Source organism: Dryas octopetala, chromosome 8, assembly GCF_963921425.1.
Source record: "Dryas octopetala chromosome 8, drDryOcto1.1, whole genome shotgun sequence".
NCBI classification, from domain to species: domain Eukaryota; kingdom Viridiplantae; phylum Streptophyta; class Magnoliopsida; order Rosales; family Rosaceae; genus Dryas; species Dryas octopetala.
The window spans coordinates 13,737,053-13,856,850 of record NC_141373.1 but is presented as its reverse complement, the minus strand read 5'-3'; the positions used below and the strand labels follow the sequence as shown (position 1 = coordinate 13,856,850).

Sequence of the window (119,798 nt, the reverse complement as noted above, 5' to 3'; positions counted from 1 at the left end):
ACCAACCAAAAGCAACACACAAAAACACAAAGAATGACCCCCAAAATTCACAATTGAACTCAAAGAACAAAGCAATGCCTATCAATCACCATGAATCTCATCACACAAGTCAAACAACCACCAAAACGCACAAACCCGATGAACAAAACACCAAACACCAACCCCAAATACTATTGACCTCTTAAATGAATGCAAAACTAAGGGATTGATCTATGATATGTTGTTCATCTGTGGTTCAATTTTTGGGTGTATTGAGTTGGTATTTAATTTTTGGATATTCTTAGAAGACCAACGTTAAATAAAGTTTTGTGCTGATACAAACACCTAATGTTTTTAGTATTCAAATCCTAAGGTCTCTCTGTTATCTCTGGCAATTTCTAGGTCATTTAGATTTATGAACTATTTATAATAAATCTTTAAGTGAGTGAACCTCTATGTTGGAAGTCTGAGAAGCAGTTTTTTATTTATGTTTGGATTCTGGTTTTAGGACTGTTTTTCAGGGATTCTGGGTATATAGAGTAAATTGAGTTTTTTTTTTCATTAAATATAATTTGTCATTAATGGTCATTTCGCATGGGATATAATGGTCTATTCATGGTAAAAAATTATGTTGGATAAGAAAAAAAGATTGTTAGGTACGAATATAATTTCCCTTATATATACATGTTATATCCATGTCAGGCATAGAAATGAAGAAAATATGATCTTTGCATTTTCTTTGTTGTTTTTCTTTCCTCATGTGTATTTTGCATTTAGCATATTTGGAATAACCTTTATTCCACATGCTGGCAATTATCTTTTTAATATTCTTTTAAAAATTAGTTTATATTTTTTCACTCATGTATAAATACCAATTAGTCTGTGATGTACCAATTAGTCTTGACTCTTGAGACAGCACAAAAAGTCTAATATCCTATGTTGTTCAAACAGCACTTTACAGCACCAAAAAAAAAAAAGGATGAGAAACATTAAAATGAATATGTTGGCCATGACTAACTAAGCTCAGCTCAACAAACTTAACCCTACACTACTTGGGCAAGAATTTAATTTCACCTAGACATTCACACAAACATTCTGTTGACACCAGAAGAAACAAATATAAACAAATAAATAAGTGATCATCAATCAAAATTCATCTGACCAAGACAGTGGCATTGTCTCAATCAGTATGTTAGATGGCAAAGAATGCTGGCTCCTTTTTTTTTATCAGAATCTGACCCATGAAAATGTAAAGCCAATCGTTGCAGGTGAGTGAACCAACTACTTCCACATATAGTCACTTCTATTATGGAACTGTAGCCCACAGTCCACAGACAACTGTTTTTTCTTCTCCTTCTTCACACTAATCTCATGTCATAAAGCATTAAAATGACTCAATTAATTAAAACAATATACTAATAAAGGAAGTCAGATGGGTTTTTCTTTCATTGTATTGAGCAATCTTTTTTTGGTGAATGTTGTATTGAACAATCTTAAGAACTACATAAGATGCTTACACATGACTAAGAAAGAGAAAGTCAAGCTAAGTATAATATAAATATAACAATATCAAAGAAGAGTATTAAAAGAAATAACATACACAGAATCAGAGGAACACAATAAAATGGATTTGATTTACTAATGTCAACAAAATTTACTACAGGGAAACAGTGCGTCTGTAAAGTACTTCATCATCGCTCTCATCTTCCTCATCTGACACCATCTCATTCCCAGGTAGCTCTAACTTCCCACCCATACAAAATGATGGACCTGAAGTCTCTGTTTCAATATACTCTCCTTGCAACCTCTCCTCAAATCTCTGGTCACTACAGTTGAGGAACCATTTCAAAGAACACCTGATCCCCTTGCTTCTTAACCTCTGGTACCTAGGTTTAATCCTGGATTCCAAGCTGTAAGTAAAGTATTCCGGAAATTCTATAAGCTCTTTCAACGGTCTCCCCATTTCACTCTTAAAGAAGTAATAACTGTTCTTCATGAGCTCAACACGCAATGCAAGTAACTGGGGACATTTTACAACCATCTTTGCTACATCCTCGGAAGGTATTCCCCGTCCAACAAGAAACTCAACTGGCTTCATTATCACATGTTGATGAAGGCTGAGTATCTGCGGCATCTTCTCTATCACTCGTGCAAATCCTTCAGGATCAATCTTAAGCTTCAAACTAAAGAAATACTGCTGTGAAGACATTTTAGCTTTCAGAGGCAGCCCAAGAATTTGGGGGTATTGAGCAACAACCGAAGCAAGTGCTTCCCTCCTGATCCCAAAACTAATCAAACAATCCACATTCGGTTTAACAGTCTCCTCAAAATCATAACCAAGTAAATACGCCCGCTTCTCCAACATCCTAGCCAAAATCTTTTTTGGCAATCCTAAGGAAACCAAATAATCAACAAAGGGCTTAATAACAGTCCCAACTCTCATGCCCAAAAGGTAAGGATACTGGGTAACCATCGGACCTATATCCCTAGGAGTAACACCAATACTAACAAGATACGCGACCGAAGTACTCATTGTCCCCTCAAGCTTATACCCAAGAAGCTCGGGATACTTCTGCAACACATAACCAATATCCTGCTTCTCCACATCAAGCCCACGAAGGAACTTAATAACCGGCACAAGCTCAACAACCACACTAGCATGCAATACTTGTGGGTAATTCTTAACAAATTCACCTAGTCTCGGCCTTGGAATCCCAATTTTCTCCAAGTAAGCCAACACAGGTATCATGTTTTTTCTCACACTACATCCCAGCTTTAATGGGTACTCGTTAATGTCGTCGATAGACAATCCTAGCTTCTGAAGGAACTCAACTCTCTCCCTCATGACGTCAACAGTAGAGGGTAGCTCCAAGTTTTCTAATTCATCAGGAACTATGCCTAAGCTCTTTAAATAGTCACATAGTATGACCCTAGAGACAAGCTTCTCTTTGCGGCCTTGGACCACACCCCAAGTGACTGAGGGCATCTCATACTCAGGAAACTTGGAGGGCTGCGTTGAAAACGAAAAATTCTGTAAAACCCTTGAAGGGTTTTGGGTATGGGGCAGTTGGGCACATGGGTTTTGGTGGGATTCAATTATTGGTGAGATAGAAGTGAGTTTCTGCCAAACTTTTGGGTTTTGGGGGAAGATTTTGGTGATGGGTTTTCTTCCTCGAAGCAGTGAGCTAAGCATTTCAAGGAAAGCAATAAGAAAAATTATACGGAACCAGAAATTGAATCAAGAAAATGGTTATTCTTTCTTTTTCCTTTTCTTAGTTGTTCTTATTCTTCGGTGGAATCAGAGGGAGAGAAAGGGGCTTACATGATACAGCTCTCAATCTTCAATCTGATGAGGCATGGTTTCAGCCATATGGGTATCTCACTGAAGCTTGCAGAGCTCTTGTTCGTAGGTTTCACATTCACAGGGTATTTTAATAGGCATCTGTATACGGCACACCTCGTAAGGCTCTCAATTGGGCCTTCATATTTATTTGTAAGCACAGACTTCTAAATCAAAGCCAGACATATTAAGCCCATCTAGGTGAGTCCATATCATCCTAGATAAAACCTTAAAGCCAGACAAGCCCAGGAAAGTTCGGTCTTTTGCTTTGGTTAATTCTCTATGCCCAATAGGGATATCGATCTGCATATTTCCATGGCTTTGGGTCATCTGCCCATGGGCTGGCCACCTTCAACGTGTAGGCATGTCTTGTTCAATGCATTATGGGCCTTTCTTTTTGAGCCCAACCAAGTCACATGGCCTTCTGGTACATTTTTGGTTCAGACATAGTTTCTTCCCTTTGCCCAAAATTCCATTTCAATAAACTTTCTCCCCCACCACCTATTCGACTGTTTGTCCAACCAAAGTCAAATTAAAGTGTAGGAGAAGACATTAGAGACCAACCGAAGAACTCTGTACTTGTTTTGAAGAAATGGGGTTGTAGTAATACTGACATGGTCACATATCATTATATCAAATATGCACATGCACTGATGCACATGCACTCTATATAAATCTCATTACAATTTTGCTGCCTACATAAACAACACTAATTATTGACCAATTTGAGCATACATTTGTGTCTTCATTTTCCTATTAAATAGCCACTAGAGCTCAAAAATTTATATCAAATTAACACTATCCTGACTTCTTGAGAACGTGCAGCTCCATAAAAGACAATATATTTAGACAATATAGATGCAACCCTACTCTGCAATAAATAATTTTTAAAAATAAGTGAGAGATGAGGGTTGGAGGTTTGGAACCCAAAAACTATATATTGAAAATTGAAACTAGAGCTCTAAAAGAGTAAATATCAGACAACTACTTTCGCTCAAAAACAAAAAAAACAATCACTACACCCAAAAATTTGAGATGGAGTTTTTCTAAAAACTATTTTTTGTTTCCATCTATCATATTTATAAAGGAATTAAGAAAGAAAGAAATTTTTTGAATATAATTCCAAATGCTCCATAAGCTATTAAGGAACGAGTCGAAAATGTATATCAAGCTTATATCCTTTGTGAGCACATTGGAAATTAAACATGGTGGGAACATGAAATTGATGAGATGAAATCTCCATTCATAAAGGCATGGAAGAATTAAGGAGGAAGTTAAGTTCATTAAAGTCATGTCTGGCCTTCACGTTTATGGCAGAGGCCTTCTTCAATTACTCTTCAACAGAGATCATATTCAAGAGTGTGTCTGCAGGCACGTGAACTCATTCCCTTCCACACAGATCATGTCTAGGGATGGCAAAAATCCCCGCGGGGGCAAATCCCCGCGGGGACCCGATCCGATTAAAACCCTAATGGGGGAGATAAATGGGGCCGGGTTCGGATTCGGGGATTTATGCGGGGACCCGAGTCTGGGGCGGGGCGGGTATGGTTTTGGCTTCCCCGACCCCGAACCCGCCCCGTTTACACCAAATATATATTATTAAAATTTTAGTGTTAAAAGTGTCATATAGGGGGATCGAACTTGGCACCTCAAGTTTTCTCCCACAGCTCCTTACCATCAGACCAACAAGTTCTTATGATTTTACTCTTCCAATTTATATATTTATACACAATTTAGATAATAAAACCCTAAACCCTAAACCCTAAACCCTATACCCTATACCCTATACCCTACCATATACCATATACCCTAAAACCTATACTCTATACCCTAAACCCTATACCTTATACCCTATACCCTATATCCTAAAGCCTACACCCTAAAAGCCTAAACTCCATAAAGCCTAAAACCTAAACTTATTATTCCAATCTAGATAATAAAACCCTAAACCCAAAACCCTATACCCTATACCCTAAACCTATACCCTATACCATATATTCTAAACCCTATACCCTAAAAGCCTAAACCCCATACAGCCTAAACCCTAAACTTATTATTCCAATCTAGATAATAAAACTCTAAACCCTATACCCTAAAAGCCTAAACCCCATACAGCCTAAACCCTAAACTTATTATTCCAATCTAGATAATAAAACTCTAAACCCTATACCTTATACCCTATACCCTATACCCTAAAAACCTAAACCCCATAAACCCTAAACCCTAAACTTATTAATCCTAAACCCTATATTTATACACAATTTAGATAATAAAATTAATAACCTAAACCCTAAACCCTAACCTTATTCTTCCTATTTATATATTTATACATAATTTAGATCATAAAATTAATAACCTAAACCCTAAGCTTTATATAAATGAAAAAACATATATTTGTTAAATTATTTTTTAAGTAAATTAACAAATATATATGTTTAAGGTATTAATATGTATTTTTGTTAAATGTATTAACATATATAAATGTATGTTTGTTAAATTATATATTTATATATATGTTTTAAAACCCCAATTCCCAAACTTCCAAACCCCAATACACCAAACCCTAAACAAACAAAAAAAAAAAAAAAAAACACTGTGATCTAAATATCTAATCTCTCCTCTCATTCTCAGTCTCTAACTCTCTATCTCTCTCAGTCACTGCGTCTCTCTCGCAGTCGCGCCGCCCTCTCGCCAAGTCGCCAGTCGCCAGCATCTCGCCAGTCTCCACCATCGAGCCGCTCGTCTCGCACTCTCGCCAGTCGTCCCTCTGTCTCGCACTCTCTGTCTCGCCCTCTCGCCACCATCTCTGTCTCGCCGCTCTCTCGCCACCATCTCTGTCTCGCCGCTCTCTCGCCACCATCTCGCCCCTCTGTCTCGCAACCCCGAGTCTCGCCAGTCGCCTCTCTCTCGCCCTTTCGCCGTTGCCGTTTGCCGTCCTCTCTCTGCGATCTCCTTCTCTGGTCGCCGTCGCCGTTTGCCACTCGCCATCCTCTCTCTGCGATCTCTCTTTACATAGGTGGGGGATTCGGGGCGGGTTCGGGGAAGCCACTCCCCGGCGGGGTCGGGGACGGGGAATCCCCGTTTACGTAGTCGGGGATTTGGGGCGGATTCGGGGATTCAAAAAATTTCGGGGGCGGGGGATGGGGGTGGCACCCCCGGCCCCGCCCCGCCCCGTTGCCATCCCTAATCATGTCAAATCTTAGAGTTTATTAAAACTCAAAGCCTCTGCATTATTCAGCAATTTCTCATGTCTATGAAACACATGACTATATCATAAGAATTGTTCATACGCCTTTATTTGCAAGTGTACAACAACATGATGTTCCTACATTTGGAACTGGGAGATTTTAACCCCTTACTTATCCTTACAAATAGTATAGTCCACCAGTAAGCTATGCTTGGTTTTCTAAACATTAGTCAACCACATATATAACTCTTAAAAAAAAAAAAAAAAAAAAAAAAACCGTCAACTACATTTCTAGGCAACCATACATAGAGGAAATTACAAATTTGGTCTATTTATTTTATACCTAGTTTAATTTTGGTCCAAAATCTTTGTAAAGTTCAATTTTGGTCCACTTATTTTATACTTAGTTCAATTTTGGTCCATGATCCTTTTTAAATTATGATTTTAAATCATTTTGGTTGTGTTTTCTTCAATTATAATTAAATTAAGTATAAGTTATATTTTATCATTTCTTAATCATAGGAACCAATTTGGAGTATTAGAATTAAAGATAATTGAAGTTTGGTGAAGTTTGAAAATTATGAAAATTTTCCACGAAAAATTGGTAGTTTCGGGTACCCTACTTTGGAGACAATTATCTTGAGTTTTAGAACTTCGATTTGAATGATCTTTATATGGTTGTAAAAAGGAGATGCATAGCTTTAAAACAAGTATATGTTTGTTAAATTTGACTGAGATTTGATAGGGTAAAAGGCGGGACAAATTTGAGAAAATAAATCTGGACTTTTATTGAACAAGTGAAACAATTAGTAGACCAAAACAGAACTTAAAAAAGATCGTTGACCAAAATTGAACTATGTATAAAATAAGTGGACCAAATCTGTACTTTCCTCTCATACATATAAGCTTTCTAACAACAATACTACTAGATATACTATTTTAACTTTTTATTTGCACCTTTTTTTTTATCAAATAATATTAAATAGGAAATGAAGGATTCAAAGTGTAACTTTCTATGTTAGATGTTCTTAATTACTATAGCCACAAGTCTCCACTACTTTTTGCGTTTAGAAAAAAAAAATATATATATATATATACAGACTCCTTCTATTGAGGTATACCTCAACTTATTTATGTTGAGGTATACCTTATTAGGGCCCACACGAGTCGTTTTGTGTTGATCCAAACCGTTCAATTTTTCCATTAATAGATCATGCTTGCAAAAAATTAGCCAAATCGGAAATCATTTGTCTATCTAATCTTGATCAAATAAATGGATGAACCAAATATTTTTTATGAAACCGTCCATTTGTTTAATCAAAATTAGATAGGCAAATGATTTTCGATTTGGCTAATTTTTTGCAAAGATGATCTATCAATGAAGATGTAAAAAATGAACGGTTCGGATCGACACAAAACGATTCGTGTGGGCCCCAACAAGGTCATACCTCAACATAAATAAGTTAAGGTATACCTCAATAGAAGGAGCATGTATATATATATTCACTCCAACTGTTTTGTTAAGAAAAATAACGAAGTGTTTTTTTTTTTCAAGAATTTTTTTCTTTAGAAAAGCCAAAAATATGTTTATATAGTTAACACTATAAAATAGGTTTGCACTTGCACGCTAGCAAAATAGAAAAATGTAAGAACAATATGCAGTTACTTTTATATAGTTTTCCCAAACATCAAGTGTTGCTTTTGGCTGTTGAAGTATTTAAAATTTGATCCAATCCAAAAACATTAAAAAAAAAAAAAAAAAAGAGGATCCTACCCAACTTTTACTTAGATTAAGCCCCATAACTACTAAGCCATCTACTATTAAATCAATCAACATTTCTAGTGAAAGGTTATTGTTAAAACTTAAAACTATTGAAGTTAGAGGATTCATCCCAAAATTAATTTGACAATAAGTGGAGAGACCAATAAAATTATATATTGTAATGCAAGACTTTACATCCTGATGTATGATCAAGATATACTCTTAACATGCCCTCTCACATATGGAATGACTTAAGCTAAACACGTGGACAATTTATATTTGGAAATTTGGGGGTACATGTGACTATTAGGCTTGACATGTGGATTGCCTATCATGCATGTGAAAGTTAGTGCATCCAATCCAAATCAATAGGCAAAATGGAGAGACAATATTATAATTTTCAAGAACTATCTTATAATCATGACCATTTAAATGAATAGAAATTTATTGGAAACCCTTCGTGTGAGAGTTAAACTCTTTCATATATAGCCCTAACTTCTTTTTCATTTATTTTCCACTCCCTATAGGCGTGCAGTTACAATTTTATTTTTATTTTTAAAAATTTTAGGCAGTTTAGGGCTTAGAATTTAGGGTTAATTACTTTAGAGAGTAAAATCATTGTTTTAGAGCATATGGTTTAGGCTGCTATACCTTAAACTATAAACAACAAATAAAGATTAAAAACAAATACAACCCTAGACGTGTAACAGTGTCACAATTTAATACGTAAATGTGAATGAACTATCTAATCATCATATATGGCGCCCGAAAAAGACAGAAAAAAGCGGGAGTGGGAAAAAAAAATTAAAAAAAAATAATAAAGGCCTGGAGGTTAAAAAAAAAAAATTGAAAAGAAGTTGGGGTGAAGAGTCCTCATAAGGAAATATTGAGACAAAGGGTCAAATCAAAGGTTACAAGATGTAATCAAATCAGATTCCAGATGTATTGGGCCAAAACATTATAGCATTGCATATATATTCGATTGATGGTCCAATGTTGGAAATGTCCCTTGGCCAGGAAACGAAATTCATGATCCTAATCAGCAATCTTCTATATTTGCCATTTGAGGCAACAGGACAAGTTTTAATTAAAGTTGTGTACTTCTTAAAATATTACCACTTTGTTCATTAGAAATTAAAAGTTTGAGACTTTATGTTTAGATTGATCGACTTGCCAAAACATGTGATGCACTTTGAAAAGGTGGCCGTGGATCATGTGAAGTGCAACAGGTGTACCTTCTCCTACATTTAATTAAACCCTTACCCTCCTACTTTTCATTTCCCAATATATTATTCACCCCCATATATATCGACTCTTCACCAAACCCCTCCTCAAACACAACACATCCCTTTTCACAGCTTTTCTTTTCCTTCCATTCTAATGAAATCTTTCTTCATCAAATTTGAGTAGTCACTACAAGATCATATATAGAACACACATACACAACCAAAGTATGAAGAGCTTCTCTCTTAGAGCCCACACAAGTTTCCTACTTGTCATCTTCTTCATGCTAGTTATGATAGGCAGAAGCCTACGTGTGAGGCCTCATCATCCTTGTATGTCCATCATTTCATCATTAATTAGTAAATTAGTGTTCTTAGTTGATTTAATTCCCCCCCCCCCCCCCCCCCCAAATATATATATATATATACATCTGATATGTCAATATCTTTTGTCCTCATTATTATGTTAACTATAATACTGCTTTTTTCTTTGAGTAATGCTAAAAACCCTAAAATAAGTTGAGTAATATTTAGGCCTTAAAAATCTCATTTATTTTGAAAGTTTCATGCATTTGTCAGTTGTCACATTATTTGGTGACCCTAGTATTTTCCTTTTGGATTTAGTTTTCTTTCTTCTTCTTTATTTATTAACCTTAATGTATTGCTTAATATTTCAGTAAGCCTCCAAAGAGAAGTTGCCACCGATCACAGAGATAATGTTCGAATGTACCTTGAGGTTTGTTTCCCACAATTATTTCAGTATTCACACATAAAAAGTCAAATTACCTTATGTATGTTTTGAACCATATATTTATTGATTCACTTTTATATTTCGACAATATAAGTATTTCTGTTATCAGATTGTCAGGCAAGATAATATTTATAATTTTTCTCATGTATTATTGAGATGTTGTGAAATAAACTGTGACCAAAATAATGAAATAATTAAGACCATTTTTGGTTATTGTAATTAATTGAATTTAGGAAGGAGCAAATGAAGAAGAGAGGATGGAACTATACCCAACTGGGTCGAGCTTGCCGGACTGCTCTCATGCCTGTGGACCATGTTTTCCATGCAAAACAGCAAAAGGGTGATGGTGAGCTTCAAGTGCTCCACTTCAGAGTCATGCCCAATGGTCTACAGGTGCATGTGTAGAGGAAAATACTACCATGTGCCCTCCAATTAATTCATTCACCACATTCACCACATTCACTGCTCTTCATGTCCAGTACTTATGGACTTATAAGCAAGGACTTATATTGTGGATGTTAATTTCTGGGGGTGACTTTTCTTAGTTATTACTTTTTTGTAGGCTTTGTAGTTTGAAAAAAAAAAAAAAAAAAAGTTAAGGGAGAGTTTGTATATGGCAGAATGAGTTTCTTGTTTTGTTCTTTTGTTCTTTTTTTTTTTTTTATAGCTAATTAGTACATTTGAGTTGTTTATTGTTCAATTTAATTGAGCAAACATTGTTTAGCCACTGGGCACTCTCTCTCGATCTGATCTCTCTCTCACTACATAATTTATAATTATATCAATCAATAAATGTTCCGACAAGGATGCCATTGATTTTAAGGCATGCTGGCAGTAGCATTGAAGTGGATAAGGGACATGGAAATTGGCCTTTAATGCATGAATCAAATTTTCCTGCAAGTTTCCATATAGACAGGAGGAGTCAGGACTCAGGAGAACAAACGATCACGAGTTTTGCAATTACCTAATTAATATCTGAAGAAATAATAAACCAAAATTCCTTTCCAACACAAAAAAAACCATGAGTCCAAATAATTAACATGTAAAGTTGGGTGTGTTTTTTTTTTTTTTTTTCCCAATAAAAGAGCGGGTGTGTTTTACTTCATTTGTTGTTTGGTCAGAGTGTTTTACTTCATTTAAGAAAAAGAAATGTGTTCATATGTTTGCATTTACATGTGAAATTATTTAAATTCTAAACACTTATAATATCCAAGTATAATGCTTGATGGGAATCTATTGGACACTTAAAAGTGAACCAAGTTTTTTTAGCTATTTGGTCTCTTTTGTGTATGATCCCTCTCATTTGAAAACAAACCTGACATCTTCCATAAAAATTTTGCTTTCATCACCATATTACAAAATTTATATATGCCTAAAAATATAAATACAGTATTACTTAAATAAATATAATTAGCAATGGAAGAAAAACAAACTAGAAAAGTTAAAAATAATAATAATAACAAAAAAAAATTGGGTAAATTACCAAATTGTCATTACTAAGAGGTAGTAGAACGGGTTTTGTCGATGTACACCACATGACCCGTTAACTTAACGGGTCACTTATTCTCATATTTGTTAAAGTTGCTCAACCCAAAACTTGAACTGCTTTACTGATGCCAGTATCCTCTTAATTTGATTTGAAGGAGGAATATAAGACCTGAAACAGAAAATTAAGCACAGAAGTTGAGTTAATTAACAAGTTTTATTTTTCAAAAAATGAAGCTTCACTACATTAATGCCTGAGAAATTAAACTTGAGTTAAACTGGTATTCTTGTTTCTAATGTTTGACTTGCTCAACTTGATAAGGATTCTAAATTACTTGAATAATTGGCATTTGTAGATACTTTACATGATTATTGATTTGAGTTCCCTTATGTAGCTAAAAGAGTGAGACCTACACTGCTAATCATGAAAATCCAGAGTCTTTTGGTACATATTGGAAACCTTGATTTTCATTCATCCAAACTAATGAAGAATATCTCCAAGTGCCACAACATTTTAAATTACTTGAAGGGTGTCAATTACAGACAAGAAATGGGCTTCATATCTCAACCAACAAAAGTAACCAAATCAAACTTAAAGGGTGTCACTTACATGCCGCAGATTCGACTTCAAGTTTGAGTAACCGATTAACAAATTAAAAATGAGTGAAAAGAGAACAATCTAGTGAGAAGAGAGAGCAGAGATCGAAAAAATTTGTGTTGCTTATTGATTCATATGATTGGAAAAGGTACTGAACCTGATGCTTATGATGTAAACATATGTAGCAGTTGGTTATCATGTGATTTAAATGATATAAACCCCAAATAACAAACATTACAATGCACAACATATCAAAAAGTACAATTTTGTATGGGAATGAGATTTACTATTATGAAATTCGCATTGCTTGGAAACCGATGATTGCAGAGATTAATTAGCAATGCAGAAAATGACTGAAACTGGTGAGTGGGTTCTATATAGAAAGAGATATGTGAAACACTTAACTACTGATAAAGAAGAAAATTAAGAAAAAATTTCAGCAAAAGATGTGAAAACTATAATTGCTTTTCAAATTAATTGAATTAGCTAGCAGTACATAAGCAATCACCTATCGCAGTAGATTGATTAAACAAAAAAAGAAAAGAAAAAGAGATGTTAAGTTAAACTTGAGTTGATTAACAAGTTTTAGTTTTCAAAACATGCTTCCAAAACAAAATTGAAGCTTCAGAGCAAATGAGCAATGCCGGAGAATGCCAAATTAATAATAAATGCCAAATTGAAAACAACAAACATGGCCAGTATATTGGATACCAAAAAACAATGTTAGATAGATAGTAGAGAGGAGCACAATGTACCCAAAAAACTGGAAAAACAATGTAATCAAAGAGGGCTTTCATAAGAGAAGTGGAGGTGGTAGTTATTTCAAAATACGAAACATGTTAAACTTGAGTCAGGGGGTTTTTTTTTCTCAGAAAACTCTTCAAAATAGTGGCTGTTTTATAAGGCCCAGCAACTTTCAGATTAACTTTAATAATACAACTAACCAAATGAGGCCCGTAAAGGAGTAGAGACAAATTTGGGCCAACAACCATCTCTATCTAAAGCTCTAAACCCTAAACCCTTTATATTAGGCTCCTTCTATTGAGGTATACTTCAACTTATTTATGTTGAGGTATGACTTTATTAGGGCTCATATGAGTCGTTTTATGTCGATTTGAACCGTTCTTTTTTTAAATCTCTATTAATAGATCATCCTTACAAAAAATTAGTCAAATCGAAAATCATTTGTCTATCTAACTTTGATAAAATAAATGGACGGTTTCATCGAAAATATTTAGTTCGTCCATTTATTTAATCAAAGTTAGATAGGCAAATGATTTCCGATTTGGCTAAGTTTTTGCAAGGATGATCTATCAATGAAGATGTAAAAAATAAATTGTTCGGATCAACACAAAACAACTCGTGTGGGCCCCAACAGGGCATACCTCAACATAAATAAGTTGAGGTATATCTCAATAGAAGCTACCTTTATATATATATATATATATATTTATTTATTATAAGGTCATAAAAGGAATTTGGTTTTTCAAGCTTCACCAAAAATTAGAATGTCTAAAATACATTTTATTCAATAAAACAGTTACATAAAAACAATATAATAAATGAGAGTATAGCTGTAAAATACAATTATTAAAATATATATATTTTTTAGATAAACTATTAAAATAAATTTAAAAGGGTATCAGTTGATGCAGTTTATAGCATGCTAACAATATTATCCATAAGCTCGCTAAAACCCATCAAATAGTGGCTTTCCTTCTCTCCCTCTCACTGTCGAAAAATTATAGAGTATAACTGATATACCGCTACGTGGTATAACCAATCCAACGTGTAAGGGTATTATTGGACGATGTGTTTATATTAGTAGGGTATAGTATTGATAACATCCACTCATATTATAACACATAAATTGATTATACTATGTGTCAGTATATCGGTTATACAAAATAATTTCTCCTCACGGTCTCACCCTTCTCACCTCTCACTTTTCTAGTTTTCACAATCTCATGAAGGCAAAGAGAAGACGGTTAAGAAACAAACGTAGGAAAGTGGAAGTAAAAGGCAATTGTCAAAGCCAAATTCAATTGTCCCCGTGGTAACTTCTTCACAGAGAAATTTGAGTTCCCCACTTTTATTATAAGAGTGATACTATTGCCACCTCTATTCCTATTTTTCCACTGACTTTATTTTCGCTTGCACCTCTACAAACAAGTATTGCCCAATTTTTTAGTTGATATCCTGAATCGTCTCTTAAACCAATGAAAAGCAATTGAACTGAAAATTTCTATGAATCTTAGATTACTTTTGGGGTGTTTTGTTAATTTATTGCGTTTCACAACTACACTATTTGTATCGATATATGTACTTATAAATGGTTATCTTTTTCAATATAGAGTTAAATATAAAAATAATTCATAAATTTTATATTGATTCTTAATTTGATTCATTAACTATAAAAATTATCTATTTGGTCCACGAACTTTTCAAGTTGTACCAAAGCAGTACAAATATTAACTTCCATCGGAAAATTTAACGGAAACTGGTCATGTGCACAACAAGTGACCACATTTTCAAGGGGATTTCAATTGTTCATTACATTTTTATGTGACCAATTTCGTTAATTTTCAGATGAAAATTAACGATTTGTATTGCTTTGGTACAAATTGAAAAATTCATAGACCAAATTCACACTTTTTATAATTAATGAACCAAATTGAAAATCAGTGTAAAGTACGTTATCTGAAAATTAACGATTTGTACTGCTTTGGTACAAATTGAAAAATTCGTGGACCAAATTTACACTTTTTATAGTTAATGAACCAAATTGAAAATCAGTGTAAAGTACGTAAACCATTTTTGCATTTAACCCTTCTATATATTACTACTGTACAAAAAGTTGATCCATACTAACTTATAATACTCACATATTTTCTTGCTGAAAGATGGTTGCGAGTCGTTGTAGTGGTGAGAAGTTCATCCATGGCTCAATGATTCTTACACTCTTGTAAGAGAAAATGTATAGAGGCTGGATCCATGTTTCAATGCTCTTTAGTACTTGTGTTCCCAATTGGTGAGATGTGGAGCACCCCACTTTGCTATTGAAGGTGGGCAGCTAGCCAAGGCAATTTCTATACTCTTTCTTCTCTATTTTTTTTTTTTAATAAGCCCTTTTTGGTAACTTTCTAAACAGGAAATTATAATTAATTTTGTTGTTTGAAGAAGGGTGGAGAAATAAGATTAGTGTGTGTGAATAACACCACTCTTTGGAAAAAATATTGTGTACTACTGTAAAACCACATGACATGTTAATTTGGTATTATTAATCCATTCAAATTATAACACATGTACAAGTTTTAAAGGTATTGTTTAGGGTTAAGGTTTTAGATATTAGGATTTAGGGTTTAGATAAAATATTTATTTCATATCAAGGATTTTCCAAAAATTAAATACAAATATATTCTATTTCAAAGTTATTCATTATTAATTTTTATTTTTTAAAAAAATATTTCATCTTCAATTTTTTTTTATTTATAAAATTTTGTTTTTATGCGAGAATATTCCAATTGTATAACTAATCCTTAAATGTGAAATATTAATTTCTCTCTAACATTATTGAGATGATGTTGAACAACTTAAAAACATTTGTTAATAATTTTTATTAAATAATTAGTAAAACTTAAAAATTTTAAAATAAATAATCGGACCCGCTTGGCCTCGCGTGAGCCTAACACAACTTGTTTATGAAAATTAATAACGTTATAAACTGAGTTGGGCTTAAGATTTAAGATAATTGGGTCAGCCCGACCCGAACACAACACGAAGCATGAATGGACCAATTTTAAATGGTCGGGCCGACCCGTTGTACACCTCTAATTGACGTCAATAATTCCGAATATAGTCATCACTTCTATCTTGTCCTTTATTATTTTCCCCCCTCTTTCTTTTCTTCGGACCTTAATTTTGCACAAATATAAATTTGTTATTGGTCTAGGGGAGAGTTAGTCATCATATGACCAAAATTACAAAAGTGAACCCAAGCATTTGATAACTTATGCATCAAAAATGAAAAAAAACTTGTTTCACCAAAAAAATATGAAAAAACCAGACCTTGACTACTTATTACAAATTTGAAAAACCAAATATCCTGACACCCCGAGGTATAAAACTAGAATTCAAGTTCTTGTCCCTTTCAATAATGAAGGGGTATACAACTCGAGTTGGAAACACAGTAAACAATTTCAAACTCTTCAAATTGAATGCATGAGAGTTGAGACATTAACTTCATTTGAAAATTGAGTGACACTTTTTATTTTAATATTTTACGTTGTAGATTTGCATTTTCCATCTTCATGTCTGGATCTTGAATTAAAAAGTAGAACCAAACAAACATCACTTGCCCCACTACAGAGAATTTATTTCCTCAATAGTTAATTTATAGAAATACTTTAACTTATAAACTCTTTACTATGGCTGAGTTGGGGTTTCTTGATTTGAAGAGCTGGGTTTGTTGAACTAAATACTTGGGATTTTAGTCTTGGTGAGGGGGGATAGGGTAAATTGTTAGTGTTAGGATATGTTCGATTCGGTTCCTTCAATATAACCAAGGTTTTATTTTTTATTTTTAGTGTGCAAATCCAAAATGGGAGAAGAAAGGCCATATAGGGAAAAAAAAAAATATAAAACTAAGATAAAATGTTAAGGAAAATAACCTTTAATTTTAAAACTAATGAATATATAAACATATCCAATGGCAACATCAATTGAGGTGACACATACATATCAGCTGCATGCCATCCTTCAGAAAATCAAATATGTCATTGTTCCAACAATTTAATCATAAAAACAGGAAAATTATATAAAATAAAAAAATCATTGGGCCTCTCCCTGTTCCCTAATCACTAATGTCAATATGCAGAAAAGCAAAACGTTTTAGTTTGGAAAAATTGAAAAAGAAAAGGTGAAAACAAAATAAATGTGTCACTTTACCAAGGAAAAAAAATAAACTGTCACCGAAAAGTAAAATAAAAGAAATTAAAGAGTGAGATTGACTGCAGCATGATGGGTATTGCATGATGACTGAGTACAATACCCATCATGCTTTTGAATGCTAAAAATTATTTTTTTTATATATTTTGTTTTACTTTTTTAGTCTGTAATACATTAATTAGTCTATTAATATTTCACAAGTTATATAACAGAAAAATATTGACGTAAAAGAAAAAAAAAAGATTATCCTTGTTTTATGCTACAAATTTTATTTAATAGGTCTGTTTTATAATCATTTTTCATTAATTTTGTACTGAAAAATTAGTTTACAAATTATTTCTTCAATTTGGGATATGCAATAACAATTGGAAAGCGAAAAGTTTTATTTATTGAGAATGAAAAGTGACAAGTTTCATTAAAAAAGAAAAATAGTAAGCACTATGAGGTAAAATTCCCCTCTACGGATGTAAGTGCACAATAAATCATATATATTTTAGTACATATCAATTGTTTTAAAAGTTCGTTAATTTTAAGTACCAAATTTCAATGTTTTTCATTTTAACTATCAAAATATTTATGTCATTTTACTTTAAATATTAAATTTCAATTTAGGTATCAATTTTTAAAAATATAGTTCTACGGTTCTACCGAACACTCAGTATTGTTCACCGAGCGCTCAGGAGAAATTTTTTTTATAAAAACTCAACTATGATTGTTCAATAGTCACAACTTTTTTATTTATTTATTGTTTTTTTTCAGTGTTTGCAAGAATTAAACTTTAATGTTTAGTCTCTAGACTGTAGGACTTCATCCCCCAAGCCTAAATCAAAAGTATTAAACCCTTATAAATATTGAATTTTTATGAATTTCATAAAGTCACAACTGTATAGCAAATTGAAGAAAAGAAAAAAAAAAAACTAACAGAAAACCACAAAGCGATCGGCACTTTGGTACAAATTTGTGTCGAAAAATTCACGTTTCGTATAAATTTGTGACCTAATCTAAAAAGTCTTTCTCTAACTTAGTACTTAAATTAAAAAAAAAAACAAATAGTTTCTTACTGGTTTGCTAAAAAAATATTAATATTTAGCATTTAATCCTAATTTTAGTAATTGATAAAAAATGGTCCACTTTGAATGTCCCATGATAAAATTACCTAACTAAAAGTATTAAATGTTAAAAATTCCACTTAAGTTGTTAAAAATATTTTTTTAAAAAAGCACGATATAAACGTAAGAGCTGAACACTCCACATTCCGCTTCGTGTTTTTGTAGGGCCGAACGCTCATCTCCCTTGGAAGAGTGTTCGGCGGTTCCCATTTTTTTTACTAGAAACCAATTCAGCCCACGAAACTATTCAATAATAACAGATAAAACCGATATATTTCATAATGTGATTCCAAATAATTTTAATTTTGTGTTTTGTATTATTTTATTAATTTTCATATGTTTTTGTTCAAATATATTTTTTCACATGTTTATGTAACTAAAAATATAAATGTATAGAAAGCATTATAATATGATTTTTGTATGGAAATTGTTTAACAATTTCATCGTAAAAAAAAAAATTAGGATTAATTACCAAATATCAATAGTTTTTCAACAAAGCAGCAAGACACTAAGTTTTTTTAGTTTAGGTACTAACCTAAAGTAAGACATTTTGGATTATGTCACAAATTAGTTTGCTATACAGTTGTGACTGTTTCAAATTCATAAAAATTTAAACTTTATAAGGGTTTAATGCTTTTAATTTAGGCTTGGGGGATGAAATCCTATAACCCATAGACTAAATATTAAAGTTTAAGCCTTGCAAATATTGAAAAAATAATAAATCAATAAAAAAGTTATGACTGTTAGACAGTAACAGCTCAAAATAACCATATTTTTTAAAATTAGTACCTAAACAAAAATTTAGTATCTAAAATGAAATGACATAAACGTTTTGGTAATTAAAATAAAAAAATATTACAATTTAGTACCTAAAATCAAAGACCTAACAAAAAATACAGAGTGCTAAGCACTCCTCTTATTAAAATGTGGCTTGAATGCTTGATATAAGTTTCTATACGTGGACTGTTGTGTCTTTGGGAGTTATGTTTTGGGCTGAAAAGAAAAAGCCTTGTTTTTTTTTCCTCAATACATAATAATTAAAATATTGATTTTAATTGTAGTTATATTAAACCGATATTTGTTATTTAAAGGAAAGAAAAATAAAAGTCTTTGTAAGGTAAGTATTTTACCATCAGCATTCAGCAATATAAATGCTCAAGGGCTCAATTGTTCTTAGAAAGAAAATAAAATGAAGGCGTCAATAATTGATTTGCTGACCTTGTCACATATAAGTTCACAACTATATGCCACGTCATGTTGTTACAAGTTCCATTTGTCACGGAAATGAGCAGTCTAGTAATTGCACTGTAGCTAAAATGACAGAAAACACCACTCTCTACCACCACGTGGCCAACTACCACGACATCTGTCTACCCCATTGAGTGTAAGAAGAAGGCAGCTCCTCCAAGAGGGCAGATCTTCAGCCAATCAAATTATGCCACTTGGACATGTGGGGCTTCTACTACAATGGTCGGCTGTAGTTGAACTTAACACTCAAAGATGGTGGGACCCTGGGGGTGCTCGCCTACTCGTATTGAAATTTGAAGGTGCCAAATGGAGTCAAAAGGGATTTTCTTTGTTTTTCCAATTTTTTTTTTCACTAGAGTCCAAAAAAATTTTAAAAAAGTTTTGTTTTTGGGCAAAGGAATTTCAAACATTTGAAACCTAAAAGCCGTCGAAGAAAAAGAGTATCTGCATCGTAAATATAAAATACTGTAATGTGGGGTGGTGATTTTGATAGGATATGAATACACAAATCCAACAAATCCAACTTGACATAAAATTAGCATGTTTGAGTTACTCATCGGACATGACCCCATATGACATATGTGACACAACGCACACTAATAAGAATAGCAAACAAGTTTGGCTAGTGTAATTTCTAAACAATAAACATATGTAACTAGCATTGTAAGAAGAATATGATTAATTTATTTTTTTTCATTTTCTAATATGTATTATATGTATTCTTATAATAATTATACAAGAAAATAAGGGCATTTTATCTTGAGCCAACAATTTAATGATTGTAATAGTCTATATTTTAAAACATTATTCAAAGATCAATCTTCAGCCAAATCAAAAATTGTTTAACCAATTTATGATCGTCAACATCATTTCAATTTTATATAACTGATTGTGTTTGTATTCATAATTTAAATAACTAAACAATTATTGATTTGCCTAATTTTTTACAGAAACAACTCTTGAGAAAAGATCAAAAAAATGAACAATTACTATCATTAAATTGCATGTTGTGTAGTGCCCAGAGATGATGGTCTTACTTTTTTTAAAGTTAGGACATCTTTACTAGAAGCTCCCTACTTTTAACACGATTAATTAAACAGGATGTGTTGAAGTTGATTGATATTCGACAATATCAACGCAATCCATTAGCACAAATTGTCATCCTATATTCCTATATGTCATCCTATATTCTTATATATCTTTCGGAATAAAAAAAAAATGTTGATATGTTTGTTCAATTTAAGACAATGCCGTCTTTTGAAGCAACCCAAAAAAGAAAGGAAAAAAGAAAACAGAGCCGGGTCGAAGGACATTGGACAAAGTCATGCTTTTGAATCAACTTTTGGATTACAAATTTACAACCCTTGTATTCTGCCATATTTCATATTTGTACTTTTTGCGCACTTTTCAATATTTTATATAAGTAATTAAGTATACATTTTGTAGTTTTGTAATGTGGTCATTAACTTTGAATTTAAGTAGGGTCGTAGTCTAGAGTGTAGGGATCAACTTAATTTGATTTTGATAATGCAAATTCTTAGTGTCTTTAGGGCGATCAACTTTGGTATTAAGACAAGCTAAAGATAAAAGATCACCATGAAATAATTTCTCGGGCTAAAGACAAAAGAGGAAGGGTTTAATTTCCAAAAGTTCCCTCAATGTCTTTTTGACATTCCACTTCCTAGGACTCTTTTTTGGCTAAATTACACTTACAGTCCATGTAGTTTTCGTCATTTACCATTTTAGTTCTTGTAGTTTAAATTTTGGCAATAAGAGTTTTATAGTTTACTTTAGCTTGCAGTTAACTATAATTCATAAATTTTATCAACTAATCAAACGAAAACATGACGAGGCTTGAATATGATAATCACGTGTAGAGGTAAATTGACATTTCAAGATTATTTCATGCAAGTCACTACATCTTTCTGTTTAATTATTTGATAAAATTGATGAAATGTGGTTGATTGCAAGTTATAATAAGGGAAAATTTTCTAAATAGGACACATACTCACCGGCGCTGCCCCATTTCGTCCGTCTCTCTCTCTCTCTCTCTCTCTCTCTCTCTCTCTTTATCTTTCTCTTTTCACATCTCTGTCCACCTCCTTGTCATGCGCCACTAGCTGCGTGTCCACGGCCTCCCTCTCAATGTCCCAAATTGTGCACGTGGTGTCCACGCTCGACATCACCATTCTCCGCGCGTCACACGCCTCTCAGCCCAATCGAAGGAGGTCATGGCCGAGTTGAACTCGATGCTCATGTTGTCGTTGAGCAACGACTTAAGCTCGATCGGGTCCTCGTGGATCTCCTACAAACTCAGGTAGTCCCCCGAGGTGGCGATGAGGTCGGGGTTTGCTGAGTCCTTGGCGGAGGGGAAGAACATCAGGTTGGTGGGCGCGTAGGGGTAGTCGAAGATGAGGCGGCTATACGTGGCGAAGTCGGCAATGTCACGGTTGAATTGGACTAGCTCCACTTTGTTGATGAAGTCTTCGATGAAGCTCCCGATGGCAAGGCTATGAGGCTTGTCGTAGTGAGGTGGGGAAGGGGGTGCGATGTGATCTGCACCTCCCTCGTCTTTTGTTTTTTTTTCATTTTTTCATTTTTTCAGTTTTTAATCTTTTTCAATTTTAATTTTTTATAGTTTTAATCTTTTTAATTATAATCTTTTTTAGTTTTAGTTTTAGTAATTTTAATTTTAATGTTTCTTAGTTTTAATTTTTTTAAGTATTAATCTTTTTAGTTTTAATATATTTTGAGTTAGAAATAGAATTAAAATTTTATTTTATATGAAAGACCAGTTTGTCCCTCATTTGGATAGAGTTTGTAACAAAAGTGACAAAATGTCTCACATTAATTGATACAAATCATTAATTAGTGTCTTTCATCAATACAACTCTAAATATGTGTCTTGAAATAAGATTGACTTCAAAGTGTGTGTCATATTTAGAAAATTTTCTCTTATAATAAACTACAAATATTTTATTGTCAAAATTAAAACTACAGAGACAAAAGTGGAAAATCGCGAAAACTACAAGAACTGTAGGTGTAATTTGGCCCTTTATTTTTTTTTTTTCCACTTAAAAGTTACTAGCGATCGCACTTAACCAGCGGAAACACAAATTGTAAGCTTAGAGTCACATTCACCCTAAATTCGTTAGTAAGAATGCTTGTTAATATTTGTTATTGTCAAAAAGTAACCACTACAAGGACAACGACTCCAAGTGACAAAAAAAAAAAATGCATACCCAGCGCTCGGCGTGCGCTATAGCTTTAGCGCCTCCACATTTATAACATAGACTTCTTTATAATTTCTAAAAATAGAGGTAAATCTTTTTGACATAATAACAATACAAACATTAGGTGAGTTAATATTATAATGAAGAATAAACTTATGGATCATTTACTGTCCATTTTTCTAAAAATTGATTTAGTAAATAAAATGATACTTCAGCTTTAATATCCCTATAAACAAAGGTGATACTTTTTTATCTGCAACAATATTAGGTAGTCTTTTATATGAATGTGACATGATTAGAAAAGTGCACAATTAATTACTTTAATTGGGTATGAATAGCCTTGAAACCAATCGGGAAACACTATTTTATTTGGTTCCAATATGGAAACTATATTGACATTTGAACTGCCACGCTTCATTGCACAAACATATTATTAGTCGAAGGAAAAAGAAAGAAAGTTATTAGTTTATACATTTTGTCATAGTGGGGCTATTTAAACTTAAATATTTTCTCTCTATGCCCACCTCCATTTTTGTAACTTACAATGGTCAATCCAAATATATTATTTAGAAAAAAAAAAAATTGAAAAAAGATCAAAATGGTGAGAAAATTTCTTCTTTGTCCCTCTCCTCTCTCTCCATTTTCTCTTAGCAAACAACTACCTAGCCGACTGCCAACAACTTTTTACCAGCAGTTCCACACCGATAATAGACTACGTCTTTGTTGACAAAAAATATCTAGGTGGGTGTAGAGAGGAAATAATTGGGTTGAAATAGCAGTAGAGGTGGCTTTTTTATTTTTCTTCTTTCAAGAAATCTTTTTATGTCTTTAATTATTTGATCTATTTCTTTCTATTTTGATAAGAAATGGTTAAGATTAAAATTAGAGTTGGAAAAAAAGAGGATAAATAAAAGGACAGCGTCCCGGTATAAAGGGTGATAATTCAAAGTTTAATAGTTGTGCTACGTACTAGAGATTATCTTGGATTAAAAGTTTGAAACCCTCATTCATTTTTTAAGTGGGGGTGAGGAAGGCACGTACCTCATGTTGAAAAAGAAGAAATATTACATTATTATTACTGCACATTAATTGTAGATTTCTTAAAACAAGGGGAAATTGAAAAAAAAAAAATCTTCAGTCATACCATAACTTTCACTCTAATCACGCACACATAAATATTTTTGTATTTGGACAAGAATCGAGTTCAACATATAATAATAAGCAAAGCATGCATGGCATGAATCCAAATTTATGGAACTTGAATTTGAATTTGAATATTGATTTCCATGCATGAATCTTACAAATATGCGTGGCCTAGTGTGATGCTGTTGCTCTATCCACGTGGAAGATTATTAATTATCATATTAATTGTGTTAGTGTGGAATCTCTTTTTTTTGTTTGGTTAATTAATTTGATTGAAATGGTAATTAATTAAGATGATAGCGTATGATTTCATGCTTGTTAGCGCAGAGTAAAACTTGGGATAGCGTTTGATTTCACACCTAAGCAAGATCATAATTTGTGTGCAAACTTATTAAATGGTGAGTGGCGACTGGGCATTCCACTAATCAAGCTTATTAGAAGCAAACTCAGCCTTGACTTTTCACATTTAATGTTTTGATTTATATAATTTTCTTCGTAATTTTATGAATTTGATCTCCCTTCAGTCAAGCACTCAAGCGTCGAGATTATTCGGCATGACATAGTTTGACCATGACTTGTGAAGTTGTGCCCAAATTTGGGCCATTTTTCTATTTGCAAATAAATTAGTGCATTCTACAAAAAAATAAATAAACTAGTGTCTTTGATATCATTTTTTTTTTCCTTCTTTTAATTTGGACAACAAGATAAACTTTCATGCAACACTTTCTTATCAAGTATAAAGTCTAGCTTAGGATAAATTTTAGGGTTTTTTTTCAAATTTGATATTTCAAATTTGGGTTGTGTTCTAATTTGATACCTGAACTTTAATTTGGCCAAATTACATACTCAATTTTTTATTTTGTATCTAATAAGTATCAAATCCTAATTCTGTTAGTCAAAATCATAATTCTGTTAGTCAACTTAACAGAGATGATGATATTTAAGTCTTTTTACAAGTTTTAGAAAAAAAAAACAATAAAAATTAGAGAAATGAATAAAAAAAAAAAGAATAACACAATAAAAGAAGAAGAGCAGGAGGTGGGTACGGGCTGGGTGTAGGGGATCTGCAGTAGTTCTCTTGTGTGTTTTTTTTTTTAAATTTTATTTTAAAGATTTGAAACATTAAGAAGAAGAAGAAGATGGTGGGTGTGTTGTGGAAAGATATGCAGTGGGTTTAGAAGGAGAAGAATAATAAAAAGAAGAGGGTGGGTGTGTTGTGGAGAGATCTGCAGTAGCTTTATAAGAAGAAGAAGAAGGAGGCGGGTAAGAGACTGTGGGGTGGTGAGTGTGGGGATCTGCAAAATGTTTTTTCTCCTTTTGTTTTTTAATGTTAGGGATCCAAAAAAGTAACAGAAGAAGAGGAAGGAGGATGAGGAGGAAAAGTGGCGTGGGCGGGGGCAGAGAGAAGAAGATGATGATGAAAAGACAAAATTACCCACGAGAATATTCATTTGGGTAAACAACTCAACTGCATTTACTGAAATACCCTGGGCTTGACAACTTATGTTATTAATTTAGACGGATGTACCACTTAGATGCAAAATAAAAGATTATGTATGCAATTAGGACAAATTAGAGTTTAGGTACCAAATTCGGACACAGCCCAAAGTTTAGATACTAAATTTAAAAAAAATCCTAAATTTTAAATACATGCATTATTTATGCTTGTGATGTTTTATATTTTAAATGCCTGGATTTATAGCTAGGAGGATATTCAAATTTTACCGTTGGATAACCTGTATGAATTGCGTTAATAAATTTTTTGGCTGGCTAAGTCTACTAACAACAAAATACATGTTTTTTTTTCCATTTATTTAGGCTTTAGGAACTTGAGATGTGAACTTAAAAGTTAAAACCTATTGGACTTAAAATTAGGATTTAAATTTAATCCAAAATTTGAATGTTAAAAGTTTTTTTTTTTTCAGAGAAAGTTAAAAGTTAAACCCCAAAATTTAAGCTCCATTTTATAATAAAATTTGACACGATTCCAACACGCTGCTCTTAGGAAGCAGTGCTAGAGCATCTCGGTTTGAGTCCGAGTGAATTCATCGGTTTAGTTAGTATGATACTAGATTAGTAAGGGATAATAAATTTGGAAGGGAGATCAAGTAAACTATTGACGTGATCGTAATTACCGACATAAATTGATGAAAATTGCACGATACCGTATTAAATCACTATTAATAATAATTATTTAATAGTATGATTATAAAATTATTTTTACTAGGCAATTTAATTCATCTGTTTAGTTTGTATAATACTAAAATAATAAGGGATAGTAACTTTGGAAGGGAGATGAAATAAACTATTGACATGATATGTACTTATTGCCATAAATTGATGAAAGTTGCAAGATTTACCGTATTAAATCACTGTTAATAATAATTATTTAACATTATGATTATAATTACATTTCATTAATTCATACCAATAAATACATATTACAACTTCTTGTTATCCCTTTTCTAATAAAGGAATGGATGTACACACGAATAAATGCAGAATTCTCAAAAAAATGAAGATGCAAATTGAAAGACTGCAAGGATCCCTTATAAAAAAGAACAAAAAGAACAATACTGCAACTAACAGGGGTATAACTGCAAACAATCTTCAAAAATAGATACTAGGAATCAAATAAATATTTTTACAGCTAGTATCAGCAAGTACTATTAAGTGGGCCCCACATTTTGGGAAAAGCTTTCGTGTAAATTCTTCCTCCTCTTTCATTCTTTTTCTTTTGACATCTTTTTTCCCTCTCCAAATCTTACGCTTCTTGTCTCTCTGAGACTCTGTGTGGACTCTCTCACACACACCAATACCAACACCAACACCAACACCAACAGCTTTCACTCACTCGTATAATTCCTTGCTTTCCAAAACACTTCCCAAATTTTCATTTTTCAAATACACGCCAAATCACAAATATATCTTTTTTTATTTTCCGGGATGCTTGGGATTGATTTGGAGGTCGCAGACAGCCATCTTTGTTCCTTTGGATTGCTTTGACAGTAAGTAATCAATCCATTTCTTTCCATTTGTTTTTCTCTTTCTTTCTTGTGTCTTGCTTGGAGCTGCTGAAAATGGTAGTTTTTTTTTCTTTTCTTTCTTTCTTTAATTTTTTTTCTTGTGCAATCTTGGTTCATAATGGAAAATATTCTCAAGATTTGTTTTGGGAATTGGGATTTCGATTTTGATTTCCTCCGATTTGGTGGATCACTTTCACACTTTAAATGCTTTGTGGGGTTGTGCGGTTTTTCTCATATGGATGTGTTGAGTTTTGCATCGAGTTCTCTGAATCATTTCTTCTATGATTTTTATCGAGGTTTTAGAGGCTGGAGCTCAAGAATTGGTATTTATCTTCACTTGTTATTGCTTGTTCTTTTATTTATGAATTTTAGAGAACAAACCCACTTTTCAAGTTTGATTCAAGGTAAACATATTTATGAAAAATTTTACATTTTTTTGCTTTGGATATATTTTCTAGGATTCATTTATTACTTTTTGCATTGAATATTTTTTCTTAAACTTATTTTTTTAGGTAGCATGCAATTATTTTGATAATCAAGTTTTGATCTTGATTTTACCGCATGCAAATTTGTTTGGGATATGGTGTCCTGTACTAGTTGTTGTCTGTGTGTGCTGGACTTGGGTACTTGCTATTGAACATTTTACGGTCATTTGGCTGTGTTATTATAGAAACCGTGGACTTTTTTATTACTTGGACAAATTGTTTGGTCGTATTTTTCTTCTCCTCTTGGTTCACTATGTATGTCCTCTACAATGTTTTGTTGTTTTGGGATCTGACTATCAATCGAGTCTTGTAAGTCCCTTATATGTGAATATGTGATTCATTGTGAGTGAGTTTTATTTGGTTATTATAGAAAGGTGGTTGATGACAACTGCATCTATTACTCCTTTTAATAAATATTAGATAATCAGAAAGGCACCCCGCTTTCTTAATTTTTTAATGTTCAATAATGTAAAAATAAATTTCAAGGAAGAGGGTTAGTTTTCCTTTTTTGCTTTGTAAATTGATTTTTTTTTTTTTTTAATTTTGTGTGAACCAAATAGGTGGCTAAATTACAAGTCTACTGGTGGTTTTTTCTTTTGGGATTGGATGTGCAGTATGTGTGACTGCTCTGGTGCAGAATTGAAACAATCTAAGGACAAAAAAAAGCAGGATTATTTGAAATCATTACAATTAGATACAGGAGACCCCATTTGTTCTTGCAAATTTTGTGCAGAGAAACAGGTGCGAGAATCTATCAAGCAGGGTAGTGTAAGTTCGTATAAAATGCCAATGATCAGTCCAACTACTTCCTTGTCAAGCAGTGATAGTTCTGTCTCTAGCTGCAGTAAGTGTCCATCTTCTTGTCTTTATATGATACACTTTGGCCAACTTGAATCAACAACAATTTAGTCTATGCTGATGTTTCAAATTGTTTCTTTTTATCTTCTGCTCTTTTAGGCGAGTTTTCTGTTGATGTGAACTCATATGATCGGTATGTACCTCCACTTTTAAAAATTTGTTTCTGATATCTTTTGGATGATTTGTTCAATTTCCCTTTAATTTTTTAGGGGTAATCAAGAAGTAAATACAATAAGAATTTCTGAAGAGAATCCCAGTAATCGGTCTAATGGGCTATTGCAGAACTTAAGCTTGGAATACCGAGTAAATGGACATGATAGATTAAAAAAACAGATGGAAAGCAACTTGAAGGAAATTAATAGTGGCAGTGATAGGTATACAGTAAGAGATGTTGAGATTATACAGACAAGTAATGACCAAGAAATTAAAGATGATGCTGCTGCAAATGCTAGTGGTTCCTTTTGTGATGGAGCTGAGAATTCAAATTCTCTTGAAGATGAAATGGATGCCCAGATATGGGAACCCCCTGAACCTGATGATCCAGAGGAGGACATGGAGGGTAGTGTGGCTTTTAATGACGACGATGATGATGAGTGTAGTGATGGCATGAAATGGGGCAAACCAAGTTCTTTGAGTCATTCTAAAGATGAAGGAAGTGGAAGCTATAGGTTTAAAGGGGAAAAGCAAAGAGCAATGGAAGCAGTGATTAATGGAAGGTTTAAGGCCCTTGTCTGTCAACTTCTTAAATCTGTCGGTGTTGCATCTTATAGTGAGGATGGTGAAAGTTGGGTGGATATTGTTTCTTCTTTGTCCTGGGAAGCTGCTTCATTTTTGAAACCTGATGCTGTTGTTGGTAAACCAATGAATCCAGATGGCTATGTAAAAGTAAAATGCATTGCAACTGGTGTTCGCAGCCAAAGGTGATAACATGAAGCCACTGATTTTCTTTCTTGTTTTTTTCTTTTGTCTGTTTGTTACTAAATTTAATCAACATTAAATTTTGGTGCCTGATGATTAAAAAAAAAAAAAATAGTCTAACATACCTTTCCTGATATCTTAATTATTTTAAAAGCATGCTGGCTGCATGTTTTCGGGGTTGTTTCTTCAGAGTAGCTGTTGCAAATTTTGTTAATGCAACGAAAGCTTTTTTCCTTGAAGTTGTATGAGGATGAAGTTTCAGCTATTTTGCTTGTCATTGATTACTTGTAATCTTTTAAAAGGAACTTGTTTCCCCCTCCCCATTATAGATATTTTTCCTCAGAAGGTAATTTATATTTTTGTCTTCTTAACTCATTAGATGGTTTTTTTAATGAAGGATTGTTGGTCTGGTCACAAACACTATAATAAAAGTTATATCTTTTGTTACATGGATTTATAGACTTATCAAAATGAAAGTCAGCAGTTATTTATCACCTCAATTATAATTCTAGTTAAGATTGTTGACTTTTCTCATCTTAGAAGTTGAAAACCTGAATCAATGTATGCCATTGCAGTCAAGTAGTAAAAGGCTTGGTCTTCAAAAAGCGTGCTGCACACAAGCACATGCCGACCAAGTACAAGAATCCAAGGTTGTTGCTAATTCGGGGAGCGCTTGGTCAATCTTCAAGTGGATTGTCATCATTTGATTCAATGGAACAGGTAATATGATTATATTGTCTGTACTTATATCAGGGAATTCAAACTACATGTTCTCACCATTTGCCTGCAAACAGGAAAAAAATTATCAGAAATTTGTCATCGAAATGTTAGAATCGTGCAATCCAAATGTGGTTTTAGTAGAAAAAACTGTTTCTCGTGATATCCAAGAGTCTATACTTGCAAAAGGAATGACACTGGTCTTTGACATGAAGCTCCATCGCCTAGAGAGAGTTGCTCGTTGTACTGGGTCACCAATTCTTTCATCGGATACATTGACTAGTCAAAAGCTAAAACAGTGCGATTCTTTTCACATTGAAAAATTTATAGAGGAACATGCTGGTTTTGGTGAAGGAGGAAAGATGCCGAGTAAATCATTGTTGTTTGTTGAGGGCTGTCCTACACGCCTGGGTTGTACGGTTAGTCAATTACTCCCCATCTTTTTTTTTTATTTACAATTTTGAATCAGCTTTATATATGTATTTATGAGGGGGATTCTTTTGTCGGTCTGCTTCATAGTATCTTCAGTTCTTTTTTGTTGGTTATTTTTTTTTTTTGGGGGGGGGGGCGGGAAGCACTTACAATTTTCCAATTATAGATCTGGGATTTTATGCAGTTTTCCTGGATTTTAAGCTTAAACGTAATGGAGACCTGCTATTGTTTTAATAAAATATTGATGTCCTCTCATGTTCTGTTTGCATACAGTAGTTGTGCCTTCACTTAATCTACATTTTTCAGAGGCTATTTACATATTTTATTACAGTGGTTCTTTTGCAATCAATTTAGTTGAGTCAGAACTTTGAATTCCAGCTACCTATCTTGAACTACCCTTATCTTTTTTTTTTTTTCTTTTAATCTAGATTTCTAAGATTTGCTTTTATGATCTGACACTACAGATGGTGTGTGTGTGTGTTTCTCTAATTTGGTAAATGCTTCAATTTTATTTTGATAAGTATTTGGTAAATGCTTGAATAAAATGAATATTTTTATTTGTTGTTTATATCTCATGTGAAACTAATTCATTTTTGCATGACCTGACAAAACAGATTTTGCTAAAAGGAGCGCAGAGTGATGAATTGAAGAAGATCAAGTGTGTAGTGCAGTGCGCAGTTATCATGGCATATCATTTAATTCTTGAGACTTCTTTCCTTGTTGATCAGAGAGCAATGTTCTCTACACTTCCGGTTGCTGCTGTTGCAAATGTCTTGTCCACTGAAAAAAAATCCCTTAATTTAGGATCTGATAAATCATCTAGTCCTCATATTAAGGAGTCTAATTCTGAAACTGGGTCAGATGCAGTTGATGTTCTCATGTCCAATGGATTCCATGAAAGAGGTTCCCACAATTCGAACTTGGAATTACAAGGCAATTCCACAATGGAACCATACAATCCTGCCATATTTTCTGGCTTCTCGTCCCTTTCGGAATCACTAAAGAAAGTCATTGGGGAAAGTTTCCCTCTAGCATCTTCTTCTTATCAGTCCCTCTCTTCATACTTTGGATTCAATGGAGAACTGAATGGTCGGTTCACAAAATCTGTTTCTGTCTCAACATGTCAAGAGGAAATTGATCATTGTGATGTTGAAGATATAGGTAGTTCTGATGAAGAAAGGTCACTTAATGGTGGACAAACCCAGTCTTCATTTACTTGCACAAAAGCTTCTCTGGAGATGAAAATAGATGGTGGCAGTAGTGAAGACCAAGTGCAAAGTAAGAATGACATAAGCACAGTGTTGGATTCTCAGAGTATTTTGGTTTTGATGTCCAGCCGGAATGCTTTGAGAGGGACTATTTGTGAGCAAAGCCGTTTTTCTCATATCATGTTCTACAAGAATTTCGATGTTCCCATTGGAAAGTTCCTACAGGATAATTTGCTCAATCAGGTTTCTCATAACTCTATTTAATAGGACATTTCATTGTTATGTTTCTGTTTCTTAGTATGTATGTGCTATTAAATGGGTCAGGTTCAACCTAGTGAATGTTTCACTGTGCAGCCTAGTGAAGGTTGTTATTTTTTGATTTTGTAAAAATACTCCACTTATTATTTTTTTTCAGTCAATTGACTCCTGATTTTCAGTTCTGCAACATGGAAGGATGTGGGTTGTTATTTTTTGATTTTGTGAAATACTCCACTTATTATTTTTTTTCAGTCAATTGACTCCTGATTTTCAGTTCTGCAACATGGAAGGATGTGATTTTTTTCCTAACTACTTTTATTAAAAAGTTACATTTTCTGGAAGATGGAATTGAACTAAACTTTTGTACTGCAGCGAAGCCAGTGCAAAGCATGTGGTGAACTCCCAGAAGCTCACTTTTACTATTATGCACATCATAACAAGCAGCTTACTGTACAAGTTAGACGGCTTCCTGGAGAAAAGCTTTTGCCAGGTGGAGCAGAAGGAAAACTTTGGATGTGGAGTCGATGTGGCAAATGTAAATCTAGGAATGGAATTTCAAAATGTACAAAAAGAGTGCTGATTTCCACTGCTGCACGTGGTCTATCATTTGGAAATTTTCTGGAGCTCAATTTCTCAAACCACTCTTTGTCTAATATGTTTTCCATCTGTGGCCATTCTTTGCACAAGGACTTCCTCTACTTCTTTGGGTATAAATCATTTATCAGCTCTCATTTACTGGTACATTTGGCATATGTCAGGGTTTCTTTAGTCAAGGAGTGCATTTTCAAACCTTCTAGTCCATCAAAGGATTTCCCTTGCAACTAAAAGTGGGGCATTCTTGTTAGGATTGTATGCATATGAGAAAGTGGGCTTTGCAGCTGAGCTAGGGCATGGGGAGACATTCCAAGATTTTTCACCATCTTGATGTTGAACTAGAATGGTCAATTTTTGTTTTCTTATTTTTGTAAAATAATTCTCATAGGAAAGAATTGCACAATAATGTTTATTGACTCTGCAAACAAGCACCTTTATATATAAATTTTCGTGTCCTTACTATGTTATTTTTGACGCTCTGCAGATTAGGCCCCATGGTTGCCATGTTCAAATGTTATCCAGTCACGACTTATACTGTGTCTATGCCTCCTCTGAAGCTTCCGTTCCGCACTTCAATACGACAAGAGTGGCTTGTAAAAGAAACTAAGAATGTAAGTTTCTTTTCTGATTGTGCTTGCCCCTTTGATTTGTGATGTACTTTGATAGTTCTTTGGTCTGTTTTAGAAGATGCATTAGCCTTCCTTGCCTTTTCCTTTGCACTTGATGTGACTTTTTTTTTTATCCTTCAAGGTGTACATAAAAGGGGTGCTATTGTTCACAGAGGTTGCCAACTGTTTAAAGAAGATTAGACCTCAATTTGATGGTTTGACTTTGGAACTTCAGGGCTCATTCAAAGAATTCTCTGATATCGAAGAGATGTTAGATCAAGAAAGATCTGAGTTTGAGGTCACTTTTCTCTTTATACATATTTTGGGCATATTACATGTGAGGCATATATTGCCAAAATGATTGATTGATAGTCTTCATTTTAATGTGGATGCTACAATAAATTTCCGTTACTTGCCTAACCTTTTTGTAATACAATGCTTGCCATATAGAACTAACCACAATGCTTTTTCATCTGAGAAAAGATTTTATCGCTTGTGGGTTGTATCATTATTCATAGTAATTTGGTTGAGCACTATTCCGTTTAAATTTCTTCTGTTTGAGGACTATTTTTCCTTGTAGTTGTAATGTTTATTTTATTGTAGTTTTACATTCTTGTTGTAAATTTTTGTTTTGCTTTCCATATCTTTTTACTTTCGGATGCATCAATTTCATTCTTTCATTTGTTCTCATCGTTTTAAACTCTTATCTTAGAACTTTCTTTTTTTCTTTTTTTAAACATTCAAGAATGTTGTTAGTAAGTGTTGGATCTCAGATGAGGCTGTTTGCAAATGCTTAGTTCATAAACTTTCTTTTCAAATGATCTCTAGTTTTACAATCTTGTCCAAGATTTTTATTTTCCTTTCAATGTCCTACCCATTACATTGTTTCTTTTGGTACTATGGAGACCGAAGCCAATGTCCGATTACATTTCAGATGCATGAATTTTGTTTCATTCATTGTATTAAACTCAATTTTATGAAATTTAACTCTATCCTATTCAATTGAATCATAATTTTTAAAATAGGTAAACATTCAGAACTCTGTTGTCAAGAATGGGAACTCAGACCAGGCTGTTTACAAACTTCTTAGCTTGAACCGAATACTTTGGGAACTTCTCCTTGAATCATGCATTTGGGATCGACGCCTGCAGTCATTACTCTCACCAGATCCTTTGATGATCCATTCTAGTGCATCTGACAAGGTAGTGCAACAAAAAGTACATTCAGATACTCGTGGCATTGCTGCTAGTGGAGGAAATGTGGGGGCAGAAAGAATTATGAGAAAAGGTGAAAAATGCATAGATGGTGGTGCCAATTTCGAAGTTGAGTTAGCTGCACCTGTAGAAGCAGATGATTTTCCTATCAAAGAAATTCCAATTGAAGGTCCTGTTCAGGAATCTAAAGGAGCTGATCCATTTAATGTGTATACTGTGGCTGAGGGTTTTGGGACACTGAATGTGGATAGTTTCAGCCCAAAAAGATTGGCTAGCCAGGAGTCCACTCTGAGGCCCAATGGCTCCATCAATGGTCATTCGGACAATGATCAGGCTGGGAATTTTACTTTGCCTGGTCAGCAAGAAGTGGATAGATCTATCCCAATTTCCAACAATGGGGATTGTGGTTCTACTGCTGATTCAAATCCATCAATTAAGGGCACACACTGCCGTTCATTGTCATCGAACTTGGAAAATTCAAATAGATGGTTCTGGGCACCATTCTCTGAAATCCGAAATATAGGTATGAAAGAAATACATAGAGTTTACTTGCCAAAATTCAAATCAATCTGCAGACATACTCCAGAATACTTTCCCACAGCATATCAGCTGATCACAGAGGAGGGGCAAATGCTGTACATTCCTCTAGGAACTGATTATTTTGTGTCAGACTATGACGGTGAATTGTCAAGCGTAATTGCTTGTGCACTGGCCTTGTTGAAAGATCTACATCTTCAATCAGAGGATTTCGATGACAATGGCAGCAGAGAGAGTGGAACTGCTTCTAGAACATTTGAGAGTTTACACAGTCTGACTCGAATTCCTACAATTACTTCCCCACACTGGTCAAGTGGCTCATCAGATTCTGATTCAGTCCATTCTATGGGAAGCATTTCTTTAGAAGAGTCACGCTTCTCAAGTTTTGATGGGTTGAATTTATTGGATTCTCTGGTTCCTCCAGGAACTGTCAACCCAGTAGTCCCTCTAAGAGTGTCAAAATCACTTGGCAAGGAAAAATATACTGTTATATGTCCATATGCCAATCAGTTTCGTGATCTTCGTAATCGATGCTGCCAATCCGAGCTGGATTATATTGCTTCCCTTAGCCGTTGTAGAAACTGGGATGCTAAAGGTGGAAAAAGCAAATCTTTTTTTGCTAAAACACTTGATGACAGGTTGATCATAAAAGAAATCAAGAAGACAGAATTTGAATCATTTATAAAGTTTGCTGATGCTTATTTCAAGCACATGAAGCAGTCATTTGAAAATGGAAATCAAACTTGCCTCACAAAAGTTCTTGGGATTTATCAGGTTGGTAGGATTTGAATTTCCTTCCATCAGTAAACTTGTATCTTTGTACTTAGAACTTTATCTTTGCAGGTGGTTGTGAGACAGACAAAAAGTGCGAAAGAGACGAGGCATGATCTGATGGTCATGGAGAATCTAACCTTTGGTCGGAACATCACTCGGCAATATGATCTTAAGGGTGCTCTACATGCTCGATTCAATTCGGCTACTGATGGTTCGGATGATGTTCTTTTGGATCAGAACTTTGTCAATGACATGAATTCATCTCCATTGTATATTAGCAACAGAGCAAAGCGTATGTTGGAACGGGCTGTGTGGAATGACACAGCTTTCCTCAATGTGAGTTCACTAGTAATTTGTGATGAAACAGGGAGTTAATATATTCTTTTGGCTGCAGTTATATTCCGATTGCCATAAAAATTTATAAGATGACACGTTTTTGTTCTTATATATGCAGTCAATCAATGTTATGGATTATTCATTGCTTGTGGGAGTGGACACTCAACGGCGGGAGCTTGTATGTGGTATCATTGATTATCTTAGGCAGTATACATGGGACAAGCAACTAGAGACATGGGTGAAGTCTTCACTTGTGCCAAAGAATGTCTTGCCAACTGTCATCTCTCCAATAGAGTACAAGGGGAGATTCAGAAGGTTCATGTCTAAGTATTTCTTGAGTGTCCCAGATGATTGGTGCTCACCAGAATCCTCTGACCCTAATGGTGATTCTTCTCAAACAAAATCCCATCGGAAAGATGGGTTCAACAGTTCTTTGGCCTAAGTCTTTTTTTATCCGGTATCATCATTTTCCCTTTTACAAATAGCAGTAAGGCTGCTTTTAACAGCTGCTTTAAATACTGTAAATAGCACATGGTCCCAGTTCTGCCCTGTTATTCTGCAATTTTTAGCAAATTTCTGGGGGATAGTTTCAGTCCTATAGGTCACATTGTGCAGCTTGGAATAAGTATAATTTTTTTGTAAAGCCAATTGAGTGGAAGTATAGAGTTGGTTGGTCGAAAACCTGTGATTACTTTGGAATCAATGAAAAGTTTCCTCGATTGTTGATGACATTCTTTCTTGTACATGCAAAGTTACCAGTAATACACATCTGTTACATGCTCTCGGAATCTTACGAGCCCTTCCCCCTTCGCATCTTGACATCTGTTACATTGCTGAGCATTTGACTTTGAAATGCTGTTGATGAATCACTGGTCCTATTCCATTGCATAATGGAAGAAAATTAATTGGAGCTACACATTTTGTGAGTTGAATGTTTGCCTCAGGCTCTCAGTTTTAACTACGTATTTGTAACTGGTGCAATTTTTTTGTGTGCATAAATTCTTTGGCCTTGCTCTTATCATTCTTTTTCACCCTATTACTATATGCTCTCCTCCCCCCCCCCCCCCTCCTTTTTCTTTTGTCCTTGTTGTGTACTTGAAGCTAATTTCGTAAACCCAGCAATGGTCTGATACAAGTGGGTTTCTGTTGCTCTTTACAAACTGCTAATTTTAAAAGCTGCCTACTATTTCACTAATGAAAATGCAGAATGTCACGGTGAAGGAAACCTTCCCACATAGAATTATGGGTGAATTTATAATTTCAATTCATTTGAGTCATTTTTCTTTTTGGTTTTTATAATTTCAATTTTTGCAATCAAATCTCTATATCTGACTAACGTTAGTGGAAAATATGACAATTTGGTCCCCTGTTCATTACACCAAAAATCATAATTCTCTAATGTAATGGTGGGAAGGACTGTTATATAGAGCTCTAAACACACAAAATTATCATTACAACCACGGAGGCCATCATCAAATACTGATCCGGCAGATTCGTCAATGTAATTGATGAAAAATCTGATTTGTTCTTAATGGCTAAAGTTATTACTATAGAGATATAATTGTAAAAAGTGAAATTGTAAGGATCAAAGTGAAAAACAAAACAACGATAGAGGCCAAAATTATAGAGTATGACAAAAAGGTAAACAGCTGAGGGAAGAGAATTACTTGACACCCTCACTTCAACAAAGAATCCTTCCTCCCTCTTTTCCCTTCTTATAAACGATTTTCCTCTTCCAACCGTGACTCAGAAATTTGCCCAACTTAAGAAATGGACAACTCCATTTGCCAAGACCTGATTGAAAGCAGTGAACATATCGATGATAACTTGTGCTTTAAAGATGATGACACTGACGAGTCCCATTTCATGTATGTCATGAATGCAATACTAAGTGGCACAGCACGTCTCAATGTTCTCTTGCCTACAGCCACCATTCTGTCCTTCACCATTTTCGCTCCTCTCCTCACCAATGACGGCGTATGCACTGCTTTGAGCCGCTGGCTGATGGGTTTCTTCATTGCCCTTTCAGCAGCCTCCTGCATCTTCTTCACATTCACTGATAGTTTTAAAACAGCAACCGGGAGGTTATACTATGGAGTGGCCACATTCAGGGGGATATGGACCTTCAATGGTGGCCGGAAGAAGCCTTGTGTGCCGGCGAATTACCGGCTGAGATGGGCTGATCTCTTCCATGCATCACTTTCTCTAATTGCATTTCTAACATTTGCAGGTTCCCATAGTGATGTTGTGGGTTGTTATTATCCAGCAATGCCTAGGAGGGTGACCAACACAATTCCTCTTGTGGTTGGGTTTGTAATTAGTGTTTTGTTTGTGGTGTTTCCTTCTAGGAGAAGGGGGATTGGTTATCCTTTCTTGCTGATGAGAAATGCTTTGTACTCTAGATGTTGAGAGGCATTTTGTTTTCTTTATAGAGAAACACTGAAAGCTGTTGATTCTTTAAAGATTGTATTTGTATTTGTTGTGCTAGTTCATATACAATGATACATTGTGTTTTTGACTGGCCAGAGAGCCTCGAATTCCAAGGATTTGCATGTTAATGAAAGTAGGACATTTTAACAGAAATGGAAAAATGCAGAAAAAATTAGGAATAGCCATGCACAAGAATGACACACAAAGTTGATAACTTCAAAGTTGGTTCTACAAGGGACTCTGAAAAAAGAGATATATATGAATGATTAGACTCAACACATCAACCACATCAGCACGATGACATGGTAAAGATAATAAACCCTGATTTAAAAGGAGCAGACAAACCATAACTTCTATCCGTGTCTTAATTTATGATTGTCAAATTGCTAAAACTCTCTAAACACATGCCTCTGGATTCTGCATATGATAAATACGTTACATCAATAAAATGCCACTGCCAAAATCTATTAGATCATAGAATCAAAATTTCTTGCAAGTTGGTAGCACTGTTCCAATCAATAAACAACAAAGAAAGGCAAAAATGGAAAGAAAAGCAGTTTAACATGGAACAAAGGGAATAACTTGTGTGAAAACATGTAACAGATTTATCATTCTCACAAGAAAAAATGAAAAAGAGAAGGTTATGATACAAGTTATTGCACAACAAGAAATACAATAATGAATTGGTATAGAAATTTTAAAAGGATTATGGGAGCGTGTGACTTGAACTATTGATTGGCCGAGTCGATATATGCCTTTATCTGCTGCATTTGAATTCACAACAAAAAATGTGTCTTTTTTCCACATACAGAGGATAGGCTGGTTTGTATGAAGAGAATCTTTTCGATGATCAAACCAAAGTCAAGTACAATGGCAACGGCGTGGAACTGATACACCAGGAGGTTTTCTCCTTTCACGAACAATTGCTTCCTTAATCATGGGCAGCTTCTGGTGAACTTTTTTCCATATGTTGTTCACTGTGCCATCCGGAGGAATTGGCCCAATGCCACCAGGATGACCATTGTCATAGTCAAACATGGGCTGAACCCGAGCCATTTTCTGACGAAATCTATCCCTCTGCTCTTTAGAAAAGCTCTTAAGATGACCAACAAGCCAGTTGGGTCTCAATGCATCACTAACTGCCACAAAAACTGAAAATTCTGAATAATCTATCATCCCTTCAAAAGGAAGCTCTATGTTGTCACTGACAATGACAGGTATACAAAGACTCTGAATGGCATCGAAAAGCCGGCATGAAGTGGGAGTGTCTCCAGCTGGGTGCAAGCAAAACACTGATGATCTCATCCCCTTTATGGACTGTTCTCTTCCAGTGGCGTTAGGGAAGCCTTCTTCCATAATAACATTCGGCTCATTAACCAACAAGTCCCACAATTTTTCTCGAACTAAGCCACCCTATTATCAGAAAACTCATTGATGTTACAAGCATTGTTGAATAACATGGAATAACTTAGGTTTATGACAACCCAAAGTAGGTAGCAAATATAGTCCTCAATACTCTTACATAAAGCCATTTGTAATGATTGTTAAGCTGTAAGAAATGCACATGATGATTAAGATACAATGTATGCATTTTAATTAACATTTAGAAGGCATATCTGGTGGAACTTCAAGGGTGTAATACAGAGAAGATAAGGGAAGCTATTTTTAGGCTAATTGCAGCTAAACTGAGTCAGTACAGTCAGTTGACTGAGATGAACCAGGGGAAGGAAGTGCAATTTACAAATGAGTTACAAACTTACAGGTAGTCACACAAGAATGTCAATGGAAATGATATTATAATATGTCAGATGCAAAAATAAATTACACTGCCAGTCCACAAGTAAGATTCAAATCTTGCGTACTCACCCGGTGCCTATGTTTGGCTCCTTTGAAATACAGTAGAGTCTGACGCTTCTTGTTTTCTGACAATTGCAATCTAGGGAGTAGATGGGTGTATGGCACAATGACATCTTTGAGTATTGAAACTTGTGTGTGCTGAATCACATCTGATGAGTTGCCATTTGATGACTTTGAGTCGAGTCTGTACCACCCGCCAAAATCTACCACTAGGAGGACTGCCTGGGCTATCTCTGCTCTGACATGCCACATTGCCACCGGGTCTGCCAAAAATGCTTCAAGTTTTAACATAACCTGACAACCCAGAGACTAAATCATAAGCTGCTATAGCATATGCCTACCTTTTTTTTTTTTTCCAAACTTAAAAGTTATATCACTCTTCTCCTTTGGTAATGGGTAAAGCCAAACACCGTTGTAACGTGATTACAAATACATGAACATAAGGCAATGCAATATGCATAAATATGACATCATATGTTATAACAGTAGTTTGCATTAGAATTTTAATTGTACTCCGAGTTACACATAAATAGCAATGGAGGTAAGAGTAAATACTTCTGTAAATGTATAAAAATGATAGAAACTCATGTGTCTGGTTGCATATATATTTGAAAGTTATTAACAAAAGTTGTCTACTTACCAAAGTGGAAAGAAAAGCTACTACAAATGTTACAAGTCTACACATAAAGGCAGTAAAAAGGAGGCCACAACATTTCAAGAATGGCGTGTTTTTCATTCTAGAAATACCTTATCTTCTCAATTAACCAACACCTAATCATTAAATGCAGCAAACAATCTCAGAAAATACTCACTACCCACTAACACAGATCGAATATGAATAACACCAACCATCAAATCCCAACCAAAAACCAAACCAAAAAACCCAACATACCAGTGAGCACAAAAACATGGTCTCTTCCATCTGACCTCTTCCAAGCCTCTGTTTTCTTCACAAAGTCCACCACTTTCCTCTGCCTATCATAGTCCTCATTCCCAACCTTTTTCCTAAACGCTCCTTTAGCAGTAGCCAGCTGCAATTCGGCACTCAAAGTCGCGAAAAACGGCACGAAAACAACATCGGCATCGGCAGCGTCGAAAACCCGTCGGGCAAACGACCCAGTTCTCTGCTCCTGCGGGGTCATCAAGTCCCCCACGATCCAGTACTCGGCGCTGTACTGTTTGATCAATGGGTTCTCAGGATATGGCGGAAATTGAAGGCTTTTGGGCAAATGGGTCTTTGATATTTCGTGGTCTGCATCGCTGTTGAGCCGGGAATCGGGGCCAGAAGCCCAGTACTTGGCGAGGAGGCCGTAGTTGAGGGATCTGGGGAGGTCTGCAACGTAGACTTTGATAGAACTTTCGGGAGAGTGAGGGGCATTTTGGGAAATCAAGGATGTGGAAGAAGGAGAAGAAGAAGAAGGACCGGAGAGGAAGAAGAGAGAGAGAGAAAGAGCGCAGAGGAAAGTGAATGCGAAGAACAGAATGGGAACCGAGCATAGCGATGATAAAGCTGTGGTTGTGCTGCTCTTGAGGGCCATGCTGTTTCGTAATATCGTTCACTGTGACTGATACATAAGTACAATGCTCTAATGGATCCGATCGAAACAGACACCTGAAGAAGGAATAAAAGGGTATTTTTGTAATAGACTTTTTTTCCCCCCCCCCCCCCCCTTTTCTTTCATTTAATTCTTTTTATAAAATGAAATTTTGGATTAATCGCTAAGCCAAAGAATTATTAACCAAACCAGAAGGTAGCTGTCTAGAGCGGGTTAGTGTGTTCCTATTGCACTGTGTAATATTTTTTATAAATTGATTTCGAAGGTGATTATGAATCGTTTGAAGTGTGTTCTTATTGCATTGTGTAATGTTCTTTATAAATTGATTTCGAAGGAGATTATGAATCATTTGAAGTGTGTTTTCTTGTCGGTGGTCTCTTAGGCTCAAAGTGTTTTTTATTCTCAAATGAATATAGTTGATAACATAATTGTTACTTTTGAGATTGTGCATAGAATATGAAATAAGAGTGGTAGTTATAACTTGAAAGCACTGCTTAAACTTGCTGCATCTGCAAAATTTGTGCGTATACATCTCAAATTTTTTGAGCTGTAGTAAGAGAATTTGACTTTCATGGTCATGTTTGTGTTCTTAGAACTTCATCACTGCGGCAGGGTTACCAAGTTTGAGGAATTGGTGGCCACGGGAAGCACATTACTCATCGGCTTTCAGCAGGGGGCTGGGTAGGTGTTCTGGGTCATGTTTTATGACTTGTTATTTGTGCTAGGATGAAGTTTCCTGCCATGTTTCAGTAACATTCTTCCTTTTTAGAGTTTCTTCGATGACCTCCAATAGATAAGACATCTGAGTTGGTTAAAAACATAATCGGAGCTAATGAAACAAAGAGGGTTAAATCATACAGTGAAGCTAGATGTATCAACAGTGATGATGGCATGCAAAATACAAGAACTGTGAGTGCAATTGTCTGTTATTTTGGAGTAATGATATTAATTTCCATGGTTTTCTGCTCTTTGTTTCTAAATTTTCACCTGCTATCTTATGTCTTTTTCCATGCTTTGGAACGATATTGTGCCTTCACTTAAGATTTTTCCAATTTTTGATATCTTATTGGTCTGAAGTCTGAACTCTATTTGTTTTTGTACATGGGGAAATGTGCGTAGAGAAGTGTATACATGCCATGATGCCAACTTGGACTTATTGACCATTTAAGTCGATCAAGGTAACATCTCTTTCCACAATTTACCATTATTTGTTTCTTCGGTTTTAGATCACAAAGTAATCTTGTCAAAAGGCAAGTGAAGTGATGTCTTTACATCTATAGTCTGTATTATCTGTTTGTATAATAAGTTCTTTCTTATCCAGTGTGTTTGATTTTTGTTACAATGTTTACTTTGTTAATGGCACATTTCCTTACTTGCTGCAATGTCACACTTAATGTACTTTTGAAATTTTACTTTAAATATGTAATGGGAGTTGCAGCCAAAAGCATACTTAAGGAACTTGAATGCCTCCTGGAGGATGCAACTAGTGCAATGAGAACTGCAATGGGGAATCTATTCTCCTTCCAGGATGAACATTTTGATGACAGGTTGAATGCAGAAGCAAGTACTGATGAAAAGGTAGTCTATCTTCCTCTTTTTCTTTGTCAACGTATATTTGGTTATTTACATTTTCAGTTCTCAACTTTTTTTTTGTGTTTTTTTCTCCACTGAATTCAGTAGTTATTGTTACCCATACACTGGACTTTTCTGTGACTGTTTATAAATGTTTATTGCAGCCATATAGATACAGACACTCACACTCACACTTGTATATATGCATATTACTAGTTTCAATATAAATCAGATGATTGCATGTTTGGAATTTTGTTGAGGTTTAGTTGAATTGAAACATATACCCCCACCCTTTAGTATGAAAAAGTTGGCATAGTATCTCTTTATATGGGGTCTTTTATTGGTAAGCTCAGAGTCCCAGTACATGCCTACAAGCTATGGCTGCTGCATAGAGTATGCCTGTTGTCCTTGTCCTCTCTCAGAAATAATTAGCAAGGTTCAATCTGCAGAATTTTGGCCAAATTTTGGTCAGCCGTCATTCAAACGACTCTTTTAATTATGGAAAGCTTAGTACTGTTCTTTAACTGGCAAGTTTATTTTCTAATTAATTTTTTTCTAATTTAAAATTTCGCTCTTGTTCATTTATCATATTTTTTGTGTATAAAATAATTGTCTTCCTTTCTTCTATAGTTTTTCCTGAAATGCTTGTCTATTTTGAAGATCAATCCTCTATAATTAATCTTTAATTTTACAAAGCTTTTCATTGCTTTCATTTTCTGATCAAGATTGAAATGGAAGTAAAATGGGAAAAAGAGCATTAGATAAAAAGTTGTGAATGCAATATTTGTGTCTCCTTAAAATGCTGATGAGTTAGAAAAAGAGGACAATTCTTTGGATAGAGGGATTTATAATGCTTACTCGGCTTTATCATATCTTTTGAGTTTTGAGTTCTATAATGTTTGGCTGAACTGAATCAGTCTCATTTTCTATCCTTTTTTTGTTGTTGAATGTTAATTACGTCGAAGCATTTCATTCCTAGTTTAGAGTTGTATATTTCTCAGAAATTTCCTCCAGCAAATCTTAATTATGATTTATCAACCTACACCATTTCTTAATTATGATTTCTCATGGTTGATAATATTATTTAAAACGCCAAACTACTAATACCGAATTTCTTCTTTAGGAGGAAATTGCATCATCTTGTCCCAAAAGAAATGAAGTTACTGATTATGCTGTCATGATGGGGGTCATTTACAATATGGTCAAGCAAGACTACATAATGCAGGTATTAAGCTCCCTGCCCCTTTCCTATCATTTGTCTAATTTTCTGTGAACTTTTCAAACATCCACATCACTCCTTGTTGCAGGAAAGGGTTGTTTCTGCTCTAAATCCCAAGTCATCTTCAGGGGAATTAGATAGCTACTGCCTAATGTGGTCTTTGTGTCCTTTCGTAAATGACGATGCTTGGAAACTTATTCCTGATCAATGTTATGGGAATCTAAGGCGTTCCACAGTGGTTGAGTGACAGTGATAGTGATAGTCATATACAGGCCTCAAAGTGGCCTGAATAGTGTTGAGTGAGAACATATTTTAATGACAAATTATGGATCAAATTTTAATTTTGTCCTACTCGTCGATTGTATTAAACATACTTTGGGCTGTTGTTACAGCTTGATTTGTTTTTATGGAATGCAAATTAGTTATTATTGAACCACTTTTGTGCTGATTGCTCACCAAAAGGAGCTTGTGTTACTCATTACCCATGAAATTTCATATTTTGAAGCTGTTAACATAGTGTGCTTGAAAGGTTTTGTATGAACTTTACTCTATGTTGACCCAAACAACCTTTGGATTTTAAATGACTGATGTATTGTACAGAACCTATTGGAGGAAAAATTACTGTTGCATCTGAATGTGCAATGCGTAAAAACACTCCTAAAACAGTGATGGAGTAGTGCCTCAACAGCCAGTGACAAATCTCAGACGAGTAGATGCTACTACACATTAATTCCCTGTGTTATCAAACGAAGTGGAATCCATGGTCAAGAACTTGCTTCTCTATAGTAAAGTGCTCATACCCATCTGCAAATATAGGCAAAAAATAAATAAACAGTGCTTAGATAGACCCAAATTTGACCAAAACAATACCCAATATCAAAACAATATTTAATATTCAATGTTCTCTCTGTTACAGTATGATCTGCTTGGCACATTTTTCTAAAAAGTTTCAACTCCTTGTTTTGCCATATCTTTTGCTAAACCAATAAGAGTTGCAGAAAGGCATATCTGCCTCCTTTCTCAAAATGAAATGACAGACTTTATAGCAGAGTTTGCACACCATCTATTTTACATCTATAAATTTATGTTCTACAATATTTCAACAGGTTCTTTTTCTCAAGGAATGCATCTGCCATAAGATTTTACATTTGGGGATGTGTCTTAAGAGTTCACATTTGCGGATATATTAATCAATAATGTGAAGTCAAATTAGAATTTTTATCAAATTAATTGAAATCGCAAGGCAAACTGTAAAGTATTAGTTAACAAACACACTTGGTAAGTAAAAAATGAGTAAAAAACACATGATAAAGTTAAAAACCATTAATTGAAAGAGCAGAGATACAACTTCAACATATTAACTCTAAAGTCTAAACCAAAGCCATTCATCACTGGGGACAAAAAAAATTAAAATAAAAGAATGCAGACTATTTGAATAGTGTTAAATAAGAAAAATTTAATATTTGATGACCCCTTTACTGTTACAGCTAATTATTTCTTGCATGGTGATCTTAAAGAAAAAGTTTATATGAAGCTTCCTCTAGGTGTTATTGGTATTTCATTGTCTGATGTTTGCTATCTTCGTCGTTCTCTTTATTAGTGGCGGAACCAGGATTTGAAACTTGGGTGAGCTAAATCTCTAGATAATTTTTTAAATACACATAAAATATTTATATAGGAACTTGAAAATAAAACCTCGACTGTACGAAATTTTTTATTAATATTAAAAAAAGATACACCTAGTCAAGGGGGACATATTGAACCTTACCCTCAAAATGCATATCTATTCAAACATAAAAATATAAAAAAGAAAACAGTAAATAAATATGCAATGCGATTACAATATAATACTATCTAAATCTTGCCCTATGAGGTCCCATAGCATCAAACTCATCGATCAAAGAATCATAATCAATATTATCAGCAAATTCTTTTTCAATGTGCAGAAGCATATACAATCATCAAGAAACTCATCTTCTATCTTGTTTCGAAGTTTATTTTTAATGATGTTCATAGATGAAAATGCTCTTTATGTGGTTGCTGTAGAAACATGAAGGGTTAACACTAGACAAATCAATCTGTAAATCATAGGGAAGAATTCTGACTTTTTTGTTTCAACTAGTTGTCTACATAAATCAGGAGTAGAAGCTGTATTCTGAAAGTTCAAATCCTAACGCATAACTTTCTCATAATATACACACTTTGATTCTAAAGAAAGCAATTCACTTGGACCAAAATCTTGAGGATAAAACTTCTTAGCAAGAGTGCATATATCTTTAGTGTCAAATGCTTCAAAATTATCACGAGGATCCAAGGTTGAGCTAAGAATAAGAAGTTCCAATGATTTTTCTGTAAATCTACTATGTAACTCCCCCATCTGAAAATCTATTACAGACTTAAATATATTTATACAATAATAATGCTCATTTGTAATATAATCTTTTTGCTGGCAAGAACGACCTGTACCATGCATATAACGAGCACTCATATTAGGCATTTCAATGTTATGCTCTTTACAAAATGATTCAACAGTTACCACTAAAGGATCCCAACCATCTTCTCTCATCTTTTGCAGAATTGATTTTGTTTCTACAACCATTTCTAAAGTAGTTAAGATGTCTAAAGATTTTTTCTGCAATTTCTGACAAAGCCAATAAGTGATTTTCATAACATTTTTCATCAAAAGCAAGCAAAACACATCAAAAGACTTTATATGTTTATAAACACTCTTAGCTTCTCCTTGTATATTTCTATTGGGTCCATTCTTAATCATATGTTCAAGAGTTTTATGTGTTGCACCAAATAATTCAACCATACTTTTAATGGAACGAAAATGCGAGCCCCAACGAGTAGCTCCAGCTTGTTGCAAAGTGCAAGCATGATTAGCCCCTTTACCTGTTTCAAGTCGTCCAGTAGCTACCAAATCTTCGATTTCTTCTTCTTTAATAGCTTTCAACTCTGAATGACGCTTGGCAGAAGAATCAACAAAATTCACAATTAGATTTAGACTTGAAAAAAATTGTCAAATATCATGCACCTCTTTAGCTGAAGCATTTAACGTTAGTTGTAAACGATGAGCAAAACAATGCACGTAATATGCATATGGACAATCTTCCAGAAACAATGTTTTTAATCCATTCCATACACCACACATATTGCTAGCATCATCATATCCTTAGCCACGCGTATTTTTCACTTGAAGATTGTATTTAACAAACACTTTACATATCTCAGTTTTAAGAGTTTATGAAGTAGTGTTAGGACACTCACAATTTTTAAAAACCGTTCTTGGATAAACTCACCACAATCAACAAATCTTAGAATAATAACCATTTGTTCCGATACGTCAACTGCTTCATCAACAACAATACATAATTTTGCATAACCAATTTCCTCACGAATCTAGTTACTCACTTTGTTACCAAGAATATCAAGGATTTGCTTCTGAATCAATGGAGAATTATACTTGACGTTTCCAGGAGCGTTTTCTAAGACAACTTTTTCAACTTCTGGATTCATTCTTGAAAAAGATTTTAGAACTTTGTTGAAATTTCCCCTATTGGATGAGTTAACTGATTCATCATGACCTCTAAAAGCAATTCCTTAGTTTGCTAACAACCTTACACTATCTATTGTAGCTTTAAGTCTCAACCGATTTTCTTCCACTTCTTGTAGTGATTGCTCCTGAATTCTTTTCTCAATGTGTTTAGATGAGTCTCTTAAGTTATCCCATTTTTCCATTGCAGTATTATGTGGGGAATTAATAGTCCCCACATGATGTAAAAAGGCACAATTTTTTCCATCGTTACCCTTCTCCAATCTTTGTACCCAGTAACAATGAATGTCGGATGATGAGATGTCTCATTATAAAAAATGAAGCATGGGAAACAAAATGTTTTGTCAAGACTAACAGAATACTCAAGCCAAGGAATTTTTTTGAACCGAGAAGACTGAAATCTACGATTTTGTTGTCCATCAAAGGAGCGTGGATAATCCTCTAACTCAGGCTGATATGGTCCTAAGAGAATATAAGCTCTTCGAACATTATCCTGTTCGTTCACAGGATATTTCCAAATTGTAAGACGATCTTTAGGTTCACGTACAAGAGAATTGGTATCAACTTCTTGATCAAAGTTGACCCTTTGGGTTTGAGACTTGACTACCAGAGACTCAGAAGTCTGTTGCTTATCACGTATTGGAGTACATAGAGGAGGGTCAGAAGGGATCTCACTTGAGGATTCATCACTAGCTCTCTTAAAATATGAAAAAATTGTTTTTCTTTGCTTGGTATTTTGTTTATCAGACATTATAACCTATGAATTTTATATCAAAATATAAAAATTTGAAAGCATATGCTCGAAAAAATATGGCAGCAAACACACAAATTTCATATAAATTTCACCAATCATATATACCAACAAATTCTAATTGAAAGAAACACTAACATACGAACTACGAAGTTACTAACATGGCTAGTGGCTTCCAATAGTAGCAATAAGCAAGCTCAACAAAGCGCATCAAGTCAGCAACATGTACAAAATCTGAAAATCTCCTAAATAAAATGCAACAGAAAAATATTAATAATTTGTGGTTCCTCATTATATTCAAATGGAATAAGATTAAACCCTAATCTTAAACTCTAAATTGTAAATTAAATTTTCAATTCAAATTAATAAATCAAAACTAAATTAAATTAATATTGAAAAATAACTCAAAAGTATACTTACTTAGGCATGAGATTGATTGTGAAGAATTGATGATAAGTTGGAGATTGGTGATGAAAGAATAAAGGGGAGCAGTTTTTTTTTATATATATTTGCCGCCCATGAAAGCTTTTGAAATCTGAATAAAGGAGGACTGGAGGAGAAGTTTGAAAGCTATTATGATTCTATGAATATGTACCTAATATTAGATATAGGCTTATAGCTATGTAGCCTATGTTAATTAGGTTAATAGCTTAATAACTTAAAAATTTTTCTTTTTGACTTTTCAAATTCTATAGTTATTGGGCTTGATATATATGTTATATATATAGTCACGTTGTTTTTAGCAAAATTTTCGGCTGGGCTATCTCCTTCCGCCACTGCTTAGGCATGAGATTGATTGAGAAAAATTGATGATAAGTTGGAGATTGGTGATGAAAGAATAAAGGGGAGCGATTTTTTATTTATATATTTGCCGCTCATAAAATCTGATTAAAGGAGGACTTGAGGAGAAGTTTGAAAGCTATTATGATTCTATGAATACGTACTTAATATTAGATATAGGCTTATAGCTATGTAGCCTATGTTAATTAGGTTAATAACTTAATAACTTAAAAACTTTATTTTTGACTTTTCAAATTCTATAGTTATTGAGCTTGATATATATATATAGTCACTTTTTTTTTAGCAAAATTTTCAGCTGGGCTATAGCCCAGCCAGTCATGTATCTCCTTCTGCCACTACTCTTTATGGCCTTAAATAAGCTCCACGAGCCTGATTCGAAAAGTTTTCATAAGACTCTCCGCCAAATTGGTTTCCAACAAAGCAATAATGATCCTTCTATGTTTCTTCGCAATTGTGCTAGTGGTATTACCATTCATCTAGTCTATGTGGATGATATTATTATCACAGGGACAGATCAAGATGGAATTAAAAAATTAAAACGTTCTTTACACTCTTCCTTTCACATTAAAGATCTTGGGAAACTCACATATTTTCTTGGTCTTGCAGTGCATTATTCTCCTCATAAGATTTTTCTCAATAAGCACAAGTATACTAAAGATCTCATTGCTTTAGCTTGTCTTGAGCACTCTACTCCAGTGGTTACTCCTCTTGAGGTTAATGTCAAATACAGAGCCGATGATGGCAACATTCTTTCTGATCCTATGCATTACCGGCAGACAGCTGGTTGGGAGTTTGGTTTACTTGACAATCACTAGACCAGATATTTCCTATGCCGTTAATTTGATGAGCCAATTTATGCATTAGCCACGTCATCTTCATCTTGCAGCTGTCCAATGCATCATTTGTTATTTACTTGGCACACCAAAACGTGGTTTGTTTTACCCATCTGCAGGTTCATCTCTCCAACTTAAAGCCTATAGTGACGCTGATTGGGCAGGCTGTCCTCAATCTCGACGATCCACTACCGGCTGGTGCATGTATCTTGGCAATGCTCTTGTGTCTTGGAAATGCAAGAAACAAGAACGTGTTTCTAAATCTTCTACTGAAGCAGAATACTGAGCCATGTCTACTGCTTGTTCTAAAATAGTTTGACTTCGACGTGTTCTGAGTTGGGTTTTTCTCAGTTGAATCCTACTTCACTACATGTTGATAATACAAGTGCTATTCGAATAACAGAAAATCCAATATTTCATGAGCGAACTAAGCACATTGAGGTGGACTGTCACTACATTCGAGATGCATATACTGATCATGTTATTGATCTTCCACATGTGTTGACGAATTTGCAGCATGTTGATATCTTTACCAAGCCTTTGACTACGACACAACATCAATTTTTAGTAAACAAATTGTTGCTGGTTGATCCCCCATCATCAATGTAAGGGGGTGTTAGAGTTGATTATGGTGCTTTCTTGAATCAAGGAATTGACCCTGTATTGAAGAAATCAGAAGTTTCAGAGATGATTAAGCTGATTGCTTGAACTAAGGGATTGAGCCTTAACTAACTATACCAGCAAGGATACTACAACTGTTATATGTAATTATGGCATTCATTTGTAAATAGTCAATCTTAGGGAGTTTATAGATATAGTTTTGGAGAAGTAAATATTCATTGTAATAAAATAGTCCAATATATAAGGATAACATTGTTCTAAAGAAAGGGATAGAAAATATTTTCTAAAAAATCATTTTGACATTTACTTCAGACACCCATGTTACCGTTTCTGCATAATTCTTTTAATTTACTATTTAGTTTTATCAATATTCAACTCCTCAAGTTTTTCTAACTTTTCATGCTTTGGGTCTTACTTACATTATTGTGCTGAAACAAGTTTTATTACTACTATACATCATGAAAGATTATATATCCATTGCTAACATTTTGTAGCATGAAAATTATTCATGACCAGTACTTTTAATAAAAATAAACTCATGAGCAGTACTTTTAATAAAAATCTTTGTATTTTTGTAAAAATATTCAATGCTCATAAAATACTGAAATTTCATTGATCATAAGTGTTTCCGTCTAAAAACAGCCTCGGCCAAGTGTCAGGTCGAGGATTCACCACGTGGCATTTTCTATCGCGGGAGTGCCATCGCCATGGGATTACCTCAGCATAAAAAGGGAAATTTGACCGATATGAGTCCAACCCAATCTGACTTCCTGTCAAATGACTGCTCGGCCGAGAAAGAGTAAGTTCATCTCTGCCAGCTGGGTACTCCTAATCTTATGCTAGGACTTCACTCGTTTGTATCTAATATAACTCTATGAGTGAATTCAAAAACTAACAACTGGAATAAAGGTATTTTGTCCTAGGTAAAAGCAATATACTTTGATATGAAAAATAAAGATAATGTAAAGAGGGTATGGTTGGTAGGTCACAGTGGTTCTTACTGCGAATCTGACCATAAGTCAAATTCCTTCTTACCTACTGGGTAAAGAAAAGTGAAACCTTTGGGTATTGAAACTAAGCAAACCAAAATAAAGACAATGAATGGGTTTAGCAAATCTCAAGCACAAAGTGAACAAAGCTATAAAAGTAAACAAGAGAAGGTCTTTCTAAGATTCATAAAGGAACTTTTATTAAAATAGCAAAAGAAGCATAAATTACTTAGACGAAACAAGACAAAATGAACTAAAAACATTAAAAAAAAAAAAAAAAAAGAAGGAAGTCACTTTGTAAGCTTAAAACTATCTTAACACATTGCAAACAGTAGAAAGTAGGTGAGAAATAAGACAAAGATAGGAACTTGAATATTCAGATTCAGCGAAGTCCCCGTTTTGGGGTTTGTGTTTGTTCTTGGGGTTGATGATGATCATTTATTCCTTTTGTAGCATTGTATATATAGGCCTAGCCTTATGGGTTAGGGTTTCAATGACCACCCTTTCTTGATGTGCACCACGTGTAGGGTTCTTTTTGATTCACCTAACCTCGTACCCTCATGTCAGCCTTTGTTCCCTTGTGGTGCCACCATTATCCTTTCCAGCTATTATGGCTGGGCACCTTTTTAGTCTTTGTTCCCTTGCTGACGTCACGAGATTCTTCCAACTTACTGTGGCCGAGATGACAACTTGATCGATCACTACGGCTAAAATCTATCTTTTGGCGGAGATTTCATTCTCTTTGGTCGAGGAGTAAATCATTCTTTCCCATTAGCTTTTTCTTGTGCTTACGTGGCACTGGCCGGGGAGGTGGCATGTGGCACTCAAATTCTGGTTCCAACAATAAGATACCCAAAATTAAATACTATCCAATTTAATCAATATTCAAAGCTTAATAAATAAACACCAAACAACAATTTAATACCCTCACCAACCAAGCAGTACCAACACTGACAAGAATTATTGCAAGCAAGCAAATATAAAAACCCTAAATCTCAACATGTGGGACCACAAGCAAAAACCCTAATCAAATAGTCATAATGGGTTCACATACAATAAAACAAAAGAAAAAGACACGATAACACTAATTCATGTACTAATAAACCCTTAAAAAGGAATAAAGTTTAGATTAAATATTCAAACACTTAACATACAACGGTTACATTGTACACTTTACCCTCTTTGAGGAGCCATACTTGTGAAATCCCCTTTGTTTTTTTTGTTGGAAACATAAAGCACCTTATTAAAGTACCCTATATTTTAAGTGGGAGTCAAACTGATTCCAAAAGATGGGTTATTGGGTCAAAGGGGATTTGAATGGACAGACATATCCCTGTAAAAGTGGTCACGTGCGATGCACATGATCACTCTCGTCAATTATGTGGATGTAGGTTAACATTTGTACTGACTTGAAACACTTTGAAAAGATTGTGGGCAAATTTTTCACGTTTTGAAGTTCATAGACCAATTTCAAACACCGGTCAAAGTTCGAGGATCATTTTTTTATTTAACCCTAAATAAAATGATGATGCTTTAGACATTTGACATATCAGATTCAGTTGTTTTAGGCATCGAAAAAGTTACAAACCGATTTATTTTAATTTTTTTGGACATCAGATGGACAAAAAATCAAGGGAGCTGTTATTAATTAGCACTCCAAAAAAGTCATTATGCACTCCTCTTCTTTATTAATTACATTTTAATTATGATTTTATCCGTCATTTCCAAATCTACCCCTATTCAGATCTCAATGACCCCACCTATTAAAAAAGTTAACAATTCAGAGAAAACAAAGAAGCAAATTTATCTTCCAATTTTGGACTCTCTTTTTTATTGCCCATTTGCGAAATCTTCTTCATTGGTTGGTACTTTTTTGTCCTTCAAATTATCAAATCCAGCAAAACCATATTGTTTTTCTGCAATATATAAATTCCACCAAAACCTTCTCTTTTCTCTTTAATATTTCAAACTTCTTTGTTTCATTGGAAATTCAAATTTAATCAAACAATAGATAGATAACCCGTCCATCTTCAATTGAACGCACTTCTTCAATGAATCAAATCGAACTATACCACTTAGTTTTCTTTTTCAACCATGTTTCCATAAAGTCCGAATATCAATGGAACAAACAAAACCAAATTAATCGAACTCATACTTTGATGAGTAATAAAAACTGAGAGGTTAGGTCTCTGTGAATTGGCAACCATTACAGCCGTGACAGTTTTAGTTTCGTAAAGAGGAAGAGATGGAGAGGGAGAGTGAGAGAGAGATATTAAATGTGAATAAATTGCAAGTTACTTTTTTTCTACGAATTTAAATGCAAAGACATGGGTATATTTGTAATGAGTGATAAAATCACATTTAAAAAATAAACAAAAAATAAGAGGAGTGCAAGATGACTTTTTTGGAGTGCCAATAACAGCTCCCAAAATCAAATGTTTAATTTTAAATTAATTATAGATATCAGTGTAAAACCGATATCTAAAAGTAGAAACATTAAATATCACTCCTGAAAATCTCGGTTGGAAATAGGCTTAGACATCAATATTTCACTGATGTCTATCAATATTTTTGTAGTAGTGAATCATAAAACAAACCAAATCCCTAATTTCTAAGGAATTTGAAAGGAAATTAGTGGTAAAGGTAACACAATAATAACTTATCATGTAACCAGTAGCTAAATTGGCAGTTGTACTTTTCTGGAAGCCACTTTTCACTCTCTTTTTTACTTGGATAAATATTATTCAAGTAGGCCTTATGTGATTTACAAATATATTACACAAAAAAAAAAAAACCATGTAAATGATGCTTTAAAATCAAATTAAGTGAAATATGTTATAAGTCTTTGTGATGGATAAATAAACTTACTCGACATAAGAATCAACTTCAGAGGCATTCTTCAATACACAACAGTGTGTTTGCTCCCATTTTTCATGGTCTACTGAACGTACCTTAGCACTTGATAGAGGTCTACTGTTGTTTGGTACCCTTATGCGTGAAGACAGAATTCCAATTGCATCTAAATTAGATAAATACTCTAAGCAATACTCCACAGCTTTCTCGTTAATATAACTTTTAATAATACAGCCCTTTGGTCGATTATGCTTCCATACATAAACTTTAACACTTTCATTTCATATCACATTAAACCTATCATGTAATTTAAGTTTGCTCAATTTTTTTTTTTTGTCAAAATAGTAGATAATTGATTAAATACACATTTATTAAAGTTTTATTCAAAAATTTTTTATTTGTCTCACAATTTTTATCATTTTTGTTTAAATTTTACAGATATCGATTAGACCACCGAACTTTCCATCCATATCTAAACTCTAAAGTCAAGTCGTTGGATAAGCAAATCCTTTGTGCCCCTCGGGTGGGGGCACCAGTAGGCGGGACCTCGTCTATAACAAGTCTCAAAAGGTCTCAGTATCGTAGAGAATCTGATCCTCTCTTTCCTTTACCCACGTATAAATACGACAAACTCAGTCTCTCTCTCTCTCTCACTCTTAGTCTCCCACAGATCCTTCTTTTCAGCCCTCCCAAAATCAACTCCACCACCACCACCTTAACATTGCACACCTCCTCCCACACTGACACACAACACACAGGTATGTCTCTCAGATCTCACTCCCACTGTTTCACTCTCTCTACTTCTTTTTCTTCTTTTCTTTTTGTTAATTCAAGTATTAGATCCTTTCTTTCGGCTCATTCATTCTTTGATTAGATCTTACAGAAGCGTTTCTTATTGCATGCGTTTCCGTTTTTCTTTGTTTATATATTTATTTTTGAGTTTAATGGTTTCTGGGTGTTCATTAATTCAAGTGGCTTAATTCCCAACTTTCTTACAATTCATGCTTATTCAGTTGCCTGTTGTTCAATTAACGATTTTCTTTGCTTTTTTATGATATGGGTTTTTATTTTGTTGCCTTAATCTCTTTTTAAAGTTGTCTTTGAAAGGAATTGTTTGCTGCTAGGAGGGTTTTGGGTTGGGTGTTCATGCACAGAGTTTAATTAGGAACTTGATCCAGTTTTTTCCTTGTCTTTGCCTTTGTGTATTTCCCATTTGTTTAGAATACAATTTGCATTCAATTTTCTCTATAAGATAATAGAAGCGCAATGTACCTTAGTATGCAGACAGCAGACTGCAGAAGAAGCATATGAATACATAAATAACCCCTTATCGTCTTCTACTCATATAAAAGGTCTTAATGTGCATGTAGAATCGACTATGAAGTTAGATACTTCATACTTTCCTAAAAAAATGAAGCATTTCCTCTATCCAGAAAAGTTCCAAATTATTTTCTATTTTTCTAAAGCATGTTAAAAAACAATTTTATCAGGTGAGCAACCTGTGTAATGTTTGCTGCGATTGAAATTCATAATGAATTAAAAAGAAATAAATATATGGATTTAATTTGATATAATTATTTGGAAGAATTAGATATCGCTACAACAAAAGTCTTATCTCAACTAATTGGTTTGGCTACATGAATTATAGCCCTTTATTCCATCCTATCCTTGAGTTTCACGCTATCATATCTTTCTTATTTCCTTCTAGCCATGTATTTTTTTTCCGGTCTTCCTCTTCCCCTAGTACTAAACTTTATGTGTGTTAAGTCATCTTCTTAAAGTGGTGCATCTATTGATCGTTATTAAACATGTCCAAACCACCGTAATCGTTCTCTCTCATGTTATCTCCGATTGATACTAGTTTAACCTTCTCACGTGTATGATAAATTGAATTTTGTCCCTGTCTCCTCACGTACCCATTTCAAGATTCCTCTGCCACATGTTAATTTCTAACTGCCCAATATTACATCCCATATAGCATGGCTGATTGTAATATTATACTAATGTAGGTGAATATTTATTTTGCTACTTAATCTGAAAAAGGGAAACTCAAAATTGAAACTATTAGTATTTGATCATTTTGTTTTGTCCTAGTTTGTATTGGAATCTTTATTGAAATAATGAAATCTATTGCGATTAATTGTAATATCTGTAGTACTGTTATCCACTAAATTATATTTGTAGAAAGTAGAGGGGAAAGTAATGTTTTGCATATTGATGTGAGTAGCAATTTTCTGAGGAGAAGCCTATATAGTCTTAGGGAAGAGCTCTAGTATAGCAGTACCAGAGACAATACAAGTGTAGTATAGTATGAAACTATGAATCTAGACCAACCCTATGTATAGGTTAATTATAAAATTGAATTATGTGAGCATACATATTCTTACATGAAAATTATATTAATGAATGTGCGATTTTGACTTTCAAATAGATACCTTTTGAGTGCATATGATGCAGCTTCTAGAGTGGTTGAACATGTTGTCATAAACTTTAATAGAATAATTATAAATTTTAGTACAAAATATGAGTGGATTACATCACTGCATCATCCAAAGTTGAAATATCGATAAATTTTCTTTCCAACTTCCATCTCTCCAAAACATGTGTTCCACATCGTTCAAGCTTGCAATTGGCTTACACTTGGCGTGCACTCCACACCTAAGATCTATGTGACATTTAATGGTTCCATGCACTTATAACAACATTGGTTGATGCAACATCTTATGGAAGTGATTATATATAACTTGATAGGGGTCAAGGAAGGTGGTGAAATAAAGAGCATGACATTTAAGTCTCAACCTTGGCTAGAATTTTTTAAAGGTTTTTATTTTATTTTATTTTATTTTATTTAATTTTTTAATTTTAAAATAATTAATCTCTGAACATATTTTTCTACATTGTGCAACTGTTTAGTTTAGTACAAGCAAATACATCGTGTAACTAGGTAGCTGGATGCTATCATATCTTGCATTGTGCTTGGTCTGGAGGATTAGAAAGGCATGACAACAGAAATCAAGGATCCTTCATTTCTGTTGATTAATAAGCTCTTTTGTAGGACCTTCATTTTTTTGGAATACATCCATGGATGGTTGGGAGTGTGTGTGTGTCGCTCTTCATCAAAAAAGAATATATAGATAACTGTTTATCATTTTATTTTCTATTCTTTGGTAAGTACAGGGTAATTTTTTGGGTCCCAAGAAACATGAAAAATAGAAATAAATTTAAACCAAGCATATTGTTAGTTTGTTACTATAAGACGTTTTGGGGGCATAAAAAATTCACCTGTAAGGAAATGGCAATTATAGTATGCAGTACAGTGCTTCTTCCCTAAGAGCAAGATCCTAATCCTATGTCATTAATAATATCTAACAACAAAAATAACTAAATACCAGGGATAGAAAAATAACAATAAAAATAGAAAAACCCCAATTATAGCATGTCGAACAATGCTTCCTTCCTCATTATTTCACAGGTATAATTAGTCTAGGCATAATTAGTTCTAGATTCTTACTACACTACACTTGGAATATGTCTAGTACTATTGTGCTAGAACTCTTCCCTAAGTTTGCATATAGGCTTCTCCTTATACTTTGTTACTCACTTTTTTTTTTTTGGCCACTGCATTGTTACTCACTTAAATATACTGAATATGACATTCCCTTTTACTTTTCTACATAGCCACAAACTTGTATCTCTTATTTTAAGGTGTTTTTTATTTTTTACTTTTTTCACGATTGGTATCTAGCCACTCCACTTGGCCCTCCAAATACTGGCCTATCATTTCCTAGCCATCCAATGGTAGTTAGGACCTCTCACATCCCTGTCTTTTCATTGGAAACTACCTCATCTATCTTCTTTCACAACCAATCTACTCATTGCCGTTTATCCTGTCCCCGCCAGCCCTCCAACGTGCCCTCATGTGCCATCCGTTTGTTGGTGAGCTCATCTGTTTTCAGCCTCACTGTCCTTATGCCCCAATTTAACATTATTTAGCCTTTCCACTTTCAACTTGAAGGCTCTCTAATTACACACAATTGGCTCAGGCTATGCAGAGCTTCTTAAATGGGACAATTTTCTAGAAATACATCACTGGAGACAAGATTAAGCCCTGCTTTTCAAAAAGATAAATTTTGAGAAGAGATCAAGAGAATCATATAGACAAGTGGGACAATAATATTTAAAAAAGATTATCTTGTGGTTACCAACACATCAATTGGCTTCATGAGAATGCTGCTGAAGTGATTCGATACAGCCAGGGAAGTGGTACTTGTTCACTACTTTGAATGAGCAGATATCAAAAGAGATGCACAAGCAAACTACCTTGGTCACTTATTTATGATAAATCCCTGTTGTTTCTTCTCAGCCTTCTTGGACTTTTCAACCTCTGATATATGATGGTCCTCAGGAAGAATGCTGCTATTGACAGAAGCTTGGGCATCACATTTCTTTCTCAGTTTATAAACGACAACGCAGAGACAATCCCCCATGAGCTAGTGGACCTTAGTATCCTCGCCTGAGGTAATGGGTTTTGAGATTCTAACCAACGAGCCAATATTAGACTATCTTGTTATCCTTCTGTCTTCTTGAGTCTCCTCCACTGATCTATCTCCATCAGCTAATCTGTCACCTTTGTGATTTCGGCTGTTACTTTTATGCGCTTGCGTCCTTACATGAACCTAATTCTTTTCATGAGGCTTCAACTTACCCTTTATCGCATAGTATCTGTACAGGAATATTCAATTCATTAATACACAGTTGAGAATTGATAACTCTTAAATTGTGAATATACTATTTCATGCCTTGTGCTTTGCTATTCATTAATACACAGTTGCAATACATTATTTCAGTTGAGAATTGATAACTCTTAAATTGCTCTTATGCTACCTGAAAGCATTTTTCTTGGGGCACTATGAGGCACTAGACATGTGCGTCACTTTACTATGAGCTCAAAGTGGTGCCTAGGCAATATTACACTCGAATCAATAATGTGTGGGGAGCTGGGCACTAGACATGCTAAATGCTAATTTTGTAATCTTCTTTGTATAATCATGTTCCAAGCTAGCTTCTTAAAACAAGGATCAGTCTAATTGTATTAGCTTATAATCAACAGGAGTTTGGTCGGGAAGAGGGTAGGCCTATGAATTAATTGAGTCTGGTTGATTTGAGAAGGATACTAAATAATAATTTGTGTTAATTTTTTCTTTTTTCAAGTATTATGCTAGTCAGATTCCGAAATGGAACACATGGCTTCTACTTCAAATTGATTTTGTGCTGTCTGAACTACAAATTACACTGATTTTTATTAAACTATGATACATTATGACCTATGGAAATACCATTGGATTTGTGGAGTGAATTTTAATGGGGGTTCATCTAGTTCCCTCCAATTCGAGAGATGGGATTAATGTCACTATTGAAGATAATATTTGGTTTGGTACAAGAATTGCATGGATGATGGAACTTGGACACAGTAAGGTTTCACTTGGGGTAAGTGAATGATTGGCTACATTGGAAGGATATTGATCATTTTATTTGAGAACTATTATACTATTACTGGATCTACATATACTCAAGGTTATTGGCAAGGAAATATCAGATACTTCTTGTGACAGTGAGTTTTCTTATTTCAAGCATGGATTAAGTCGTTTCTGTCTTTCCGAAGCCCCAAGCTCTCCATGTATGTATTTCTTTGTCTTATCGACTTATCCTATATGACATTCAGTTTTTCTCATAGTTCCATTAAAAGACATGGGATGGCTTAATCCAGAAGCCAAGTTCAACGTATAATATGTAAGGCCATCCAAGTACCAAGCACCACATGATTAAGAGTTTCTGTACTTGATAAATGGAATTTACACATTTATTTTAGGTTTTTGAGTCTCTTCATCTCATGGTCAATGTCCATCATTTTGAAGCTGTGGTACAATGGACCCTTTACTTCATGTTGGCATACCTGTGTCAATATGGCTTGATGCTTGTAAGTGCATGGCTACAAGACAATCCAAATAAATGCGTAGCTTTGAAAAGAGACAAAAATCATACATGGACACGAGTCCTCATCCAATGACCATACCTGAGTCCATGTAACGAGCTTTTTGAGTCTTACGTCCTGAACCACTGAGACATAAAGGTAAGAGAGGCATTGGTGATGGTAGAGAGTACTGAGACTTCTTATATTCCGGATTCTTTTATTTTTTTGGGTAAAAACTTTGTTGGTTTTCTTAGTAATGTATGGCACTACACCTCTGTCTAGACCTTTTTCATGTTGTATTAGCTCATGCATACTGCATATAGGGTACACATCCTCATTAATTAAATGATTCTTTTCTCTGGATCTAGTTTGCAATGTACTCAAATTTTGTAGTGGATGAACTTTGGCAGAGAGAAAGGTTGAAAAATGAAAGGCAATATATATGAGTGAACTTTAGTTGAGTGCTGAGCAATCTCTTGTGGACTTGGTCCATTATGGGTGATTAGCTGAACTCTGACAATATTATAGATTGTGTTTGTAGCTACAATTGAGTATATATTTGACTAAACCTTCAGAGGAGTGATGAAATTACTTTTGTTTGTGCATTCTCACACACATACAGAAACATAATGGTGTATCAGTGTGCAGTTTTCACACTTTGTTCTAACTTTGCGTATTGGTTAGATTATGATGACGGTTCTTATTGTAATCTGTACACAATATGAAATTAATACTCTGATTCTTTATACTATATACAGTCCCCTTTTTACTGCTTCAGTTATCTGGACCATTCCATTCTTTGGATACAAGATTATGCCTGCTATCTTTTGGTTATGTCTTTTTCAATTGCTCTTATGTTAAGGCTGTAGATTTTCAGTTTCATAATTTAGCTTTAACTGCAGTCTTCATTACAGCACAACCATATACTATATTTTCTCCTTTACTGTGTTATTTATTATTTATCATATCTGAATGTAAAGTCCTAATATTATGGTTCTATCTTGGAATAAATTGCAGCAAGGGACTCTGCAGTGGGAGGCAGTTTGTAAGTCCAAATATGAGTCTGGCATGCCTTGTGTGCCATAGTGTAGAAAGTCCATCACACTCTTTTAGGAGTTACTCTGTTTCAAGTTCAGAGAATGAGGGAAGATGTTCTGCTATTGCGAACTGCTTAGCGAGGCGATCATCTCTTCCACTGGCAACAACACATTCCAACTTTGCATCATCCAAAGTAACCCCACAACCAAATCTTCCAAACAGTGGTTCCATGCCAGGTACCCCACGGTTGGTTCGAAGCCGGGCTGTGAGAAGGGACCTCGTGAGAGACTGGAACTTTGATGAGGTTGTGATGGGCCGTTAGATTTTTCTAATTTGACTGGAGAATAGAAGGCTCTTTCCATGGTATAGTGCTAGGAGACAATCTTGCAATCTATTTTTGTTAGCTATGGATGCAATTGAACTCACTTTTCCTCTGGGAGAGTGTGCATTTGTAACCATTTGAGAAAATCATCGCATTGTTTATAATTTTATCCTTTTGGTAGTCTTTTGCAGACCAATTTTTTTCTCTAACTTGGGATTTTGGGTCTTAAGGAATTTTGTCTCAATCTGATTATTGATTAGGGGTAAAATCTACTTCCAGAACCAATCTTTTGTTAGGCGAGGCCAATCAATGTGCCTCGCTTAATTGGAGAAAGTGTTATGTGATGAAATATAAAAGTATAAGTGTTATCATATTATTATATTACAATACCAAATCAGCTATATTCCTATTGAAGGGAAGTTTCTCTTGACCAAATTGAGTATTGTAGTCTTCTTTAAATATCCTTCTACATAACTGATGATTTTATTGGTAAAATAAAATAGTTTCCACAAGAAAAGTCTATATGCCACTTATATAAATATTGTACATTTATTATTGATATGTACCTATAGAAAGCTTATACATATCAATAACATTAACTTTGAGTAGCAGAATAGAATAATTCCCACCATATATACTAATTTCTCTAGAGTGCTTATATTCTCATCTCTTATCTTATTTCTTCAATTACTTTATTTTTATACACACCATTAATTTGAATAAAATATAAAAATACTCTTCCCACCTCGGGATCCCATTATTCTTATAATATCATTTCATATATCAACTCAAACACTCACCTACTAAACATTATTCTCACTCCTCTTAACTATCATTTCACTCACCCATCTTTTTTCAAATAGTAGAAAAAAAATCTTATACTCATTATACAATTCATTCATAAATTTCAAATTAAATCCTTATAATTAATATTCAATTTCTAAATAAAAAAAACATTAAAATATTATGAATTCTTCATCTAAAATTATAAATATATAAATGATAGGGTTTAGGGTAGAGAATAATCATACATTTTAATAGATGTATGTACGGACATCAACTACATAGTATCATCGATTTTAAGTTTGAGTGACATAATAGAATTAGGGTTTATGGAAAAAAAAATTATGGAAAAAGATTGGTGGGTGGGATGATAGTTAAGGAGAGTGAGAAGAGTGTTTTGTAGGTGAGTATTTGAGTTAATACATCAAAAGATATTATAGGAATAATGAGAGGTGAGAACAATGTTTAATATTTTTTTGTAAATTAATGGCGAGTGTAAAAATAAGGTAGATAAGAAAATAATACTGGAGTATGGAAATATAACCAGTCTAGCTTTCTCTTTATATAATTGCTTCATCCAAAAGAGGCAATACCACTACTTCAACTCAAATATGGCTGGAAACTCATCTTTGAGACTTTGCTTCTTAGCCCTCTCCCTCCTTACTTGCTCTTTCCCAAACAGTTTCCATTGCAATGCAAACAAAAAAGTTGATGATGAGGAAGCAGCAACTAGGATCAAAGGGATGTTTGTGTTTGGAAGCTCCCTGGTTGACAATGGCAACAACAACTTCCTCCCAAACTCACTGGCCAAAGCTGATTACTTGCCCTATGGAATTGACTTTCCTCTGGGGCCTTCTGGAAGGTTCACAAATGGGAAGAATGTTATAGACCTTCTTGGTGATCAGCTTAAGCTGCCTTCCTTCATTCCAGCATTTGCTGACCCCTCAACTAAAGGACCCAAAATTGTTCATGGTGTCAACTTTGCTTCTGGTGCTTCCGGCATACTAGATGACACTGGCTCCTTAGCGGTAACACAAACTTTCTTCCTCACCATCGATCTCCTTTATCATCATCATCATCTTTATCATCATCTTCATGACATCATCACCATCATCTTCATTGATCTAAATTTTATTATTATATCCTCTTGATCACCAATTAAGAAGCATTCAACATGTATTATATATTCTATCTGTAATCATGATGTTCATGTTTAGCATTATACACATAAACAGAAAAAAAAAAAAAAAAAAAAAGCATAGAGATCCATCATGAGCAATAACAACTTAACAAGTGATAGTGAACCGTACTCCTACAATGTTTTATTTGTTAATTAATAACTTGTTATGGTAGGTACTAGAATATTTAATAATTATCTTTTAACTATTAGCATTTATTCGACAAGCAACATTCTGAATCAATGTTTTTTTCTTAATTAGGAATATATGTACCAACTAGCTGTTAGTGGTATATACATTTTTCCTTAAAAATTTGAGAAATGTCCCAAATTTGAATCCTCCTTCTCAAGGTCATAAATACAAATTAAAAATATATGTAAGTTAAAATTTTGTTATTGGTGTATGGATATAAACACACATAGTGCGGTTAATCACGCTTATCAATGGGCAAGGGCAAATCTTGCGTAAATTTTAAATCGTAAATCAATCTGCATTTATTCATCGTATATATTTTAAATTTCAATTTTTGAAATTGTAGGCAATCAAAAATAATTCTACACCCTAAAATAATTAACAATATTCAAAATGAATTAAACAATGAAATTTTCTAACTAATTAAAGGTCAGTGATAATTGATCTCAACTGGAAATATCACGAAAAACTAATTATAACACATCGATTGATTGATTTTGATTATCAACAATGTAATTAACTGCTCTAGAAAGTTATTATTTGTTTATATGTACATAAATATATTTGTCCTCTTATATCACTAAAGCTAGCAACTTTAGTTTACTTTACACCCTAAATCAACCTTCTACTTAATTACATGAATGGCTCCATAAACCCTGATATATCATTTTAGTTTAGGCAGACCTAAATTCAATTTGTGCCAATGGGTTTGCATATATATTTCAGGGGCATGTAATCAGTCTGAATGAGCAAATCAGAAACTTTGAGCAAGTAACTCTGCCCGAGTTAGAAGCCCAGCTTGGGGGCCCAAGCTCCCAATTACTTCCCAAATACTTGTTTGTTGTGGGAACTGGTGGGAATGATTACTCATTCAACTACTTTCTGAAAACTTCCAACCGCAATGTCAGTCTTGAAAGTTTCACTGCCAATCTCACTGCCACTTTGTCTACACAACTAAAGGTACGTACTGCATTTACAATTAATTCATCTCAACCAACTCATTTTTGCATATTTTTATATACAAAAACCATACAGAAATTATTTAGGGTTGAAAGTTTAACTTGGAGTTTTGAGCATTCAAGGACGGGTTTACTTAAATGAAAAAAGTAGAAAAATAAGACAAAATTAATTAAAAGGTTAGTCAAATTACCTTGCTAGTCATTGAATTGAACGTGGTTCTTTTTTTTTTTGGCCAGAAATTGAACATGGTTTAAATGGCAACTTTAGCGGATTAAACCACGTGGAGCAAAAAAAAAAAAATGTTTAAGGTTGAAGATTTGCCTTTAGATTTTGAATATTTTGTGACAATTCTACACTCTAAATGAGAAGAATCCGATTATCTCATAACCTTACCTTATTTGTAGTAAAAAAACTTGAAAATTAATAAGTAAAGTATAGCCGAATGACCTTGGTGGTCCTTTGAATGGCAAGAAATTAATCAGACCAACAATGCCGTATCCCATTAGAGAAGCAATGAGATATCTAAAATGCGGACTAGGATCTTTTATTCATTTCTTTATCATATTTTTAATTTTGGCCATCACATGGTAGGGAAATAGGTAGGAAATTCTGGTTCCTAAAATGCAATCAACTACATATATATGTTAAAAAAAAAAATGTTCCTTTGCCTAATATCAAATTTGGAATATTGATTAGATGAATTAGTTTTTAATATATGGTTCAATTAACACTTAACAGTCTACAAGATAACACGTTAGATATCTCAAACAAATATTACTCCGTAAGCAAAATGTTAGTATATGCAGTAGTACGTACTGTTATATATGTGTGGAATTAGCAGTGCTTCATTCAGATTTCAGAGTTTCAACGTTTGCAGTTGGTCCAAGTTCCAAATGAAAGGGCCGCATGTTTTTCTCATTAATTCGAGTAATAAATAGCTTGAAGAGTAGCAGCACCTATATATATAGTATTTATTGTCATATGTGCTGATGTGCATTTGCAATTTGCATTGTCGGGAACAGCGATTGATCGATGGACTCAAAACACTCAATACAGACAGAGTACACACCACATACTCCACACAAATTTAATGTTTCCAACAACAAGGGCTTGCATGAGTTTAATACAAGACCTGCATGCATATGATATTTTCATGGAAATATTTTATTACTAATATTTTCCCCTTTATGGTAAACAATTTTTCCTTATATTTATGATGCATATATGCCATTATTTTGGAGTCGTACGGCCCTTGGCCCCCTATATGTACAAATCAGATATTGACGAACAACGTCAAATTAATTACTATTTGTTGGCAGATGGGTAGACAAGCATAGAATTCAGTAAAACAAAAACCCCACTCACCTTGTTGCAAGAGAAAAGTAATTCCCATCATTTTGTGTGGTGGAGTATGGAGAAATTTTTGTTTGTGATCGCAACACGTGTTGTCATGTATCGTTATTAATTCACGTGTTATAATATGTGTAGACGATGAATTTATATTTTTAGAATATAATATTAATAAACATAATGAAATTATAACACCATATGATGAGTCTTATTATGAATATTAGTCAAATGGGATGTCTTATATATGCCCATTTTTCATAAATTTAATGATCACAACCCTTTACTTTTTAAAACTTTATTTAAGAATCATAGTTGTAAAAAATAATTCACAATTCAAAAAACCATTAAAACATTCCATTGTGACAAAATAAAAAAATGAACTCAATGTGTTTGATAACACTGAAATTTTCACTATTTAATCAAATGGTTGAATAGTCTTTGATTTGTCTAATTTTTTTTCAGAGATGATCTTTAAGTACGTGGGATTTGAAAAAATAAATGACTCTAATTATCAAACTAAAATGTGGAGTGGGTCCTATAATAAACCCCTTAAATAAATTTATTTTAAAGAATCCCTAATAGAGACTCCCTATTCTATGAGAAATCTTCTTTATATGACCTTATATATGCTATAAATATATAAAAAGGTCTTTTAACCATAGACTTAATTAGTTATTGAATTTTAATTGTGACTTAAAAACGTGTAGATTTCATTAATTAGTTTAAAATTTTGGTGATATAGAAGTTGCACAGTTTTGGAGCTCGAAAGTTTGTGGTGATGTCAGTAAACCCACTTGGGTGCAGCCCTATGGTGAGGATGAGGCAACCAAAGCGAAATGGTTGCGTCCAAAATGTTAACCGAGCAGCTCACCTCTTCAATGCTCACTTGAAGTTGTTAGTTGATGTGATTAGGACACAAATTCCAGGTTCTGCTCTTGTGTTTGTCAACTCCTACAAGATCATCAGGGACATTATCAAAAATCCCCTTTCAAAAGGTATGCAAATATCCCTCTTGACTCTTGAGTCTTTGTTCACATAGTCGGTTTTCAGATTTTGAAGACCCGAAGCGAATCATAAAATAGAGACTTCGATCCTCTCTCTAACTACATTAACTTGATTAAATGCATGTTTTTACATTATTTAGATTATGCATAATATATAGGGGTCTATAAATTAAATGTAGAGGCTCGAAATGTTTGAGGGTCGAGATGGTTGCTCGAAATTAATGGTTAGATTGTAAATAGTCAAAAGTCAACTTAAATGATGTAGATCAACAAGACAACAAAAAGACAATAGTGTCATTTATATATGTTGCTAGATTGTTTGGCAACAAAGATTTCCGTACAAGACTTTTTTCGTCAAACTAACTAGTTATCTATTATGTTTGTCATGCATGGAAAATTGTAAATAAATTCAATGCCTCTCACTATCCTATTTATAAAATCAAAAAGCAATCAAATAGTAATTGCACGTACTCTTGCATTCACATCATTTTGAAATTATAATTCAAAAATATTACATTGTAGGATTCAAGGATTCCAGCACACCTTGTTGTGAAGTGGCATCAATAAGTGAAGGGGGAAATGGGATCTTATGCAAAAGGGGAGGCCAATCATGCGCCAACAGAAGCAGTCATGTGTTCTTTGATGGGTTGCATCCAACGGAAGCTGTAAACCTTCAAATAGCAACCAAGGCCTATGTCTCCACTCTTAAAACTGAAGTTTATCCAACGAATATTCAACGATTGACCAAAACATAATAGGCCTCCATCTCGATCCATCAACCTTGGGGTGGTCTTTGTTTCTTAATTACCAATTAATAAATAAATTCCGAGGTGATTGGATCCAACTTTAAATATATAGTGTCTACCACAGTTCATGTGAGTTTGTTAATGGTTTATTTAGTGGGAATTAATGAGTCGAATGACTTTGTAATATGCATGTAGGTTGTTTTCTTGTTTCATCGTTTCGAGATGAGCTATTTTAGCTAGCTAGATTATTGTTTCTTGAATTAGAAACCCGTAGTTAATTACTAGGTTTGTTTTCTATATATTAATATATGTTTCCACAAATATTTGCTTCTCCTGGATCTCTCTCTCTCTCTCTCTCTCTACAAGGGTACTATACATGCAGCACTATAAAGTAATGAAAGATAGTGGTAAGAGAAAAAAAAATTTGTTTTATTATTTTTATTTGGGGAAAAGGAATTTGAACTTGAAACTCTTTTCAACATAAAAAAAAAAAAATTTGTTGAATTTCTACAGTTTAAACATATATACTGATTCTGCCAATTTACTGATTCTACAGTTTAAACATATTGTCTTACTTTTTACGGTAAATGAGTTTTAAGTGAATAATAAATTAACCTATCTACTTTACCTAAATGATAAAAAAGTTCACCTACTTACTTATAAACCCACCTTAAAAAAAAAGTGTTTCTCTCTCTCTCTCTCTCTCTGTTCTCTCTCTTATCATGGTTCTGCTTTCTCACATTGTGGTTCTCTCTCTTTGTCGATTTCTCTATCTCTCTGTTTATTTTTCTCTCTCTCTCTTCTCTTCTCTTCACTATAAACTCATCGTTGGAGCCTTGAAGGAGGCCGGAGACCTCTAGATAAGAGTTTATCGACCGATCTGGGAGTACGGAGGCCGGAGTTTGTCGATCTTGTGATATGAATTAAGATACTGTGCCAATAGTTACTGTTGGACAGTGACAATAATTTGTTATTGTTGAAATTAGGATTTTGACTCCATAAACTTGAATTTTTGTGTTTATCTTGACTTATGATTTTTTGACATGCATGTTTATGGAAGAAAAAGACAAAGTATGTATGTTTATTATGCCTTTTTTTAGTTGTTTGTTGCATAGTGAGAATAGTCATTGTCCAACGGTTACTATAAATAGACAGTGGTAATTTTGTATGGCGTCGAAAAGTAAAGGCGGAAGCCAAACGCATTTTTTCACGTGATTTCATTAAAGTGGATCGGGTTGGGCCTTGTTTTTTAATTAATGGTGGGCCTTAAAAAAAAAACATATTTTCCATTATTGACTTAAAAAAACTTTACTTTTTATGGTTTTTTTTTTTTTAATAATAAATGAGTTGTTTTAATTTTTTTTTAATTTTCAAGTACTTTACCAAACTCTTATAATTTGGTAGTAGAAAAAGGAGTCATTTTTGCTCATCACAAAAAGGTGGTGGTGAGCATTACCACCATCATAGATGGATGACACGTGTCCCACTATTCATAATAGTGATACGTGAATAGTGGGACACGTATCACCCATTCATGATGAGCAAAAATGAATCCATAGAAAAAGTATGTTCGATGCACACAAATATGCGTGCAAAGAGCCTAATATACAATATGCTTCAACTTAGAGTTGACAACACAAGCGAATAACACTTGGGCGTATTTTTCATGATAGTAAAGTTCCTATTGCATATAAGAGATGATTCTTTAACCATACAATTGCAATGATTATCAATAATAAAACATGGACATATATGTTTTATATATGGATGAGAAAAGTGTTGGACAAAATCACTCTCTTTTCAGTGAGATTATTTCACTGTATGATTTTTCTCCATTGTTTAACTCTTTTATATTTTCCACAAGTTTGGTATTTAGAATGTTAAGTTAATCATATATATTATTGAAATATTGGAGAAAACTAAAAACTGATTAATCACAAGATCGATAGTCTTGATTTTATATTCTAATTTTTCTCTTTGTAAACAAAAAAGAAATGTCATTTTAAATTAGTTTGAGAAACTCAAGCTTCAATCAATTAGCCTATTTGGCTCGTTGGTGTGCCCACCCAATTAGGTCTTGCAACCCCTTTTCTCCTCATCTCAATCCTTCTATACAACATTGTTTCTTTTTCGAGCCACTATGTTTCATTTTTGGCCACGTGTGTTTTGCGGAAATTTAGACTGGGAATGGTAATTAGTTTCCCATTCCATCAAAATATCATGTTTGGAAAACCTGGAAAAGAAACAAAACTCAATATTAAAAGGAGTCAGTTTCATTGAAGGGAAGGATTAGAATTCCAGACTAAATGGTGGTATTTCTATTCCCTACCACACATGGAACGGAAAATTACAACCAGTACTCTGTTATCATCTGACAAATTAAAACAAGAAAGAGGGCTACCATGGGTCTACTTTAAGTCACAATGTAAGTCTGATCGATAATGTTTATGTTGCTAGCTAATTGGATAAAGCTGTTTTACAGCCCACAATAGAGGAAATAGAATAAAAAATGACAATTAATTTGAAGTACAGTATCAAAAGCACGGTCACATTCCAAGTACCAAACCTAACAATTTAAATTAGGGAAAATTTATCAAAAAGGATACGTATTTTGGGGTCAATCCTATTTTAGGACACACGTTTGAGTTTGTGTTAGTATATGATACATATTTAGAGTTTGTATTAATGTGGTACAGTCTGTCAACTCTATTAAGAATTCCGTTAAAAATAGACCACGTACCATGCACGTGACCTATTTTTATAGGGCAAAATTGACAATTCACCTATATATTTTTAAAATAAATAAAAACTAACAAAAAAAAAAAAGAAAAGAAAGAAGAATGAGGCAGTGCACCCAATTCTCCACCCAGTCCCAACCCACCTTTGGTGGCCCTACCCGTCGGCGGCATCCCCACCCTCCCTCCCTCCCTCCCTCCATCTCTCCCTCTCTTCCTTTCTTCCTTTCTGTCTCTTTCTATCTCTTCGTCTCTTCGTCTCTCTATCTCTCTGTCACTTTCTCTCTATCTATTTCTCTCTCTCTTCATTATAACTCACTGTCGGAGCGGTGAGGGAGGCCGGTTTGATGCCGATATGAAGACCAACGACCTCAATGGCCTCCATCACCGATTCGGCGGTGGGATACAGTGAAGAGAGAGAGAGAGGAATAAATAGAGAGAGAAAGGGACAGAGAGATAAAGAGAGAGAAATAGACAAAGAGGAAGAAGGGAAGAGAGGGAGAGATGGAGAGAAATGGGAGGGTGACTCGTCACCGACGGGTAGGGCCGTTGCCGGAGGTGGGTTGGGCCTGGGTGGGGAAGCCTAAAAGGGGGTGCGATCTTCATCGATCTCCCTTTTTTTTTGTTTTTTATTTTTTTATTTTTAGTTTTAACCTTTTTAAGGGAGACTTCCATTTAGATCCTTTAATTTTACAATTTACTGACTAAAGTCTTATGTCTTTTAAAATTCTAACTAAAGTTCAATAATATTGTAGCTATTCCATGTTACATAATATTGGTCAATTATTTTCTATTTTTTCCACACATACCAAGCGCCGAGCAGTCGGTGGCCATTTTCGAGTGTTCGGCAATGCATTTTTACTTTTTCATCAAGCCCTGGTTTGTTAGCTTTATATTAGGTTTTAACTCTGAGATTTGAACTCTAGGAAGGTATGAGGTGAACTCGTACCCTATACTCTAAAATAATAAAAAAATAATGACACATTTCAAAAGACTTTATTTAGAAAAAATAAGGACTTTATTTGAAAAAAAAAAGTCATAAGGTTTTTTTCTAAATAAGAAATTAATGTTAGAATGACTAAATTGTAATTTTTCCTTTTAAATATTCAATCTTTAGTTTTTAATTTTAATATTTTTAGTTTTCTTTTTCAATTTAATATTTTTAGTTTTAATGTTTTTTAATTTAATTAATCTTGTTTAGTTTTCATCTTTTTAATTCTAAAAAATTAGTTTTAAATATTTTGATTTATTTTATTATTAATCTTTTTAATTTTTGACAAATATTTATTAAGTTAGAAATTGAATATGAAATGACCAAATTATTCTTCATTTGGACAAAAATTGTAACGGAACTGACGGTGCATCACACAACAATACAAACTATAAATATGTGTCCTACACTAACACAAACTCAAACGTGTGTCCTAAAATAAGATTGATCCCAAAATACGTGTCTTTTTTGAAAAATGTTCCTTTCAAAATTATTATAATCCAACAATATCAAAGAATAATATAAATTAGTGGGGGCTCCCAACTTTCTCTTTATTTTCTTGGAGTTATACAAGGCAAAAAAGTTTTAGGGGAAGTTTGCAGATTTCATGGATTCTTATTAATTTCCATAGAATTCATCAAAAACCAAGAGGGAAAGACTGGAATTCTCATGTTCTTTGTTATTTGAGCAAAATCTATCAAAATCCACCACTTAATGAAATCCTTGAGTTTTTTAGACCATCTAGATTTTTATGGAATCTTTAAAACTCCCAATTGAGAACACCTATATTTTTATGGAATCTTTCCCAATAGAGAACACCTAGATTTCTATGGGCTTTTAAAATCCATTAAAATCTCGATTGAGAACACCCTCGGCCAAGCTCCAAATTTGCACCATGTGGCACACATATGCCATATTAATCATTTAGCAAAAGTTCAATATAGACACTTAACTATATAGGCCATTTCAACCAAGTCCACGAACAAAAAAAATTTCAAATGTATACCCGAACTAAGATTTAACTTGAAAAATAAACGGAAAATAGACGTCTGTCAGTTAAATGCCTACGTGACTTTTGCTGATTGGACGTTTTCAATGACATGCACGCCACATGGATTAATACCCCTACATTTTTCTTCCCTCACCCACCCGAGCAACCCCCCAAATCACCATCTCTCTCTCTCCGACTCCCTCAGTGTTCTTTGATGGGTTGCATCCAACGGAAGCTGTAAACCTTCAAATAGCAACCAAGGCCTATGTCTCCACTCTTAAAACTGAAGTTTATCCAACGAATATTCAACGATTGACCAAAACATAATAGGCCTCCATCTCGATCCATCAACCTTGGGGTGGTCTTTGTTTCTTAATTACCAATTAATAAATAAATTCCGAGGTGATTGGATCCAACTTTAAATATATAGTGTCTACCACAGTTCATGTGAGTTTGTTAATGGTTTATTTAGTGGGAATTAATGAGTCGAATGACTTTGTAATATGTAGGTTGTTTTCTTGTTTCATCGTTTCGAGATGAGCTATTTTAGCTAGCTAGATTATTGTTTCTTGAATTAGAAACCCTTAGTTAATTACTAGGTTTGTTTTCTATTAACGTTTCCACAAATATTTGCCTCTCTCTCTCTCTCTCTCTCTCTCTCTCTAAGGGTATACATGCAGCACTATTTTTTTCACACTTATAAAGTAACGAAAGATAGTGGTAAGAGAAAAAAAATAATTTGTTTTATTATTTTTATTTGGGGAAAAGGAATTTGAATTGAACTTGAAACTCTTGAACAGAAAAAAAAAAAAAAAATTCTGTTGAATTTCTACAGTTTAAACATATTTACTGATTCTACCAACTTACATTTCAAATAATATTGTCTTACTTTTTACAGTAAATGATTTTAAAATTCATTTTTGGACTCTTAATAATAAATTAACCTACCTACTTTACTCAAAGGCTTATTTGCGAATTTGCCCCTTGAAACTAACTTTTTTTTCTCACTTTGCCCTCTTAAAGTTAAATCTTCTCACTTTGTCCCCCGAACTTTACAAATGACTCTTTTCGTCAACTTCATCTATTAGTCCATTAAAAAAGCTGACGTGGCACCTACAATTGATGTGCCACGTCAACTCTTTTAACGGCAAAATAGATGAAGTTGGACGGAAATAGTCTAATGAGAGTCATTTGTAAAGTTCGGGGGACAAAGTGAGAAGAATTAACTTTAAAGGGACAAAGTGAGAAAAAAAAAAGTTAGTTTCAAAGGGCAAATTAGCGAATAAGCCTTACTCAAATGATAAAAAGTTTCACCTAATTAGTTATAAACCCACCTTAAAAAAAAAAAAAACAAGTGTTTCTCTTTCCCGATCTTCCCTTTCTTCTCTAATCTTTCTGTGATGTTCTCTCTCTTATTGTGGTTCTGCTCTCTCTCTCTCTCTGTTTATTTCTCTCTATCTCTCTGTTTATTTCTCTCTATCTCTCTCTTCTCTTGACTATAACTCATCGTTGGAGCCTTGAAGGAGGTCGACGACCTCTAGATCATAGTTTGTCGACCACCGATCTAGAAGTATGGAGGCCAGAGTTTGTCGATCTCGTGATATGAATTAAGATACTGTGCTGATAATTACTATTGGACAATGAAAATGATTTGTTATTGTTGAAATTAGGATTTTGACTTCATAAGCTTGAATTTTTGTGTTTTATATATCTTGATGTATGATTTTTTGACATGTTAATGGAAGATAGAGACAATGTGTGTCATGTTTATGCCTTTTTTTAGTTGTTTGTTGTATAGTGAGAATAGTCATTATCCAGCAGTTATAAATAGACAGTGGTAATTTTGTACGTCGAGAAAAAGTAAAGGTAGGGCGCATTGGGCACGAAGTCCAACGCACTTTTTCACGTGATTTCATTAAAGTGGACCGGGTTGTGACTTGTTTTTTAATAATAGTGGGCCTTTAAAAAAAAAAAGCCTACTTTCCGTTATGGACTTAAAAAAAACTTTACTTTTTATGGTTTCTTTTTTTTATTAATTTTTTTTTTTTTTATAACAACTGAGTTGTTTTTAATTTTAATTTTCAATTACTTTACCAAACTTTTATAATTTAGTAGTAGAAAAAGTCTGTCCATGCACACTTAGGGGGGTGTCCCCAACTTAGATTTCATTGGATTTTAAAAGTCCAATGAAATCTAGGTGTCCTCAATTTAGATTTTAATGGATTCCAATGAACTTTAGGTGTCCCCAACTCAGATTTTAATGGATTCCAATGAAATCCAGGTGTCCTCAAAAAGTCATGGATTTCATTAAGTGAAGGATTTTAATGGATTTGGATGGATTTGGTTGGATTTGAATGCATTTTTTACACATAACAAATTCCATAAGAATTCCACCCAATTCCTTTGGATTTTGATAGATTCTATGGATTTTAAAATCCATTAAACTCCTTTAAAATCTGAGTTGGGGACACCCCCCTTAGAGTCTGTCCGTGCGTGCAAAGAGCCTAATATACAATATGCTTCAACTTAGAGTCGACAACACAAGCGAATAACACCTAGGCATATTTTTCATGATAGTAATGTTCCTACTTCATATAAGAGATGATTCTTTACCGTACAATTGCAATGATTATCAATAATAAATCATGGGACATATATGTTTTATATATGGATGAGAAAGTGTTGGACAAAATCACTCTCTTTTCAGTGAGATTATTTCACTATATGATATTTCTCCATTGTTAACTCTTTTATATTTTCCACAAGTTTGGTATTTAGAATGTTAAGTTAATCATATATATATTATTGAAATATTGAAGAAAACTAAAAAATGATTAATCACAAGATTGTCTTGATTTTATATTCTAATTTTTCTTTGTAAACAAAAAAGAAATGTCATTTTATATTAGTTTGAGAAACTCAAGCTTCAATCAATTAGCCTATTTGATTCGTAGGTGTGCCCACCCAATTAGGTCTCTCAACCCCCTTTCTCAATCCTTCTATACAACTGTTTGGGCCTATTTTTTGCATTATTAGTGATTGGGCCGGGAGTGGAAGAATATTGGGCTAACCCTTGTAGTGGCCCAACAAGTAAAAGAAATTGTCAAAGTGGAATGGGCCGGTAAGGGAAATGGGCCGAAATAATACAATACAGAAGCCCAAAGAGCCAAGAAGGCCGAGCCTAGCGTGTGGATCAGATCAAGGAAGACGAGTCCCATTGGAACAAGCAACCGAAGGATCCAGAAGGCGAAGAGTCATAACTCTCCAAGATCCTTTCCTATTCCAACCTCTCAGAATAAACAAGAGTCTTGAGATTCAAGGCACCCATTAGGGTTTTACCACTATAAATAGAGTCTTTGTGTCACCACAAACAACACAAAAAAATCCCTAGAAAATTCCTAGAAGTTCAAGAGCATCAAGCCTCCAAACCTTCATAGGTTGTTATTATGTTCATTTAAATTGTCATTTTTTAGGCAAAGTCTTTGAGAAAATCTCATGTTTTTCTCTCAAGAATTTAGGTTCAAAATCTTTATGTTCTTCGGTTTTTATTGGAATTAATGGAAGTATGGTAGTTTAATCCGCATATTGTTAGCTTAGATTCAATTTCTTGCTTTTTATTTCCTTACATAATTTGATTTATTGCTTTATTATTGTTTTCTTAGATTAAAGTAGTTTAGATTATGCGCTTTACCGTTCATACTCGCATTATTACAAGTAATACCAAAGATCGTTTAAGTTTTGATTTTATCTTTATAGTTAACTGTTACATGCTTGATCTTGATTTCACACCCATCCTCTCACACACGTTTTCACATCACATCACCATCACACCTAATACGGCCCATCTATCCTAAGTCCTTGCAACCAAGGCATTAAAACCTTTGCAACCGAGGGGTGTTCTTTCCTCGGTTCACGGTTGCTTGACCGGAAGTCAGATTCACGCAACATCATCAATCGTACACTCGGCCTCTCAACCATGTACTGGCACGCCCAAACGCAAATTAGAAGGACGTGGTTTTCTTGATCTACGGCCTAGACGACACGTGGCCGGAGATAAATTGAGGCAAACAACAACATTTTTTCTTTTTCGAGCCACTATATATGTTTCATTTTGGCCACGTGTGTTTTGCGGAAATTCAGACTGGGAATGGTAATTAGTTTCCCATTCCATCAAAATATCATGTTTGGAAAACCTAAAAAAGAAACAACACTCAATATTAAAAGGAGTCAGTTTCATTGAAGGGAAGGATTAGAATTCCAGATCGACTAAATGGTGGTATTTATATTCCCTACCACACATGGAACGAAATATTACAACCAGTACTCTGTTATCATCTAACAAATTAAAACAAGAAATAGGGCTACCATGGGTCTACTTTAAGCATATGTCAATGAATTCAAGAATATTTTGTTTAGGGATTCAATTTTTTTTCAACACATAAACATCTCATTTAAATGAAGGTGGGTCTACTTTAAGCATATGCCTTATCATCTTCTTTTTCCAATTGCTCTAGGTGAAAAATATTGGATTCAGTGGGGTTTTCAGGTTAATCTTCAAACCACTAGTTGCTGAGTTTCCTTGCTTTGGAGCTGTTGCTTATTCGTTAAGAGAAAAGGTGTGTGATAAGTTATTGCTATCTTGTTGCTTTGTAGCATTTAGGAACAAACACTACTACAATAACATGCCTTTGCTTCTGATATATAACAGTCCCCTTTCTCTCTTAGGCTGACTGTTATCTGTCACTTATATTCAATAGCCACAGTGCAGCGACCAAAGCAATGACAGTCTAACAGGATGGGGTCGGTATAGCACTATCCCAACTTCAAGCCTATCCGTCCTTCCTTTATTTCAGCTACTGTGTTTTATCTATTAATTTGGCTGCCAATTTGCAGGCAGCAGTCAGCTCTTGTCGGGTCTCATGTTGCAGGGGAATACTTCCCTCAATCCAAACCAATAATCCATCACTTTTCTCTCATAATTTTTAGCTTATATATATATATATATACTATCAGTCCCTCAAATCCAAACCAATAAACCAATTTCATATATATTATATTATTGATTTATATTGTATTATTGAAATATACTGTATTCCACATATTCTCATCAATTTTAATACATGGTCCAATTAACACAATTGAAAACTTTATACATTTTTATACTGGAAGGAATTTATATATCCATAAAATTTGTAAAAAACTGACAATTAAGTAAATAAAACATCATAACTCATAAGCACTTCATATTAGTATTCACATACATGGTTCCATACAGTTATTGCACTACTCGTGCTTCTGAATTAAACAAATTATGTCTGCTTGGGCCACACAAAGTAAATTTGCCATCCTAACAACTTAATATTTCACAAAGCCTTTTCACATGCCCTTTTTACGTATCTCATACCAAGCCTTGAATGCACATCTGTTCAACCCTCTGAATCCCATGATAAATGGGTATACCTCAAAATACTTGGACTTGTTCCTACAGAAATTTAGTGTGATCTCTCTTAGAAACAAAGACATTATATAACACAAAAAACTAGAACTACCCATCATAAAAATAAGCAGCCAAAAGTTCTTAAAAAAAAAAAAAAAAAAAAACAGAGAGCTACAAAACATAGTGGTACATCAAGAAACATAACTTCAAGAATTGCATACCTAAATAGCCGGAGCTGTTGAGCCATTTGCAGGCTCTTGCTTAAACTACAAAACTCATGCAAGAAATACACCTACATTGTAGAGGGAAATAAGGATAAGCATGACCAATGTTAAGGTAGATCAAGGAAATTGATCAAAGAACTGCAACCAAAAATCAACATGCTACTAACACTACCAACATAACTATCATATTGTCTATCAAATATCAAAATCCTTATTACTACTTTTATTCGGAAAAAAGTACAGGAAATGGAATTAAAAAAGTAATCATGTAAACAGTTGAACAAGACAGTTATTTTACCAATTCTTATTAACATATATTAATTCTTTTATTTAATTTCTGATTAATTTGTGGGAGGGAAAAGAAAAGCAAGAGAAATAGAAGAGGGATTACACAATCTAAAAGATCAATTACATATTCATGTACTCTTCATTGCACTAGTACCATGGCTCAGAACGACAATTAAAGAGCAGTTATGGAAATCAACAATTACCAAATTCTTTTTAGATTATGCAGATGTGGATGGTGACCTTAACCTACCAAACAATTACTGAATAAAGGTACCGTCGTCCTTTAGCAAAGAAACAACCTACAACATAATAGGAAAATTAGGCATAATTAACATAATATAGAGCACAATATGTCTAAAGATTGAGCTGTAAATTCTTACGATAGCATTAGTTGCATGAATAATGGAATTGAGATTTGCAACTGTGGCCTCATCCAATACTCTAGCCAAAACAACATGCTAAAATAAGGCAGCGTGAGAATTGCCTATTCACATGCACTTGCAGGTCAGAAATTATAAGAACTTGAAAAATTATGAACTAAAAGAAATTCAAGGAGCTTGATTTGTTCACCTTTAGTCCAAGCAACATTCAACCATCAAATTGTTACTGCTGAATGCATATTTCAAAACCAATTTAGATAAACCAAGAATGTAGACAATTTGTGACATAATTACAAAAATTAACAAACATATAGGAACTTATAGGAATTTTGTGATACTTAATTGCAAAAGCTAGTAAAATAACCTCTAAATTTGTATCCCAACTTCCTGTACACAAGGCGCTTCCATCAGCTGACAAACCCAAACAGGTAATCTGGGCCTCATGTGAGTTTTGGAGAGATCCCAAATTCAAAACCACCTGCCACAAAATGACAGAGCAATTAGGGCCAATTCATTCATTAACATGCAATAAGGACACCATTAATTTTTTTTTTTTTTTTTTTTGGGTCAGAGTTAAGCCAACCTCTAGGAAATAAACAGTTTGAATCGATCTTTTAGCTGAAAACCACATTATACACGAGATCTCTGATCCCCTAAACAACAAAACCCAAATTTTAATAAAGATGGCAAGCACATACATAATACCGTTTTAATAAAGATGACAAGCAGATACATAAAACCCAAAAATTTAATAAAGATGGCAAGCACATACATCCCCTAAACTCATCCAAACGGTGTTCCCAATTCTCACATTTATGGTGCTGTGACCCATTTTGGGTCACAGTGTTTTATACATATTTAAAATATGCCTAATATTGATTAAGTGATATTTAATTGATAATTTTAAATTTAAAGTATAATAAAAATGATTCTAGTGATCTTATTTTAATGAGATCTTTAAAATAAGGTCAATATTGAATATATTTAAAATAAGAAAATTTCATAAATTAGACAACATAAGCCTTACAACATCGGGACTTCAACAACCACAAACAAGAAAAACAACACGATGATTTAAAGGAAAAACAAGTACAACATGATCACTAAAAGAAAAAACAAGAACAATACGAGGATTTAAAGAAAAAACAACAACAACAACTGCATTCGACATGACAGAAAATAAATCGAACTTCTTATTCGGTCAATATGTTGGGGCAAGTGGTGGGTTCCCCTCTCGGATCCAGATGTGCTCAATCAAATTAGTTTTTAGGGATTCGTTGACATTTCGGTCCCTAAGCAAATTCCGACGAACATTCATCTCAGGTAATGATGATGGAGCGGCACCGGTCGGACATGGTTCTACACCTTCGTATTCAGCTTCTGCCCTTCTAGTGCTCGCTTCTGGGTCTATTGGGTCATCCCTACCGTCATCCTCAGGGCGCTCATCCTCCACGATCATATTGTGCAATATTATGCACGCCTTCATGATATACCCAAGCTCAATCGGACGCCAATAACGAGCAGGTCGTTTTATAATCTGCCACCGGGCTTTTAAAATTCCGAACGCCCTCTCCACATCCTTCCTGTATCCCTCTTGTCGAGCAGCAAACAACTTATGGTGGGGAAGAACGGGACTGTGCAATGTAGTGATAAGAGTTGACCATTGAGGGTAGATCCCATCTGCAAGAAAGTATGGAATGGTGTATTCTATCCCATTCACAGTGAATTTCACCCTGTGGTTTCGGCCGGAAATCATATCATCAAAGAGATGAGAACAGTCCAGCACATTGATATCATTATTCGACCCAGGTATACCAAAATTTGCATGCCATATCCACGTGTCGTACCCAGCAACGGCTTCAAGGATAACTGTTGGGACACGATAATGCCCACGGTACACAGCTTGCTCGGCCATTGGGCAATTTTGCCATACCCAATGCATGCAATCCAAGCTACCAATCATACCTGAAAATCCTCTACGGCTCCCCTTTCGCAAAAGTTTCCTCAAATCGGTCGGGGTAGGCCTCCGGAGATACTCTGGTCCGAAGACGTCAGTGATGGCTCTCACGAACTTCAAGAATGACTGTCGTATGGTGGTTTGGCTAATGGTCATTGACTCTGAGACCAAATCATATGGAATGCCGTATGCCATCACCCGCAGTGCTGCAGTCACCTTTTGGTGAGGTGTGCAACCCACTCTACCGACGGCATCAACTGTTGGCCGGAAGTACTCATCCTGGAGGCAAACCGCTTCGAGAATTCTATTGAATAGCGGTTGGTGCATGCGGTATCGCCTGCGGAAAGTCACGGTGTCCTCGATTGGCGAGGGGATGAAGTAGTTGTCCATGAGACGTTCGTGGGCGGCTTCTCGATTCCGGTGTGTGTACCGGCGATTTGAAGAAGTACCGCCATGCCTTGGTGTACCGGCGACGACGGTATGACCCATTGAGACAATCAACTTACCCACCATCTCCCTTCCATCCTCTTCCCTATCCCATTCAGCATCAGAGTCCGAAGACGAGGAGGAGGATGAATACACATACAAAGTATTCATTTGGGTGTTTATGGAATGAGAAATGATCCTGAAATAAGATTGAGTGTAACATGGTAAATATAGTGGTATTTATACTGAAACCACTTGCATTTGAGATAAGGAATGAATGGTCCACATTCATTTGCTTTATGATGGTGTAGTCATTTCATGCATCAGTCTTGTCTACTGTAAAGCATGCATCAGTCTTGTCTACTGTAAAGCATGCATCAGTCTTGTCTACTGTAAAGCATGCATCAGTCTGTGGTTAATAAGGGAGAATCCAATGTTGGGTGGAAATGCAAACATGAATTGAATAAATAGCAAACCATGACTTAAAACAAGATTGACGTTCAAATTAAAGGATACAATTAAAGAGCAAACATAATTTAAAACAAGATTAACATTCAAACTAAAAAACATAATTAAAGAGCAAGGTCTAATTCTAATTATTAGGCGGGTACCCCTGGTTTGAGTGAGTGAGGTTGGAAAGATTCGGGTAGTATCCAGATGGAGTGCACTCCGAATGGTGGTTAGCACGCATTTGCCTTCTTGCAATGACTTCAGCCATCTTTTGCTCCCAATACATCCGTTGCCCATCATTCATTTTGGAAAGGTCTTGGCCCATAATATTTTGTTCTTCCCATTCTAGCTGCCTCTCGATCCTCATCCTTTCTCTTGCTTCCTTTGCGGCGTCTCTTTCACTCCTTGCACGCTCTCTGTCAACTCTCGTTTGTATGAAAATCCTTGAATTTTCATTATAATGATCTACTGCCTCAACCATATGAGTTTGGACGGGCTCAGCTGCCTTGGCCCGTTTTGCATGGTTTCTCCCTGGTGGCCTTGGCCGCGAGGAACTTATTGGTTGGAATGGTGGTGGGTTTTCGTCCTCGCCAAGTGGTATGACTGGATCGGTCTCCTCGGGATCATCATCGGCGGGAGTGTCGGCATCGTCGGTGGCGGGGGTCTCTGAATCACTAACCCGAACAGGAGCATGAACGGCAGCATACTTTGCACTTTCCTTTATTTTTTCCCAAATGTGCACCCATGGAAACTTGAATCCAGTCTTGTTTCGAAAGCCTTCAAGTGCTTGCGTAAACTACAATAATAAAATAAAAATTAAAATATATAAATTTTCTTGTGGAAATGCAAACATAACTTAAATAAATAGTAAATTTGCTACATTTATAAACAAAACAAAAACCATAATCATACAAATATATAAATATGCTTGATAGATAAACAAAATAGTGAAAATACAATATAATAATATCATTATACAAATATGCTACATTTATAAACAGAACCAAAAATAATCATACAAATATATAAATATGTTTGATACATATACAAAACAATAAAATAGTAATACCATTATATAAATATGCTTCATTTATAAACAAAACATATAATAATTATACAAATATATAAATATGCTTGATAATTGGATAAAACAAAAAATAATCATGCAAATATATAAATGCATAAAAACTTACCACATTGGCATCATTTGCACCGCTTGCACGCATTCGCTCGGCCTCCAATAAGCAAGCATAAAATTTATTGCAATCACGCGCAATATCTTTGAATCGTGCTTTAACACCGCCAACCTTACGAATTGTTTCACCCCCCATGTTACGCTTGAAAATTTCATAAATTTGTTCCCAAAGCATGGCGGCTCTAATTTGGGCACCAAGACAACCGTCGGGAGACCTCTCTAGGTATGCCATCACTAGGGCTTCATCTTCAGCTACCACCCAAGCACTTCCTCTTGGAGCCATGACAAAGAAAAAAAAATTTTGTGTAAATTTGGTAAACAAAGGTTGTAAATTGTGATGAAACCATATGAGTGTTGTGTGATATATATAGACATCCTTGAAAATATAGCTGTTGGAGGGTTTGGGGAATTTTTTAAAATTTTTTCGAAATTTTTTGGCAATTTTTTGGATATTATATCTATTTTAAATGATTTATTAAATATTTGTTAAAAAAAAAGGATATGGCCGATCTGGACCGTTGATTATCAACGGTCCATTAATCTCAGCCTTTGATCCATTTCCGGCCCATCTAAAAAAAAAAAAAAAGGCAAAACGCAGCAGCCGTTGATCACCAACGGTCATCTCATCTGGACCGTTGGTGAGTCAACCAGCCAGCCACGCGTCAAGGAACGAAGGAAGCCAGGCGCTGCAACCGAGTTTGCTTGCGTCAGCCGACACCTGCGTCAGCAACAGCAGCCGCTCGTCAGCTCTCACAGGCGCGGGGCCCACCTCTCTCTTCACCCAGCTCCGGTTTCTCTCTCCTTCACGTGGGCTTAAAGTTGATTTGGGTCACACCACAAAATGGGTCACACTGAAACCCTCTTTTGGGTTACACTTTGGGTTACACCCTCTTTTGGGTCACACTTTCCGGCCCATAGTGTTAGGGTGTGACCCATTTGTGGCCCAAAATGGGTTTTGGGTCACACAATCCGGCAGCATAATGGAAGGCCTTATAGTCTTATCAACTGTGAAGGGGCTTTTGGACAATAAACAACCACTTCAAATGGGCTCATGTTACTTTATTGTAATAATAGGCCTAATAAAATTTGATAAATTAATTGTGTCTGATTATCAGTTACCATAGCAAACAAAAAGCCCAGAATGAAATAAGAGTCTCCATTTCATAAGTGAAGGTGACTTTCCCATAACAGTCCCTTCATATCAGATGGTAAAGCATGTTTTTGTAGTAGTGAAAAGAAAATTTAATGAAGGTGGTATCAATTTACATGCAAGTGCTTCTTCATGTGCATGTAGAGATGCAAATCTATAAACATGGTTTTATATGAAAATCATACATTAGTAATTTATACATTTGTTAACTCAGTGGTTGGGAGTATTATGGTGAGTTAGCGTTAAATAATCTCCCACTATATAAGTACCCCATTTTGTTTTTATAAAGGTGTTTGTTATATATTAAACATCAAGGATGCCCTACTACATTGATTATTATTAAACTTCATGGAATATTTTATAAAGATGTCATTGTTTTTTATAAGTACCCCACTATATAAGTACCCCATTGTTTTTTATAAAGATGTCATCTGTGTTTACTAATGCTAACTTTCTTTAGTTTGGCACTTGGTGGACTTCTCCATTAGGAAATATAATTCTAAATGACTTGAGAAATTATTTGCTTTAATTCATTGTTATCAGACCATAGCATATGTTTGTTATATTGAAATAAAATTTCTTCTAAAATCTAGGAGGAGGCTGTTGATAAAACAAGGCACTGGGGTGATTTGGATGAAGAGGATGAACATCATGAGGAAGAGAAAACAGTAAGTAAATCCAACCCTCTTCTCAACTTGGGATTGTGATGCCTAGAGCTTGATAACTTGATGACTATTTGGGTTTATGATGAATGAAAATCATGATTTGTTAATCCTTATCAATTTGCTTCGCTTAGAGATTTACTTTAATTACTTTCCTTATCAATTCTCCAGGTGCTAATGCAACAACTTTAGTTTGATGTCTACACCAACAAGCCAGTGTTGGGAACTATGAACTTGGTATATACTATGGATGATTTTGCTTTTGTGAATGTGGGGGATGTCAATTTAGAATATGATGAAGTCATCAGTTTATTCTATTTTTGCTGTATTATTTTGTAAAGCTAAGTGTTGGGAACACCGAACACTTATGATGTAATGTAAAGGTTGAATTTTCATATATATAAGAAATTTATTTTGGTTGAAGGTTTGAGTTACTAGTTGACACCACTTATGACATTCAAGATTAGTTTCAAAAGCTAATTTAACCACTAAACTTGCAGCTATTATGTGGAATGGTGACGATATATAAAGGGCAAAGATTAATTACAAATGAAATGAGACACTATAAGTATAATGGTGGGTTAACAATTCAGAAACATTTATCAATGGTGATATGGATGTGTCAACATCACTGTCAGGTTTTTGCCAAATGTAGCAACCTTACTAAAATTAGGTTGCAGATGACCATTTGCTAGGCCAACCCCTACAACCTACAGCTTAAAGGTTGTTGCATAGTTGGTATTGCAATAAGCAAATATGTGGGCAATAGAGTGAGGAAAATATTAGTCTCGATAGTCCACTTTTCTTGTAGTGTTTATGTACTAGTGCTGTTATTCTTCTTCTTGGCTGGATTTTTTTCCCCCTTAATTAATTCTTTATGACAATTTCTTGTCCCCTACAACCAAGATAATTTCTTTCCCAAATTGTCAATGGCTCTCCCTCCGTTTTTTCTTTGAAATTTCTCTGAAACGTTTTCCATTTCATGAAGCAAAGCCTATCAAAACCCTTTTTTCGAGTAGTTCATCATATTTTTTACCGTCTAAACTAAAACATAAAAGCTAAACAATTGTGGCTTGAGAGAGAGAGGGGGAGGTGCTGGCAGAAAGTGAAGGATGGGTTTTTGTTATTTCTTTTCAATTTTTTTTTTTTTAAATGAGTAAAGGGTAAATTACGAATTTTAACTATTTCTTATCTCTTTTCTTGTCTTGTTCTAAACATTAGTATAGAAATAGTAAAGCCATTCCATTTTAGGATTGTTAATGAAATGAAATGCAATTCCAATTCCCACTCTAGTATTTCGATCGGCCACACAAACGTAGCCTTTCGATTCTGTCAAAAGAACCAAATCACCATATAACTAAATCAATGAGCCAGAGGATTAATTGTTCAAGTTGGAGAGTTTAAGTCACAATGTAAGTCTGATAATGTTTATGTTGCTAGCTAATTGAACAAAGCTGTTTTATAGCCCATAATAGAGGAAATAGAATAAAAAATGACAATTAATTTGAAGTACGTACAGTATCAAAAGCACGGTTACATTCCAATTACCAAACCTAACAATTTAAATTAGGAAAAATTTATCAAAAAAGACACGTACTTTAGGGTCAATCCTATTTTAGGATACACGTTTGAGTTTGTGTTAGTATATGACACGTATTTAAAGTTTGTATTAATTTGGTACAAGCTGTAAACTCTGTTAAGAATTTCGTTAAAAATAAACCACGTACCACAATATATCCCATACTATGCACATGACCTATTTTTATGGGGCAAAATTGACAATTCACCTCTATATTTTAAAAATAAATAAAAACTAACAAAAAAAAAAAGAAAAAGAACAAAAAAATAGAATGAGGCAGCGCACCCCCTTCCCCACCCAGCTCCGGTTGCCCTACCCACTGGCGACGTCCCCACCCTCCCTCCCCTATCCATCTTTCCCTCTCTTCCTTTCTTCCTCTTTGTCCCTTTCTATCTCTATCTCTATGTCACTTTCTCTCTCTTCATTGTAACGCACCGTCGGAGCGGTGAGGGGAGCCGGTTTGACGCCAATATGGAGACTGGTGACCTCGCCGGCCTCCCCCACCGCTCCGGAAGTAGGATACAGTGAAGAGAGAGATAGAGGAATAAATAGAGAGATAAAGTGACAGAGAGATAGAGAGAGAAATGGACAGAGAGATAGAGAGAGAGAGAGAGAGAGAGAGAGAGAGAGAGAGAGAGAGAGATGAGGGTGAGTCATCGCCGGAGGTGGGTTGGGCCTGGGTGGGGAAGCTTGAAAGCGGGTGCGATCTGCATCGATCTCCCTTCTTTTTTTTCTTTTTCTTTTTTTATATATATATTTTTATAGTTTTAACCTTTTTAACTATTCTTTAGTTTTAATCCTTTTTGTTTTTAATTTTAATCTTTTTGGTTTATTATTTCAATTTAATATTGTTTAGTTTTAATCTTTTTTAATTATAAAAAATTAGTTCTAAATATTTTGATTATTAATCTTTTTAGTTTTTGAGTTTTAATATTTATTAAGTTAGAAATTGAATTAAATTTTTATTTAATTTGAAATGACCAAATTATCTTTCATTTGAACGGAAAATGTAACGAAACTGATGGTGCGTCCCACAACAATACAAACTCAAACGTGTGTCCTAAAATAGGATTGACCCCAAAGTACGTGTCTTTTTTCAAAAAGTTTCCCTTTAAATTATTATAATCCAACAATATCAAAGAATAATATAAATCAGTGGTGTTCTTACCTTTTTCTTTATTTTCTTGGAGTTATACAAGGCAAAAAAATTTAGGGTTAACTTCCAATCAGTTTACACTTTGAAGTTTACAACAAATTTTAATACCTCATTTTCAAAAAGTTGCAATGTCATATCCAAAGTTTAGGTTTAGTTGTAAGGATCGGATAATGTTATGTCTTTGTCGATCAATTAATGTGTTAATTGAACAGTTATCTTATGATGCCACGTTAGCATGACCTAACTTTTGTTAAGTGTTCCCAATTAGGATTCTAATGGATTTTGAAAGAGTTTGCAGATTTCATTGATTTTTATTAACTTCCATAGAATCTATCAAAAACCAAAGAGGGAAAGACTAGAAATCTCATGGCCAAAATTCATCAAATCCCTTATTTAATGAAATCCATAAGTTTTTTAGAACACCTAAATATTTATGGAATCTTTAAAACTTCTAATTAAGAACACCTAGATTTCTATGGACTTTTAAAATCCATTAAAATCCTGATTGAGAATACCCCCAGCTCCAAATTTGCACCGTGTGGCACACAAATGCCATAATAATCATTTTGTTTCCTCAACTATGACCTTGTGTCAAATTGCCCCTAATAAAAAAAATTATCCAATTTATCCATTAAACTTTAAAAAATAGATTAATATAAATCATTCCATTAATTAACTTCCTAACATTTCATCCATATTTCTATTCAATGAAATATCAAATGCCTTTCACATTAGGGCAAAATGAATTTTAATCAATATCAGACGACCATCGTCACTATCCATGGGTTTTCATATAACTATAATTTGACAAAGTTTTAACTAGGGTTGGGCATTGAAACCGATAAACCGATCGACAAACCAATCCAAACCGAAACGACGGTTTGGTTTGGATTGGTTTTTTTTAATATTTTTTAATTGAAGATTTTAAAACCAAACCAAACTGTAAATTTTGGATTGGTTACGGTTTCATTACCTCAAACCGTCGGTTAAACTAAACCAAACTGACTACTTATATCAATAAATAATATATTATTTTTTACACGTGGCATTATATAATTGGAGCAAAACTAATTCATATGGTGGTATATATGCACCACATAAAATCATGTATAATGTCCTAAATTTACATTATATATAGACTTACTTTTCAAAAAATAAGCACTATATTTTGAAACTTTGGGCTTGAAAAATAATGTTTGGCTTGTAAAATAATGTTGGGCATTGAAAAACCAAACTAAACCAATCCAAACTGAGATTTTCGGTATACACACCTTTGGTTTTAGGCTACTACGGTTTGGTGATGGTTAAGAAAATCCTAAACCGATCATATATAGCGGTTTGGTGATGGTTTTGACCCAAAACTAAACCAAACAAATTGGACAGTTGTGGCCTTGCAAACTATGCCCACCCCTAGTTTTAACCACCAAATGGACGGTTATGGCCTTGCGCGCAATTGTCGATTTTGGCAGCTATATATTCATGAATTTTGGATTGTTTGAACAAGTGGTTAGGAGCTTCTACAACAGAAGTAAGGAGAATAAGGAAAGAGTGAACCTGTTTTGACCCACCTAAAATACGTTGTTGACCATCCTATTTTTCATTTTTTTTTTCCCAAAATTCATGTTATGACCTTACACAAAAAAACTTGAACAAAAAATTGAAAAAAGATAAAACCCCACTAGCCACTAGCCACCATCCACCCAGCCAACCCCACCCCACCGCTGGCCCTCCCATTGCTGATGCCCCACACCGGTGCTGGCCAGCACTCCCCCCTCTCTCTCTCTCTCTCTCTCTCTCTCTCTCTCTCTCTCTCTCTCTCTCTCTCTCTCTCTCTCTCTCTCTCTCTCTCTCTCTCTCTCTCTCTCTCTCTCTCTCTCTCTCTTCTTGATAATTATTTTGTTACTCTATTCCTTGTGATGTTTTTATCATTTGAATTAGGTTTAGTGTATAATTTTTTTGATGTGATTTTCAAACAATTCTTTTAGTTTTATGTTGTCTATTTCATCTTTCCATCTCATACCTTCATTGTGCCTTAGTGATTTTTCTTTTATAAAGACTAAATATTTGACGGTATTAGTAAGCCCCATATCTAAATATTTGAGATGAAATCTCCCTTGTTTGGCTAGTTCCTATGTGATTTTCTGTTTTGATTATCAACAAGGTATTGATGATATTTGAGCTTAGGAACTTAAATACAAGAATGGATACCGCTATTAGACTAAATCATCATTGACAGGGGCATTCCTAAGATTTATGGGGACCTGTGCGGAATTAAAAAATGAGACCCTTAATACTGTACATTTTTTTTTTCCAACATATTATATGCCTATTTGCATGTAAAATTTAGTTACAATAAAATGCATTAGTACTAAGGTTAAGGGAATGAGTCTACAACATTTACAAAAAAAAAAAAAACAAAGAAACTATGTTTAGTATTGAGTTAGAAAGCAAATGAAAAGTTTAAGAAGTAATAAGACATGCATTTGTACATTTCTTTGAAAGTATGACAAAATAAAATAGAAAATCAATATGTTTGAAGTTAAGAATGCAGAGCTAAAACATAATTTTGTTAACCCCAACAATAAAAAAAACAGATTGAATTAACATACCAATACATCTAAATAAAAAACAAAGAAAAATCCTAATTCAAAATGAAGAGTAAAATTATCTTTCTCCCAGCCAAATATAAAACTTAGAATATGATTTATTAAAGCCCAATCTTCTATGGCTACTTTTATTATTATTTTTCATTAGTTTGACATCATATTATTAGTGTAAATTGTGCCACACTATTCCTTTTTGTAGGGCCTTGGAAGCTTTTTAACACGCTAGTTGGAGACACGAGCCATAAGACAAATGCTCAACAAGTTATTTGCCTATTTCAGATCAAGTTTAGTAAACAATAAGGGCATGTTTACTTATCCGGAATAGGAATGATAAGAATGTGAGTGATTCTCATTCATGTGTTTACTTACATTTGAGAGTCATTCTCATTCTGATTACATTGTTTACTTACACATATTGAAATGAGAAAGAGTGTGGGGCCCACATGAAATAAGGAATTGAATTTCTTCACTTGGAGGAGTTGAATTCCATAGGGGGGGTCTGGATTAGAAGAGGGAATGATGATAGAATTTTTTATGCCAAAACTACCCTTACCCTTTTTTTAAAAATACAAAATTGCCCTCAACCATAAATAAAAGTATGAAAAATAAATTTAAGAGAATTTTATTTTTTTTTCTTCATGATATATAAAAGTATGAAAATGATTTCTTTTTTTTTTTTGCAAAATACTTAAGGTAAACTTTATTTTTAGGCATTTTAAAATTTGTGACTATCATAAAACATATTTAATTTTGTATAATGGCATTTTAGTAATCATACTGGTTTTGATTCTGATTACTGCAAATAAGTAAACACGTGTATGTAAATTATGTTGTTTCTTATTCTGATTCCTAATAGTACTAGTTAGTCAACACGTTAATGAGAATGTCTGACTCTGATTCCTGCTCACTCCGATTACTCCTCACTCCTATTCATCCTTAGTCTGATTCCAATTTATGCTCATTCTGACTACAGGTAAGTAAACGTGCCCTAAAGCCTATAACACATTGGTCCAAAATAAAGGGCCCTTTACTGTGGTGGGCCCTGTGCGGTCGCACCACTTGCATAATAAATTTTTTTTAATAATTTAACTTTTACAAGATTTTAAGAAAGATTAGAATAATTTTTGTAAAATCTTATGTGAAATATAATGGCATATAATTAACCAAATTCAATATTTTAATTGGTATATAATTCCATGTAAGGCACCTAACTGATATCCTATTCCTAAAACTATTTATTATATACCATTATATATTAATCATTATATATAGTAAGAGTTATTTATACTTACACCTTCCAAGGTTTATTGTCTTTTCACATGCACCATCTGGGGTTTCAAAAATTACACATACCACTGAGGTTTCAAAACTGTTGCACATAATCCCCTACAATGAGACGAAAAATGATGAGAAGCTATGCAAAAAGACATGCTAAGGGGTGAAATGGCCTAATAAGATTACTCAAGATGTAAGGTCCAACCTCAATATAAATATCTTCTTTGTTTATTTATTGTTTCTCTAGCTCGCAGGGGGTTATATGCAACAGCTTTGAAATCTCAAAGGGTCATGTATGTGTAATTTTTGAAACCTCAGGGGATGTATGTGAAAAGACGATAAACTTCAGGGTATAAGTGTAAATAACTCTATATAGTAATCATTATATATACCATTATATACAAAAAAAAAAAAAAAAACCATATTATATATAGTAATCAACTTACAATAGTAGCTCCCTTGTTTAACGTTAATTTACTTCTACAATTTCTGAATAGGGATGTACCATTATAATAGTAATCAAGTATTCCATTATGTTCTCTCAAAAAAAAAAAAAAAAAAAACAAAAAACAAAACTATTGCATTATGTACCCTTGAGGTCACTTTCCTTCACGAAGAGCCCATGAAAGCCGTAAGGCACCCTACGAGGTAGCTTCACGGCTGCCACAATATTAAGCTGAGGCGACTTGGCATCCATCACTAAGAACTCTGATTCTCCTGCCACCTCATCATGGACATATGTCACCAAATACCCATCGTCCTCCTCTGCCTCTCTAGCCACAAAGAATACCTCGCTCCCATAACAATTTGGCCCGTACATCCTGCTGGCCACTGTACACTCTTTTAACACATCCAACTTCACTACCCCTGAAAACTTGGGCATTGGATCACTCACCGATGCATACACGAACTTGTTCTTCTTCCCAACATATGCCTGATTTATTACCGAAACTTCTAGATTCATTTTGGAGATGGGTTTCCTTGTTACCATCCCTGTCTTGAGATCGATCCTCACTTTCTCTATCGATGCATGCACAAGATCCATTCTCTCCACCACATGTTGTGGCGACAATATGTTTGGTGCCATCATCACTATTGCATCTTCTTCATCCCATGCATTAATGGCGTGTAAGATGTTGAAGTCCGGAACATCAATCCACCTCATCTCAGACCCGTCTTTTGCATATCGAGGGATTAATCCAATCCTCGACATTTTCAAGGGATCGAAAACCACCGGAGACCCTCTACCGATGATCTTTGTGGGATCCAAATAAATTTGTATGTCAACAAAAATTGCATATTTCTTGGTGATGGCAAAGTCATGGAGGAAAGGTGGATAGGAGAAAGAGAATATGGGCACATCTGGCTGTTTGTTACCATTTGCATCAAACCGGAAGTAAGTTAGAAAAGGCGAGATGGGGTTGTACCGGTAAGCAAAGGCCTCGCCGGTGTCGGGATCAATCTTGGGATGAGCCGTCATGCTGGTGAAGAGCTTACCATCAAAGTTATGGCGTCCGATGGTGTGGACATCTCCATCGGGTGTCAAACGCAACGCATAAGGGAGGTCAGGCTCGCCGAGTGCATAAAGATGATTGCCAAAGAAAGCCAAACTGGTGTTTGCAAAACCAAAGCCGTTGGCCAGATTGAACTGGCCTGCCAAGACTCGGGCAACGGCGAGGGCCCCGCGCATGGCGGAGGCCACGACGCCGTTGCTGAAGGAAGAGAAGATGCTGGGGCAGAGACGACTGCCTGCTTGGTGGTCAATGGTGTGCATGTAGGTCTTGACGTAGCGGCTGCAAAGAGTTGCTGCTCGGCCTCCTTGGGAGATTTTGATGCAGTGAAGCATGCCGTCGCCGTCGAAGAGGTGGTGGGGCCCACGAGGGAAGAACTGCAGATTGGGGCCGTTGCGGATATAGGCGCCGCCGTGGAGGCATGGTGGTAGGGATCCTTGTATCAGCTCACATTCGGTTGGTGGAAGCTCGTTTACAGGTGCGAAGTTGTGGGAGAGCACGTGGGTTGGGTCGATTGAAGGTCGCAGTGGAAGATCTATGAAGTTGGTTATCCAGTCATCCAATGCATGGAAGATCCCTACTGCAAGCTTCTTTCGCAGGGGTGGTGTAGTAATTATTGGAGGCTTTGGAGCATCATCAATATCATTATAATTTGGAGATGATGATGATCGAAGTGTGGTTGGATATTTGAGTTTGGGCGCTGCTGTTGTGGTTTGATGAGTGGGAAATGCTGACAAAAAAGAAGACAAGGCATCCATCTTCCTTAATTTTCAATCAAATTTAACAATACATCAGCTGATTAATGGTGCGATTTTTCCACCCTTTCACAGAACAAGAGGTCATTAGCTAGCTTGCATGGGGCCCTTCTAATATCTTCCAGATTGCATGGGGCCCTTCTACTGTGTCAATGTTGTTGGAAGTATGCAAATCAAATAAGTGAATTAAAACATGGGTTGGTAACTTGGTTGGTATTTCAGCACATCACATCTTTTCACACTTGCTTTATATAATTAAATATATAAGCTAGCTCTACAATTTCACCAATAGTAATTGGAATGCACGTGTTTTGTAAGTTTGATGAAGCAATCAGAGTTGGTTCATTTAGTCCAATAAAATAAATTGTTCCTTCTCTTTTATTATTATTATAAATGACATTAATTTATTGAAAAAATGTTAACGACAAGACTATAACACCCCTATTTTCAGTTGAGGATCTCGTTTTCACTTTCTTTCAATCAAGGACTATTATTTTTCAAGTGTTTTAATCAATGATATTTCGTCAACTCTGTCAAATTTTCTGTTAAAAACTTGTTACGTGACTCGCACATGACTAGTTTGCAGGGGCATTTATGTATTTTTGTGCATTTAAAAAATAATTATAAAAAAAAAAAAAGCTGGGAATTGAAACCCAGCCACACCAACCTCACCCCCAGCCACCACCGACCCACCTTCACTACCCAGCCACCACCGTCGACTCCCCCTCCACCGACGACTCTCCCTCCACTGGCCATCCCTCTTCCCCATCAGCCTAGCCCCTCTCATTTCCTCTCTCTCAAACTCATTTTCTCTCTCTGCCTCTCTTTCTCTCTCTCTCATCTCTCTTTGCATTTCCTCTATTTCTCTCTCATCGATTTCTCTTTGCCTTTCCTCTCTTTCTCGCACCCAACCCTTGCACCATGCTGACCCGGCCCTCCCCTTTCTTCCACCCAGCCTCGCCGCTCCCCCCACCACCTAGCCAGACACACACTCTCTCTCTCTCTCTCTCTCTCTCTCTCTCTTTCTCTCTCTCCTTCCCCAACTCATCCTTGTCACGCCCTCACCCAGCCTTGGCCCCGTCGCACCCAGCCCCGACCCCACCCCATTCCTTTGACGCCTTTATCTCTTACACTACAAGAAAAAACGGTTTGGGAGAGGAACGAAATTCGTCGCCCAAACGTTTGGGCGACAAAATGCGTTCGTCGAGCGTTTGGACGCCCAAAAGGTGACGCCCAAGAGTTTGGGCGACGAACCCGTAAATTTCGTCGCCCAAAGACACCTAGGGCAACGGATTTTTTTTGTCTCCTAAAACATAAAATTCGTCGCCCAAAGCATGTTTAGGCGACGGACAATTTCGTCGCCCAAAGATGTCTTGGGCGACGAATAAAGATCTCCGTCGCCCAAAGCATGTTTGGGCGACGAAATTGTCCGTCGCCTTAACCCTTGGGCGTCACCCAAAGAAGGTTTAAGCGATGGACAATTTCGTCGCCCAAACAGTTTTTGGGTGAGGAATAAGGGTGTTCGTCGCCCAAACCCTCTTTGGGCGACAAAATTGGCCGTCGTCCAACCATATTTTGGGAGAGGAACAAGGAGATTCGTCGCTCAAACCTTCTTTGTTCGTCGCCTAAATATATTTTATTTAAATTTTTTATTTATTTAAATTATATATATGAATTTAATATTTAAAAGAAAAATCTTTATTCAAAAACTATATAAAAAAAAATTAATAAATTTATATATCCAAAATATCCATACAAAGTAGAAACAATTTAATTAATACTGTATGCAAATATAATTAATACATACATACAAATAATTAATGGCCCCCTAGGTCAGTAGCATCATCGACACCGGTGGAGGAGTCTGGCATGCACTGGTCAATGTTGGGCGGCAAAACAAACCCAGGTACAATCCTGGCCAACTGGCCAAACATCTGCTGCATCTGCTGCACCTTACTCGTCTGCTCCGCATATGCCGCTCTCGATTCTTCTAGCTGACCCTTCAACTGCTGCACTTCAGTGGTCAGGTTGACTAATTCTGCAGATGGTTGAGATGAAGACCCAGCGCTGAGATCACGAACCCGACCCGCTCCAATTCCGCGTATCTCCCTACCACGCCTAACACCCAGTGTCTCCGTCATAATACGAAGACCGGCATCGCGATCGGGGACTGAGATCGACTCCAACGGAGTGTCCGGAGGGTACTGGCTGGCCACCTCCTCCAAATAACTCCCCTTCTTGGCGAGCATCTCAGCCTTCAAAATATTATACACAAGTTAGAAATTAGGAAATCAAATACAAATATTTAAAATTGTGAAATAAAACTAAAATATAAAAAACTAACGTGCTTCGCCTTGCCCTTGTCGTTGCCGGGTCGGGCATAAACATCCCCGTAATTGTCGACCTCCGGAAATTGCGAACCAGCCTGAAAAAGAATGTAATGTTGACAAAAACTCAAACAATACTAAGGAATATATATATATATATATTAAATTAAATAATAGCGCACCTGACGATACGACTCCACCCGGTATGAGAAGGGCATGGAACCACCATGATGATCAATCCTTGCGGGCGCTTTCCGGTTTTGAAGATTGGCATTCGACTTCCTCTGTTAAATATTAAGCAAATTGTAAATGCACATATTAGTGCATACACAATAAAGGAATAACATAAGAAAAAATAATTTTGAAGTCTTAAAATGATATAACATACCAAAAATTCCGGACTCTGAAAATGAGTGCACAACCACTGCCACTGATCAAGCCGAGCTGCCATCTCCGGAGGAGGGCTGGCTAATGCCTCAGCTGCCGATCCAAACATGTTATATTCTTTGTGCAGCTCGTGCTTCCATTGTGTGTAAACTTTTCTCAATAACTTCTCCATATACCTAGCTACATCCGGATCCTCCATCCGAATGTCATAGTTTACCTGAAAAAAATGCAATTATCAAATTGTTAGGAATGATCAAATTAATCATTTTGTATTAATCGAAATATACTCACAGAAATGGAGCCCATAATGCTCCTCTTGATGGCGTCATCAACCTTTTCCCAACTGGGGAAAAGCATGGGGCATTCACAACGGATAATCGATCCGACAAAGGAAGCGAAAGTACTATGGACCTCCTTGCTCGGTCGTAGGTGATCTTGCTCAAGAACGATTCGAATCCTCTCGTTCGTCGTGCGAGTGATTCGGGACGCCTTCAACCCTCTACTTATCCCCCTCGTGGTTTTGGTACCTAGAAAAGCAAATATAACATATTAATTTCACAGTAATCTTATAACATCTAAATAAAATTAAACATAAACACAAGTGATGTGAAAACATTTTTCTTACTCTCTGATGATGAGGCAGTACGAGTGGATGATGCAACATTATCATATACACCATAACGGTGACCACGTCGGGCCCTCCGTGCCGACTGAATCGCAGACCCAGTACTAGATGAGAGATCTGGGGGTATCGCCGGGGTCGATTCGCCCTGGGCTATGAGGTCAGGCTGTACTGCAGGGCGGGCTGGGCTGCAGGGGCGAACATGGATGCTGAACTGGACCTCCGAGATCCACCCCTGTTCGAGATCAAACTCATCTGCACAATTCAATAAATATTTATGTTAGTAAAAAAGAAAACTAAAGTAATAACTTACTAATCTGAATCATCATTATCACTTACTAATATGAATCACCATTATCAATTACTAATCTGAATCACCACTAGAAATACTAATTCCATCATCATCATCATCGATACCATCAACATCATCATCTTCATATTCATCTTCATCTTCATCTTCATCTTCATCATCATCATCATCATCGATGAAATCATTAACATCAATTCGGGGAAGTGGCCCAAGATTAATTGATAAGGCATCGATCTCAATTGGAGGAACGTCATGTATCTCGACTTGTTGTATGATAACATCATTGTTGTATGGATTGGGTATGGTCGAAGATGAATCCTCTTGATAGGCCACGTCATCCTGATTTTCTTTTTTCGGAATATCCCATATTTTTCGATTCTGAATCATCTGAGCTACTTTCTAACCCACACCCGCCTTAGGGTCATCCAGATAACATATTGGTTTTGCCATTGTGGCAAGAATAAATGGATCATTCTCATACCATCGAGTGTTTGTGTTCACAGATATTAAGTCGTAATCGAGTTTAATACTGTTGTTCCTATTCGGGTCTGTATTAAACCAATGACACTTAAATAACACAACTTGAAAGCGATGCGAGTACAAGACTTGATTGACACTCGTCAGCTTGCCGTAGAAATCAACTGTGCCAGTCTCCAAGTTCTCTACACAAACCCCGCTGTTTTGAGTGCTCAAGATGACATCTCGTTCTACAGTTAAAAACTTAACTTCATTCACTTTACATCCGGAAAACGTTTCAACCCATTGAATACCACTCGCCAAACTCATTAACTCCTTGTATAACGGCGAATTATCATCAGTCAGCTTTTCTATCTGTTAAAAGACAATGGAATTAATATATTACAAAAAATTTACAAACACATGAACGAACTGATCATTATTGTCAGTAATCACTTACATGTTCCTTAAACCATTTAGAAAACAATTCCCGATGCTTTCTCTGTACACGTTCCATGTCCTATCTTGAATAGTTGCGCTTCATTAGTTCCTCATGCTCAATGCGTAAAGAGTCAACTTCTTCGCAATTGTTGAGTATGAACCAATGAGCCACCTCCATATCGTGTTTCGAGAATTCAACAGCTGATTTAGGGGCTTCGCCAAATGGTCGGTTAATTTGAGAAAAGACAGAAAGTGTCTCATTTTTTTCACCACCGTCGTCGTTGCATTGGGGGCGATTAAATGACGTCTCAACACTACTGAGATACATTGCACAGTACGTGATGGATTCATTTGCAATGTATGTGTAACGACCCGACCCAAAGTTGACTTTTAAAACTAATGGCCTTTCGTCTTTGACCTTGGGTCCGTTTGATAGATCTCGAGTCTACGAGTTCGTAGACACGAAGCACGTATAAAACAAAGTTATAGTTTGAGAGATACGAGCATTTGAAGGGAAGGGCAATTTTGTAATTTTGTAGGAGTGGGTTTTAAATACCCAAAAATCCAGAAATTTCTGGACATTCTCTCACTCTCTCTCTCTCTCTCCCCCGCGTCTCTCTCGCCCCTCACCCTTGCCGCCCCTGTCGCCAGTGCGTGGCGGCGCGTCCGGCGGCGGCTGGGCTGGGTGTTTGGTCCACCGTGCTCGCCGTCCTCCCCTCTTCCTTCCCATGGCCGCAGATCACCCACCGGAGCCACCACTGCGACGAATCGACGCAAAACATACCGACGGTCTCCTCCGGCGATCTCGCTTTTCTGGCCACGCCACGACCAGCGACGGGTACCGACAGACTCGTCTCGTCGTCGCCGTCCTCCCCAGCCCGGTCTCGTACCCCGCCGTCACCTCTCGACGCCGCAACAACGTAAAACAGAAAATAGAGCCACCGCCGTCGAGCTGATTTTTCCGGCCAATACGCGACATCGGACCCACTGGGCTTTGTTGCCCTCGTCATGGTGAGTTCAACCATGGTCTCCGCTCGTGCATACGAGGCTCCACGACGGAGCAATGAGCTCGGGAAGCCAAGTTAGCCGCCGGCTTCCGCCGTCGATTCCGGCGACTTTTGGCCGTCGGTCCAGTTGACAAAATCAATTCTCTAGGTACGGGTAATCTTTCCCCTAAGGTGTTGATGTTCAATTTTGAGATTTTAGAAATTCGATTTTAGGGTTTATGTCTATTTTGAATATCTTGAAATCGGACTCAAATTTGTGATGTTTATGTGCAATTGAAGGTTCTATTATATAATTAGGATTGTTTGGAGTTGAATTTGGATATTTCTAGATTTGTGCCGCTGCTACCACCGACGGCTCCGCCACTTGTGGCGGCGAGTTGGGTGGTTTTTCTTGTTAATCAGCCTCCCCAGGACTTTTAGAGGCCAACCCTAGGGTTTGTTTATGTGTTGGTGAGTATTCTGTGTAATTTGGGACTGGGCAGCCACCGTGAGTGGTGGTTACTGCCCATTTCGGTCATTGAACGGCCAAATTGTGAACCCTGAATATTTAAATATTGGTTGTCTGGTCTTAACAGGTACATGGGCTCGGGAAATCTCATTCCCGATGCCGTTATGCTGCCAGATTTGGTATCCGAGCAATGGCACCGTGAAGGGTATTTCGATCTTTTACGTAGTTAAATTGTGAGTGAAACTTATCTAGTTATATTGTTGAGTACCGTAGATGAATTGTCTGTTTTGCGTGATTTGATGCTTTAGGTTAGAGGAAGCCAAGTATAGGGTTTAGACCATGAGAAGGAATTGACGAAAGTTGAGACTAAAGGATTAAGTGAGGATTAAGAAATTATCATACAATAGACTGTGAGTAGGAATGACAAACAAGTGAGGAAGGGGTCGTGAGTAGGAATCAATTTCGGAAAAGGTTTTGGTATTATTTTGGGGAAGTTTTATTAATGAATTTCTGTCCTTTAGAAAATGATTTTGATCGAGCAGCTTTCACAATTTGAGAATGATTTTATTTAAGCGAATTTATGGAAAGAATTAAATTTCAGTTTTTATCTGGAGGATAGTCTTAAGACGTGGTTGATTGAGATATACAGAAGCGATTTCAAACTGCCATACTAGTACCCCTTCAGCAGGTATATATTGCTCTGCACTCGCCTAGAAATGACTCGGCAGTGTATGACCAGCACTCGCTCTGCACTTGCCTAGTTGGCAGTGTACGACCAACACTCGCTCTGCACTTGCCTAGTTGGCGGTGTATGACCAGCATGACATTTGCTCTGCACTTGCCTAGTTGGCAGTGTACGACCAGCATTTGCTCTGCACTTGCCTAACCGGCGGTGTATGACCAGCATCACAGCAGGTATAGATTTGCTCTGCAGTCGCCTAGAGATGACTCGGCAGTGTATGACCAGCAGTTTTCCGGGTACTAGTGTGGCGTGAGATTTCAGTTTGTGGAGCATTTTGAGAAATGAATTTGCATCAGTAAATATTTTAAATGACAGTTTCAGTAGAGCATTGTGTTTTTATTCCAGTTATTTTAACAGTTTTACAACTTGAAAATACTATTTATTCTTCAGAGTTTGAATTACAGTTTTGAGATGATTTAAAAATGGATTTGAAAGAAGAGATTTTGAAAATAGTTTTAAAGCTGAGGGATTTCAAAGAGCGGTGTGAGTGAAATTAGATAGTTTGTTTTGTTGCTTTGTGTGCTTGTATGGCTTTTGTTCGTTAGGACTTGGGCTGGTTAGAACTTGGTAAGGTTTAGGATTGAAGCTTGAGAAGGGAAGCGAGGGTGATTATGCCGTGAGGTTATTAATTAGGATGTGAATGTTTAGGATTGATGTTGAGGTTAATAGTTAACGATTAGGCAATTGATTTGCCAAAATGTATTATTATTATTGATGAGATTTGATGTGCATATGAGGAGTTTTTGATTATCTTGATGCTTGGATGATTGGTGGCGGAATGTTTTATGATTAAGTAATTATGGATATTTTGTGGATTACTTTTTTGAGTTTGGGGATTGAGAAAATTATTGAGGACAATTATTATTATGTCATTTCACTCATACGAGCTCTAGTGAGCTTACCGGGTTTGTCGTATAACCCGGTACACCATGGATGTGGTGTAGGATGGTGTTTTGCAGGTTAAGCAGGCTGAGGAAGCAGTGGGGAGAAGACGAGGCAGTAGGACCTAGAGAGATTTATTTAATTGTTTTTACTCAGTGGTTTGTTTAAAATGTTTTTGACAGAATTATATTTACTTATGTTGTTGTGCATGGCTCAAAAGTAAGAGAAAACAGATTTAACAGTTTGATGTTCAGTAATTTCATGGGCCCGAGGTTCGGGGTGTTACGGTATGCCTCTACTATGGAGCCTTCGGGGCGTGCCCGGTTTCGGAGGTACCTTTTGTAATTACCCAACATTATGCAAATGTAAGTACATAGTGAGAAAACTTTTATGAGTAACATAGAGCTGAACTTGGAGAATAGTAATGAAAAAGTTTAGGAATTGTTACCTTTCTATTGGGTACATCCACCGATAACTGACCGGCCCAGCAATAATTGCCTTTTGCGGTAAATGTATCATCAAATGAATCATTATATCAAAAAAGGCTGGTGAAAATATTTGTTCAAATTTGTATAGGATGTACACAATCTCATCTTTCAATTTTGACATGTCCGATACGCGCAACATCTTAGCGCAGATATGCTGAAAGAACCTCGACAACCCAACAATCGGTTCAACCACATCTTCGGGCAAAAATTTTCGAATACCCACTGGAAGCAGACGTTGCAATAAACATGACAATCATGACTTTTCAAGCCCAAAATTTTTTCAGAGTCGATTTTCACATTTCGAGAGATATTGGCCGCGTATCCATCTGGAAATTTGACCGATGCAAGAAATTTTAAGAATTCTTTCTTATCCCCAGGCTTTACGGTATAAAATGGATGTTTCTTTTTCATTTTATCACCCTTCTTCGTTAACCACAAATGTTTCCTGATGCCCATTTCTTGCAAATCTTGTCGAGCCTTAATTGTGTCCTTTGATTTTCCCTCAATGCCCAAAATTGTCCCCACCAAACTTTCATACACGTTCTTCTCAATATGCATTACATCGAGATTGTGCCTGATTTTCAACTTGGACCAATACTCCAACTCGAAGAATATCGACTTGTTTGTCCAATTTAGATGTGCAGGTGACCTTGGCATATTGCGTTCTTTGTTAGAGGGATGTTTATCAATTCGGCCAAATTCTAAGTTATTCAACTGCCTCAAGATGTCATCACCAGATAATTCTTTAGGTTTCACGCCCATCTCCTTTTTTCCGTCAAAGGCCTCTTTACTGTGACGCCATTTATGATCCCCCGGCAACCATCTTCGGTGGCCTATATAACATACTTTACCACTGTGCCAAGCGGAAGTTATATCTTTATTACAAGTAGGACATGCCATATAACCCTTGATGTTCCAGCCTGATAAATTCTCATAATTAAGCTGAGAAATCATTTATTGTCCACATGACTGCCGCACGCAAGGAAACATTGTTTCGGTGGACTTATCATATGTCGGCACACCATTTTGCCACGCTTCTTTCAACTCATCAATCAACGGCCGCAAATATACATCGATCTCTTTGCCAGGGGATTGCGGTCCTGGAATTAATAGCGTCATAATTGTGAATTCTTTTTTCATGCATTTCCAGGGAGGCAAATTATAAGGAACCACGACCACTGGCCAAGTGTTGTGAGATGTGCTCATATTTCCGAATGGATTAAATCCATCAGTAGCAAGTCCTAATATGACATTTCGTGGATCTGCTGCAAAATTCGGATATATCTTGTCCAATTCTTTCCATGCGCTTTCGTCTGCAGGATGTCTCATCACATCATCCTTAACCCGCTTATCTTTCTGCCACCTCATGTCACTTGCAGTATGTGTCGACATGTACAATCGTTGCAACCTTGGCTTAAGTGGGAAATAACGCAACACCTTATGCGTAATCTGTTTCTTTCTCTTTACAGACTTGGTCTTATATCTCGGTTCATTGCACACAGGGCATTTATCCTTCCCTTGGTGTTCTTTGTAAAACAATACACAATCATTCTTGCATGCATGAATCTTTTCATATCCCAAACCGAGATCTTTCAACACCTTATTCGCAAGATAATGGGTTTCAGGTATATGATTGTTCTTTGGAAGCATTCGTTTCAAAATGTCCATCAACTGATCATAACTTCGATTCGAATGTTGATTAAGTACTTTCCAATGCATTAACTCCACAACAGCAGTTAGCACTGAGAACTCTTCACAACCAGAGTACAATTCCCGCTGATCTTGTTTCAACAATCTCTCGTACTTATCAAACTCTTCTCTTTGGACTTCGGGCAACCCATCATCTTGATCCATATTATCGCTCTCTGTATCATCCTGACTGACTTCGTGATCAAGCGATGCATATGGATAAGCATCGTTTATTATGCCCATCACTTGGTCATTATCATCACCAACAGATTCAGTAGGTTGCAGAATTGTTCGGGCATCCGAGGAAGTCGAAGCATAAACTCTCGGTTCACCATGATAATACCATGTCGTATAGTTGTGTGACATCCCATATTTCACCAAATGAATTCTGACTTCACGCACTGTCTTCCATAAAGAGTTGTTACAATTCCGGCACAGACACCTTATATTATTCTGAGCATTGACATGTTCCTGTGCAACTTGGATAAATGACTCGATCCCATACAAATATTCATCACTAACACGATTCGTATTACGTATCCACTGTCGGTCCATGATGCCTGTTTCCATATTACACGACAATTAGAAAACGATGCGTCACTCTTCTTTGTCTCCTTATGCCTCCGGTAAGGGCCCTATCCCATTCGAGAATGCACATATGTGTCGTGGTTGTTGGCTCACACAACGTAGTTTCGATCTGGGAAAATTTCAGCAGCATCTCCCTATGGTTCTCCAAGTGCACGACGTAGATATTTAAAACAAATATCTAGTATACACTCGAAGAACACATAGAGAGATGTTGCCGAAATTTTCTCAGATCAAAACCACATCACATGAACCGCTAACCACAACACATAATTGTGCACTTCCAAACTGTCCATGGGTAATTTGGACAATTCAAGAATCATATTGGAGCGCAGTCACGCCCAGCGCCCATGCGCGCGTCCAATAGACTCTCGAACGGGTCTAAGGTGAATTTAAGTTTAGTGTACAAAGTTATCCACTGATAACTTCACACGACTAGTTAAATGTACAAAGTTATCGACTGATAACTTCGCACAAGCGCTTCATGCCATATGACCTAACCCAGTACTCGAGGAGTGCTGGATTACGTCATCGAAAATTTTGCAATTACAACTAAACTAAATGTAACATACAAACTAAACTATAATTAATCTAACAATATACATATAAGCATACAAACAAACTATTAAATTTTAGCATATAAAAACATACAAACTAATTAATCAATTTTATAATTAATTTTAACATACAAACTAATTCACTCAAAAATTTAATACTTATATATGAAACATTAAATACTAAATCATACAAAAACTTAACTAAAAGATAGATTAAACACTTACCTCACCAAAAATGCAATTATCCTTCACAACAAATGCAACACTATCCTTCCTTCACCAAAAAAATAAATCATTGTCAAATATGAGCCCAACATCAATCTAAATTCAGACTTCACAACCAAACCACTAAATTTAAAAAACCCACAACATTAACTAATTACCACTAAAATCAGAAATTTCACAACCAATTTATGCAAAATCCACAACAAGTGCAAAATCCACAATATTAGAAAACATAAAAAACAGAAAATAACATAAATTGAAAAGAAAAAAAAAATTACCTGTGTGTGGGGGGGGGGGGGTTGAGCTGGTTTCGGCTTGGGGGAGGGGTTTGGTTGAGCTGGTTTCGGCTGGGGGGTTTCGGTGAGCTGCTTTCAGCTGGGGGGGATGGGTTTCGGTGGGGGTGGGTTTTCGGGGGAGGGTGGGTTTCGGGTGGGGGGTGGGTATTCGGGGGGGTGGGTTTCGGCGGGGGTGGATTTTCGAGGGAGGGACGGTGGGTCTCCGATGGGGGGGTGGGTTTTCGGGGGAGGGTGGGTTGCCGATGGGGGGGGGGTTTTGGGTTTCCGGGAAGGAGGGAGGAGGGAGGAGGGAAGAGGAGGGAGGAGGAGGAGGAGGGAGGAAGAGGGAAGGAGGAGGAGGAGGGAGTCGCCGGCACGCGCTGAGAGGGAGTGAGAGCTGCGAGGGAGTGAGTGAGAGGGAGTGACTGAAATGCTGAAGTGAACCCAGAAATGGGTTAAACTGAAAGACTTTGGGCGGCGAACATGAATTCATCGCCCAAAGTAACTTTAGGCGATGAATTAATAATTTCGTCGCTCAAAGATACTTTGGGCGACGGAATCATGTTCGTCGCCCAAAGTCGTTGACTTTAGGGAACCGTTTTATCCCGCCACAATTTCAGAATTTGGGCGACGCACCGTTCGTCGCCCAAAAATAAATTTCGTCGCCCAAAGTTGATTTTTGGTATGAACCATGATCGTTCATACGTTCGAGCTCCAATACCAAACTTCTAGATCTCCAATTGACGTAATATTTTAGAGGAATGATCTTTGAGTGAGAAACTAATAAATGAACGGTTCGGATCATTAAAAACACGATCGACATATGAGATTGTACATATACATGAACGGTTTTTGCACTTGAAGAATAAAATTCTATTAACTATTTCGTTCAAACCTTGTCGATTCAATAATTGTGAAGACAATAACGTTATTACAACAATCATAGTCGTTCATCATCTATGTTCATACGCAAGGATCATCCCTGCAAAAAATCCGCTCAATCAGAGTTCATCTAGCCGTTCGATTGTGATTATAAAAACCATGATCTTTCATACACACTAAATGTTAAACCTAACTTCTACTTCTCCGATTGAGATAATTTTTTGTATGGATGATCTTTGAGTGGGGGACTAGCCAATGATCGGTTCGGATCGTTAAAAACATAATAGAAATCTAAGTTTCTACATATAAATACACTTGAAGAGTATAATTCTATTAACTTTTTCGTATTTGGCGATTCAACAGTTTGTGAAGACTACAATGTGATTTTAACGATCGGAACCGTTCATTCTATTCATTTATACTGGAAGATCATCCCTGCAAAAAATCGGCTAAATCGGAATTCATATCATACTTCGATTCGTATTAGAAAATTCACAATCGTTTATAAGTTCAACCACCGTTACCTAACTTCTACATCGCCGATTGAGCTAATTTTTTGCATGGATGATCCTTGAGTAGGGAATTAAAAAATGAATGGTTTTGATCTTTGGAAATACAATCATATCGTATGCTATTACATATATAAAATTGTAAACAAAAAAGTATTCTTACTTTGGGCGAGGAACTACAAATTTCGTCGCCCAAAGTGATCTTGGGCAAGGAAATTATAAATTCGTCGCCCAAAACCCCTTTGGGCGACGAAATGTGAAGTTCCTCGCTCAAACCCTTATTACAAAATGATCAAGCTCCGATACCAAATGTTTACATCTCCAATTGACCTAATTTTCTGCAAGATTAATATTTGAGTGAGAAACTAATAAATGAACGGTTTGGATCATTGAAAACACGATCGACATATGAGGTTGTACATATACATGAACGGTTTTTGCACTTGAAGAATAAAATTCTATTAACTCTTTTGTTAAAACCTTGTAGCTTCAATAATTGTGAAGACCACAACGTGATTATCACGATCAGAGCCATTCATCATATATGTTCATACTCAAAGATCAACCCTGGAAAAAATGGGCTCAATCGGAGTTCATCTACCCGTTCGATTATTATTATAAGAATAAAGATCGTTCATACATCCTAAATGCCAAACCTAACTTCTACATCTCCAATTGAGATAATTTTTTGCATGGATGATCTTTGAGTGGGGCACTAAAGAATGATCGGTTCGGATCGTTAAAAACACAATACAAAAGTAATCTTCTACATACAAATACACTTGAAGAGTATAATTCTATAGTTTTTTCGTTGAAACTTTGTCGATTCAAGAATTGTGAAAACTATACTGTAATTTCAACGATCGGAGCCGTTCATTTTATTCGTTTATACTCAAACATCATTCCTGCAAAAATTCGCTCAAATCGGAATTCATCTACTCCATTGATTAGTATTAGCAATTTCTTGATCGTTCATACATTCGAACACCGTTACATAACTTTTACATCTCCAATAATCCTAATTTTTTGCAATGCTGATCTTTCAATGAGGAATTAAAAATTGAACGGTTCGGATCGTTGGAAACACGATCGCATTGTATGATTAACATACATATAATTGCACAAAAAAAAAAACAGGGAATGACCCTTTGGACGACGAACGAATTCGTCGCCCAAACTATGTTTGGGCGACGAATCAGATTTCGTCACCCAAAATGCGTTTGGGTGACAAAATATTTTGTCACCCAAAGTATGTTTGGGCGACAAATTTACGTTTTCCTCGCCCAAAGACACTTTGGGCGACGAACATGTGTATTCCTCGCCCAATGTATTTCTCAATTAATTTTTTGTCGCGTGAGTTGAGGCGACGAGATTAGTTCGTCGCCCAAAGTAACTTTAGGCGAGGAATGTGTTATTCGTCGCCCAAACGTCCTTTGGGCGACAGTCGTCGCCCAAAAGTGTATGACATTGAGCGACAAATGTTCTTGTTCGTCGCCCAAAATTACTTTGGGCGACGAATATATGTTCGTCGCCCAAATATGTTTTTCTTGTAGTGTTACTCTCTCTCTCTTGCTTTCTCTCTCTTTGATCTGGACGGGGCCAAGCTAGGTGGTGGGGCAGGGGCAGGGTTGGGAGGGGGAAGGGGAAGGGTCGGGCTAGGTGGTGAGGGGGAGTGGCAGGGCTAAGTAGGGGAAGGGGGAGGGCCGGGTCGGCATGTTGCAGGGAGTGGCGATGGTGGGAGATGTTTATTTTTTTTTTTTAAATTCATTAGTTTTATTTTTTAATATTTTTTAGGAGAAATTACTTTTTGGTCCTTATGAATTGGTCATGTAACCCTCATATGATCAATTTTAATAGAAAATTTGACGGAGTTGACAGAATATTCTTGATTGAAACACTTGAAAAATAATAGTCCTTGATTGAAGCAAAGTGAAAACGGGATCCTCAACTGAAAATAGGGGTATAGTTATAGTCCTTTTGCTAACATTTTCCCTAATTTATTCGACAATATTTATTTTTTTTTTCTATTAATTTTTTTTCTTATAAATTTCCATGTATGAATATTATATAAGTTAAAAAAGACTACTTCAAAAGAAAAAATGTTAGGTCAACAACATCTTCCTAGCAGCATATAGTATTAAGTTTACATGTGGTATCAAAGCGTGGTTAAGAACTTTTATGATTTTCCATTATAGATTTGATTTATATTGATTGAATTTAATTTACATTTCCATAATATAGGTTTATTCGACTCTAAGGTTTTGGGCTCTTTGCTTATGTGCGGCAAGTATATATAAGAGTATAGTTGCATATGTTTTATAATGGAATTCGGGTTTCTCAAATGTGATTTGTATTTTAATTGATGAAAGCAAGCTTTTCAAACCCATGTATGATATCTATTTGATCGGTGTAATTTGCCTTGACTTTATATATGCTTTCGATCGAGAATATCATGCCCGCAGCATATTATCACGATGATAATCACTTAGTGGCTGATTTGCACGTACAGGTAAAACCATATCACCTTTATGTATATTAAAGTTAAAGAATAAATTAATTATATATACATATATATAGATATTGCAAGTAGATATATATCCATTTATTTCTTGCATGAGTTGTATGTATTCTTATTAGACTTAATCAATCTCTGAATATCGATATTTCTTTGCACAACGCGCGTATATATATACTGCCTGCCATTATATTTGATTAATTCTATATTTTCACTATCTGAACTTGTATATCGATATTGCCTGAATATGAAGTATGGTTCTTAAACTCAATCAATTGCTACATACAAGTATTCTGTTAAACTAGAATTATATGATATATTGCATATTTTCTTGTGTATTGATTAATTATTAAAGTGTGTTTCTTGGTATCAAGATCTTACTAGACCACACTTGAAAGTGTTATTGATCATAGTCTGCAGAATTTTTTGAATCAATCAAGTGAGCCACATCAGCTTGATTGACTCATGAATTTTTGCAGTTAAAGTATTGATCAAAATTTGCATCATGGGTCGATGAAAATAAGATGAACAACTCTCTGTCCACAGATGTGAGTGGTTCAACTTAAATTCATTTATGATGGAGTAGTACAGAACATGGACTGCATAAATTAGTAAAGTGGTTGTCTTCTGTCCACAGATGTAGGGAACTTCATTATTCAAGAAATCTATGCAAATTCATGTCATGGTTCTACAAAACATGTTTAATTCTCAGCCCACAGGTGTGAATTAATAATGTTATTTTCAAGTTATATTTTGGGGATTATGTTTTTATGAATGATTCTTTAGTTAACACCTCAATGAAACTATAACACCATCAAAACCCTAACTGGTAGCAATTTTAAGAAGTGGAACGAGGTTTGCATCTGATTTTCCGTATGAAAATTGACAAAGAAAAGCATTTAGGCATCAAACATACATATTGATTAACTTGAAGTCTTAATTGTTTTGGAAGAGAAGTTTCATTAATTGCTTATGTATGTAAATATGTGTTTTTTACTTGATGTACGTGTTGACCTGGATTGTGGTGTCTTATGTATGTGATCGGTGACCCAATTATATTTGTTTGATCATCTATTGTTCGGTTTTCCGTGCAAGGCTAGATTTATATTCATCTATTAGGTTCTGCTTGGTGTTTCTTCAATGGAATTCTAATGCATGCATATTATTAAGACTCAAAAATTCGTCACCTAAGGTAACTTTAGGCGACGCACATTAACATTCGTCGCCTAAAGTTACCTTAGGCGATGAAAAATTTCGTCGCTTGAATGGTCATGATTTGAGGCGATGAAAGTTAAGGTGCGTCGCCTAAAGTTACTTTAGGCCATGAATTTTGGCCAAAGTAACTTTGGGCGATGATATCATACCTTCGTCACCCTATGTGACTTGAGGCGACGAATATGGGTTTTTTAATTTTTTTTATATAACCTTTATATCCAAAAACTATATAATATAACACAAAATTTATTTAATAAATTTATATTAACACAAATTAGCAAAAAATTCATAATTATATCCAAATTATATATGTACAAACAATAACTAATATATGACCCCTAGTGGTCAATTTAAGTCGTCAGCATCAACGAAATCCTATCTTGGCGGCGGAGGCGGCGGAGACGCAGTAAAACCAAGTAGGTACTGGGTGAACATTGCCTGCATCTGACTCACCTGTGCCTCGCAAGTTTCTTTCTCTGAATTTAGCTGATGCTGCATTTGCTCCAATCGAGTGGTCAGATTGGCAACGGCTGAAGATGGTTGAGAAGAAGACGATGTGGTACTGACGTCACAAATCATCCCATATCCCATGCCGTGTATCTCCCTGCCGGATCTAACACTGAGTGTGTCCATTAGAATATGAAGGCCGACATCGTGATCAGGTTGGATCGACTCCAACGGAGAGTTAGGAGGGAGCTGGCTGGCCGTTTCATCCAAATACCTCGCTCTTTTGACCAGCATCTCAGCCTTCAACACCGGATACACAAGTTAGAAATTAAAAAATTAAATATAAATATAAAAAAATTGTGAAAAAAATTAAAAGATAAAAACTAACATGCATCGCCCTAGCTGCATCACTATCGCTATAACTGTAATAGACATCCTCGTAGGGGTCGATCTCCAAGAATTGCGAACCCGCCTGCACAAAAAGATAATCTTGTCAAAAATTAAACAATACTAACGAATATATATGTATTAAATTAAATTAAAGAACGACGTACCCGACGTCGCTCCTCCAACCGGTATGTGATGGGCCTCGAACTACCATGATGTTCAATCCTTGCTGGCGCTTTCTGGTTTTTCACATTGGCGGTCGACTTCTTCTGTTAAATATGAGACAAATTGTAAATATGTTAGTGCATATACAATAAAAGAATTAATGAAATAACAAAAGAAAATAATATTTTGAAGTCTTAAAATGATATAACGTACCAAAAACGTAGGAGACTCAAACTTCGTGCACATAATACTACCTGAAAAGAATAAATATTATGTTGTTAGGGTTGATTAAATTCATCATTTTGTATTAATTGAACTATACTCACTGAGATTAAGGTCTTGATTCTCTCTTTTTGGGCGGGATCAAAATCTTTCCATTTGGCGGTAAGAATGGTGCAGTGATCACGATTACAAGCTGTACTTAAGAAAGAAATCGATCTTCTACTTCACCATCAGGAAGCAGCTCATGAGCAAATGACATGAGGTAAGAGGGAGTGTGATCATCATCATCTGCGCAGTAGTAAATGAATAAAAGATAATTGAAGAGATGGAGGGATCGATGGTCAGTGATCACTACAAGAAAAACTGTAATAGACATCACTTTTTTAATATCAGTTTTTACATTAACCGATATCGTATATTTTTAGATATCGATTAATTTTGTAGACGATGTCTAAACTCATTAACATATCACCATTTTTTTTTTCCGATATCTTAATTTTTCCCTTTTGATTAAGTTTTTTAAAAAACTAATATGTAAAAATCATATCTGATATCTATATTTCACAAAAAAAAAAAACACGGGGGAATTTTTTCCCCTAACTTAAAAATTTTGGCCAAGTGTTCCAACCTCAGTCACGATATCCACACACACACATTCCCTTCTATGCAGACATCTCCTTCTAGCTCTCTCACCCTCTCAAACACAAACTGAGACACACACTCGATCGCCGCCATTCTCGATCTCTTTCTCTCTCGCGTCTCGTTCTCACTCAGACCTTGCCGTCGAAGTCGAAGTTGCCGTCGGCGGTCAAGTACGAACTATCTCATCCTCCTGGGTTGCGGCGTCAAAAGGTAAGTTCAGTCTCATCTCTCCTGGGTTCTCTTTTTATCTCTGTCCTCTTCTCTCTATCTCTCTGTCCTCTTCTCTCTTGTTGTTGTTTAGATTTTTCTTCAAATTAGGGATTTTCATAGGTTCGTTTGTTTCTCAAAATTAGGGGTTTTCTTGGTTTTCAATTTCTCTCTCTTTGGAACAGGATATTGTCACGTATTTAATTCACTAGGAGGATCTGTTACTGAGAAAGATTTGCTAGGAAACTATCTTGCTATGTTTACAAGTTTTGTTCAAAGGGATTTGTATTTTGACTTTGTGCTGGGATATGGCCTTTTCCAAAAGTAGCTAATCGGAGCCAAGAAAATGGTAGAAATTGTCAATCTATATGTAATGAGAACCAAGTGGTTCATTCCCTCATCAAGCACTTTCTTGAGCAGAATATTCACTATGGCGAAGACGAAATCGATTGCTACCATAGCAATAAAAGGCTTCCATTCATCACAGCCCTTCATCTCTGCCATTCAATTCAGCACACTCTAGGAGTCAAGACTAGAACCTCTCCCATCACTTTCCTGGAAAACAAGAGACAGTACACAGAGACATGAGCTAAGCTCCATTGGACAAAGAGTGACGACGTCGTTTTGAAGAGAAGAAGATGAACACAGACATTACTGCGTCGGAGAAGCCAGAGTACCCGGTCTTTGATCGGAACCTTCCATTCACCAAAGTGGTCGGCAACTTCAGCACCCTCGACTACCTCTGCTTCGCCACCATCACCGCTGTGTCTGTCACCGTAGGCTACCTCTCCGATCTCTCTTTCTCTCACCCTTTTTCTATTTCTTGTTTGTTTTTTTCAAATAAAGTAGTAACTTTTGTAAATGATTTTTATTTTATTTAATTTGTGCAATAATTATAGGGATTAAGCCAGGGATTAAAGGGCCGTCAATGGTGACCGGAGGTCTGATTGGGGTGATGGGCTGGTTCATGTACGCTTACCAGAACTCGGCGGGTCGCATCATATATGGGCTTCTTCCCCAACGATGATGAGGTAGCCCGTTACAAGAAATGAAATGAAATCAATCTTACTTTTTTTAGTGTTTTTTTTTTTTTTTTAATAATCAGATTGTTCCTTTTTTGTACTCTGAATTTATTGATGGGTTTGTGGATTCCAAGTCAATGCTGTGATTTAGGTGTGAAAAATGTCATTCAACTGATAATAAAATGTTGTTATGAGCTCCTTATTCTGATATTCTATGCAAGTAATCGAATATTTTGTTTTGTGGTGTTAGCTCTCAACAATGTGGTCTTGTTAGTGCTTTTCTCATGCTTCTTCGTGACTTGGTTCTAATTATCAACTTACTTCTTTTTGCATTATCTGTTAGCTTATGGCTTAGCTTAGCAGCACTCTCAGTGGATTCATTTAGTCAATTGGGTCAAACTTAGTATGTAGTTTCCAGAGCTTTGTCTCCCTTTAAGTTGTGTGATTATTGCTTAAGAATCTGAGAAATTTGAGTAAGTTGATGATGATGCTGATGAGAATCTGAGTTTTAATGGTTTCTATAGACTTTTAAGGTTTTGAAGGTTAGGAATTTTATGCAAAAAATGAAAAACTCAGATTTAATTGGGGAAATGAATATTTCACTTTTATTGTGGTTCTTGTTGTGCGTTTTAGAACTATGGAACACGGACATCTGAAAACAGAAAAAACACAATTGTTTAAAATAGTGTAGGGGTTGAGCTATAATTTAGTTTTCTTTCCTAATGAACTGAGCTATAATAATATTGGGTAGGAACCGTAAGATGGTTTCAGATATGTGGAAAAATTGAGCTGTACACCTTGGACTCAAAAATTGAGAGAGAGAGAGAGAGATATATATATATATATATATATAGTCCTCTCTTATCAAGAAAAAGAAAGTTTCTTTGCTGGTGGGTCTGAGAAAGTTTGTCTTGTAAGGTTTTTGAGGGTGTGGGGAAGAAGATTATTGGGTGGGGATGGCAACATTTGCAGGGACTACCCAGAAGTGCTAGGCACGTGAGAAGACTGTCTACTTGGTTGATCAGCTCACTGCTGACAACTAATTCTACAAAATTAATATCCTCTATTGATCAAACTTTTTTGTGGAAAAAATATCTTACATTCTTTACGTTACTGAACTTTCTGTATGAAACATAATATATCAGGAAGGTGTCACCCTTGAAATAGCAGAGGCTGTAGTAGGAGCTTTGAATGGTGAACTTTCTGCAACTGCTGTCAATGCTCCCATGGTCCCTGCTGAGGTATGTGATGCATGGTACATCATTCCCATTAACCAATGAATTATAGTAATTCATACCAAAAGATTAAGCTGAAACATGGTTCATGTCGATCCTTAGATTGTGTCAGAGCTGGCTCCACTCTTATAATGGATTATATGGTTTCCAGTGATCCATCTGCTATTATTATTATTATTTTTAATTTGGATTTTATGTCTTTATATTTTTATTTCCCATTAGTTATAATGAATTTTTGTCTGCCATTAGTTCTTGCCTGATTTGGTTTGCTATTGCCAGGACAGTTGTTTGGAAGTGTTGTATAAAAATAATGGACTCAATTTCTGCCTTCAATAGCTATGATTTTGCATCTGGAAGTTGGGCTAATTTATTTTTTTTGTTGGTATAATGGGGGTTGAGAAGCTAATTCATGACTTCTGTTTTGTAAAGTTCAAAATATTGTGTTGGAGAGCTAATTCACTTTCTTTTCTTACAACTGACTGATTTGGAGAGGTCTAACAGTCTAAAAAAATTGTGGTTCCTTCTTCCATTTTGTGAAATATATTGACAGTCCTTAAGTCCTATCATAGAATATTCCCTTTCTGTCCAATGTGTAATCAATGGGTTTGGTCAAGGGATCTTTCTGATTTTACTCAACAACCATGGTCCAAATCTGTAAGCTCGTACTCACAGGGAAATTTGGAGACAATTATGTCATGAATCTGTGTAAGTTTTGGACAAATTTGTGCTAAGATAAGGGTGGGGGGTCCTTTTGGCTTTACAAATAAGAAAGCTTGCTTATGCATGACATATCATTCACTACTATGATGTCCTTTTGAGGCACGGTGACCAAATGTTTGTCATATCCCAAACTTAAATGAGTCAAGTTAAATCAATCATTTAACAAAAAAGAAAAGAAAATTGCAATCGTGGCTGATCTGGGAACTTTGATGCTCCAATGCGCATATCCTGTGGCATTTCAGGTTTAGAAAAAAATCAAGGGTTGGATAACTTGCCTTAAAAAGGTGGACCTCGTTTATATTATATCCACTGCATGGATCTTGATAGTGGCTCATACTGACAGGCTTGCATATGCATCACTTAAATATACCTTTTCCTTTGTCTTTTTTTTTGCCACAATATACCTTTTCCTTTTTAATTTAATTTATTCCTACATTTGTGCTCTTGAGAATAACTTAAAAAGTATGCATGCACACAATTAAGAGTAGATAAAATTTGTATGATGGCAATAGAAATCACAATTCTCCAATTTTGTTTGGTAGGTGATTTTTTATTTTATTTTATGGATATTAACTTATTTATTAATGTTGAAAAATCTAGTGCTGCAGTTCTTGAAATGGTGATTATCTTTGGTGATGTCTCATTTGTTTTAGCCAAGAGGTGGTAACAATGTCACATATGGTCCCTGAGTTAATATGGAAATTGTACTACTTGGACAAGTAAATATGAATCCTTTCTGTGCTTAACAAATGAAAGAAATTATTTCCTTTCTTTTTCTTTCCCTTAATCCTTTGTTTCAGTTAAATGTAGAAGTTTAGCATTAATTGTGTCATGTTTGGAGTAAATCTTTTTTTGTTTGTTATTGTTTTAATCTTGAAGTGAGCCTTTTTCTCTTATTCCATTGCAGATATGTAAATGATGGGAGACCCTTCTGGCAATATATAGCCAGTTCTTCCACTGGCTGCTCAGATTCTCAGTACTTTGAAGAACTTTATAACTACTATACAACTGACGAGGTTGGGTGATCTATAAGTACCATTTTTTGTATGACATGTAGAAGTGTGAATTTGGTTATGATATTTTCTCTGTTTTTTTTCCATAGGCTTGGCACCTCTGTGATCCTGAAGTTGAGAAAGTATTCGAAGCTCTAAGAAAAGCAGGTGTCAAAGTAGCTGTTGTCTCAAATTTTGATACCCAATTAAGACCACTTTTGCAGGCTCTAGAGATGCAGGCTGTGATGCTTGGCTTTGGGGAACTGATGTTCACTCCTTTAAGGAGGTACGTTCTCATCACATCTCTACTACACTATGGGATGTTTGGGTAAGGGTGTTTACGATGTGTAATTTACAATGTCCTAAAAAACCTCTAGGAACATGGGCCTATCATGGGTCATATTCTTACACTTCAGGTTATTACTATGCCATAATTTCAGCCTCAGTTGAGATGCAATTTTCTTATGTTTTTCCTTGTTTTCAGTGCAATCATACATGTCACTCCCCCTATCACTCTCTTATTTTTTCAACTCTGTATGTTTGTAGTGGTGACCCCAAGATGGACTCTCTACTCTCCTATCTCAATTTCAATATATTCAAGGTGGGATGGTGCTGTTGGTTTTAGTATATTGAAGAACAAAATTGGCAAATAGGTCACACACCACATTTTGTAATGCAAGGTGTCCAACTTCAGTATTTTCTAATTTCCTTTCATATGAAGATTGCTGAACTCTAGGCTGATGGTTTGCGAAATGTAGGCCATCTGAATCATATATATGTGCAGCCATCTAAATTCAATACTTGCTGCAATCTTATTAATGCTGAATCATATATATGTGCAGCCATATAAATTCAATACTTGCTGCAATCTTATTAATGCTTTTGGCCTATATTTTCTTAATGCCCTTTGGGATCTTTGCTGAATGCACTTTTCAATACTTTGGGATCCTTGCTCATATAGATTTATTAATTAATGCACTTTTCTTTCTTGTTTTCAGTGGAGTAACCTGAAGAGCAAGAGGGTTACACACGGGAACAAATAGATGAAGTCCGAGTTGAATGGGGAGATTATGTTTCCATGAATTTTATTTAGTAGTCACATGCATGTTTTTGGTACCTTTTTGAGCATTTTGTTGTAGATATGAAGATATATACTAGCTAGTTCACATTCAAATCTTTTGTATAGGCAGAATTTAGGCCTAGCTGAATTGCACGGTCATGCCTTCATTATTTTTGTACATGTTGGCATGTGTTTAATTAGGATCTAGCTAGCTAAAGATGGATAGTGATTTTGGGGTATACATGATGAGGGCTATCCATAAATCTATATGGATTTGTAATCTTATTTTGTTAACTTCATTACTGAGTTTGGATGTTGGATTCATTTACATGAATGGAAGAATTTAAGTCGGATTACTTTAGAAGCTTAGTAATTGTTGCGTGGATGCATATTTACCAATTAATTTTTATCAATATCATAAGCCTATTGCATATCAGATTATGTAAAAATGCAACGATAAGGAATGAAGTTTCAACACATTTAAAAAACAAAAAACCGATATCTAAAAAATACTTTTATATCAGATTTTAAGTACAAATCCGATATGATATACACATTTTATATCTGATTTTAAGTACAAAACCGATATGTTATACACCTTTTATATCCGATTTTAAGTACAAAACCGATATGTTATACACCTTTTATATCATATTTTAAGTACAAAACCGATATGTTATACACCTTTTATATCTGATTTTAAGTACAAAACCGATATTGAATACACATGTTATATCTGATTTTAAGTACCAAACCGATATTGAATACACCTTTTATATCTGATTTTAAGTACAAAACCGATATATTATACTCATTTTATATCTGATTTTAAGTACCAAGACGATATTGAATACATTTTTTATATCGGTTTCAAAATTACTAATGATATCATAAGTATCTTACATATCGGTATGCAATTTTTAAGATATCAGAAATGATTAATATCTGATAACAATGGTGGTGTATCATATCAGATTATCAAACAAATACGATATCTAATATAGTATAGACATCAGTGTATAACCGATATGTAATATGGGAGAATAGATATCAGCACTCAATATATCGGTTGGAAACCTAAATAGATATCGGTTTATCACTGATATATATTAAGGTTTTTCTTGTAGTGGATGGAACGGTGAGAGTCTAGTTAGCGTTTTGGATCGAGTCACTCGATGTAACTTATCAAGTTATCATAGTAGATTGTTTATATGGACTAGCTAGGTCACGTTGTTTTTACCCAATTGAGGGTTTTTTGCGTCAACATATCGATCGTGTGTTCTCTGTTGTTTGTGATTGTTTGCTCAAGTTGATTGATTCACAATAATTTAATCTGCTGCTAAATAATTAAACTAGGTAATTTTTGTAAAATTGGGTTAATTTGAGTTTAAGCCAATTTATCTCCCCTCTAGGGAATTTCACCCATATGGCTGTTTCCATTTTTTTTCCTCATTTTTTTGTTTTTTTTTTTATATTTAATTTTGATACATTTGTTTTTTTTTTTTAATGTTTTTTTTTTCTTTCAGTTGGTTTAATGGGTCTGTTGAATAAGTGTCTATGATTTCACATTCGGTCTCTGTTAATTCTCACACATTATCTTCAAACGACGAGGAAGAATGTCTATTTATTTCACTTTGCCAGTTGTTTGATTATACAAATTAATTTCCATCTGAATTCTTGTTGTTACATCTAACATGCTTTGCCATTCCTTTGATGGTTTTTCTTATTAATATTATTTTCAATTCTTCCCCTTTTTGTGAATTTTGTAAGTCATTCCCACTCTCGATCTATTTACTTCTTTTTTCTGGCCTCAAAAG

The 119,798-nt window shown here is 35.3% G+C and overlaps 9 protein-coding genes, 1 long non-coding RNA gene and 3 pseudogenes across 24 annotated transcripts; 7 read left to right on the top strand and 6 right to left on the bottom strand.

Moving 5' to 3' along the window:
• Nucleotides 1-1,517: 1,517 nt before the first annotated feature.
• LOC147277432 (transcription termination factor MTERF4, chloroplastic-like) lies at nucleotides 1,518-3,406 on the bottom strand. The gene has a single exon (XM_086254620.1). The coding sequence runs from the start codon at nucleotides 3,170-3,172 to the stop codon at nucleotides 1,637-1,639; it is 1,536 nt and encodes a 511-aa protein (XP_086110746.1). The 5' UTR covers nucleotides 3,173-3,406; the 3' UTR covers nucleotides 1,518-1,636.
• A 6,205-nt stretch (nucleotides 3,407-9,611) lies between these two features.
• On the top strand, nucleotides 9,612-10,856 carry EPF2 (Putative membrane lipoprotein). The gene is given in 4 exon segments (XM_086255251.1): nucleotides 9,612-9,824; nucleotides 10,169-10,227; nucleotides 10,476-10,574; nucleotides 10,577-10,856. Coding segments are annotated over 4 exon segments (363 nt in total). The 5' UTR covers nucleotides 9,612-9,721; the 3' UTR covers nucleotides 10,679-10,856.
• Nucleotides 10,857-26,757: 15,901 nt separating this feature from the next.
• FAB1D (FORMS APLOID AND BINUCLEATE CELLS 1A) lies at nucleotides 26,758-36,732 on the top strand. 5 transcript variants are annotated; one of them, XM_086253918.1, is made up of 13 exons: nucleotides 26,758-27,013; nucleotides 28,250-28,360; nucleotides 28,474-28,507; nucleotides 28,584-29,294; nucleotides 29,868-30,012; nucleotides 30,087-30,428; nucleotides 31,056-31,892; nucleotides 32,280-32,614; nucleotides 32,986-33,112; nucleotides 33,252-33,407; nucleotides 34,135-35,634; nucleotides 35,704-35,970; nucleotides 36,089-36,732. In XM_086253918.1, exons 2-13 carry the CDS (start codon nucleotides 28,300-28,302, stop codon nucleotides 36,410-36,412), a joined length of 4,839 nt encoding a protein of 1,612 aa, XP_086110044.1. In that variant the 5' UTR covers nucleotides 26,758-27,013; nucleotides 28,250-28,299; the 3' UTR covers nucleotides 36,413-36,732. The 5 variants fall into 5 exon arrangements, with proteins under 5 accessions (XP_086110044.1, XP_086110042.1, XP_086110045.1 ...); XM_086253916.1 differs by having other exon boundaries at nucleotides 28,077-28,360; XM_086253920.1 differs by lacking the exon at nucleotides 26,758-27,013 and having other exon boundaries at nucleotides 28,255-28,360; nucleotides 28,657-29,294.
• A 1,008-nt stretch (nucleotides 36,733-37,740) lies between these two features.
• LOC147277429 (protein DMP2-like) lies at nucleotides 37,741-38,379 on the top strand. The gene has a single exon (XM_086255782.1). The coding sequence runs from the start codon at nucleotides 37,741-37,743 to the stop codon at nucleotides 38,377-38,379; it is 639 nt and encodes a 212-aa protein (XP_086111908.1).
• Nucleotides 38,380-38,964: 585 nt separating this feature from the next.
• LOC147277428 (Exostosin family protein) lies at nucleotides 38,965-41,836 on the bottom strand. Its single transcript, XM_086253878.1, has 3 exons — nucleotides 41,150-41,836; nucleotides 40,267-40,520; nucleotides 38,965-39,813 (listed from the first exon to the last, which is right to left on the bottom strand). Exons 1-3 carry the CDS (start codon nucleotides 41,793-41,795, stop codon nucleotides 39,262-39,264), a joined length of 1,452 nt encoding a protein of 483 aa, XP_086110004.1. The 5' UTR covers nucleotides 41,796-41,836; the 3' UTR covers nucleotides 38,965-39,261.
• A 548-nt stretch (nucleotides 41,837-42,384) lies between these two features.
• LOC147277427 (uncharacterized) lies at nucleotides 42,385-44,851 on the top strand (annotated as a pseudogene).
• A 1,603-nt stretch (nucleotides 44,852-46,454) lies between these two features.
• On the bottom strand, nucleotides 46,455-48,123 carry LOC147277426 (uncharacterized; annotated as a pseudogene).
• Nucleotides 48,124-55,608: 7,485 nt separating this feature from the next.
• On the top strand, nucleotides 55,609-62,529 carry LOC147277425 (PyrD). Its single transcript, XM_086255082.1, has 2 exons — nucleotides 55,609-55,766; nucleotides 61,997-62,529. The coding sequence occupies exon 2, from the start codon at nucleotides 62,037-62,039 to the stop codon at nucleotides 62,337-62,339; it is 303 nt and encodes a 100-aa protein (XP_086111208.1). The 5' UTR covers nucleotides 55,609-55,766; nucleotides 61,997-62,036; the 3' UTR covers nucleotides 62,340-62,529.
• A 1,191-nt stretch (nucleotides 62,530-63,720) lies between these two features.
• Nucleotides 63,721-68,884, top strand: LOC147277424 (GDSL esterase/lipase At1g29670-like). The gene is made up of 4 exons (XM_086254854.1): nucleotides 63,721-64,150; nucleotides 65,219-65,452; nucleotides 67,545-67,797; nucleotides 68,329-68,884. Exons 1-4 carry the CDS (start codon nucleotides 63,734-63,736, stop codon nucleotides 68,559-68,561), a joined length of 1,137 nt encoding a protein of 378 aa, XP_086110980.1. The 5' UTR covers nucleotides 63,721-63,733; the 3' UTR covers nucleotides 68,562-68,884.
• A 9,637-nt stretch (nucleotides 68,885-78,521) lies between these two features.
• On the bottom strand, nucleotides 78,522-80,252 carry LOC147277423 (uncharacterized). Of its 6 annotated transcripts, none has more exons than XR_015124018.1 (7): nucleotides 80,182-80,252; nucleotides 79,963-80,076; nucleotides 79,789-79,827; nucleotides 79,599-79,702; nucleotides 79,422-79,517; nucleotides 78,928-78,998; nucleotides 78,522-78,751 (listed from the first exon to the last, which is right to left on the bottom strand). It is a non-coding gene; the product is annotated as an uncharacterized LOC147277423 (long non-coding RNA). The 6 variants fall into 6 exon arrangements; XR_015124016.1 differs by having other exon boundaries at nucleotides 79,789-79,824; XR_015124019.1 differs by having other exon boundaries at nucleotides 79,599-79,676; nucleotides 79,789-79,824.
• A 12,385-nt stretch (nucleotides 80,253-92,637) lies between these two features.
• LOC147277422 (putative carotenoid cleavage dioxygenase 4, chloroplastic pseudogene) lies at nucleotides 92,638-94,323 on the bottom strand (annotated as a pseudogene).
• An 8,215-nt stretch (nucleotides 94,324-102,538) lies between these two features.
• On the bottom strand, nucleotides 102,539-104,689 carry LOC147277421 (uncharacterized). Its single transcript, XM_086255637.1, has 3 exons — nucleotides 104,014-104,689; nucleotides 103,453-103,956; nucleotides 102,539-103,350 (listed from the first exon to the last, which is right to left on the bottom strand). Exons 1-3 carry the CDS (start codon nucleotides 104,687-104,689, stop codon nucleotides 102,539-102,541), a joined length of 1,992 nt encoding a protein of 663 aa, XP_086111763.1.
• A 7,873-nt stretch (nucleotides 104,690-112,562) lies between these two features.
• LOC147277420 (uncharacterized) lies at nucleotides 112,563-118,321 on the top strand. 6 transcript variants are annotated; one of them, XM_086254106.1, is made up of 9 exons: nucleotides 112,563-112,955; nucleotides 113,138-113,301; nucleotides 113,373-113,728; nucleotides 113,852-113,983; nucleotides 115,120-115,215; nucleotides 116,837-116,945; nucleotides 117,032-117,207; nucleotides 117,468-117,522; nucleotides 117,920-118,321. In XM_086254106.1, exons 5-9 carry the CDS (start codon nucleotides 115,166-115,168, stop codon nucleotides 117,962-117,964), a joined length of 435 nt encoding a protein of 144 aa, XP_086110232.1. In that variant the 5' UTR covers nucleotides 112,563-112,955; nucleotides 113,138-113,301; nucleotides 113,373-113,728; nucleotides 113,852-113,983; nucleotides 115,120-115,165; the 3' UTR covers nucleotides 117,965-118,321. The 6 variants fall into 6 exon arrangements, 5 of the variants coding, with proteins under 5 accessions (XP_086110232.1, XP_086110230.1, XP_086110234.1 ...); XR_015123850.1 differs by having other exon boundaries at nucleotides 113,138-113,728; nucleotides 117,468-117,675; XM_086254104.1 differs by lacking the exon at nucleotides 113,138-113,301.
• The last annotated feature ends 1,477 nt before the right edge of the window (nucleotides 118,322-119,798 follow it).

What these genes read in the sequence shown, in the direction of transcription:
- LOC147277432 (XM_086254620.1), bottom strand. Translation starts at nt 3,172, where the DNA reads ATGCTTAGCTCACTGCTTCGAGGAAGAAAACCCATCACCAAAATCTTC.
- FAB1D (XM_086253916.1), top strand. Translation starts at nt 28,123, where the DNA reads ATGTGCAGTATGTGTGACTGCTCTGGTGCAGAATTGAAACAATCTAAG. An exon ending in ACTGGTGTTCGCAGCCAAAG is followed by an intron (nt 29,295 to 29,867) that starts GTGATAACATGA and finishes ATGCCATTGCAG; the next exon opens with TCAAGTAGTAAAAGGCTTGG. An exon ending in CATTTGATTCAATGGAACAG is followed by an intron (nt 30,013 to 30,086) that starts GTAATATGATTA and finishes GCCTGCAAACAG; the next exon opens with GAAAAAAATTATCAGAAATT.
- LOC147277429 (XM_086255782.1), top strand. Translation starts at nt 37,741, where the DNA reads ATGGACAACTCCATTTGCCAAGACCTGATTGAAAGCAGTGAACATATC.
- LOC147277428 (XM_086253878.1), bottom strand. Translation starts at nt 41,795, where the DNA reads ATGGCCCTCAAGAGCAGCACAACCACAGCTTTATCATCGCTATGCTCG. An exon ending in CCATGTTTTTGTGCTCACTG is followed by an intron (nt 40,521 to 41,149) that starts GTATGTTGGGTT and finishes CATTTTTGGCAG; the next exon opens with ACCCGGTGGCAATGTGGCAT. An exon ending in GAGCCAAACATAGGCACCGG is followed by an intron (nt 39,814 to 40,266) that starts GTGAGTACGCAA and finishes TTCTGATAATAG; the next exon opens with GGTGGCTTAGTTCGAGAAAA.
- LOC147277425 (XM_086255082.1), top strand. Translation starts at nt 62,037, where the DNA reads ATGAGTCTGGCATGCCTTGTGTGCCATAGTGTAGAAAGTCCATCACAC.
- LOC147277424 (XM_086254854.1), top strand. Translation starts at nt 63,734, where the DNA reads ATGGCTGGAAACTCATCTTTGAGACTTTGCTTCTTAGCCCTCTCCCTC. An exon ending in CTTTGTCTACACAACTAAAG is followed by an intron (nt 65,453 to 67,544) that starts GTACGTACTGCA and finishes TTGGTGATATAG; the next exon opens with AAGTTGCACAGTTTTGGAGC. An exon ending in CAAAAATCCCCTTTCAAAAG is followed by an intron (nt 67,798 to 68,328) that starts GTATGCAAATAT and finishes ATTACATTGTAG; the next exon opens with GATTCAAGGATTCCAGCACA.
- LOC147277421 (XM_086255637.1), bottom strand. Translation starts at nt 104,689, where the DNA reads ATGGAAACAGGCATCATGGACCGACAGTGGATACGTAATACGAATCGT. An exon ending in TAAGGTGTTGAAAGATCTCG is followed by an intron (nt 103,957 to 104,013) that starts GTTTGGGATATG and finishes TGTTTTACAAAG; the next exon opens with AACACCAAGGGAAGGATAAA. An exon ending in GAAAGAAGCGTGGCAAAATG is followed by an intron (nt 103,351 to 103,452) that starts GTGTGCCGACAT and finishes AGAATTTATCAG; the next exon opens with GCTGGAACATCAAGGGTTAT.
- LOC147277420 (XM_086254104.1), top strand. Translation starts at nt 115,166, where the DNA reads ATGGTGAACTTTCTGCAACTGCTGTCAATGCTCCCATGGTCCCTGCTG. An exon ending in CTCCCATGGTCCCTGCTGAG is followed by an intron (nt 115,216 to 116,836) that starts GTATGTGATGCA and finishes ATTCCATTGCAG; the next exon opens with ATATGTAAATGATGGGAGAC. An exon ending in ATGTTCACTCCTTTAAGGAG is followed by an intron (nt 117,208 to 117,467) that starts GTACGTTCTCAT and finishes GTATGTTTGTAG; the next exon opens with TGGTGACCCCAAGATGGACT.